Genomic DNA, 144179 nt, shown 5'->3' with positions numbered 1-144179 from the left:
GATCTGTAAACTTTGAGGGAACCTATTGTAGTTGGTCTCTAAGTGCTTTGGTGACATTTGTAAACCCTTCTCCCTTAAAACTGAAGTAGTAGCAAGGTTTGATATCTATATTAAGAACTATGAATAATGAAATTAATCATCTAATGAGGAAAATAGATAAGCACTTGATAATAACTAATTGAAGAATATCAATCAATTTTAATATATTGAAATAGATCAGGTAGGGGACATTTCAATATGGCAAGGTAAAAGAAGTTTTGGGGAGAAATAATAGACATCGATGGCATCTAGAAGACTATTGGGCGAATGTTCCAAAGATATAGAAGTGAAAAAGAAGATGTATTCCAGGATACCCCTCAGTTTCATCAGGGAAAGCAGATTGTTCCGTGTAGCTGATCAAGTTCAAGATAGTGGCAAATACCTCCAAGGAGCTTACGCCAAAGAAGATAAGGAAGTCAAATTCAAATGGGCAGATGTAATGCCCCTACTGGTTAGAGATTACTGTCTTGCAAAACAGATTGTTAGAATGCAACAAATATACATATAATTAATCTAATTGCAATTAAACTTCAATTACTTAATTAAAACTAATCTCAATTCTTATCTAATAAAAAGGATACGAGTGCAGTACTGGGACATGTCCTTAGGCAGTTGTGAAGCTCGCCTTCTTGGAACCCATCTTGGTTCCAAGCCATACTAGGAAATCGAAGGATAATTCGATTCCTATCTTGGATGCAACATCTTACATCCAAGCCTACCAAGGAAGACCATCATATATGATCAATTCCTTGCCTTGGATGATGCACCTCATCATCCAAGTCTACCAGAGAGGACCAGCCAGATCCGTCTCTTCTTGGGTGAACTTTTGTCACCCAAGCCATAACATATATGCATATAGATACTCAGTATATACTGCCTACCAGGGATTATCATAATCCCTGCATTAGGCTAAGGGAATTTCCTCCCAATAGCCTCCATCATATAGCCACATGATTCATATTACATTCTACAATTCATTATCATTTTTCATTCCATAATCTACATTTACATATTCCTTAATTCTCTTTATTGATCCTAGATATATATAAGTATTCTGCATACATACCTATATTCATTGCTATATACACATAAGATAATATCCAGTAATATATTCAGAAATATTCAGTAACATATATTCAGAAATATTCATTAATATATATGTGTGTGTGTGGCACACATGTCCACACACATATATACTCTGTGACCCGTAAACACCTCTTACTTGTTCGCAGTCCGCAGCCTGCCGTTTGTAGTTCGTAGCCCGCAGTTTGCTGTTAGCAGATTGAAGTCCACGGTTTGTTGTTGCCGTACTCCCGTCTTCCTCCTTCACATTTTGTAATATCCCCCACTTGGTTTAGGCTTGATTTAACCATGATTAAGCTATTTCAATAGACTTATGACTTAAACTAAGTTGATTAGGAGACAAACCATCTTAACATGAAACCAATTAGTGATTACATAATCTTCTTCCTGATATTATTATTATAATTTGATTTATAATCTCAGATTTATTGTTCATTCAAATTATAATTAATTTATGTTCAGATAATATTATACTATATATTTTATACCTTGTCTTGGGCTCATCCTATTAATTGGATTTAGGTTGCCCCTCTTTGGAACATCTTAATTCCCAACTTCTTGGATACTGATAGTAGTAGCGAGGATTATATCCAAACATATTCTTCGTATTGTTTGTGAGATCTTTCTGATTTATAATCTAATATTTTTATTTGTCTGATTAAGGCATTATATATATATAGTCTTTATTTTGATATGAACATAAAAACAAATAAATACATTATATTATATTATAAATCATTTATATATTTATTAATTACGTATTTACAAATTACCAATTATTGATACATTAGTTAATTACCTTTGATATAATTCACTAATACCACCACTACCTAAAAACATAAGTTGTTAGTACTTAGTATATTGGTGGTTGTAAAGGCAAACAGATCTGACATAGGTCAGATCTGGTCTGTGTTGACATGTCTAAAATCGCTGAACTTGCGACTTCATTCGGCCAACACAGAATAGAATGTACTCGCTGAGTATCCTATCCTCTCTTGAGATAAGGAAATCCCTAATGTTGTTTTTTGCATTTGATCAAAGGGGACGACCTCAAGGTTTTGATTGTCATGTCTTGACTACAGGATTACTCAGTGTTTGATGTGTTTTGCTGGAAACACAAGGGGACTTATGGTAAGATAGGCAATTGCTGGATGAGTTCCCTAAAATTCTAATGGTCTCGTTATCGGTTGATTTCAGTTGGATTCATACTACTTATAGCAGGATTGCGGATTCTTCTTGGTAAAAAAGGGGAAAAAGAGGGATAGGAAAAAGGGATAAAAAAAGTCTAATTATTTAACTAAGATAGCATATTCAAGAAAAGCAGACAGACACCTCCAAATAACCAGATTAAACACTATCATCTATTTAAGCACAATATTTGTATGAATCTAGTGCGATCTTCAAGGGAAAATTAAGTTTTCATGCTATTAAACATAACTTCAGAACTTTGGCATTCATTCACTGAGTGTTTAATAACCGAACTAAGCATGTGAGAGGGTTCAGATTAACCATGCAAGAGGAATGACAGATAGTCAAACCATAATGGTATGAACAGCGAGGATTCTATCAAATGTTTATCTAGAAAATGCTATAGAGAAATGAAAGAAACATAACAGAATAATTCAAATGGTGAAGAATGAGACCATGCACTCACAATGAAATAGAAACAGTCTTAACTTTGCATTCAATCCTGTGTAAATTTCGCCAAAGCTTCAGCAACAATCCATGAACTTCTTACAAAATGAGGGAAAACCAGTCCCCTTTAAATAGGCTTCAAAAAACAGATGAATGGCCAAGATCTAAACTAAACAAGTGGCCCAGATTCATTCTTACAAAAGGTACCCATACCCATAAATGGACGGCAAATATCAACAACTACCCCAAAGGGAGCAATAACTACCCCAAAAAAGGTCACTAAATAAAAGCTATCCATAATAATCCAAAAAGTGCCCATACACAAAGTTTTAAAGTTTATAGTTGACTTGGAAGTCAAATATGAATTTTGGCTAAAAAGTGACTTTTTCAATTTTTAAAGAAAAAAGCACTTTAGGAAAGCACTTTTTCTTTTCCAGTTGTAGATTCTCTTTCTAAAAATTCATCTTCGCCATGCAAATACTCTTTCCAAAGGTCCCGACCTGCTGCACGTTATTCGCGAACATACTCCTGGAACCTGATGCACAATTGGAACAGCAAACTGAATGGAGGCATAGGGGGATGATGAATTTTATACTGCATGCCCTCTAGATAACAGTCTACGTGCTTCAAACCATCCTCCCAGCTGGACCGATTACGCTCAAAACACAACATTTCTGCATGTAGTTGACCGGCAAAACCAAGGTCCTCTGTTGAGTAGGTGATCTTGTCTGTTCTCAATCTTTTCTCCCAGTCCAGCTGCATTACATCATTGGACAAATCATTTTTCCACCCCAAAACCATTGATCAGAGGATTGTCTTGCCAAGTTCTTGCATTTTCTTCAGAATTCCATCGCATGCATCTTGCTCTTTGTCAATGATCTCCCTTGTCTCATTCTTCATAGTGATAATCCAGTACCATTCTTTAAAAACGCTAATATCATGGGGGTCAAGGATGGCGGAGAGTGTAGGGATCTATGCCTGGGTCCAGAAAAGGGCTCTTACAAGAGGTAGGGTTGCAGCAGCTACCTCATGGATTCTGAGGCATTCTTGTTTTACCTCAAGCAGCTTGACCAAAATGGTCTCTCGATGGTGGGCCATTTCTTTTACCTCTTCAATAATTTGTTCTCTTCTTTCCTTAAGGCCTTGCATCCATTCCTTGACGGCCTTTGCAGTATCCTCTACTCCTTCAAATTCCATCGTGGTCCTCTGTGCCAATGTTGTTGGGGGAATGTGAGATTCGGAAGCATTATGCAATGGTCTCAGGCATTGATCAATGTATCCCTCGGCCTGTTCAACACGAACTCGATACATGTTCTTTTCAGCTGTTATCTCTTCGAGTTGTCTAAGCACGTTTTGCACGGAGTCTTTGAATTCCTCCCTTTCCTGCTCCTTACTGGCTCGTCCGATGGGGACAGTTGTGATGCTATAATCAGCCAGTGTAATTTGATCTACTGGCTTGTCGACAGGCGGGGTGGCAATATGAAGGGTACGGTTCCTTTGCTCATCATGAGTTATCCTGGAATACGCCTTGGGCTTTTTCTTCCCCTTGGCCTTGGCTTGGTCTATGCGTGAGAAGATGTCCTCCAAGTCGATGGGTGCCTTGGTGGCTGCCTTACGCTGAGTTCGAGCAATTAACCAATCTTGAGGTACAGTCTGGGTTGATGCTATGTTTAAATTTGCACTCTGTTCTTTAATGTTTTCAGCCGGCTCATTGCATATTTGCAGCTACTTCGTTACATGAGGAGTGGAGGAAGTGTCAAGTTCCTTGCTCGCAGCCAAATTCTCTCCCACTTCACTGAACAAATTTCTAGTATTTTCATGTGATGGTTGTTCTTCAGTCTTTTTAGGCTTGCGGGTCTCATCTGTCCTTTGCTCTCCTTCAACAGTGGAGTCATCCTTGGTAGTATTATGCAACTATAATTCGTGGCAGCTCTGTTGTGTGGGTTCATGCATCTCCGACCCTTGAATGGATGGAATCTCTCCTTCCTCCACTTGATTATCAGGTTCAGCGGGTTCAATGGCTCTTAGCTCGGCATCTAGCATGTCAGGTGCAGGAGGATCATCAGCTCCGAATGCGTCAATATCACTCTGGGAAGGTGGAACAGGTATATAATCTAGTTCAACTATATCATCAGATGAACTGGGGTCTTTTGATGATGAAGTGACCTCTGGTCTCCTAATAGGGATCTTTTCCCTTCTTGTTCTTTTAGATGTCCGAGTTCCTTTGCTGGCCTTAGCCTTCTTCCTTTTTTCAGGCTTTTCAACCTCTTCCTTTGGTGCACTGGAGGTTCCCTCATCTTCGGAGGACTGAGAATCAAGGCTACCCATCATTTGGTAGGTGAATTAGACTCCCTCATGAATCAGTCGCTCAATTTGCTGGGTCAACCACTAGTCAATGTATCTTCCTCGGGCTGCCCTAACCGCCTCAAAATCAATGATTGGATCTTGCGACCAATCGATGCCTGGCAAAAGATGTCTTACCACCTCAAATTCCCGGACTTGTAGGCAATTTCCTGGATCTATTAGTTGATCCGGGACCCGACGGTATTCGTAGAGTCGCATTTGTTGCACACTCAGCCTTGAATATTCGTGTCGTCGGACCTCATAGTCATCAGAGCAGTTCTTCCAATAATCTTCAACTGATTCTTTTGCTCTATATCGCCTGCCATAAGCTCTCTTCGCCAAATTGTCGTGATCAAAGCACTTCGTTGGAAAATGCTCCAGTGGGCCGTAGGAGGCTAGTTTTGCAAGGGATTCCTCTACCTAAGCTGGGTTCTTCAGATGGACATCAAGGTTACCTATAATCATAGGGAAGGCAAATCCAGACTGCTTCCTATCTCTGAGTAAACTATTCGTTGAACGCGACTGCCTTGCGACATCCAGGAGAACTATTTTGTCGGTTGGGTATCGCGGAAATTGGAAAGGAGCACCCTCAAAGCCAACTATCCGGATGTAGGAGAATCTTGGAAACTGGATGAACCAGGCACCATACCTCTGTAGTAGAATAGTAGCTTGTTCTTATAGCCTTATGTGTAGTCCTCCTTGCATTAGCCTGACCAGGCGCATTGTGAAGGCGTCATTGATGCGCTCATACTGACCAACTGCATAGGCAGGGCTATTCTTTTCCTTTTGAGCTATTTGCTGATAGTGCAGCTGTGGATAACAATCATATACCTTCACCTAACTGGGTCCATTCCCAATCTCACCCTTCATGACTAGACCTGGCAGTGGTTGGTTTCTGGAGAGTATGTAGACTAAATAGGATGTCATAGTAAAGTATTTCTTTGCCTCAAGTTCGATCAATTGGGTGTAGATGTTGTCGCTTATGATCTGGGCCTAGTCGAACTTGGATTTCCCAACGAAGACCTACTCTGTGAAGTAAAACATCCACTCTTCAAAGTAGTTGGATTGGGGGTGTCCCATAATCTTGCTGAGCAATGTGACCATGTCTCCATGCTCGTTGTGAAAGTCGCTTCTAGGGGTCTTTTTCCCAATCCTGACGCTTGGAGGTCTTCTCTCCTTGTACCACTCCTCATTTATCAGTCTTTTGCATTTGACAGGGTTCATATCATACGCCACCTGTGCTTCATCTATAGTTGTTGCTATGGGGTTGTTCGGGAAGGGGATATCAAATGTGTCGCCAATGGCTTCAGGAGTGAAGTCAGCGAGGACCATATTTTCGAGTAGCACCAATCTGGAGTTTGGTTGGTAATGCCGGGCAGCCTCTACTACTAGCTCATATTTTTGCACTACCGGGGGAAATCCTGTTGCCTAGGTAACGCCACTTTCCATCATCTGCCTAGGCTTGCCATAGGCATTAGGGGAGAAAACTCGGTCCTTGAAATCTTGAATATCAATATGACCCAGGTCAGTATCACCTACATTTTCCCACACACTCTGAACTTTTGATTCCCTCAATCCCCCTCTCTAATACTGATATTTCATCTTTTCGACTCTGTGAGGGATATCTAACTTGGATGCTCGTGACGTCTCAGCTGCACCGGGTGTCTTTGATGATTCTACAGTCGATTTAGGCATTTATCCTACACAAACGGACATGGATTACGAGGCAATATAAAGGAAATAAAGCGGGTTAGTGTTGTGTGTTGCACACGCTCCCTGTCGCCGACAGGATCCCCCTCCCTGTTTTTGAGCCTTTCGTCTTCGCCCTGTTGAGTTTCGCCCAAAGCATCTCGCGTCCTTTCGAGTGAGTCCGCGACTAGTCCATGAAGTGGTGATGTCAAAGGAAAGAGCCGATGAATCCATTAGGCTAGTCTAGCCCTCGAGCATGAATGTCAAGAGTTTGTTCAGAATCGTGAAACCGCCTTGAATAGGCATAAGGTGATAAAGATTGGCGAAGCCCGCCAAGCAAAGAGCAGTGCATTTGAAGGTCGCACGAGGACCCAAAGTTGTCGTTTTTCGCACAAGAGCGATGAGATAGATTGCATAAAGTTTGTCTTTGCGATGTTTGTGGGATTTGAAGGAAGGATGATTTTCGCCTGCTGATGAAGGAGTGACTTTCCTGGCCAAAATGCCAAGGTTGACAAACTTGCCCAAGTGCCCAAGCTCGCGCTTCTCGAGGAGAAAGTTAAAATCGCCAAAATCGCTCTAGGAGTAAATTTTTGGACTTTCAGGCCAAATTGAGAGAAATTTCAAAATTTGTTAGGATCGCCAAAATGGGCCAAGGGTCCGAAAATGCCTTAGAATTCCAAAACCTCCAAAATCCAAAATTTATAGAATCTGGCGAAAACTGGTCCAAGGTCCGAAGTTTCACTTAAGTTGCCAAAATTGCCTTATGGGCTGAATTTCGGACCCAGAGGCCAAAATTTTAAAACTTCACAAGGTTAAAAGATTGCCAAAATCGCCTAGGGGGCCGAATTTCGGACCCTGGGGTAAAATTTCAAAATTTCAAAAAATTCCCAAAACTGCCATAAGGTCCGAAAAATGTCTTTAAAAGTTGCAAAAACCCCCAAAGGTCCGAATTTCACTTAAGACACCTAATTTCGGACCCTGGGGCCGAAATTTGAAAAAATTTGTATAAATTTGCAAAATGCGCCTAAGGTCCGAAATTACCTTCAGTTTGCAAAAGACCCCAAATGGTCTGAAATTTTAAGTCACCTAATTTCGGACCCTGGGGCCGAAATTCAAAAATATGATAAAATTGCAAAATATGCCTTATGGTCCAAAATCTGGGTAAATTCGCCAAAAGGCACTTATGGTCCAAAGTTCATGAATGCTTCGAAATTTTGCCAAAAGACGCGATAAATCGCGAAGGACGCCTTAGGATCCGAAGTTCGTATAGCTTGCAAAGGGCGCCCAATGGTCCGAAGCTTATCTAATGACAAAAACGTTAAAGGATCCGAGAAAGCAATGGTCCGAAGTTCGCCCTTAGGGTTTAGGAAACGTAGTTTAAGTTTGCAAAATAGCGCCATAGCTCCGAAATTAGCCATAAAACCTCAAAACTGCAATGCGTAGGGCAAGTAAGGAATTCGAATTTGTAAAACCCCTCCATACTGCCGAATTTAGCGTAAGGAAGGATCACGTTCGATTTTGAAAGGGGAGCCAGAGAGCATAAATTGCATTCAAAGTAAAACGCTGACACAAACCATTCCAAATATTCAAGTTCAGATTACCAATTGCCCAAGGTAAAAACCACTTAAAAATGACAAATTCTTTTACAATCCTAACCATGAAAATTTGAATTAAAGGGTAACCGTTGAAATTCCAAAATTTGCAGAGCTATCCATTTGTCTTTGCGTAGCAAGTCGGGCAATTTATCGCCATCCACTCTGATCAGGTAAGTACGCTTTGCCTCTCTTGATCATCTAAAATGCTTATAAATCAAATAAATGTGTGTGCGAAATCTGATTAAAACGCTTAAATTTTCGAAATTCGCATCTTTTTCCGCTTGTAAAACGTTGTGCAAAGCAATCAAAATTAGAATTTGCTCCTAAGATTTAACCAGAAATTGCATTTTCAAACTTAGGAGAATTTTTCGAGCTTTGTCCCTGTTGAGAATTAACCCAAAAATGCTTAAGTATAAATTCAGGATCAAAAGCTTCATGAATACTTTGGTTCAAATCAATCAAGCTCTCAGCGAGAAATGTCGCTCCATGTCCAATCTAAATTTTGAATTAATCCTTGAAGGCTAGAGTATTTTTTATCTAACCCGCCTTACTTCTTTTGTATCGCCTCGTAATCTGCATCCGGCTGTGCAGGATAAATGCCTAAATCGGCGGTAGAATCATCAAAGATGCCCACTACAGCCGAGACATCACGAGCACCCAAATCAGATATCCCACGCAAAGTTGAAAGGATGAAGTATCAGTATCAAAGAGGAGGATTGAGGGAGTCAAAAGTTCAGAGCGTCTGGGACAATATCGGTGATACTGACCTAGGCCATATCGACATCTAGGACTTCAGGAATTGGGTCTTCTCCCCTAACGCATATGGCAAGCCTAAACAGATGGTGGAAAGTGGCATTGCCCAAGTAGAGGGATTTCCTCCAGCAGTACAGAACTATGAGTTAGTAGTAGAGGCTGCCCGGCATTATCAGCCAAATTCCAGATTGGTGCTCCTCAAGAATATGACTCTCGCCGACTTCAGTCCTAAGGCCATTGGCGATGCATTCAACATTCCCTTCCCAAACAATCCCATGGCCACAACTATAGATGAAGCACAGGGGGCATATGATATGAATCCGGCCCAATGCAGAGCACTGATCAACAAAGAGTGGTACAAGGAGAGAAGGCTTCCAAGCACCAGAATTGTGAAAAAGACCCCCAGAAGTGATTTTCATCATGAGCATGGGAATATGGTCACATTACTCAGCCGAGTTATGGGACTTCCTAAATCCAACTACTTTGAAGAGTGGATGTTTTATTTCACAAAGCAAGTCTTCGCTGGAAAGTCTAAGTTTGACTGGGCCCAGATCATAAGCGACAACATCCACACTCAGCTGATAGAGCTTAAAACAAAGAAATACTTCACTATGACCTCTTATTTGGTCTACATGTTTGCCAAGAACCAGCCGCTGCAAGGTTTGATAATGAAAGGTGAAATCGGGAATGGGCCTAGTCAGGTAAAGGTCTATGATTGTTACCCACAGTTGCATTACCAAGATATAGCTCAGAGCGAAAAGAGCAGCCCAGCTTATGCAGTTCGCCAATATGAGTGTGTCAATGACGCCTTCACAATGCGCTTGGTCAGGCTAATGCAGGGAGGATTACACATAAGGTTCTCAGAGAAAGCTACTATTCTAGTACAGAGATACGGGGCTTGGTTCATCCAGTTCCCAAGGTTCTCCTATATCCGAATAGCGGGCTTTGATGGTGCCCCTCTCTGACTTCCATGGTACCCAACTGACAAAGTAGTTCTTATGGAGGTCGCAAGGCAATCACGTCCGGCTGACATCTTACTCAAAGAAAACAAGCAGGCTGGATTCGCGTTCCTCATGATCATAGGCAACCAGGATGTCCACCTAAAGACCCCCACCCTAGCAGAGGAATCCCTCGTAGAGCTGGCCTCTTATGGCCTACAAGACCATTTTCCGAGAAAATATTTCGATCACAATAATCTGGCAAAGAGAGCCTATGGCAGGCGGTACAGAGAAAAGGAATCAGTTGAAGACTATTGGAAAAATTGCTCTGATGACTACGAAGTCCGGAGACATGAATATTCTAGGCTGAGTGTGCAGCAAATGCGGCTCTTTGAATATCGTCGGGACCCAGATCAACTCACGGATTTAGGGAATTGCCTTCAAGTCCGAGAATTTGAGGCAGTAAGGCATCTTTTGCCAGGTGTTGATTGGTCACAGGACCCGATCACTGATTTTGAGGCAGTCATGGCAGCCCCAGCAAGATACACGGACCAATGGTTACATCAGCAGATTGAGAGGCTAATTCATGAGGGAGTCCAGTTCACTTACCACTTAATGGGCAGCCTCGATTCTCAGTCTTCCGAAGATGAAGGAACGTCCAGTGCACCCAGAGAAGAAATTGAGAAACCTGAGAAGAGAAAGAAGGCTAAGGCTTGCAGAGGGACTCGGACGTCCAAGAGAACGAGAAGGGAAAAGATTCCTATAAGAAGACCAGAGGTCACTTCATTGTCAAAGGACCCCAGTTCGTCTGACGATGTAGTGGAATTAGATTATATACCTGCTCTGCCTTCTCAAAGTGACATTGACGCGTTTGGAACTGATGATCCTCCCATGCCCGACATTCTAGAAGCTGAGCTAAGAGCCATTAAATCAACCCAACCAGGTAACCAAATAGAGGAAGGAGAGATTCCATCCATTCAAGGGATCGAAGTGCATGAACCCACCCAACAGAGCCGCCATGAACTGCTGCTCCATAATACAACGAAAGATGACTCTACCATTGAAGGAGAGCAAAGGGCAGAGGAGACCCACGAGCTCGAAAGGACCAAAGAGAAACCATCACACGAAGGTGCCAGACAACTGTTCAGTGAAATGGGAGAAAGTTCAGCTGCAAGTAAGGAACTTGGCACCTCCCCCACCCCTCCGGTAACAGAACAGCTGCAAATCTGTGATGACTCGGCTGAAAACCTCAAAGAACAGAATGCAAACTTAACCATATCATCAACCCAAACAATGCCTCAAGAATGGTTAATTGCCAAAGCCCAGCGCAAAGTCGCCACCAAAACACCTATCGACCTCAAGGACATATTCTCACGCATAGACCAAGCTAAAGCTAAGGGGAAGAAGAAGCCCAAGGCGTATTCCAGAATGACTAAAGATGAGCAAAGGAACCGCACTCTCCACATTCCCACCCCGCCTGCAGATAAGCCAGCAGATCAGATCACACTGCAGATTATAGCATCACGACTGTCCCCATTGGACGAGCCACTAAGGAGCAAGAAAAAGAAGAATTCAAGGATTCAGTGCAAAACATATTCAGGCAATTTGAAGAGATAACAGCTGAGAAGGATATGTATTGGGCCCGTGCTGAACAGGCCGAAGGGTACATCGATCAACTCCTAAGACCATTACACAATGCCTCTGAATCCCACATTCCCCTGACAGCATTGGCACAAAGGATCACAACAGAATTTGGAGTACGGGACACCGCAAGGGCCATCAGGAAATGGATACAAGGCATCAGAAAAAGGGGAGAACGAATCCTTGAGGAAGTGAAGGAACCACCGAGAAACCACTTTGGTTAACTTATTAGAGGTAAAGAGGGAATCCCTCCACATCCAGGAAGTGGCTGCCACTACTCTCCTCCTCATGAACGCTCTTTTCTGGACCTATGCATAGATTCCTACATTACCCACCATCCTAGATCCTCATAACATCAGCACTCTTAAGGAATGGTACTGGACTATCAACACGAAGAATGATGCGAAGGAAATCATCGATAGAGAACACAATGCATGCCAGGTAATTCTGAAAACCATGCAGGAACTTGGCAAGATAATCCTTCTATCAATGGTTTCGGGATGGGTAAATGACCAATCCGATGAAGTGATACCGCCAGACTGGGAGGAAAGATTGGGAACAAATAAGATCACTTATTCCATTAAGGACCTAGGCTTTGCTGGTCAATTCCACTCAGACATGTTGTGCTTTGAGCGTAATCGTTCCAGTTGGCAAGATGGTCTGAAGTAGGTAGACCAATACCTCGAAGGCATGCAATATAAAATTCGCCATCCTCCTGTGCCTCCATTCAGTCTGCTTTTCAAATTATGTATCAGGTTCCAGGAGTATGTTCATGAGGAACGTGCAGCAGATCGAGATCTCCAGCGGGAATATTTGCATGAAGAAAGTCAATTTTTGATAAAAGGATTTGAAACTGGAAAAGAAAAAGTGCTTTCCTAAAAATGCACTTTTTTCCTTTTTAAAGTTTGAAAAGTGCACTTTTGGCCAAAAGGGTCATATTTGACTTTCAAGTCAACTGAGATGTAAAACTTTATGAATGCACCTTTTTGGATAATTTTGGGTAAGTTTTAATTATCCTTTTTGGGTAGTTATCACTCATTTTGGGGTGGTTGTTGATATTTGCCTCCCATTTATGGGTATGGGAAGCCATACTTTATGGATGAATCTGGGCCGCTTGTTTAGATTAGATCTGGGCCATTCATCCAATTTTGGAGCCTATTTAAAGGGGACTGGTTTCCTTTATTTTGTAAGAAGTTCTTGAATTGTTGCAAAAGCTCTGGCGAAATTTACAGGATTTAATACAAAGTTAAGACTGTTTCCAAATTTCTTTGTGAGTGCATGGTCTCCTTCTTCACTAATTTAGAAATTTTTCAGTTATGTTTATTTCCTTTATATAGCATTTTCAAACAAACATCTGATAGAATCCTCGCAGTTCACACCATTGGGGAATGGCTGATTGCCTTTCTCTCTGCATGGTTAATCTGAACCTTTCATGCTTAGTTCGGTTATTGAATACTCACTATGAATGTAAAAGTTCTAATGTTGTTGATAACATGAAAATCTTATTTTCCTTTGAAGATTGCACTAGATTTATGCGAACATTGTGCTTAAGTAGCTGGTGATGCTTCGTCTAGTTATTTGGAGGTGTCCGTCTCTTTGCTGAATCTGCTATCTTAGTTAGAATTTACGTTTCATGTATCTCTCTCTCTCCCTATCCTTCCCTCTTTTTTCCCCTTTTTTTATCAAGAGAATCTGCAGTCCCATTGAAAGCAGTATCAAGTCAACTGAAATCATTTGATAAGAAAGATCATAAAGATTCCAGGGAACTAATCTATCAATCACCCATCTCACCGTAAGTCCCCCGTGTGTTTCCAGCATAAACACATCAAACCACTGAGAAATCTCGCAATCAAGACCTGACAAACGAAACCTTGAGGTTATCCCCTTTGATCAAACGTAAAAAACAGCACTAGGGATTTCCTTATCTCAAGAGAGGATAGGATACTCAGCTGGTTATTCTATTCTGTGTTGGCCGTATGGAGTTTGCAGCAATGCGATCCTAGACACGTCAACAGTTAGTTAAGAGGGATACACCAATATACAAGGATTAACTTGAAAACCGAATTTAAAGAGCAACATGATATTTTAGCTAAAAAGCTTGATTGATTTAAACATGAATATTTATGAAGCTTTTTTTATTATGAATTTATTCACTCGGCTACGGTTCAAGGACTTAGACGATTTCGACGGCTAAATTTACACTTAGGCATTTTAGGATCAATTTTTAGAATGGACGAATTTTAAAATTTCGTAAGTCTGAAAATGCATTTTCTAGTTGACTCCTAGGAGCAGACTCTGATTTCAATTGCATTGCCTGACATCTTATAAATGGAAAAAGATGCGATTTTAAGGCTTAATCAATTTAATTCATTTTGCACATACATCTATCCAATTTTACATATATTTCAAACGATTTCAAGAGAGACAAAGCAAACTTACCTGGCAAAAATGAATGGCATGAATCCACACAACCTGATTTGCAAAAAATGATTTCCTTTGGATTTTGAAAAATGTCTCTCTTATGCCCTACGCTTTGAAAAGATAAATTCACAGCCTGCAAATTTGAAATGGGAGAGTTCTGCAATTTTGAATTTCAATGGTTAGCTCCCTATTTCAAATTTTCGCACCTAAGGTTTGGAAAGAAAATGCAGCTTAGAAACACTTAAATTTAGCAATTTTTTACCTTGGAGATTTTGACTTAATAGTGATTGTTCAAACTTTGGGAGTTTGGAATGATTGTAATGCTTAGAGATCGCGATTTTCTCTTTACTTGGCGGATTTCGCCACTTGAATGCTTTCTACAAAGTTTGAAACCGCGGCTTTGGATGTTTGAAGAGCCTTTCGAACTTCACACTTCAACACCCACGCAGCTTCCGGCGAACTTCGGAGAATGGGGGAAGGGTTTTCAAACTTTGAAAACTCGCGATCTCCTCTTCTATGGCGCGATGAGAATGGTTTTGGGGAGCCTTTCAAGGATTAAGAGCCTCACGCGAACTTACCTTGCACGAACTTCAGCATTTGGATGCCCTTTGCAAACTTTCAAAATCTTCATCTCTTACCCTTCACGCGATCTTCGGGGAATGGAGGTTTGGGAATTTCGCAAAAAAAGAATCGCGATTTTAAATCATATACTAACTCCGGCGATTTGGAGAGGATTGCCAACTTCGGCGATTGGAGGAGGATTGCCAAGTTTATACTTTTAAAACTTATCCCCTATATCGCGTTTTTTGGGGTTTTGACCCACTTTGCCAATTTCGGCACTTTAAAGTGCTTTGCAAACTTCACACTTATTAGGAGTTTTGCAAGCTTTCATTCTATTTCACTTATCGCTTGGAATGCGATTTTCAGCATTTTCATGCACTTTTTAAACTTCGCACTTTACCTTATGATGCCATTTTCGGGGTTTCAAATGCTTTTGAAAACTTTAACTCCCTCTTGCAATTACCCTCCGACTGGCGAAAATCGAGGTTTGGAGGAGTTTTGAAACTTTAAACCTCTTGCATCCTTTATCTCTCCCATATCCTTGACGAAAATCGACACTTTGGGTCCTCATGCAACCTTCAGATGCTTTATCCCTTTACTTGGAGGATTCTGCCAGTTTCTATCATTCTACGCCTATCTCAGGTGTTTTACAAGTTCAACGATCTCTTGGAATTTCAATGCCCAAAGGCTCAACTCACCTCGCGAATTCACAGGGTTCTGCTCATAACATCATCATCTTATGGACTGATTACGGGCACACTCAAAAGGATGCGAGACACCCTGCACGGAACTCAACAGGGCGAAGGCAAAAAGACCAAAAAAGGAAAGGGGGACCCTGTCAGCGACAGGGAGCGTGTGCAACGCACAACAGTCTGCCACTATATATTAAATATGATTGTCACACTTATTGCAAGCTAAATTAATATTACTATTTAATTCTTCATTAACATTATTCAAGCTTCATAAAGTAAGCAGTCGTATTAAAGACATTCCTATGCATACCACCAAGAACAAGAATGTTACTGCATGTAACTTAATATTAATTATGTCCTAACCTAATTCGTGGTAGTCACAAATAGAATAATTACTTCGAACCAAAGATTAAAAGGCTATGAAGTTAGTATGGTGAAATAGATATTACCCGTAGTGTGTTGTGATGTTGGGTCCTTGTTTAATGCTCACAAGAACGTGTCCAATGTCTGACTGGTATAGATCGATTCAATGGGAATTGCTGATGAAATAATTCGATGCTTATGAGTTTTCTTCTTTCTATTCCGATCGTACCCCTCCCCCTTTCTTTTCTATCCCCTGGACCTTATATAACTTCCATATGCCTCCTGTTAAGAGTTGCGACTCTTCAGTCAATTAAGAGTGCGCCATCATCATAATCGTGACTTTCGGGAATAGTGAGAGATTTGCTTAATCATAACAACCCTCAGACCTTAAAAGAGATAATAAGGCATTATAGTAATCGCACCCCTTTTTACATAATTCACTTGATGAGCAGTAGTAGTCAAGGCATTCACCAATACAATTTCTATCTTATGATTAATCGATATCTCTTTCATTGCTATTCCTTATTTGCCAGCTTGTTCGATGTTATCTATATATGTATGTTATATCTTTATTATTTTAAATATAAAAATTGTGTTTGAGAACATGTAATATAATATTTATTCTATTTTATTTGGTTATTACAAAAAAAATTATTAGTAATAAAAATTAATTAAATAGTAATATTTAATAAGTGAATAAATTTCAAATAATCATTTGTTCGTAATTATTATATTAAATAATAATAATAATTTCTTTATTCAAGATATATATAATGATCAAGGAAGGGACATGATAGCAGATTTGGAGATTGAAGATTTGAAGGAGTTAATGAAGCCAATCTTGGAGTACACTCGCATATGGGTAGATGTGCAGCACCAAAAGTTGAAGGAGCAAAACATAACACCAACATTCCACTTAGAAGAAAGAATGGAAGAAGATGAAGCTAGTGCAAGTGGCAGCGTACCCCAACCATCTCTTTCAAAAGGATCAAAGAGGAAGGAAGATCATGGTGAAAAGGAACCCGCAAAGAAGAAGCATAAATCAAGTGCGAATCATCCCCCTTCCAGACCAAAAGAGTTAAGGATGGAAAAGGAATTGAGTCAAGGAGCCAATGAATCAGTTGAGTCTACAGTTCATAATGCAAAAGGCAAAGAGAAAGCATCTCAAGAACAAGAAGATTTCACTCGTCTCATTTAGGAGATTGAAGATGGTGGTGAGGATGATGATGAAACTACTTCACCACCTAGAGATGACAAATGTACGATGGAGCACAAATTCAAGAAGGGAGATCTTCTATCTCGGAATGTCTAAAAGAAAGGCTAGCTCAAGAGGTGATAGTGAGAGAAGAAGAAGAAAAAACATATGACATAGCATGTCTTCTAAGTCAAACTCGAGAACTCACTAAGAAGAGGAAAGCTACGAAGATGTCAAAGGTAATTAGAGATGATTCAGGATCAAGAAAGTTACAAATAGCTACTCCAAGAGTTGAGAAATACAGAGAGATTACAGCTGACGAGTATGATATGGAGACCATTGACTTGGGTCCACTCACTTCCGAGCAAGCTATAGGTGATGCGACTGATTCAGTGAAGGCCATCAATGATATGTTGAGAGCTGAAATAGAGAAGAATAGAAGATTGGAAAAAGAGATAAGTGCATGGAGGAACTACGTTCAGCAGTTTCAGAAGCCTTTGACACATCAAAGTCCAAAAGCTACACCACCTCCCTTGCTTCTTGCAGAGTCAGTTGATAATATCGAGAAAATGAGGAATTCGGCACAGTTGATGGATACATGGATAGAAGAGTCATATACTAGAGTGGGCAAGTTCATGAAGCGCATCATGCAAACATTTGATACAGTCATAAGAGTCCTTGGAAGAACTCATGTACTCATAGAGGCCTCCAAAGCTTTTACTCATGCTAGAGATGTTATCATCTGAGTGCTTCAAGTAATAAGGAAGACACCAAGAGAGGTCCTATCAAGGGAGAAAGTAAGAAAAGAAGGAACTACACCTAACCTTCTGCAATGGAGTAGCATGCTTCGCACAAAGAAGAGAATCTTCGAGGAAATTGGAAACGGATGTGGTCAAGTTCAAGATGAAATGCATCGAATCCATGATAAGATAGTGGGAGTAGCACAGGATGTCTTGAGAAGAAAGATTGATCTAGGAACAGTTATAGAATCCAAAAAGTTACAAGAAAGAATAAAGGTTATCTTCTACAGTACTGATGGCATGATAACTAAGGAGCAAATGAATGATATGCTAGAGTTCGTAATCTTGACAAGCAAAACTCAAGAACTCGAACCTAAATGGGAGGATGCCATCGTCAAGGCTTTCGACAAAGTCATGCACATGGAAGAGCAGCTGAAGTCTCTACCTGAGATCCCGATGAAGGAGATAGAAGAGATGGTGGAAACTAGATTCTAGAAGATAGTTTGTTATGATCACATGTGGTGTGTCGCATTCCTATTGGAGAATGCTTCCTCCATTACCATGTCGACTCATACTATTTTTTCTATTGGCTGATTCATGGTGATAATTATCTAGATAGGGTTTTTATTTGTGTCAAACCCTAATTATGGTTTAGGTGGCAAAATCTTGTCCCTTGATCTTCATTCGATCTCGGCCCTTCATTGTATTTGGGAGTTCTATATAAGCTCCACTCATTTCATTTGTAAAAGTTAATAGTAATAGTGGAAGAATAGTGAATAGAGAATAATAATTGGAGAATAGCAATAGAGTAGGAGAGTAATAGTGGCAAGAGAAAGACTTGAAGAATTGTTGTTGTTTGGCTATTGGATTAATGAAACATTGAAGTTATGGTGTTTTTGTTCAATCCTTGAAGCTTATTGCATGGTTCTTCTATCTTCTCAAGCTAATCTTTTGATGATAATTTTGGCATTAGATTAAATGATGGTATGTAGTATTTGATATATTGTGAAGCTCGTTATCCATACCACTAGCTTTCTTGCTGATTGTAAGCGAGCCTTGTGTGGTTAACTAGAGCATTTGAAAGTGTTCAAGTTCGATTAATGTTCAATCATTGATATAAATTCAATTGATGGTGTCTATGGTTAGCAGTGATTTGAAAATCTTCAAACATCCTTAAAAGATTGCACTAGTTCTAGTGGAGTTGTTCATGTATGACGATGCTACAACTAGTTGAGTTTCACTTGTGTCATTTCTTCATCCATTCATTTTAGAATAGCTTAGAATTTTTCTAAACCCTCATCTTTTGCCCTTTTTTTGATAATCATTTAGTAGTCTTAGGAAGAAATCTCATTGCATACCATCTTCTAATCAATTGTTGAAATCTTTTCGAACCATAAATGCCCCTTGATGAAATAGCAATCACAATGACCAACTAGGCTTATCCACATGTAGTGACCCTACATATTTGAACCTTGGAGTCTTTTTTGGGTGATCCTTAAGCAAATCTTCAGCATCCAAAAGATTTTGTTAAAGAGAGGATAAGATACTTTTGGTATTTTATTTTGAGTTTGCATGTGCCTAGCAAACACATCAACACCACCAAACATTTGCCACCATCTATCCAAGATGAGAAAAACCAAAAAAAAATCAATCTCATTTCCAACTTTAAGACTTCAAGTTTCAAGTTTATACATTTAATAATATGAAAATAAAATTATGCCCTTAAAATATAGTTTTACCCAACTACAATTTTGTCCAATTTTCTTTGCAAATTTGACGAGAAAAGAGATCTCCTTGTGCATTAGAAAAGACCTCTATCTCATGGACTATAGTGTTGGTATCCCTAGACAACATCCACTCTATCACTAAGTAAAGCCCATTAGAACCTCCTCATCGCCCTTGAAATCATGGCCAAATTGGAATTTCGGATTGAGGAAATAAGTGGCTGCATGGAGGGGCTTGTGAAGTTGGAGGTGCCATCTCCTATCAATGATATCCCAAATGGGAGGATATTTATTCTCATCTCCTCCTTAGACGAATCTAATGGCATCCTTGGCCCTATCCATGCCCTCATATATATAGCCCATTGCAGGCTTCTTCCCATCAACAACTCGTAGGAGAACTACCAAGGGCTCAATGAACTGCAAATATTGTGAAACATTAATAGTTAACTTGAGTGTGAATGAAAATAAGAAAATAAAATAAAAATATGAATAAAAAGAAAAACATAATGTAGAATTTATAAAATTTTTACCTTCACAATCTCTGCATTAAGTGCCCAAAAGCATGACTCATCAAAAATGCAATCTACCACATCAATCACTATAGTGGTCGTAGCATAGGATGAGGAAGTCTACTCCTCACCAACAAACATATTCCTCAAAGCTGCGTTTGACCAAATCAAGGATTGTAATGATGAAATTAGTGGCAAATCTAGTGATTACAAGACGAGCTTACTCCTTTTGCCTCATGTATTGCCTCATTAGGCTAAGGACCCATGTGCGATTGTACACAAATTTACAAATATTTTTGGCCTTATCCACACGTCTTGAACCATGGAATCTTGCCAAGATCCTCCAATATGAGGTGAAGGCAATGGGTGACACATGGAGAACAAAATATAGTTGGGTGCCTCTCCATCAATAATCTACCTGCAGCAACATAATTTGTTACATTATCAGCCACCAATTGAACTGCATTCTCCTTGTCCACCTCAAGTATGACTTCCTCTATAGCCTCACAAAGGAATGTGGCATTTTATGAATGTGCGGAAGCATCAATTGACTTGAGGAACAAGGTACTACTTGAAAATGAAGCAAAATCAATGATTCAATAAACCATAAATTAAATATATTAATCACTAAATCAAACTCAAATTATACAATGCATTGGGGGAAGTAGAATGATCAATCATCTGCGGAAGAAACAAGAAAATTCAAGAGTCCTAATTCTTCTATCAATCCAACCCAATCATGATGGTGCAACCCTTCCTGCTCCATATCTCGTGCTGCTCCTCTAATGTGGCTTTTACATCAGCCACCATTTTTGCCAAAATTGAGCCATTTAAGTCAGCTTTAGAAGGGGCTTTAAACCCCGTCCCACAAATAGTTATGGCATCAACCATTAACTACCAATAAGGAGACCAAACACGTCACAAATAAATTAAATAAGTATGTCCAATAAAAATTCATTAGATAAAAAATAAAACTATAAATTTAAACAATCAAATAAAAAATAATTACCTGGCTGCAAAGAATAGAATGGTGCAATACTACCAAAGCTAGCCAATTGCATGTCTATCTGCATCATGTACCTCCTTGTTCCAACCCATGCTCTCAAGCGACGGTTGGGAACCACGAGTAGTGTGTGGCTCAAAATTTAGTTGTTGTCTTAGCATAGTTGTTGGCTTAGTAGGAATATAGTAAATCATTATACCCTCATTTATGAGGAAACCATAAATGTTTATTTTATGATGCATAAGAAATGTGTACCGTGGGAAGTGGAGAAGATGTGTTATATTCACAAAATTGTATGTTGTAATTACTGTCCCATAGTCAATTGTTGGTGTTTAATTTCTACATTGTGAGTTTAATGCATTTGTAACATAGAGCATTAAGGATTGCATATGAAAAGCAAATTATTTTTTAATCCTATATTGTTAGTACTTAGTAGTACCAAAAAATGAAATAGCTCATGTAGGTGTGAGAGGAGATTTTCTCTACAAAGAAATGGCATTCGAAGTCTGTGGAAGAGGACGAGGTCAAGGAACACCAGCTACCAATGCAGAAATATGTCTACCCGCTGCATCAGCTGTTATCATCCTTGTCCTTAGGCTTCCTGAACCCTTCCCTTTTGATTTTATTTCGTAGTCTGAGAATCGCAACAGACCACCTTGTTGCAAAACGTAAGTCCCCTTGTGCTCCCAGCAAATCACATCAACCGTTGAGCTATCTTGCTGTCAAGACCTGACAACCAAAACATTGAGGTCATCCCCATTATTCAAATTCACACAACATTAGGGATTTCCTTATCTCAAGAGAGGATAGGATACTCAGCGAGATCATTCTATTCTGCGTTGGCTGGATGGAGTCGTAGCAATGCGATTTTAGACACGTCAACAATTAGTAGCACAATATTGCAGATGAACTTGATCAAACACCATGAAAACTTGTTAAATGTCCTAGAAATTTATGCAACTATAATGGATAACACCCAAATTGAATATCTTGTTTTCTTGAGAAGGGCCAAGGTTCAAAGTTGCCTTGAGGACAATTGTTTAGATTGGACCTATCTATCATTTCAAAAGAAATACATGCCAAGAAATCTGATATTTATAGTTTTGCAATCACAATCAATAAACTATTATAGGTGTTGTTATCCACACAAATTCAAGGGTTCTATCCACCCTATTATCACTGATTGAGGAATTCTCAATAGCGCCTTTCTACTGATTCTTTGGTTAAAATCCCTTCACTTATAGCTTAATGGTAATCATAAATGCTTCTTAAAAGCCCCTTTGTCAAAACTCCCTGTGATGGTGCATCATCCACATTGTTGTGTGGTTTCTCTAGATGCCTGAATCAAAGACACACCCAATTGCAAGCACAGTTTAGGGTAGATGATTGGTGCCATTATGCACCATGATCACGACTTGAATCTTGGTGGCTCCCCCTCTAGTGGATGGTCTTTGAGTTGCCCATTCTCATTTCCAATTGCAAATCTATCATGCCACATTCCATGGTTTTGATACCACTCTGATACAAAATTAGCGTTGGCAAAGACTTTACAATGGGCTAAGAAATTCATGCAGCAAAATCAGACAAAAATATCAACAAACTTTTGCAAAGAATATGGCTGTCATATATCTTAATGAGAGTTTGTATGTATGATTCATTTGCACGAGAACTCTCCTTGTCTTGAAGCTAAAGCATTGCCCATCTTTTATACACAAAAGTAGGCTAGTTAAAGCCCAAAACTAATTTGATCAAATTCCCTTTATTAAGGAAAATCAAACAACTACTCCTAAAATTTCTCTAACCTCCTAGGCTTAGTGAAATATTGTCTAGAACAAAACCAATATAGAAAGACTTTATTCAAAATCAAAGACATAATAATTTTTTTGTTTGCCTGCAAACCTTCAAAAATTTTATCAAATTGATTAGCACCTATGTGAAACCTATGTGCTTCCACCTTCAAATCGGCTAGGGTAGATGTCTCACCATCAAAACCAATTCCCTTAGGTTTTTCATCCTAGGGTTTTCTCTCAATAAAAGCTTCAAGTCTTCACAAGAAAATAAAATCCAACATATGCAAATAAGCTTCCAACTCACCTTTTTATATTTTCCCATAGGACATTCCCAAAAGTACTTTTTTTATTCCCGCCTTAAATAAATCAATAAAGCACCTTTATAAAGCGACTTTATAATATTTATCCTTTTATATCACTTAAATCACCTTTTTTTAATTAATTAAAATAATGTCATCTGGAAATAATGCTTTATTGGACAACTTCAATTAATTAAATTATTCCCTAACAAAACCCGAAATTAGCCTATGGGAATTAAATTTGGCTAAAACGGACACTTCCGACTACTCAGCGGAAGGGGACATTACATGATATATTAGAGCAATCAGCTAATATCCTTTAAAAAGTGCTTGCAAGAGAATAGTTTAAAAATTCCAAGGCCGGCTTGGTCTCACTATAATCCCTATAGATTAAGGGGGGTTCTAATATTGTGTACAATCCTAGGGTATTGTAAATGTGCAATAATAATATTATAATTATAATTACAAATATTATTCTTTTGTAGAACTTAAGCAATCGTCTTGGAGATAAATTGAATAGTACTCTTGGAGATAAACTGAACAATCATGTTTTTTTGTTAGATATGTACTTCTCAACACATTGTTAAAATTAATAGAATTTTAGATTTGCATCTTCGTTTGCTTGTTATCATCGTAGTTCATTCCTAACCTAACGTATCATTAGTTGTCTAATCAATGAAGATTTAGTAAAAAATGATAACAATTTGATATCGAAGAGAGCATAGTGATAAATTATGCAAAATGGCATGTACCATGAATATTTGTGTGGGCTTGAAGGCCGTAATTTGGACTTTGTAGCAAAGAATCTACCCTTTAACTTCGCATCTTAACACCCCTCAAACCCTTGTTAGGGGCACTAGCCCCAAATCCATACTCTTGTTTTAAAAAGAAAAAAATAATAAATAAAAAAACAGCCCATGTGTGCATGTGTAGTCATGTTATGTTGTTGAATATGTAATCTCAACACGTTTTTGAATTAACAATTTTGGTTTTGCATCTCCATTTTCATTTAATTTTCCAATCTCATTACCTTGTCTAACACATCGTTAGTTGTCTAAAAGTATAGAATGAAGATTTCATCAAAAATGATGAGGGATTTGTGTTGAGAAAACATAGTGATAAAATATGGCATGTACCATGAATGCTTATGTGTTCTCAAAGGCCTTAATTTGGAATTGATGGCAAAGGCTCTAACCCTCGACCCAACCCTATATCACCCCTAAGACCTCCATTGAGGGTGCTTCCCCCAAAACACCTCCCTAGTTTTAAAAAGAAAAATATCGAAACAAAATTGGTCCATGTGTGTGGATTCATGTGTGCATGCAAATGTGTGCCTACATGTGTGTAGCCCACCACCATCTCCAAATTCGGTTCCATGGTCCCCCCATTCCCAAACTCCATGGAACAATGTTTTCAACTTTCAAGTCACATGCTTGGTCGGTTGGACAAGTGATTAAGAATTGTGGCTTAGTAAGATAAAAGATTTTAGTATCCAATTTCAGATATAAGCTTTTTATTGTATCTTTTGGTCTTACATTCCAATATCAAAGAAATCATGACCCCATCAAGTTGTCATCTAATTAGGAGGTGGTCTTGTTAAGGGGAGGTACCCTTAACTACCTTTTGGATCATCTCTAATTTGTTGGGTTCTATCTACCTTCAGGGAAGAGAGGATAAATACGTCATGCAAACAAGAATACATAACGATATGCCTGAGCTTAAAAATTAATGGGAATGGATAGCTTGCAAAAAAACCCCAGGTGAGATTTTATAATCCCACAAATAATGATCAATACTGTATCAAAATGTTGTGATTAAAAAATTAAATGGATGTATATTAGGTGTGATTGATAAATTCATTACACCTTTATGTTTCTTCTACATAAGAAACAACAATGTTTATTAATATACAAATAGCCAGCAAAAGTAATACAAAACATTTAAATAAAGGGACATAAAATTGGGTTTCAAATGTATTAATAGTACTACAATCAATCTGTTATCAATAAACTATCAGTTAGCCAACAAGGAGCAACATTTCCCCTAGCTTTTTTGGATAAAACAAAGGTCCAAAGACTTACATTATTGTCCCTTTCAAAAATCTCAACACATACACGAGCTCTTAAAATGTTTTGATGGAGATCAAAAAATTCTTCACAACTCAATACCTTGTAGCCTTTGAGATTTATAATCTTGCCATTCCTTCCAAAGACATGAAGGAACATGTTAGATATTCAAATCATGAATGTACCTTAACACATTTCCCAATTCTTTTAATGAAAATAGCATTACCTAGTTTTGAATTTCATAGCAAAGTGCCCAAAATGATACAAATCTGCAGCATAACCAAAATAGCATGGTAATGAACTCCCATCAAGAGCTCCCTCTGCATTAGCAAAATTATATAGTACCTGTATGAATAGTTTCAATACAATTTGATAAATTCAATCGTCAAGTAGGTACAGATCAAGTAACAATACAAAAATCAGTCATTTAATATAAAAGCAAAGATAGTAGTGAAAGGTAATATAATAAAACAGCTAAACAGATAAATTGAAAGATCCCTAACAAGTCTGAACTGAATTTTTTCTTGTTTCCAATTCACTGTAATGATGTTTTGCTGAGGGTTTTTGCTTGGGTTTGTTTTCAGTAGTTTGCATAGTGTTTATTCATGATCAAATGCCAATAAACCAACACTGGGAAAGCAAAATGCAAGAATACAATTGACTGATTTTTAATTTCAGAATTCTGATTTTAAGAACGGCAGAAGAATAATTTTCAGAATTAAGAATTCTTATACACCAGAATAGTAGAATGGCATACCAGGTGTCCAATGCCCAAATTGGAGAAAACTTTATTGAAGAATTTGGTGCAGAATACAATCTAAGAGAACCTAGAAGCTGGAAATGGCTCTAATGAACTTTATTTGTCTCGACAATAATTACTAAAAACAAATATACTGAAACTGCTAAGAAATGTGCCTGGCCTCCAAGCCAAATTATTGAATTTCCTGAATTTTACACAAAGAATCCTTGATCTAGACCCCAATTGACATCTATAGCCTGTTGAATGCATAAAATCCTTGTAGGAAAGTGTTCACAATGAAGATGAGAACAATTTCCAGCCTTCAACTGAATTGCATGGCCCAAATGGAGAAGCCAAAGGGCTGCAAGTGATATGGCCAGCAAGGAGCAAGTACGTCTGGCACAAGAAATGGTACGACTACCTTTGCGGGTCTCCAAATCTTCCTAAATCTGCAATACAAAGTCTGAATCTGCTGATAATATTCTGAATATGCTGGTATAACTCTCAATTGAAGAACAAACATGAATCCTGTATGAATTCCCCACAATTATGAACTAGGTAGACGTCCAATTAATTGATCCCCAAGGAGTTTTCGTTCCATGGAGGCTTGTCTGCTACTGAAATCCATTTGCAGGGCTCAAATTCTAAATAGCTGATGTAAAAAATGAATAATCAATCCCCAATGAATGCCTGACAAGCCACTTTATTTGCCTCCAACCCTAAACGTACCTTTTAGGGTTTCCATGCTTTATTTTAAAACACTTTATAATGTTTTATTAAAATACTTTTGAAACTCAATGTCACATTATAATTTTCATTAAATTTGTTTTCCCCTCTAAAAGTGGCATCCAAGTCTAGGACTTATTATAATTGCACTTTATTACATGTTTCCTTAGTTTATTTTGTGCAATTAACTTTATAATGAAATATTATAAAGTTACTTTATATTTCAACTTTTAAAGTCATAACTTGCATTTTATTAATAAATTCTCCTCTATTAGAGAAGTTCAATCCAATAAGGGTCTTATTCATCAGTCTTATTCATCATTAATAAAGTGGCCCCCTTTTAACAAAAACTTATATCCATCTAGGGAGGCGTGCCATGGTGTCTTTTATGAAACTATTACATTATTATAAAGTGATATTATAATCACTTAGCTCCATTTTAATTAAATATTAAAGCCAAAACTTTAATATTTAATTTTATTCAAATTCCAACGCCTGGCCTCCCCCAATTGAAAACTGAATGTTGTCACTTGTCCAAGGATGATAACTGGATGTGGTAGTGCAACTGGCAGTCTTCTCCTAAAAAGTAGGGATGCTCCTAGAAATTAGGAGACTATCTCAAATCAATGATAAAGACTCCTAAGCCACTCTGCTATGCTCTTCGACCCTCCGGTGATCAAACAGTCAACTAGCAATCTCCTCCTAAAAAATAGGAACTGCCATCTAAGTGCTTGAAATGGTTTACAAAGCCCCTTGCAAAGCTCCATGACCCCTGAATGGGTCCCCTAACCACTTTGCTGACCTATGGGAACCCAAATAATAGGCCAACCATGCTCATTTGCCTATCTCCTAGAAAGGGGACATTACATAAATTAATCACAAAATAACTATGCCAAAATCAGTGGCTAATAAATTCATTGAATAGTCAAAAGAAAAAAACTCATAAATATGAACAAAAGTCTCCACTCTAAATTGAACATAAGTTATCCAACAAAATTTTTCTGTATCATGGACTCTAGCAAAAAATATTGTATGGTGTTGAAATTTGATTTTATCTATAAAACCAATCAATCAAGACAAGTCTATCAACCTTTTGTAATCTAATCCTCGGGGATACCATAGCAAAGATTGGCAAATAGCAAGGGAGTTGGAGAAGATTCAAACCTTGCAGGATAAGTTCCAGGAGGTTCAATTCATCCATGTTCCTAGAGAATGCAATAAAGTAGCAGAGGGGCTAGCCAATTGGGCTCTTCAAAACCACAATCTCACTTGTTATGGTTCACCCCCTCATTGGTGACCAACCAAACCTCAAGAGGATCTTAGAAAGATTCTACATTTTGATTTGTCCCAATGAATTCTAATATGTATCCTTCTCTCTATTTTTCCCAAGCTTGGACTAATAACTTTCAAGCCTGGCATAGTCAAATATGTACACTTTGATTTCTATCTCATATGATGAGGTCCTCAACCTTTAGGGGACTAACCAAAATGTAAGGAAACTTTTGTAAATATGTGTGAAATTATAGTGGTTTCTACACATAATGTGAATTTCTAGTTTTTGATTCTATGAAAGAAAACAAAGAAACAACTTAAAATAAATGTCTACAATTGAACAAAATACATCTGTACAAAATTTTATATAAATTCCATAGTTCTAAAATTCAGCAAGTAATAGCTAGAAAATCTCATCACTAAGTTTTGACCAAAAATTGTGGTGAATTATTATAAATGACTTGTGATAGATCTCTAAAAATCACTATAGATTTCTGAAACTCGCTGATACTTACGCATTAGATAAAATTCAACCAGTGTTTCATATAAAAAAGAAGCATATTTTTTTAGCCTTTTAGCCTTGATTGTTTGGATACACGACTAAACCCTTTGATGTTATGGAATTCAAATTCCATATTGATTTAAAGATTCATTAAATGGTGTGATGGTTCAAAATACATAAGAATTTCTTAATGTCATATTGAAGCGTAAAAGAGATTACAAAAAACAGTTTTACAAATGGACAGCAATAGACTTACATGTACAATCAAACAGACTACTAAAGAACAATCAGAAACATAAGAATTTTGTCCAATCTATATAATAGAATTTTTTGAAACTGAATTGCACTAACTCTTCATTTAAGACTACCACATAGAGAGTAAAAATTAAAAAAATTAGTAAAAGTTCTAGACTACATAACTAACATTTAGTGAAAATCAAAGGAAAAATGGTTTATCAAAGGTATATGTAAACCTTGCATTATTAATCTCTAAGATTAAACCTGAGTTCTCATGATAGGTGCAAATTTAATGGATATACATGCGCAAAGGTAAATATTTAGTTTATAGTTTATACATGTACAAAAATAAATTTTTGTTTTATAATTTAGGATTAAAAAGGCTGATAAGTATGTTCAATAAAAATAATACATTCATAATCCCTTGTTCATGGGAAGCCTCGGGTTCATCCATATGAGAAAGCAAGAATTTCCAATTAAATTTTGATGGGGTATCTAGAGGAAACCCTAGTTTATTGAGAGTAAGCTGCATAATTAGAAATCGTGATGACTCGTGATTGGTGAAACGGAAATTTTGTTTCCAATAGGAACAAATAACAAAGCTAAATTTCAAGTGGTGTTCTTAGGTCTCCAAATGGGAATTAAACTTGGATTGAATCAACTAATCATAGAGGGGGATCCACTAATAATTATCAACGCCATCAAAAATAACAAATGTCTAGATTAGAAATAAAACAACATTCTATATTGTTGTCGAGATTTGGTGAATGAATGCAAAGTGTTTCAAGTAAATCATGTGTATCACAAGGATGAGAAAGAGGCAAATAAGATGGCTAATGTGGCAATCAAGATGGTTGGAGATTTTCTATACAGTGGGGAGACAAACATGTGAAGAAATATTGTTGGTGATTCTCCTTCCCTTTGCATGATGTATCAATAAATTGTAGCGCAAAATGGATAAGATGCTTGATCTCGACGTCCCTATGAAGGTATGCACATGAACTAGCAAAAATGATGATTTACCTTCGAACTATGGCGAGGTGAGATTAAATGGAAAGGATGCGATGGCCACTAGCATTTGAAAAAAATGGATACCATTGTTTGCCTCACTACAAAATTGACACAGATGGCCTTCGTAGGAGAGATATCTGAATTGCATTCGAAGCTCTTCAAATCCAATTCTTTTGTTAATCTACATGCAATGAGAATGCATTAAAATATTTGATTGTATTAAACAATAGAGCGAGAGCTCTATATAAAGAATTTACAAGAGACGATGTTTCTAAAAGAAACCATTGTAAGCTAAAGCTGAAAATAGAAGCTAACTAAGATGACTAAGATGACCATTAAAAAAACATTACAATATTCTAATACCCTCCCTTGATGGTCATTGCTCTAACTACCCAGAAAAAAATAGAGAAGGCTGCCCCCTTCTTCTCAGAACGTTCTGCAACATGAGCCTACCATTGACCTTGTCACTGAAATGAGCCTGCCACAAAACCTCCCAAATTCTAGAGAACTTTTCGAGAACACAAATCGTCCACAAACTTTTGCAAATGAGCATGACATCCAAAAACAGACTGCAAGAAGCCACAATTTTTGAGGAAAAAATCACCAAACCAAGAAACTGAAGTTTACAAAGCATCGTTTTTTTTGGAAAAAAACGGTAAAAACCCTAAGACATGAACACCTATACCCATGATTTTTTAGGATAAAATCAAACAAAACCCAAAATCCCACGCGAACATTGCAAATTACAAATGACCAGACACGATTTTTTAGGAGAAAAATCGATCAAAACCTGGCACAATTTTCGAGGTAAAAAATCGATCAAAACCTGGCACAAAATCCAAGACAAGGATCAAAATAAAAAGCTCCATTTTTTAGGGAAAAGGGTAAGGTAAAACCCTTTTACAAAATGATTTTTTGGGCAAAAATTGCACAAAACCCACAATAATTTTTTATGGACAAAAATTATAAAACCCTTCCAAAAAATTTGAAGGAAAAAATTATTAAAACCCACCAAATAATTTGAGGCAAAATTATTAAAACCCATGAAATAATTTTTTTGGGGGAAAAAATTAGAAAAACCAAACATAAGTCTTGGCTGCCAAAAAAAGACATTGAAATCCCTCACTGTTAAAACATTTGAAACCCTACGGATAAATCACAGAAACTTCGCAGAGGAAGTAGAACCCATTGCACAAGTCGCACGTAAACAAAATTGTGCCAAGAAAGCACGAAACATAGGACTGTTGAAAAAAACCAAGCGGAAGAAAACGCGGTCGCCTCCTCATGCAACCATGAAACCCATAAAAGTCATGGCCACAAAATCATGCAAGAAACAGAGGTCGAGTTGCATGAAAGACCCGTCATGTCATTGCAAAGTCACAAAACAAAAAACGCGGCCAAAAAAAACACTTCACGTGGGCGTTGCAGAGATCGCGATGCCAAAACAGAAGAGCATGTGACCACGGGAGATCTAAACGCAAAATCAAAACCAAACGCAAATGCACAAGGACCTGCCAAACAAAGACATGCTCACTCAGAAAATTATGACGAAAAAACACTGCAGAAAGGCGCGCAGCCACCCAAATTCTTCAAACGCAAGTAATAAACCCACATGATCGAGAAAATAATTGTCACGAACAAAGCCCGTGAACCTACAAACAAAATCCCTCACAAAAAACCACACAGCAAAAACGTCGCGCGAAATGTGAAACCCGTAGAAACCCTAGCCGGAACCAAACACAAATCTGCCACCAAGAACAACCCACAAACCAAGTTGGCCAAAATCAGATCCGAATCAAAAATGTAATCGTATATGATCTTTGCCTAGAAGACGGGTCAAAACCCTTCATGGGTTTGAAGTTTGAACATAGAAACCCACCTTTGCAAATCCATACCAAAACAGAGAGCCGAAAAAGCCTTCCAAGAACCTAAGCCCTCCCATGAGGGAGACAGGCTCAAACCTGCTTTGATACCATATTAAAATATTCGATTGTATTAAACAATACAGTGAGAGCTCTATATAAAGAATTTACAAGAGACGATGTTTCTAAAAGAAACAATCGTAAACTAAAGCTGAAAATAGAAACTAACTAAAGACGACTAAGATGACTACGATGACCATTAAAGAAACATTACAATATTCTAATAGAATAGTCTTAGGTGATACTTTCATGTCAACAACCCACAAACATTGATTAAATATAGACATAGCCTCTATGTTTGTAGTTGTTATGTTTGTCGAAGGATTGCATTCCGGTGGTTGAAAAGATACTAATTAAGCCGAGGTGGTGAGAAGGATTGAAGAAAATAGTGGATGAAGCTGAAGGAACACAAATGGACCACTGAGAGGGGGGGTGAATTAATGTTAACAAAAAAACTTGAACTTGCTAAAAGATCAAAGTTCTAATAAATCAAGATCTATAAGCAGAGATAGTAAATCCATTCACACACACAAAGCAAACACATAACACAGATATACAAGGAAAACCTACGGTGGGGAAAAACCTCGGTGAGAAATGCTGCTAGAGTCTACTACTCTAATCTAGTCTCACAATGAAATATTTTGATTACAATGTTTACGGGCACCAACCCAAAGGACCACCTACCCCTAATCTGAGCACCCACTCAGATGACATACAATGAGTAAATGATCAAATACAATTATACACCTTGTTACAAATGAAATTTTGTAACTCACAATATGTTCTCTGCACTTGAGATTGTTAGGTCTCGGAGACAACTGAGAGGGGGGGGTGAATCAATTGTCAAATGAATTCAAACCAAAATTAACTTAACCAAAACTTAATGCTTAATACCGGTAAACCAAACTTAATGCCGGTAGACAATTTATCAGTTAATTGCAGTACTGGTAAAGATTAATGCATGAAACAGAAAGACAATAACATCCACAACACATAACACCAATATTTGTACATGGAAACCCTGTAAGGGAAAAAAACCACGGTGGGAAACCTTACCCACAATCAGATGATACTACTGCAGATAGTATGTGTATACAATAAGGGGTTTGCACATACAGAAAAGCCAAGCGCCTAGAGCTCACTGCTCAATCACAAATGGGAGTCACACTAACTACAATTGGATGATTAAATCCAATAATAATGTACTGCTCAAAATAGCATCTCCATATGCTGGATTCAGTACCGGTTTAGCTCTGATATGCCTTCTTCAAACCTTCCTTCAATCTTGAATGATGTCTGCGTGTATAGCTCTGCTGATATTCGCATATACCTTATTACAATCTCTTTCCTTCACATATATTAATCTCACAAATGAGATCTTACATTTATACCTTAACCTAAGACCAATTGAGTAGGTCAGCTTCCTAAAAGATATTACAATAAAATTAATTACAAAGAAACAATATCCGATGCATGATGTCGGCTCAAATGTATTTACAATAATAACAAATCATCTCTATGACGTGTCATGCTGATCTGGAATAGATAAGTCTATCGGTGTATAACCTGGACCTATTTGTCGGTAATAGCAAATATGCAAACTCGAATATACCAATGAACAAATCTCCAAGACAAAGTGTCCAAACGATGTCTTTGACTTAACCAAGTATTTTCCATGTGATTCTAAGTGTCGGTGAACATTATATCCTGTCGGTGAACCAAATACCGGTGATTGTGCATAAGTCACTTGCTTGCCGGTGAACATAGCCAATTCTCCAAGTGCTAATAGGTTTACCAGTTTTGATAAGTGTTGACATCAATGACAAAACCATATCAACATATCCAAAATACCAACAATCTCCCCCTTTGGCATTGATGGCAACACAAGATGGAAAAACCATCAAAGTGCCAAAACAGAAATGCCAAATACCAAAAACCAATAATCTCCCAAAAGAGATCATAACCAGAAATCATAATATCTCTCCCCAAAGTAACAATCTCTCCCCCAAGGGATAAAGTCTCTCCCCCTAGGAATAATATGTGTTTTTCCATATCAATCTCTCCCCCTTGACATCAAATGCCAAAGCAATACAAAAACCAGGTTCAAATACAAAATACCAACTACTCCCCCTGAGAAGTAGCTCTCCTCATCAAAGCCGGAATAAAAGATTTCTCTGTTAGTTCTGTCGGTTGATGACAAACATCAACTGTCTAAGTCTCTACCGGTGGGGGTATAACCCCAAGCTGATCTCTGAGATATTCAAAAGTCTCCTTAGACAAAGGCTTAGTAAAAATATCTGTAATCTGTTCTTGTCATGTCCCCTCCTTGAGTGTTATATACATCCTAAATGAAATAATTATTATTATTAATCAATATAATAATAACAACGAATTTCTATTTGGAATTTATTTATTTATTAAATATTATTATTTTAATTAATATAGATTAATATTTATCACTAATGATATTCTTGAAATGTTCAAATAAAAATAAATTAATATTATATTATAAACATAATTTACATATTCTTAATTGTAAACACGATTTATATATTTAAAATAATAAATTAATTCCAAAATTTAAATACTTTATTAACAATATATATTAAATTAATAATTTTATAAGAGTAATTATTATCAATTATTTGTATGGCGAGTGGATGGAACCAAGAGTGTGAATATTTTTGTGGCTGTGTTGTCCAAGTTGAGAGTATTATATAAACGAAACAAGGAACTATCAAACAAAGACCATTCCTACCATGATCGTTGTCCCAAGAAAGAAACAGATCGTGAGTTTTCAATTGCCACTTATCATTAAGGATAATAATTCATACACCGTCAATCGCTCGGGATCATCTTCTGCTCATTTGATTAAAATAAGAAATAGAGTATAAAATGTGCAATTACGGTTTAAACAAACTAGTTAAAGGAAGAGCCACGATTAGACAAATTAATAATGAAACACGATTATACTCATACAAAGGGATGTGATTAGAATATGAAAGTTGTAATTTAAAATTAAACCAATCTGTCATGAGGAGATACAATGTAAGGGGAAGGCGTGACTGTCCCAAACCAAGGGTTACAAAAGATCAGCATTACAAGATATTTAAGGGGAATGAAACGGTTTATTTTTTGGGGGGAAAAAAAAAAGGTATGATTTCTATACAAGGAAGGAACTCATTTAGTAAAAAGAGGTAAGGAAGAAGGGAAGGTGCTTGGGGAAAAGAGGTAAGTAATAAATAAATATTAATAAATATAATTAAATGCATATGTTAATAAATGAATATTTTAATATATATATATAGATTAATAAATATAATTAAATGCATATTTTAATATATAGGTTAATAAATGAATATTTTAATATATATGTTAATAAATATAATTAAATGCATATTTTAATATATATGTCAATAAAGGAATATTTTAATATATATATGTTAATAAATATAATTAAGGCATATTTAATATATACGTAATGGATATTTTTTATATCTATGTTAATGAAGGGTTTTTAGGTGTTAAGGAATATGTAAGCGTATGTTAATGAATACGGGGAAATATATTAATGAATAGTTAGGAATACATGTTAATAAATAAATGTGAGTATATGATAATGAATGTTTTATGAATATATGTAAATCAGGAATATGTAAATGTGGATTACGGAATGGAAAATAGTAATAAAATGCATAAATGTATTATAAATGTGATTATATGATGAAGGTTATAGGGAGGAAACTCCCTTAGCCTAATGGAGGGATTATGATAATCCCTAGGGCAATATATATACTGAACACTGATATGCATATGTATGGCTTGGTTGATTAAACTCAACCAAGAAGAGACGGATCTGGCCAATCCCCTCTGAGGACTTGGATGGTGAAGGCATCACCCAAGGCAAGGAATAGACAAGGGTCTTCCTTGGATGGCTTGGGTGTAAGAGGTTACACCCAAGACAGGATTCGAACTCATCTTCGATTTCCTGGAGGGCTTGGAATAGGTTCCAAGAGGGCGTGTTTCATGGCCGCCTAAGGACAGGGGTTCCAAGATGGCGAGCCTCACGGCCGCCTAAGGACATACTTTCGTATGGCATTCGTATCCTTTTTATTAGATGAAAATTATGATTATGTTAATTTAGTATTAAAGTTAGATTGCAATTTAGATTACTTCTATATGTATATATATGTTTGTTGTATTCTAACAATCTATTTTGCAGGTTGATGATCTCTAACTAGTAGGGACATTACAGTTCTTTAGTATTCACATAAGCCAATTTTACTTCTTTTGCTTCAACATTCTCTTTCAGAAAATTCAATTTGATAGAAACATGTTTAGTTTTTGATTCTTAGATATATCAGTTGCTGTTGTATTATCACAATAGATACTTATAGGTTCCTTGCATTTTACCTTTATGTCCTTCAACATTTGCTTGAGCCATAATACCTGTGTGCAATTAGTTGTTGTTGCAACATATTCTAATTCTGTTGTTGATAAAGATGTGCAACTTTGTTTCTTACTCAACCAAGAAATTAATCTGCTTCCAAGAAAAAATGCTCCACCAATGGTGCTTTTTCTGTCATCTACATCTCATGCCCAATTTGCATCTGTGTATGCACATAATTCAAAATTTTCATCTCTAGGATACCATAAGCCAAGATTTGTAGTGCCTTGTAAGTACCGGAAAATTCATTTTTACTGTTGATTCATGATTTTCTTTAGGATTACTCTAAAATCTTGAAACAATACATACTGCATGCATAATATCAGGTCTTGTTTGTGTCAATTACAGTAGACCTCCTATCATAGACTTGTACCTAGTCAGATTAACAGATGTTGACTCATCCCTTAGTGATAATTTGTCAGTTGTAGTCATAGGTGTACTTACCGGTTTAGAGTTTTCCATGCCAAATTTCTTTAATAACTCCTTCAAGTACTTAGATTGACTCAAGAATATACCTTTATCAGTCTGTGAAATCTACAATCCTAAAAAGAATTTTATCTCTCCAATCATAGACATTTCAAATTCTTGTTGCATTTTAATAGAAAAGTCTTTACATGATCCATCTTCTCCTCCAAAGATTATATCATCAACAAAAACTTCTATAACCAAGATGTCATCATTAGTCAATTTATAGGATAAGTTGTTGTCAGCATTACCTTTAGAAAAACCAATCTTCAAAAGATATTTATCCAATCTAGCATACCAAGCTCTTGGAGCTTGCTTCAACCCATACAAAGCTTTCCTTAACCTGCAAACCATATCTTTGTTATCTGTCAAAGAAAATCCATCATTCTCTACTCTCAATCTTTGTCCTTTTCTCTCTGATCTCTTCTTATCTCTGCACACAGTTCTCTGATCTCTACTCTATTCAGTCCTCTTTCTCTGCCCCACTATGTGTGTATAACCTTTTGTGTTTTCTGCACCCTGGTCTCTTCTCTTTACCTCTCTTTTCTTCTCTCTTTTCTCTCAGGTCTCTACACTCTATTCTGACTCCTTCGTCCTCTGTCCTCCCTCTTGACTTTACTCTGTGTGGATAACTTCCTATGCTTGCCACATACTTTGTGCTGCCTCCTGCACTTTCTGTTTTCTTTTCAGCATTTCTTTATCTGTCTACTCCTTGCATAGCAACGCCTTCTCTCTTATACATTCACAGACTCACTACTCATCAACTTGTCCTTCTAATTGGGACACACTTCCTATAATATGCTTCTGACTTGATAATCTGTAATGTATTGTAGGTTTCTATGATTTGCACTTGCTCACCACTGTGATTTCCACACGTGTTGTAGCTGCTTCTATGCTCCCTATTTCTTCAGCTCTCTATGTTCTTTGTTTCTCTCTCTCACATCTCCACTTCTCTGCATGCTTGCAACTACCTCAAGTTCACCCAGTGCCTTCATAGCCCTCTTGCATTTGTCCTCTATCCACTTGCAAGTCCAATAACTAACTCCGTTGTCCTCTCTATCTTCTTTGTGGCCTTTCACTCCATGCATATTTATTCAGCCTGCTCAACTCTGCCAACATGAACTAATATGCTCTTCATCAACACCACTTCAACCAGTTTGATCTCCCTTTGGGACAATCATCTTCCTACATCTTTGTCCAATCTTATCTCCACTTTGGAGCACTCATCATTGCTCAACTTTGCCAACCTGAGACCACACCATCCCAAACAATCCTGATCTTCATCTAGGGCATTCATCATGCTGCATCTCTATCCAGTAGATGTCTCTGCACACCATCTCAACCAATCCTAAACTTCATCTGGGAATTCATCATGCTGCATCTCTATCCAATGGATGTCTCTGCATCTTCTCAACTGTTGACATCAATGACAATCTAATGCAAACATCAGCAATGTGGGTCGAGGGTTTCTCCCAAAAAAGGGCACTTGGCCCTCCATCAACCCATATTTCTTAAGGTTGTGGGTGCCATTCATTATCAAAGTGCTTGGAGAAGAAGAGGAAAGCAAGAAAAGGACAAACTGGGGTCTGTAGCTTCTAAAAGTGGTTGCAAGGGTGTCAAATTCCTCTAGTGTGGATTGGTCCTTTACAATTGATCCCAAGGATTCAAACTCTTGAGTGACAAGGATGAGCAAACAAAAGATAATTAAAAGGTGCAAAATTTTTGTCATGTTAAAATAGTTAGTATGTAACAAGAATAGTAGTGGATAGCACAAAATATAGAACAATTGCAATGCAAAGATGTTTTATTGCCCCTCCATTGGAAATGCCTTTTTTAACTATGTATCTTTTTGTTTCCAATTAATACTATGGGCTATGGCTACCTTATGCCTAATCTACCAATAAATAAAAAAGTAATGCATACATAATCTAAAATAATATTGTAATGGCAAAGAGTAGATATATGGTATGTAATTGTTTATTTGTAAGTAAAAGAAATTGTTAATATTGAAACTATAAGTTTATATGTATTGAGATTTTGAAGTCATTGTTTGGTCTATGAAGTCTATTGAACTTTAATTTTGATATATGTATGAAGGATATCAGTAATATGGCTCATATAATCAGTAATATGCATGTTTTTACAGCATATTTAAAAAAATCGATGTATTTTAATGTGTGATAAATTTGTTGAGATTTCCCCCAATTTTTTTTGAGTCCTAAGTTTTGAAAGTTTTTTGATCAACTAAGTAATTGTTGAGTCGCGGTTTTTAAACTATCCTTACAACTCAAAACCACAATATGATTAATATTATTTAAATTTCCCTACTTTAAAGATCTAGCAGATGTGAGGTTGAACCATGTATGACGACACTGTTCTCCTTTCATAATCTCTTATTGACCTCCCAAATTAACTCCATGCTCTCCAAAAACATTGTGAGAATTATAAATTCACAATTAATGTCAACAAAACCAAGGTAACTATAATTGAATCCAAAAGATGCTACATATGATAACAATAACATAGAAGAGGTACAATCTTACAAATACTTACGCATTTAGTTCAATTGCCTTTAAATTTGACCCATAGCATTGAAAAGAGAATAATTGATGGTTGGAATGCCTTTTATCATTTGGTCTTGAAAATACATCAAATGCTGAGCTTTGCAACTACGATAAGAAAAGAAATATTTACACTAGCCATTCAAATTATTCTATATGGTCATGAACTTTGAGATCATAGCATTTCTTGTAAGATACGAAATTTGAGCATATCCAAAACCATTTTGTTACCTACAATTAAAAATAAAATCAAATACTTGATGCCACATTCTTTTCTTGAAGCTGACTTCACTTCTACGAAGTCTAAACACATGACTGTACATATGAAATATTGACACAAGCAGCTCAATTTGAGTAACAACGGATTCCTATATGTACAATGATAATAACTAACCTATTCCTCATGTGTATACCATACTTATGCCTTGGATACCACCTAGGTTGACTTCGATACTTAAATATAACTCCTAGGACCTAAATACATATATATGATTATAATAATGATTGCATAACTTATTTAAGAGTTAAGGTAGTGTTTTGACGTATTCACACATCGCCCCATTGCAAATGGGGACCCCTACTTTTTGCTTTCTAGGGTTAGCTTTCTTTGCTTGGTTGTCTGGTCTTGGTTTTTAGCCTTTGCATTGGAGAGTTGTAAGAGAGATCATTGGGATGGCAGGCTCTGCTTAAGTAAAAGGGATTGACTCAGGTGGATCTCCTCAAGAGGTCAGGTCAATTTAGAGATTAGGGGTTATTTAGATCATTCCTAGGGTGTTTTTGTGTACTATCTGATCGCACTTCAAGTTGCTAAATCAAACCTTGGTTGAATCCATAATTTCCTCCTAGGTCCCATCCCTTACATCAAGGACAGAGCGAATTCTCCTTAAGGAGTCTCGAATGTCATCTTGATCCTCAAATGTCCTGAAATTTGGCTAAGTCTAGAATGTCATCCTGATCCTGAAATTTGACTAAGTTTGGAAAATTGAAGAATCCTCCAAAAACTAGATTTTGCATTAAATCCTGGAGGTCCAAAACCACTCTCAAACATCCTGACAATATATATGGAATATAACTTATAGTATAAGTGACATACTTAAATGTTATATTCTATATATGGATCTTGACAGAGAGACTAAAGACAAATTTCGCTCCCGACCCTTCCAAAGGGTCCAGAGCGAATTTCGTAATATCTCCCTTCCTGGTCTTAATTTGCCTCATAAACCTTGTCCTTATGGCGTAGTTGAGAGAGTATTGAGGTGTGAAACAAAGTGAAGTGATGAAAAGTAAGGAATTTGAGCATAATTGCAAATTTCGCTCCTAACCCTTCCAAAGGGTCCAGAGCGAAATTTCCATATCCTCCATTTTTCTCTTTGATATGACCAAATTTGTGACTCCTGAGGCATGTTTTGAAGGACTTTGATGTGTTCTTGCCTTTGAAAGGTGGATTGAGGCGATGAAATGGTGAAAATCAACCTAGAATGAGAATTTCGCTCCTGACCCTTCCAAAGGGTCTAGAGCGAAATCCTCAATTTGACCCCCTATTTTGCCTAAGACATTGAAAAGACCTTGTTTTGAGCTAAGTGGATGGCAAATGGACTTGATTGTGGTGAGGAGAGGTGAGTTTGATCAAATTTGAAGGTAAATTGAATGGAAGAAATGAGAAATCAACCTAGAATGGAAATTTTGCTCCTGAACCTTCCAAAGGGTCCAGAGCAAAATTCCCCATAAACACTATTTTCTTCCTTGTTTAGACTAAAAGCCTTGCTCCTTGGACATAGTGGGGGTAAATGGACATGTTCTTCCCTTAGGAAGTGAATGAATGCATTGAAAAGTGAGGATTTTGTCCAAGATTGAGAATTTCGATCCTGACCCTTCCAAAGGGTCCCGAGCGAAATTCTCCATAAACCTCATTTTCTTCCTTGTTTAGACCAACATCTTAGTTCCTTGGGCATATTATGAAGTGGATTGACATGTTTTTGCCTTAGGAAGTGATTAGAAGGGAAGGAGTGAAGTATTTTGTCCCAAATCATGAATTTCGCTCCTGACCCTTCCAAAGGGTCTAGAGCGAAATTCCTGAAAAACACCTTTTTTTCCCTTTGATAAGGTCAAATCCTTAGTTTCTATGGCATGGTTGAAGGTGGATTGGTTAGATTGGAATTCAAGAGATGAAGAGTCAAGCCTAGAATGTGAGTTTCGCTCTTGACCCTTCCAGAAGGTCTAAAGCGAAATTACCAAAATCTCCTTTTTTCTCAATTTTGTGTCAAGCCAAGTGTGGATCAGGGTGAATTAAGATTGAAGATGTCCTTAAGCATGCCTCTGAATGGCTTGTGACCACCAAAAATGAAAGTTTTTGAGCTAAATCTTGACTTTCGCTCCTGACCCTTCCAAAGGGTCCAGAGCGAAATCCTAAATAGGTCCTGTCCCTGGCCATGGTTTTGAGCAAATTTCTCCTTCCAAGCCATTTTGAGGTCAAACAAGTGTTGTCTTTGTGAGAGGAGGATCCAAAGTTGAGAGTCAAAGGAAAACAAGGTATGAAGAATGAATCTAGGTGAAGGAAAACAAGCAAATCTTGGATTTCACTCCTAACCCTTCCGGAGTGTCCAAAGCGAAATTCTCAAAATCACCTAATTTGCTCATGATGAAGGCCAAAATGTGAATTCCTAAGCATTGGTGGAGCAAAGATTAATGTATACTTACCTTGAGAAGCAATATGGAGCAAGGAAGGGATGGAATTGTGTCTTAATCATGAATTTCGCTCCTGACCCTTCCAAAGGGTCCAAAGCGAAATCCTTTGAAACTCCTATTTTTCACCTTGTTTGAGCTAGGCAAAGGGCTAATTTTGAGATCATGATGAGAAGAAGTTTGAAGGCTAGGCCTAAGATTATGAAATGATGAAATGAGGTCTAAATTGAGCAAAATACAAAATTTCGCTCCTGACCCTTCCAAAGGGTCCTGAGCGAATTTTATTATAGGGCCTGTCCCTGGAGAGGATCTTGAGCGAATTTCATTCTAATGCCTTCTTGTTGATGATTTAAGGTAAGAAGTCTTATGTTAAGATAAATATATTATGTGTACTTAATGCCCTTTTGGTTTGTTTTGCAGATGGAAGAAAATCAGGCCAGGACAAGGACAACCTATTCTAAGCCCATAATTATCAAGGACACTTCAAAGGCATGGAGGAGGACTCGAGGTGCTTCTAAAGCGTTTGAAGACTTCAAGTGTTCGATGAGTTCCAGGCTATCCTCAAAAGACTCCATTCTACCACACAAAAGACCCACATGATGACAGAGAAGAATGACCTTACAAGGCGAGGTATGCTACCAAAGAAAGAAAACTTGACTGTGAGGAGGCCTCATCAAACACATGGGAGTCAAGGAGGTAGATCATTCATCGTGTCAAAAGACAGAGGAGGATCAACCAAGACACAAACGCCAGACAAGGTGGCGTCCCAGTCACTATTTCTCTAACCAGATTGGTCCACCTCAGCTTGTCTAGATTCAATGTACCTGACTCATCAAGGACAGCACAAACTTCGGTGTAGCTACCCCTGCTTCCTATTGGTCCTCACTCCTTCAATGTAATTTTCTCATTGGCTAAGGAAGTTGGTTATAACAAACCCAAATTAGGGTTTCTATCTTGTAATCCTAGCCATTGATTCTAAGTCAATCAGAGCCATCAATTTGTAAAGGGCTCTGTATATAAAGCCCTAGCTCTTCATTTGTAAAGTTTAATAATCAAAGAATAGTTAGGAGTTAGCAAAAGTAGAGATAGTCAATAATTAGTAGCTCAATAGTAGATAGCATTTTAGAGCAGAGTAGAAAAGAGAAGGCAAAGATTGTTGCCAAGACATTGTTGCAAAAGACATGTAAACTTCAATGAAGGAATGGTGAATTCTATGTGTCGATTCTACAATTTGCATGGTCTCTATACTTCTCAAATTTAATTTCATGTTATTAGATGAACGGAAGAAATTTGTATGATCAATGGTGAAATTTGTATATCCATACTACTAGCGGTTTGTTGATTGCAAACTTGCCTTGTGTAGTCAACTAGAATCATTCAGCTTAAGCTTAACTTCAATTATCGCTTCTTCATTGATATGCATCAACCTGACGGTGTCTATGCTTGTAGCGGTGATCTGAACATCATAAAGCTTTCCTTAGAAGATCAGAAGATCACACTAACCTTGTGGAGATGATCCTAGCATGTCAAAGCAAGACTTAGTTAAAGTTTCATCAAAGGTCATCCATTGCTCCTACATTCTTAGTATTAGAATTAGATCCTCCCCAACCCTTATCCTTTTCTCTTTTTTAAAAATCAAGGATCAGTAAAGACCCACGTTCCAGTGATATTCAAAGTAAATCAGACGTTCAAGTCATTGAATGTAACTCCCCTTGTGATTCCAGCAAAATCACATCATACTACAAGAGCTTATCCACACGTAGAGAACCTACAATTAGAACCTTGGAGCTACTTCGATTGATCCTTCTGCGAGATCTTCAGCATTCGGGGAAGCTTTATTCAAGAGAGGATAAGGTACCTTAAGGTATTTTATTCTGTGTTTGGTCGTGTACAAAAGACACATCAACAGGTAGCCACAAGATGACTACTCATAACACAATACACACTATAGGGTTAGGGGCTAGCATTGCCCTCCTCTTTACAAAATCATTGTCCTCAATACTAAATTTTTCTTTTACTTCTTCATCTCCAATTTTTTGCTTTGCTTCGTTTCTTGTTCCTCTTGTCTTTTCTCTTTCTCTTGCTCTCATTCTTGTTCTTGCTCTTTCTCTTGTTCTTATTCTTCTATTTCTTGTTCTTGTTCTTCTTAGTTTTCTTATTCTTGCTCTTGCTCTAGCTATTTCTCTTCTTCTTATTCTTCTACTTCTTGTTCTTGTTCTTCTTATTTTTCTTGTTCTTGTTCTTCTACTTCTTATTCTTGTTCTTTTTTCTTTTTCATCTTCTTTTGCTACCTCTTGTTGTGAAGAAGTTGGGACAAAATAATTTTGCAATAAATCACACAAATGAAATCAAAATTATCTTATTTTTACTATAAGTTACCAAGGACTACATGCCACTTTCCCCAAACAAATATCTCCAAGAAATTAGTTGATTTGTATACTTAAATGCAAATTTGTTTAAGACCCTAATGCTACAATAAACTGCTTACTTCTCCTAGTTTCTCTACAATTTATTCTATACTCAATAATTTCCTTAAGAAGCCCTTTAAAATTAGGAGTAAATTTGCTCCAATCTGAGAGTTATATGCTTTCCAAACAAATGGGCAAAAACCCTAATTTGGTAATAAACCCCCTAATACTGTTCCAATTTCTTTGAAAAATTGTACTTTAGATGCTTCAATATGTTCTTCAAAAACCCTTTAGAAATCAGCCAAAAATTCGCCAAAATCTAAGAGATGTGTTTCACAAAATGACCTTCAAAATTGGAAAAACACTCTGACCTTCACAATGCCAAGATAATGCTTTGATACCACTTGTTATAAAATTACTTGCACAAGATAGAATATAACATGAATTTGTTTGTAGATACTGTTGACGTGTCTAAAGTCGCATCGCTGCAAACTCCATCCGGCCAACGCAGAATAGAATGTACTCGCTAAGTATCCTATCCTCTCTTGAGATAAGGAAATCCCTAATGCTGGTTTTGTTGATCAAAGGGGACGACCTCAAGGTTTTGATTGTCAAGTCTTGACTACGGGATTGCTCAGTGGTTTGATGTGTTTTGCTGGAAACACAAAGGGGACTTACGGTGAAATGGACAATTGTTGGATGAGTTCCCTAAAATTCTAACAGTCTCGTTATCGATTGGTTCTAGTTAGATTGATACTATTTCAGCAGGACTGCGGATTCTTCTTGGTAAAAAGGGCGAAAAAGAGGGATAGGGAAAAGAGATACAGGAAATCTAATTATTTAACTAAGATAGCATATTCAAGAAAAGCAGACAAACGCCTCCAAATAACTAGATTAAACACTATCAGCTATTTAAGCACAATATTTGTAAAAATCTAGTGCGATCTTCAAAGGAAAAATAAGTTTTCATCAAGGTTGCACGGGTACGGGGGTACTTGGAGACTTTGGAGACTAGTGTTGGTACTGGTATGACTATTTTTTCAAAATAGGAGACGTGGGTACTTGGAGACGCCAATTTCTTTTAAATATAATTTAATAATTCATAGAAATTCTGAAAATATAATGACATTCAACATTAAATATAATGACATTAAATATAATATAATAATTTAGTAATGACTATTGCAATTTTATACGAAATCCCTGTGACCTGCATTTGTTTTGAGCATTGTTTTTTTTTGTTTGCACTAAATTTTGATTATTTTGTTGCCTATGTTTTATTTTTTTTATATTTTAATGTTTCCTTTTTTTTTGTTTGGCTTGGAGACGGTGGGAGACAGGCGGATACGTTAGTGGGAAGTCTCCTCTCTATGGAGACATTTCCAACCAAATTTCTGGTGCGGGATACGCATCCAAGTCTCCGATACGAGTACCCAAGGGGTGGGTACGAGTACCCATGCAACCTTGGTTTTCATGCTATTAAACATAACTTCAGAACTTTGACATTCATTCACTAAGTGTTCAATAACCGAACTAAGCATGTGAGAGGGTTCAGATTAACCATGCAAGAGGAATGACAATCAGTCAATCCCTAATGGTATGAACAGCGAGGATTCTATCAGATGTTTATCTAGAAAATGCTATAGAGAAATGAAAGAAACATAACAGAATAATTCAAATGGTGAAGAAGGAGACCATGCACTCACAATGAAATAGAAACAGTCTTAACTTTGCATTAAATCCTGTGTAAATTTTGCCAGAGCTTCAACAACAATCCATGAACTTCTTACAAAATGAGGGAAAACCAGTCCCTAAAAAACCGATGAACGGCCAAGATCTAAACTAAACAAGTGGCCCAGATTCCCTTACAAAAGGTACCCATACCCATAAATGGAGAGCAAATATCAGCAACTACCCCAAAGGGAGCAATAACTAACCAAAAAGGTAATTAAACAAAAAGCTTTATCCATAATAATTCAAAAAGTGCCCATGCACAGAGTTTTAAGTTTACAGTTGACTTGGAAGTCAAATATGACCCTGTGGCCAAAAAGTGCACTTTTCAAAATTTAAAAGAAAAAAGCACTTTAGGAAAGCACTTTTTCTTTTCCAGTTTCATATCCTTTTACCAAAAATTGATCCTCTCCATGCAAATACTCTTTCCAAAGGTCCTGACCTACTCCACGTTCTTTGCGAACATACTCCTGGAACTTGATGCACAATTCGAATAGCAAACTGAACGGAGGCATAGGGGGATGATGAATTTTATACTGCATGCCCTCTAGATAACGGTCTACGTGCTTCAAACCATCCTGCCAGCTGGACCGATTATGCTCAAAGCACATGTCTACATGTAGTTGACCAGCAAAACCAAGGTCCTGGGTTGAGTAGGCGATCTTGTCTGTTCTTAATCTTTTCTCCCAGTCTGGTTGCATTACATCATCAGACAAATCATTTTTCCACCTCAAAACAATTGATCGGAGGATTGTCTTGCCAAGTTCTTGCACGTTCTTCAAAATTCCATCGCATGCATCTTGCTCTTTGTGAATGATCTCCCTTGTCTCATTTTTCATAGTGATAATCCAGTACCATTCTTTAAAAACGCTGATATCATGGGGGTCCAGGATGGCGGAGAGTGTAGGCATCTGTGCTTGGGTCCAGAAAAGGGCTCTTACAAGAGGCAAGGTTGCAGCAACTACCTCATGGATTCTGAGGCATTCTCGTTTTACCTCGAGCAGCTTGAAAAAAATGGTCTCTTGATGGTGGGCCATTTCTTTTACCTCTTCAATAATTTGTTCTCCTCTTTCCTTAAGGCCTTGCATCCATTCCTTGACGGCCTTTGCAGTATCTCGTACTCCTTCAAATTCTGTCGTGGTTCTCTGTGCCAATGTTGTCGGGGGAATGTGGGATTCAGAAGCATTATGCAATGGTCTCAGGAGTTGATCAATGTATCCCTCGGCCTGTTCAGCACGAACTCGATACATGTTCTTTTTAGTTGTTATCTCTTCGAGTTGTCTAAGCACGTTTTGCATGGAGTCTTTGAATTCCTCCCTTTCCTGCTCCTTAGTGGCTCGTCCGATGGGAACAGTCGTGATGCTATAATCAGCCAGTTTAATTTGATCTGCTAGCTTGTTGACAAGCGGGCTGGCGATGTGAAGGGTACGGTTCCTTTGCTCATCTTTGGTTATCCGAGAATACGCCTTGGGATTTTTCTTCCCCTTGGCCTTGGCTTGGTCTATGCGTGAGAAGATGTCTTCCAAGTCAATGGGTAGCTTGGTGGCTGCCTTACGCTGAGCTCAAGCAATTAACCAATCTTGAGGTACAGTATGGGTTGATGCTATGGTTAAATTTGCACTCTGTTCTTTAATGTTTTCAGCCAGCCCATCGCATATTTGCAGCTACTTGGTTACAAAAGAAGCGGAGGAAGTGTCAAGTTCCTTGCTCGCAGCCGAATTCTCTCCCACTTCACTGAACAACTATCTAGTATTTTCATGTGATGGTTGTTCTTCAGTCTTTTCAGGCTCGCGAGTCTCATCTGTCCTTTGCTCTCCTTCAACAGAGGGGTCATCCGTGGTAGTATTATGCAGCTGTAATTCGTGGCAGCTTTGTTGGGTGGGTGTAATATCCCAGTATTTTTTTTTGTTTTTTAACAGTAGGAGTTACAAGTAAACACAACAACCCGTTAAGGGTAGAGAAATCATCCAAACTGATGAAAGGGAACCCTTCCACCTTTTGTTCACCAAGAGGCCAAGCTAGGAGGGTGAGAGCATACGGTGTTCTGGGGATCGTTAGCACCATAAAACAAACTGAAAATTACAATGCCTGGGCGGCAAGCCAACCCCTTCTGCTTATCCAGTAGGATAGAAACTAAACACTTGGCAGTAAACCATCCAAGGAAAACATGACAAGAACTGAAACTCAATCACTCAATCGCGTAATTCAGCGGGAGGATATTACATTAAGCTATCACTCTACTGCATATTTCAGCGGGAGGACCATTGTATTGAACTTATCACTTGACCACTTATTCAATGGGAGGACTGAGTACAAAAAACTGAATTACAAAACTTAGAAGGTGGCAAGCCAACCTCTTCCACTTATGCAGTGGGGTTTACAATTAAGAGTAGCAAGAAGTGATGATAAGTACCACTGAAACAACCTTACAAAATAGAGATGAGATGAGAAGAGTAATTGCAGATTTCTACAGCAGGAATATAATTTTTTGTTACAACTTATCTGCAAGCTGAAAGTACAATTCAGCAGCCTATGGAAACACCAAAATGCTCATAACTCCCTCATTTTTCACCTGAATCAATTCAAATCAATCCCAATCCCACAATATAACACTAACAACAGCATCCAATCCAAACTACAACCCAAACAACCCACTATTCATTTGGCACGCATCCCAATGCAAGTGCAAAAATCGATGCTATAACTGGGAAGTTCGATTTTATCTAATAAATTCATTGCTCATTTAAAACTGCTAAAAATTCCCACATTGTATCGCCATGGCTAGAAAGGAAGGATGAGCCGGTACCCAAAATGATGGAGTCGCCTAGTTAAGAGGTGTGAGCAAAATATACTTTCAGCAGTCCCGCGATCAGCAACCAGAAACACTCAAATCTAGCATAGACATTCCATAATCTGCAACTCATTCACCAATCAGCAATGGGAATACAAGGACACAGCTAGGTATTATCTTGCAAGTACAAAACTGAGACTTAGCTAGGAAGTCAACTTCAAAGCTCAGATTTTCAGTAGCCAAACCGGCAGCATAACGATGCAATTTTCAAAGATCATGCAAATGGGATCCCAAGTCTCATATTTATAACTTCACTCCTCGAATCCAAATGCAATTCTTCCAAATTCAACGCCTTGCATTTGCATTTCATTCCACTACATGTGGACCCCCAAAAGTGGCGCTATTTCCCATAAGTCAAATCCCACGCCCAAGGCATGGACCCACGATATACTTTGGCCAATATTTAGAGATAAGTCACAAAATAATATAATAAATCAGTAGCAAAATCAGATTAATTAAATATTAAACCTTAGGATAAGGAAAATAATATTTAATTATGTTGCCAATGAATCCCATACTGATTATTATCACAACCAAGATGAAACTGAGCCCGGACGACCACAGAACTACTGCAGAATCAAAACCCTGTCTACTGCCAAAAATAGAATTGTGCCACACAGCCACTTACTAAAATTAGTAAGTCAAGAACTAATGCTCAGAAAAGCATGATCATCTCGTCCAAAGGCAAAACATGGAGAGCTCAGTAGGGCGGTAACACCAGAATGGCCATTCCTTGACTTACTAAAAATAGTAAGTCCTCGTTTCATCAATGCTGGACCCTCATTCTTCATTCCACCTAGCCTACGGGTCTCAGGAATAGGCTAATGGTCCACTAGAAGGTCATCAGTGAGAAGGGGGCATTACAGTCCACCCTCCCCAAAATTGCTTGTCCTCAAGAAACTGTAAGGCTGGATGCAATAAAATCTCCTCATTTTCCCACATAGCATCCTCTGCTGGTAGATTCTTCCATTTGACCGAGTACTCCCTGATCACTCTTCTCCTCAAAGATCGTTCTCTGAATTCAAGGATAACTTCCGAAACCAAAACCAACTCTCCCTCCTCATCAAGCGGAGGTAACTCAACTGAAGCAACAACATTATGTCCCAGAGCCTTCTTAAGGCAAGACACATGAAATACATTATGGATCCTGCTGCTTGCTAGTAATTCCAACTCATAAGCCAGTTCTTCGACCCTTCTGCTGACTTTGAAAGGCCCATAGAATCGAGGCTTCAATATCTCAACTCCAGTCTTCTTGAGAATAGACTGTCTGTAGGGCTGGAGCCTCAAATAAACCATGTCGCCCACCTCAAAGGTGCGCTCAGTTCGCTACTGATCAGCATATAACTTCTACTGATTCTGTGCATGCTGGAGATTGTCCCTCAAAATCCTCAGAATATCTTGACTTTGCTGCATCATATCCTTTGCCTGAGGGGTTCTGCTATCACCAAATACCAAGTCTATGAAGCTAGGAGCTTCATAACCATATAGTGCCATGAATGGTGACATCCGAATGGACATGTGATAGGAGGAATTGTAACAATATTCCCCTAGGTGAAGCCATCTTACCCATGTATTCTGCTGCTCCGAGACATAGTTTCTAAAGTAACCTTCCAACCACTTATTCACTATCTCGGTCTGCCCATCAATTTGAGGGTGATAACTGGTGCTTGGAGTGAGCACAGTACCACACAATTTGAAAATCTCCTGCCAAAAAGCACTTAGGAACTTGCTGTCCCTATCACTCACAATGTTCTTTGGTAACCCATGTAATCTGAACACTTCCCGGAAGAACACATCAGCAACTTGTGCTGCTGTAAAAGAGCTGGTCATGGCGAAAAAATGAGCAGACTTTGTAAGTCTATCCACCACCACATAGATACTATCTTTCCCTTGAGCCTGGGGCAGCCCTGTGATGAAATCCATGGAAATACTCTCCTATTTTTGACTGGGAATAGGCAAGGGTTGTAACAAACCAGCAGGTAGAGTGTGCTCATCTTTGTTCCTCTGACATGGATGACACTCTTTAATGTACTTCAAAACATCACTTTTAAGTCCCTTCCAAGAGAATCTCTGCCGGATCTACCTGTATGTTTTGAAATAACCTTGGTGACCAGCAAGGGGGATGTCATTGAAAGTCTTCAAAATCTTCTCTTTTAACTTAGATTCAAGTACTATGAAGATTCTTCCCTTGTACAATATCAATCCCTCAACCAATTTGTACCTTTCATCATGAAAAGTACCTTCTATAAGGCTGGTTGCAAACTGATTTTTGGCATAATCAGCAAGCAATAACTCTCTCCAATCAGCAGTAAGCTCGCAAAGTAAGCTTAAATGGGGTCTCTTGGATAAGGCATCTGCCACCACATTGTTTTTACCCTTAACATACTCAATGTCGAAGTCGTAAGCCTGTAGCTTACTCACCCATTTCTGCTATCTCTCATTCAGATCCTTCTGATGCATGAAGTGTTTATGATTATTGTGATCAGTCTTAACAATGAATTTACTCCCCACCAAATACTGTCTGAACTTTGCAAGGGCATGCATTATGGCAAGCATTTCCTTGTCATAAATGGAATACAGTCGCTCAGGACCTCTCAACTTTTTGCTCTCAAAGACTATAGGATGCTTATCCTACATGAGGACCGCACCAACACCTTCTCCAGATGCATCACACTGTAGCTCAAATGGCTTGGTGAAATCAAGCAATGCCAAAACAGGGCAGGAACTCATGATCCCTTTAAACTACTCAAATGTTGTCTATGCCTTTTCGGACCATTCAAAAGATCCTTTCTTTGTGAGATCTGTAAGGGGGGCAGCCAACTGAGAATATCCCTTCACAAACCTCCAATAGAATCCACACAATCCCAGAAATCCCCTCAAATGTGTTATGTTTTTGGGAGTAGGCCAATCAAGGATGGCTCTAATCTTTTCGGCATCCACCTTCACACCACCCGCACTGATAATGTGACCAAGGTAGAGCAACTCTTCCATCCCAAACTCACATTTGGACTGCTTGGCGAACAGGGACTCAGATTCTAATATGCCCAACACTTCATCCAATTGCTGTAAATGTTCTTTCCAAGATTTGCTGAATATTAGGATGTCATCAAAAAATATCAAAACAAACTTCCTTAACTGTTCTTGGAAGATTTTGTTCATGCATGATTGGAACGTAGTAGGAGCATTAGTCAAACCAAGAGGCATGACTAGGAACTCAAAATGCCCAAAGTGGCATCTGAAAGCAGTCTTCTCCACATCTTATGCTCTCATTCTAATCTAATGGTACCCCGATCTAAGGTCAATCTTGGAAAAGAACACTGCCCCATGTAGCTCGTCAATGAGCTCATCAATTCTCGGGATAGGATACCGATTCTTGATGGTTTCTGATTCAAGGCCTTGTAATCCACACACATGTGCATGGTCCCATCCTTCTTTCTCACCAAAACAATAGCTAAAGCAAAGGGGCTTTTGCTAGGCCGTATGTAACCCATGTCAAATAATTCCTGAATTGCTTTCTCAATCTCATCCTTCTGCTTCTTAGGATATTGGTAAGGAGTAGTCATGACTGGCTTATCTCCTTCTTCGAGCTCAATAATGTGTTCGGCACCTCTTTCAGGGGGTCTGCCAGGAGGGGGATTTTCGAACACCTTGCTCCTCTTAGTTATCAAAGCTTGAATGTCTTTAGGATAATTTATGTGCTCTTGTTGTGGTTCTGAAGGCATTACCATGATCTTGCTTCTATCCTTGACCATTGCTGGAATATCTGAGGAATAGCTGCCCTTATCCACCAATGGATTGGAAGGCATTATCAAACACTCCGCTGCCCACTCCACCTGGTTATGGCGGATCAGCCTTTCCATTCTTTTCAAGGATACAACTTTAAGTCCCCCACGCGATATTCCTCTCAAAACTACCTTCTTCCCTTCAGACATGAATTTCAACTCCATGGTTTGTAGGTTTAGTGTGATCTCCCCAAGAGATCTCAGCCATTAAATCCCGAGGACTGCATCATCAGTCCCTCCAATGCTCACCACAAAGAAATCATCTCTGATTTCATGATTTCCCAACTTCAGAGACATGTTGGAAATCATTCTGTTACAATATATAGTGGAGCCATCTGCTACCATGACTTTGAAGCCCTCAACTTCCTCTGCCACTAGCCCCTTTTTTGCAACAATCCTTTCATCAATGAAGTTGTGTGTTGCACCTGTGTCAATGAGAGCAATGACACAATGCTCTCCAATCACACCCCGAACTCTGAAGGATTCATTTTTGTGGATGCTTGAGAGTTGAGCAACTACTCCCCTATCTTCTGACCCAAATTCAGGCCCTCCAAGAGCCTCTTCATACTCGTTGTCCTCAACTTCAATTTGCTGTTCTGAAATTTCAGAATCTGATCCATCTTCTGAATAGCATTCCATTTGATGCAAATTCCCTTTTCCATGGCACCTATGTCCAGGAACCCAAGGTTCTCTGCAAGAATAACATAGATTCTTTCTCCGGAGCTCTTGACGAAGCCCATCATCCATACGCGGAGAGAACTTCTTGGTCTAATTCGCGAACTTCTTCTTGTCCTTTCTGAAAGGGAAAGGCTTAGACTGAATTTTACTCTTTGGGGCAGCCAACACCATGCTTCAAGATTTTTTGATAGCTTCTGCCAGGGTGGGCGGATCAAAAGCTTTGACCCATCCTCTCAATGGTTCTTCAAGTCCTTCAGTGAAAAGGACAACCAACTGCTTCTCTGAGATGCTACTCACCATGACTGATAGGTTTTGGAATTCAATCACGTAAGCGTCCAATGAACCTTGCTGCCTAAGTTGTGCAAGTTCTCTAAACTTCACCTCTGGATCCCTGGTGTCAAATCTCTCAATTAGCTTGTTGGTGAAATCAGCGTAGGTGGTGACTAAGTTGTGACCAAGGGTGACCAACCCATGGTACCACCATTCATGGGCCACTCCATCCAAGTGCAAGGTAGCAAACTTGATGGTGTCCTCCTCCGGCATCGGTCTCAAGGATAAGTAATTGTCCAGCTTTTGTACCCATGCTCTGGCTGTACTCTTAGCACTCCCATCAAAGTGTGCTAAGGATACTCTTCCAAGAGCTTGCTGGAAATCTCTTGGGGCAGCAGACTTGTAGTCATTCCTCCTTCCTCTCTTCAATTTCTGATTCATGAATTGATCCAGAGTTAGGATATCTCGGATCTCACCAGGAAGGGAAGCATACTCCATGTAGTTGTTTCTTATCTCATCAGCTGTGGGTATCTCTGGTTCAGCTTGTTGTACTTCTTTTGGCAAAAAGACAGGCTGTAAGGGCCTTGGGGCTAAACCTCCATTGTTACTTCCGTTGTTACTCCCATTCCTATTGCCCACAGGAGCGTTGGAAGTACTGGCTTCCGGACCATTGTTGGGTTGATTAGGGGTCCCAACAACGTTCTGGTTAATCTTGGCCAGCAATAGGGACATCAAGTCCATCATGGCAGCAAATTGCCTATCTGCCTTCTTATCAGGTGCTTCATTCGGGTCTTTGGTCCTATCTGCCATTGAATCCACTGAGTCTGAAGTGTCTAAATCCTTTCCTCTGTTTCTCAGTACTTCTGAGAAAGTGTCCTCTTCTGGCACTATCAGAACCTGAAATTGCTGTCTCTTCTGCTTTTTGTTGTAGTATCTGACGTCTCTGTCACTCATGGATACTTCTGAACCCACTGACTCTCACACGCTGGCAGGAAAAACAGCTCTAATACCACTGTAATATCCCAGTAATTTTTTTTTGTTTTTTAATAGTAAGAGTTACAAGAAAACACAACAACCCGTTAAGGTTAGAGAAATCATCCAAACTGCTGAAAGGGAACCCTTCCACCTTTTGTTCACCGAGAGCCCAAGCTGGGAGGGTGAGAGCATACGGTGTTCTGGGATCGTTAGCACCATAAAACAAATTGAAAATTACAATGCTTGGGCGGCAAGCCAGCCCCTTCTGCTTATCCAATAGGATAGAAACTAAACTATTGGCGGTAAACCATCCAAGGAAAACATGACAAGAACTGAAACTCAATCACTCAACTGCGTATTTCAGCAGGAGGACATTACATTAAGCTATCACTCTACCACATATTTTAGAGGGAGGACCATTGTAATGAACTTATCACTCGACCACTTATTCAATGGGAGGACTGAGTAAAAAAACCCACGCTATACCTAGGAAGTTCAATTTTATCTAATAAATTCATTGCTCATTTAAAACTGCTAAAAACTCGCACATTGTATCGCCATGGCTAGGAAGGAAGGATGAGCTGGTACCCAGAATGATGGAGTCGCCTGGTTAAGGGGTGTGAGCAAAATATACTTTCAGCAGTCCCGCGACCAGCAACCAGAAACACTCGAATCCAGCATAGACATTCCATAATCTGCAACTCATTCACCAATCAGCAATGGGAATACAAGGACACAGCTAGGTACTATCTTGCAAGTATGAAACTAAGACTTAGCTAGGAAGCCAACTCCGAAGCTCAGATTTTCAATAGCCAAACCGGCAGCATAACGATGCAATTTTCAAAGATCATGCAAATGGGATGCCAAGTCTCATATTTATAACTTCACTCCTCAAATCCAAATGCAATTCCTCCAAATTCAACTCCTTTCATTTGCATTTCATTCCACTACATGTGGACCCCCAAAAGTGGCACTATTTCCCATAAGTCAAATCCCACGCCCAAGGCATGGACCCACGATATACTTTGGCCAATATTTAGAGATAAGTCACAAAATAATATTTCTTTCAAATAATTCGACATCTTAATAAACATGAAGCTCGCCAAATACTTAGGAAAAATATGGACATTAATCCCAAATATAATAAATCAATAGCAAAATCAAATTAATTAAATATTAAACCTTAGGATAAGGAAAATAATATTTAATTATGTCGCCAATGACTCCCGTACTAATTATTATCACAACCAGGATGAAACTGAGTCCGGACGACCACAGAACTGCTGCAGAATCAAAACCCTGTCTACTGCCAAAAATAGAATTGTGCCACACAGCCACTTACTAAAAATAGTAAGTCAAGAACTAATGCTCAGAAAAGCATGATCATCGCATCCAAAGGCAAAACATGGAGAACTCAGTAAGGCAGTAACACCAGAATGGCCATTCCCTGACTTACTAAAAATAGTAAGTCCTCGTTTCATCAATGTTGGACCCTCATTCTTCATTCCACCTAGCCTACGAGTCTCAGGAATAGGCTAATGGACCACTGGAAGGTCATCAGTGAGAAGGGGACATTACAGTGGGTTCATGCAATTCAATCCCCTAAGTAGATGGAATCACTCCTTCCTCCACTTGAGTATCAAGCTCGACAGATTCAATGACTATTACCTTTGTATCAAGCCTATCTTGTTCAGGATGATCATCAGCTCCGAATGCGTCAATATCACTCTAGGAAGGCAGGGCAAGTATATAATCTAGTTCAACTACATCATCAGACGAATTGGACTCCCTCATGAATCAATTGCTCAATTTGATGGTGCAACCACTGCTCAATGTATCTTCCTAGGGCTGCCATAACCGCCTCAAAATCAATGATTGGATCTTGCGACCAATCGATGCCTGGCAAAAGATGTCTTACCGCCTCTAAATCTCGAACTTGTAGGCAATTTCCTAAATCTGTTAGTTGATCCGAGACCCGACAATATTCATAGAGTCGCATTTGTTGCACACTCAGCCTTGAATATTCGCGCCTTCGAACCTCATAGTCATCAGAGCATTTCTTCCAATAATCTTTAACTGTTTCTTTTGCTCTGTATCGCCTCCCATAGGCCCTCTTTGCCAGATTGTCGTGATCAAAGCATTTCCTTGGGAAATGCTCTTGTAGGCCGTAGGAGGCTAGCTCTGCAAGGGATTCCTCTGCATGAGCTGGGTTCTTCAAATGGACATCAAGGTTACCTATAACCATAGGGAAGACGAATCCAGAATCCTTCCTGTCTCTGAGTAAACTGTTCACCGGACGTGACTGCCTTGCGACTTCCAGGAGAACTATTTTGTCGGTTGGGTATTGCGGAAGTCGGAAAGGAGCACCCTCTAAGCCAACTATCTGGATGTAGAACCTTGGGAACTGGATGAACTAGGCACCATACCTCTGTACTAGAATAGTAGCTTGCTCTAAGAGCCTTATGTGTAGTCCTCCTTGCATCAACCTAACTAGGCGCATTGTGAAGGCGTCATTGATGCACTCATACTGACCAACTGCATAGGCAGGGCTATTTTTTTCCCTTTGAGCTATGTCCTGATAGTGCAGCTGCGGATAACAATCATATACCTTCACCTAACTGGGTTCATTCCCAATCTCACCCTTCATGATTAGACCTGGCAGTGGTTGGCTTCTGGCAAACATGTAGACTAAATAGGATGTCATGGTAAAGTATTTCTTTGCCTCAAGTTCGATCAATTGGGTGTGGATGTTGTCGCTTATGATCTGGGCCCCGTCGAACTTGGATTTCCTAGTGAAAACCTGTTCTGTAAAGTAGAACATCCACTCTTCAAAGTAGTTGGATTGGGGGAGTCCCATAATCCTGTTGAGCAATGTGACCATGTCTCCATGCTCGTTGTGAAAATCACTTCTAGAGGTCTTTTTCCCAATCCTGACGCTTGGAGGTCTTCTCTCCTTATACCACTCCTCATTTATCAGTGTTCTGCATTTGGCGGGGTTCATAGCATACACCACCTGCGCTTCATCTATAGTTGTTGCTATGGGGTTGTTCGAGAAGGGGATATCGAATGCGTCGCCAATGGCTTCAGGAGTGAAGTCAACGAGGACCATATTCTCGAGGAGCACCAATCTGGAGTTTGGTTGGTAATGTCGGGCAGCCTCTACTACGAGCTCATAGTTTTGCACTAACGGGGGAAATGATGTTGCCTGGGCAATGCCACTTTCCATCATCCGCCTAGGCTTGCCATAGGCGTTAGGGGAGAAAACTCGGTCCCTGAAATCTCAAATATCAATATGCCCCAGGTCAGTATCACCTATATTTTCCCAGACACTCTGAACTTTTGATTCCCTCAGTCCTCCTCTCTGATATTGATACTTCATCTTTTCGACTCTGCGAGGGATATCTGACTTGGATGCTCGTGATGTCTCGGCTGCAGTAGGTGTCTTCGATGATTCTACCGCCGATTTAGGCATTTATCCTACACAGTCGGACACGAATTACGAGACAAAATAAAGGAAACGAAGCAGGTTAGATAAAGGGATACACCAGCATACAATGATTAATTTGAAAACCGAATTTTAAAGAACAGCATGATACTTTAGCTAAAAAGCTTGATTGATTTAAACATGAATATTTATGAAGCTTTTCGGCTACGAATTTACTCATTCGGCTACGGATCAAGGATTTAGGCGATTTCAACTACTGAATTTACACTTAGGCATTTAGGATCAATTTTCAAAAAAATGGCCAAAGTTCAAAATTTCCTAAGTCTGAAAAGGCATTTCTGGTTAATTCCTAGGAACAGACTCTGATTTCAATTGCACTGCCTGACATCTTATACATGGGACAAGGTGCGGTTTAAGATTTAATCACTTGATTAATTTTAACACAGACACATCTATCCAATTTTGCATATATTTCGAATGATTTCAAGAGAGGCGAAGCACACTTACCTGGCAAAAATGAATGGTGTGAATTCGCACAACCTGCCTTGCAAGAATGAATTCCTTTGGATTTTAAAGAAAATGCCCCCCTTATGCCCTACGTTTTGCGAAGACAAACTTTCAATTTGCAAATTTAGAATGGGAGAGTTCTGTAATTTCGAATTTCAACAGTTAACTCCCTATTTCAAAATTTTTGTGCCTAAGATTTGGAAAGATGCAGTTTAGAAATTTTGGATATATCGATTTTACCTTGATTGCCTTGCTTCCTGCGCGATTCTTCAAACTGCGCTGAAGATGGGCGTTTAAATGGGTTTATGGCGTTTGAAAACCTCTTATAGCGCGATTCTGGAGGTTTGAAGAGCTTTGCTAACTCTTAACTTTTATCTTTCACGCCATTTTTGGCGATTTTCGGAGAATGGGGAGGGTTTCCAAACCTCGGCGAAAATCGCAATCTCCTTTTGAGGTGCAACTTTGGCAATTTTAACTAAAACGCAGTCATAAAAGCATTGCAATTTTCCTAGGTCACGATTTTGGGGTTTTATCTGAATTTCGGAGTCTAGAGGTCATTTGCGAGCTTATGCTCTATCGCGATATTCCTCTAAATGCGATTTTCGGCATTTAAGAGGCTTCTGCAAGCTTGTGAATTTTCGCCCTTATCCTTGATGTGTGATTTTCGGGAATTTAGAGGCCTTTTTAAACTTTACACCTCCATGCACCTTTCCCTCCTTATGCGATTTTCGCTGATATTGCAAACTTCGGGTTTTTTGGTGGAGTTTGCAAGTTTATAAAACCTTATGGCGCGATTTACCCTTGAACTTTGGAGTTTGGAGCCTCTTTGAAAACTTTGTAAAAACTGCGACTTCCCTTGGATTAAAACTTCGGCATTTGGATGCTATTTGCGAACTTCGGCATTTGGATTACCTTTTCAAACTTTTCATTCCTTGCAATTACCTTCCATAGTGCGATTTTCGGCGATTGGATTGCTTTTGCCAACTTCGGAGACTTAGTGGCGTTTGCAAACTTTTAACGTTCCGCACTATTCCCCCCTTATGCGATTTTTGGGGTTTTCGGGGGTTTTGCTAAGTTCGGCACTTTGGTGCACTTTTCAAACGTCACACTTTTACCTTATGATGCCATTTTCAGGGTTTTGATCCACTTTGCAAACTTTTGTTACCTTTTCGCACTTTACCTTCATAATGGGAACTTCGGCGATTCGAAGCATTTTGCCAACTTCAGCATTTGGGTGCACTTTTCAAAACTTTTAACTCTTTCTCACTTATCTTCCAAATCGCGATTGTCGGCAAATGGGAGGTTTTTTGAAAACTTTAACTTTTTGCATTTTGTCCTCCAAATGCGAACTTCGGCGTTTTACAACATTTTGCAAGGTTTCTTCCCTTTTCGCACTTTACCCTCCAACTAGCGAAAATCGCCATTTTCATCCATTTTGCAAACTTTCAAAACCTCATATAATTTCCTCCTTAGTGCGAATTTCAAGATTTGGAGGAGTTTTGTCAATTTCTATCATCCTACGCCTATCTCAGGCGATTTTATAAGTCTGAACAATCTCTTGGAATTTCAATGCCCGAAGGCTCAACTCACCCCGCAAGTTCACAGGCTTTCGCTCATAACATCATCATCTCATGGATTGATTATGGGCACGCTCAAAAGGACGAGAGACACCCCGTGTGGAACCCAACAGGGCGAAGGCGAAAAGACAAAAAAAAAAAAAGAAAAGGGGACCTTGTCGGCGACAGGGAGTGTGTGCAACGCACAACAGATACTTGATAAAAATATGCCACTTCGATGGGGCAACCTCCTAATCCACTTCGAGGGGGATACCTCCGATAGTCAACAAGAACACAATATTCAGCATAATGATAATAACTACCCTCTAACTCCTATATATATTATACTTATACCAAGGATATCACCCAAGCCAACTTGGATGATAACATGTAGGCCCTAGGCTAACCTAAACAACTAAATAACAATACTAAAATGATAATATCAATGTTCCACGAAGTTACTCAATGGGGGGATAGGGGGATGCAGAGACGGGTTTTGTAGGTTGAGGGAGCAAGGGCCTAAATTTGGGGAGGGTGAGGGATGATGGCGGAGCAGCGGTCGAAAGGGGATGCTGATATAAAAATAGGGGTGAATTGAAATCTTCAAGGCAAAATCTGCAATATAACATCTCCGTGAGTGCCCCCATGAAAGACCAACTAGTTTTCACAAAGTTAAAGGTTGCAATCAGTATGTAATGGCATGTGCCATATAGCAAGCAACCCAAAGGCATCCACGACAAAGGTGGTGGAGGTGGTGGAAGTGGTTATGCTATGGGAGATGTTTCCCCCAAGTCCCCAAGTCTTGAAAAACATCCCCCTACAGGGAACGTGAGTTCTTTTTTGGGGGAGGATGCATCCCAATGGAACACTGGATAATATGACTTAATTGAAAGTTAAGGTAGCCACAAGTCGACTACTTACAACCCAATACACACTATAGGGTTAACGACATAACAATGAACTTGTAGACTCTTCTTCCTCTAGTGGTAATTGTACTATTAATTTCTCAACTTGATTAGCAAGGTCCAGGTACACCACGTCAAGGAGTGCTAAGTGCCTTGCTATTTCTTACCACTTTACCTTTGTGTATTCTCTTATCAAGGGAGTCTTTTTCTCTTCCCAGCTATGACTCCGACTTATAAAATATTCCGAGCCAAATTTTTTGTTTTTTCAATTGCAAGTTACAAACAAAACGCACCCATTAAGGTTAGATATAAACCAAAACGATGCTGAAGCAACTCTAACCAGAATGTACACCAGGATCCCGATGTGGGCAAGGTGTGAGCATTGGTCAGAGGATCTGAAAGAAATGCTGATACAAAGAACTCTAACCAAGAATGCGTCGGCGAACGACGAGCATGTGGTCAGAGGATCCCTACCAACTAATAAACTGAAATAACTCGACGTCAAGAATGTGCTTTCCAAACCGAGATGGAATGGGAGCTACCATATGACGGAGATACTAAGAATTACAATGCAATTACAGAAAATAAGCGAGAATGCTGAAAGTAACTCAACACCCAGAATGTGCTTTCTGACCCGGAGTGGGAAAGGAGCTACCATAGGGCAGAGATGTAAGATATTACAAAGCAATTACGGAATGTAGAGATGAGCATTACAAAATGATAAAGCAAGATTATGAACTGTTGTCAGTACTACTGCCAGCTTACCATATGATAGATAATGCCTTGCTATCAATGTGAATCAAGAGATGAATAGAGCTGCAACTAATATTTATTGAGTTTCCTTCACTGAGTAATAAAGCTTAAATCAAAACTCTATTATTTAAGCCAACCTGACAATCTGATTTGTGACAGTCCTGTTTTCCGCATGCATGAACAGCAGCCCTATAACTCACGGATTCACTCACAACTCACTCCAAACTCAACCAAATTCCACCAGACGAAATGCAATATGATCCTATGAAGATGGCGACCAAGATAGGACATTGAAAGCTGATCAAAAGTCTCTATTTAATTTATGCACAAAAACCAAGACAAGCAAAAAGGTACGGCCCAGCAAGAGGGGCGATTTTACTTTAAAAATCCCATGCTTCTCTAAAAACTCTGAAACTTAAGACAAAGGTGCGCCCTTCCCAGACAAAAGGATCTAAACAATACCCAGAACGATCTTTTTGGTATTTTTTGACTTATGAATGAAAAGACAACCTGCTGTAATGAAAATGCAATTTCCAGAATTTCTCTAATATGCATAAATCTGAACTAGAAAGCCATAAGCTGATTACAATGCACAAATCCCAATACAAACTCTCAAAACTACACTATCTCACCACTAGTCGCTATCTTTCAAGCGAGAAGCAATGCCAAGCTAGGAGGCATACATTCCTCGAAGCAATCCCAAAGCCAATCCGGCAGCATAACATTCTTGTAGACAAAAAAGATACGAAAAGAGAACCAAAGGCTTTCTTTTTATAATTTTCCGTTGACCTTCTCGAAACCCTAATCTTCCTTTCAGAGCCAAACCCTAATCCTCCAATAGATGGCGTCCCTTTCTTCAAAGCTTCAATTTTGACTTTTTAATTAAATTCATCACTTAAGTATTGGCGTCCAACTTAAGGCTTAAATTCAACCTTAATAATTATAAAATAATCTTAATGATGGCGCCACCCCTTAAAGACCCCTTTTAAAACAACATTAAGTTAAGAGATTAGGCCAAGGGGGGAAATATAACATTAAAATATAATGTTATTTAAGTGAAATGAACTTATCTCTCCGAAACTGCATTCCCAAGGCCAAAATTGAATAAACCAATTGAGTCAACTGAAGAGGAAAGTCAACTGTGCCGAGACCAATAGGATCACTGCCAGAAATAGAATTTACTAAAAATAGTAAATTCCAGAAAGTGCTCAAAATGCCAAGAGAAACATATCACTGTGAAGCCCACAGAAAACCCAAAAGGAATCCACAGTTCAAACACCAATTCACGAGCAACTGCAACCTCCACACAAGAAACCCTAATCAAACCGTCCGAGTAGCCTACGGGTCTCCAGAATAGGCCACCGGTCATCTGAGAAGATCATGCTCGAGAAGGGGACATTACAACTTATGCTTCCGTTTTTACTCCATTCTCGGTATGGGCTCAAGTTTTCAATCAAAACCCTTTTATTTCTTCAATTATTCCATTCAATCTTCTTTGTTCCCTTTTTTCCCTTATTCTCAAGGACCATCTAACTTTTTGCTCTAATGGCTTGTGATCTATTCCTATCCTTATTTAGATATAATTCTAATGGCATTAATTTTGGAAAGTGTGATGTTGATCGGTATGAAATAATCCTACCAAGAAATTTTTGTTCGAAACTTGCAATATTGCTGATTTTATCTTGCAGGCATTTTGTCAAACACTCTACATACATGCTCTAAAGATTTCAAATACACTTGTTGCAGATGCCAAGATGATGTAGCAATGTGAACAACACTAGAAATGGTAGGTTTATTCCTTAATTGCAACGTTTATACCTGGAACACCTTCAAAAAGCTTGTCAACACTAAATAATGGTTGGAAACTATTGAAGATGATAAGAACTTAAATATTTATTTCATCCCTCGTGCCCCCCTCACAACATGTACATGTACAGCCTTGAATGATATGAACAACAAATAAGTACCACTCCTAGCCAAATTTACACTTCAAACTGAATGAAGAAACCCAAGGAAAGATTGTGATCAAGTTAAGACTAGTTGCAATGCAATTAAGGAAACTTCCAAGTCTTTTTCTTCACAACAAACTTCAAATATGGTGCCTTTCTTAACAATGGTGCAGCTGGACTAAAAGGGCAAGAAACTCCTCGTCAAAGATATAACTATTTAGCACAAGCTTTTTCAATCCTTTTAATATGCACAATTTTGAATTCTATGTGAATTCACCAAGGATTGGCTAGGTGGGTTTTCCTCGACGAAATCAATATCGTCTTAGGGTTTTTGGCATTCATCCTAGGCTGAATAGCTATACAATAGCTCAAATTCTCAAAGAGGGTTTTGTTGACGTGGCTAAAATCACAGAACTACGACTCCATCCGGCCAACACAGAATAGAATGTACTCGCAAAGTATCCTATCCTCTCTTGAGATAAGGAAATCCCTAATGCTATTTTTAATTGATCAATAGGGATGACCTCAAGGTTTTGATTGTCAGGTCTTGACTGCAAGATAGCTCAACTGTCGATGTGTTTTGCTGGGAGCACAAGGGGTCTTACGTTTTGCAACAAGCTGGTCTGTTGCGATTCTCGGACTGTGAAAGAAAAGGAAAAAGTGGGGTTCAGGAAACTTAAGGACAATGATGATAACAGTTGATGCAGTGGGTAGGCAGATTTTGACAAACCAGTTCTTGTTTCACCAGAGACACCCTCACAACTCGACAAGAACAGGCAAGCTCCAAAGGATGAAGGATTTTCAAATCGTAGACACTCATTTAGGCACCCAACTCTGGCGCAGCCTAAGACGAACACCTGTAGTTGAACTAAGCACAGTTTGGGTTTAGACTAACCATGCACGGTGACCTGCAATCAGCAGACTCCCAATGGTATGAACCAGAAATGTATCAAATACCCCTCTACATTTCACCATTAAAATCCCTACACTCTAAAATTAACCAGCTGAAAGAAAACATGCAAACAGACTAAAACAAAGACAACAAACACCATATTTCAATGTTCATATATTTGCTTCAGCTGCCATTACAACAATTTTTGCAGCATCTCTATGCTATTCCTAAAATCTAACCTATTCTAACTCTAAAATCTAACTACAAAATTCTAACCCTTTACAAAAGAAAGGCCTCTGCCTTTTATAGATTTTACATGTCGAACTGGTGGCTAGGATTGACTACATCCAAGGGTTGCAATCTTCCTTCTAGAAGCTAGCAGCTTAAACCCATGCCCATTAAACTCTCAGTTATCTATCCAACCACTATCTCAACTTCCTACCACTATTTGGCTTTAATTTAGGTCTATCTAATAGTTGAACATAACTGTCCACAAATGACCTATTTCCCCTCTATTTCAAAATATCTTAAGTGGGGCCCTGTTGTGACCATTTCACACATCGCCCCATTTGAAATGGGGACCCCCTCTTTTTTGCTCGTTTTGTTTTTCGCCTTTCGTTTTGCTTTTTAGGGTTTTGTTAGTTTGTCAGTTGTCTAGATTTAGGGTCAAGCCTTAGGGTTTTAATTACCGTCTTTTCAGGCCAGAATCCAGTCAGTTTTGAGAGCTTTTTGAGCTTCCTTTTGTAGCATGCAATTTTGAATGAAATGAATTCGCCAGAATGGTCTATTTTCAATTGGAATTTTGAGTGCAGAGTCTAAATTTGTCTAAGTGTTGATGATGAAATGTGAATTTTGTCCAATTGAGTAATTTTGACTGAATTTTGAGTTTTTTGATTTTTGATCCTAGGCATTGGGAATGGTTTGTTTTTGCCTTGTGAAGTGATTAAATGTGCGAAATCATGATATTTTGGCCTGTAGGAGCAAAATCGCTCCTATCCCTCAGTGAAGGACCGGAGCTCGTTTTCAAATATCTTACTGTCCCTGCAGGATCAAGATGAATTGCGAATTGGAAGTGATGAAGAAAGGCGTGATCTTTCCGTTGAATATAAATTGAAGAATTTCACGAACACGGAAATGCCTCCAGGAGTCAAAATCGCTCCTGTCCCTCAGTGAAGGACCAGAGCTCAAAATCAAATATTGCTTTGTCCTTGCAGGATTTTAACGACTTGACGATTTGAAGAGGTCCAAGGAGATGTGTTTTATCAAATGAATATAACTTGAAGTGCCGTCGTGAAGAAGAATGACCCAAAATGTCCCTCAGTCAGGGACCAAGGCGAAGTTCTTTGTAGCTCTCGTCCCTCTCCCAGGGACCAGAGCGAAATTCTTCATAGGACATGTACTGAGCAAAGATCAAGTCAGTTTTATGTTTGAAGGCAAGAAAGGAGATGAGTTGAACCCATTAAAGATAAATTGAAGATTACAAAACGTCAACAAGGGACCCAAATGCCCAAGTTCGCTCCTGTCCCTCAGTCAGGGACCAGAGCGATTTTTGTCTTAGACAAATTTCTTGCCAAGTTACAGTGAATTCCAAGGCATAGATGAGTGAAACGGAGTATAACAGGACCATTGAAGATAATTTTAGAGGTTAGTAATGTGAGATGGAGCCTACAAGAGCAAGATCGCTCCTGTCCCTCAGTCAGGGACCAGGGCGATATGATGATTATATTGCCGTTCCTCCAAATTCAAGACACTCCAAGACGAAGAACAAGGTGGCAAAGGCGTTTCGAAGCGTCTTAGTCAAGCATAAAGTTACAATGGTCGTCCAAATTGAAGGATTTGCACTAAAATACCCCAGTTCGCTCCTGTCCCTTGGGAAGGGACCAGAGCGAAGTTTTCATAAAGCTCTAAATTTTGAAGGATTATCAAGCATCAAGTATCCAAGGGGTTCAAAGGGACTTCATTTTACGCGTTGAAAGTAATTGCAAGTTGGTTGAAGCAAGGACAAGCTCAAAATCTTGAAGTTCGCTCCTGTCCCTCAGGAAGGGACCAGAGCGATGTTTATCATATTGGCCAAATCTCTCAAAAATCACGTTAGGTCAAGGTTTTACAAGGTGGTAAAAGGTCCAAGGCATGATTAGAAGATGATATACAAAGGCTTCAAGCGTTAAACGATCATCAAATCGAACAAAGAGGCTATATCGCTCCTGTCCCTCTCCAAGGGACCAGGGCGATTTGCATAGGATCCTTCATTTTCCTTCAAATGCATGTCAAGGCAAGTTCACACAAGATCAAGGACATCCTTTAAGAGGCAATGAACGAGGAACCAAGGTTGAAAGATGACGCATTTTGGCTAGAGCTTCAAGATCGCTCCTGTCCCTCTCCAAGGGACAAGGGCGATGATCCTTCCAAACGTCTAAATGCCTTATAGAAGTCAAGAAAAACAAGCATGGAGTAAAGAAACAATGTTATTATTCGCCTTATAATGGAAATTGGAGATTGAAGTTGCAAGATCTAAGTAAAAACATCTAGATCGCTCCTGTCCCTCTCCAAGGGACCAGGGCGATATCACATCTAAAGGCACTCATTCGCACAGGTAAGACACTCATGTTCGAAATTCCTAGCAAAAATGCCAATACCAACGTAAGGATGGAGACCTTGAACGTCAAAATTGCAAGAATCAAGACCAACTTGATGGATCGCTCCTGTCCCTCAGTCAGGGACCAGGGCGATGAGGTATGTATTTTCCATCTTCAAAATTTTTGGCGCTAAAAAAACATTTTTAAATTTATTTTAAATGCTAAGTTCGATGGGTTTTGAAATTCAATTAAATGGCATTTAAAATTTGCGTTTGGTATTAATTAATTATTTTTGCCTTGTAAGAAAATCGAATTAATTAATTTAAAAATGATGGCATTTAATAATTAATTATTAATCAATTAAAAAATTAAATGGAGCGCTAGGATTGTGAGGTCGGCTTTGTTATTTATTTAAAAAATCGTTTAAATTGCCTTATTTTTTTACAAAAGTCGGCCTATATGATGGTGAGAGGTGTGAGCGCTTATAAAGGAGAGGTGAGAATCGTCATTTTTACATTACCATTTTACCATTTCACATGCGATTTGAGGTAGACAAAAGAAAGTGCGAATTGTGTGTTAAAGGAGCGAATTTTAGTTCAAGCAAGGTGGCGCCAAGATTATCCAAGGTGGTGCGAATCTAAAGTTTCATATTGTGCGAACTTGTCCAAGGCATTGGAAGATCACGTTAAGGACTCCAAAGGTGGCGAAATTCCTAGTTTGAGAGATCACGTTGAAAGCCATCTAATTTCGATCTTTCGCCTAGGCGAATCCTTTTCATTTTGCATTCTAGAGTTAGCTCTCTACTGAGGTATGGCGATATTGCTTTATTGTTTTAATTTTGAATTTTAGATCGTCATAGCTTAAATTTTGAAATTTTGAATTTTGAATTCCAGTACCTCGATCATTTTTAGGAAATGATAACTCTAAGACTTATCATTATTTTTTCTAAAAAAATTCTCTCTAATCTATGTTATATATTGCAAGATCTAGTTTCTCATTATGAAATGTTGTGTAGGTATGGCAACCCCGAAGGCGGGAGCATCCACCAGTCGTTCAGCTCTCATGAAGGAAGATCAAAAGACCGAAGAAGTGGAGACCAAGATCGTGTCGAAGTGGAGCAACATTGGAGATACAAACTTGGGTAACTTCAGCACGAAGAAGTTTCGAGAGGTCCCTTACATTGGCAAGCCATCACCTGTCGCCTGGAGAATAATCGAGAGTGGCATCATTAAGGCGGCCGGCTTTCCTCCAGCTGTTCAGTGCCATGAGTTGATGATGGAGTGTGCTCGTCACTATGATCCACAGTCCAGAACGATCGTGTCCAATGAGGGAAACACTTTGGCGTACCTTTCAGAGGAAGCAATAAGTGAAGCTTTCCATCATCCAGAGCACAGGGACATGATATATAAGAGCATAGAAGGAGCCAGGTCAATGTACGAAGATGATCCAGATGCTTGTCTAAGCATTATCAACAAGAACTGGTTACTGAAGAGTCTTCCCCGTCTGAGCAAGATCCCGAACACACCGCACAGGATTGATTTTCAGGAGGAGTACAGAAATTTGATTACAATGCTCAACCGAGTTACAGGAGCCCCTCATGCCTTCTATTTTGAGAAGTGGATGTTCTACTTCATCCAGGTGATCGTTCAAGGGAAAGGTACCATACATTGGGCTAGGATGATTAGCCATTGCTTGGACGTACAGTTGAGGAGACTCAAGGCTACCAAGTCCTTCCACATGAGTTCATACGTCATCTATGCCTTGATTAGGAGTATTGCGGGACTACCTCACAGAGGAGCGATTGGGAGAGGACCCGGTGAGGTCAGAGCTTGTGATTCCTATGCCTACTTGCATCATCCGCCAGGGAGTAACTACAAGCTAGTTAATGATACCTTCACGATGAACATCACAAGGACGTTGCAAGGTGGGATTCACAACAGATTATCTCAGGATGCACAGGAATTAGTAAAGAGGTATGGTGCTTGGTTTATTCAGTTTCCGAAGTTCACTTATATTAGAGTGCATGGATGTCCTTTACCACCATACATGTTGCCGAGATATCCGACAGACAGAATTGTGTTACTTGAAGTAACAAGACAGTTGGCAGCATATGCGAAGGCATTCAGACACAGACATGGGAATGGGGTTCCAGTACCTATCATTTTGGGCAATTCAGTTGAGGTATGTCCTAATGCTTTAGCTATGGATGACGCAGAGAAGGAGTTAGCCTTGTATTCTTTTTCATCCTTTGCTTTGAGAGAAAGCTTTGATCCACATGGACATTTAGAGGAGACGGTCGGTAGGAAGTTTAAGCATGAATACCAAATAGAAGATTTTATGATGAATCTCTTAGATGATCTTGAAGTGAAACGAAAAATGCATTCTAGATTGCCTTTGGATTTCATCAGGAAATGCAGGATTTACAGAGTGGCCGACCAAGCACAGGACAGTGGCAGACATATCCAATCATCCTATGATCGAGAAAGCAAAACAATAAGGTTGGATTGGAATGAGCCCGAGGTCGTGGATCTAGATACTTTGATGGCACCAGTCTTGTCTTGTACTCGCAGATGGGTTGACGTACAGCATCAAAAGTTGAGAGAACAAGGCATAGCTATGACTTTCACTTTGGAAGAGAAACCAGCTGAAGGTGGAGCTAGTGTGAGTGAAGGCAATCCTAATCCTAGAAATTCAGGTGAAGGTAACCTTCGATGTGCCAGTGAGGGCAATCTCCATCCAAGAGGTTCGAAGAGAAAAGAAAGGTCAGAAAAGAAGGAATCTTCCAAGAAGAAGCAAGGGGCTAACAGAGATCGATCATCCGGTACTTCTTCTAGACCAGAGAAGAGGACACTTCAAGTGGAAGAATCTATGGAGTCTATGGTACAAAACGATAGGCAGAAAGATTCAGGAGTATGGTACAACGTACGAGTACTTGGATGGATAAATCTCATACAGTTGCCTTAGAATTTGTAACAAGGATGATGAAGATTTTTCATCAAGCTATCCAGGTTCTTGAGATAATCCACAATTTGATGATAACAGTAGCCGCATTTGCCCATACCAAAGATGTTATCATTCCTGTCTTGAAGGTAATTAGACATACATCAAGGAAGGTCTTAGCGCAGGAAAAGATCATGGATGGAGGACCTCACAGTTTGTTTCAGTGGTCAACCTTACTTCATATGAAGAGTGTTCTCTTCGAGGACATCAGTACTAGATGTAGCCAAGTTGAGGAGGTGATCAATCCGATCCAGGACAGAGTATTTGAGGTACTTCGTACCATTCTTGGCAGAAGGATCGAGGTCGAGACAGATGTGGATATGCAGGAATTAGAGGATAGAATCAAGGTCATCTTTTGCAAGGACGCTAATGTTACAGACGAGCAGTATGATCAGATGTTTGCCACCATGCTCCTGATTGAAAGAACAAAGGAACTTGAACCTTCATGGGACGCAGCTCTTCTAGATGCATTCGATCAGGTCATCCACTTGGAAGAGAGTATGAAGAATCTTCCCGAGATTCCAACTGCAGAAATCGAAGGAATCGTATCAAGATTCATTGCATACGCTAAAAAAGAGAATTGGAAAGGGAATAAGATTCTAGATGAAAGGTTGTTATAGATGACATGGCATCTTATTTGTCATTGGTTTATGTCTCCTAGGTTTTTGTGCCAAATTTAATATTTGGCTATGTATTTAATATTGTTCAGTAAAAAGGAGGCCATTTGTAACAAACCCTAATTTGGGTTTAGGTGTCATGATCTTGACCGTTGATCTACTTTCAATCTAGACCTTTCATTGTAATTGAGGATGCTATTTATACCCTCATTTTCCATTTCATTTGTAATAGTTAGATATCAGAGAGTTTATTGTATTAGAGATTAGAGCTAGAAGCAATTTTATTTTGTAGCAAGATTGAGTTTGAGGAAAGGAATTCAAGCAATTGTTGTACATGATAACTTTTGAAATCAATGAAATATTGAAGTTATGGTGTTTTGTTGCAACTTTCTTGGTTATCTTCATGGTTGTTTAATCTACTTGAATCATGCTCAATCAAAGTAGTGTGTTAATTTGAAGGACATAGTGTGAGACTTGATCTTTGGTAGGATTCGTTTTCCATACCACTAGCTTCTTGCTGATTGTAGGAACGCCTTGTGTGGTCGACTGGATATACTAGAATCACTTAACCTTCAATCATTATTGTATCTTGGATATGTACCTTCGTGGTAGTATCTTTGATCTTTGATGTATTGAAAACCATTTATTACCTTAGAAGATCGCATCAATTTCAATTGAGTTGTTATCTTATGGCAAAATTGAAGTTGGTTGAATCTTGCCAAGTCTTGTTCACACTAAGTCATTCTTAGGGTTAGATTAGATTAAACTTCTTTCAAAACCCTATCCTTTTGTTATTTTTTTTGAAAAGCTTCTTAGTTTAGCAAAATTTTAAGCTTTCGGAGCGTAAGACCCCTTGAGGATACAGCAAATCACATCATACCAACTGGTGCTTGTCCACACGTAGAGACCCTACTAACCAGAACCTTGGAGTCATCCTAACTGATCCTTCATGCAAATCTTCAGCAGTTAGAGACTTTTTTTCAAGAGAGGATAAGATGCCTTTAGGTATTTTATTCTGTGTATGATGGTGTACAAAATACACGTCAACAGGCCCACAGGCAGTTTTACATTAAAACAATTTTAGTTCTTAAAACTAAATTCCTAGAATTAAATCCAGTTTTGTATTTCTCAAGAATGCATAGACTTGTTGCATTCTGAATGTTCTTCGGTCTTTGGTCTCGGTGGTGGACTTTAACTTATTGTCTGGTGGCACGCTTTCCAATGCTTCATCGCTTTGATCCTGCGCTACATCTTTGATTTGTGTTTCAGGCTTTCTCTTGGTTCTTCCTGATGATGCCTTCAATTGTGATCTTGCAAGCAATCAATTTCAACTTTAATCAATTAATTTGAGAAATTAATTAAATTAATTTGACAAACAATAAATTTTGATTGTCGTCATTGGGCTTCGTCCTGAGAAGCTCTTTGTGAGATATATCTTCTAAATGTTTTTTGCCTTCTCTTTCGGTTTCGGGACCTTTAGGCAAGTTGAGAGATGTTGTGCTTCCTTTGAGTGGATTTCAAATGCCTTCATTAGATCCTTATCGAAATTCGCAAATTTTGAGCAAATTGCACGATTTTGCATGCTTATGCTCTCAATGCTTTCTTATCTTAGTCACGAAATCCGGCCATTTATAGTTTTTTTGGGGGGCGAATTAGAGCTTTTTTGGCCATTTTTTATCTTTTGGCATAAATTTGGACATTGTCACATTTCGGCCTTATGAGCGGATTTTTCAACTTGGACTCTTTTCGTCTTTTTCGGTTTTTACCTTTGTTTCATGAAACTTCGACTCAATGGGCTATTTTATGAAACCACGACCATTTGAAAAATCGCGACTTAAACTTTTACTTCTCAAAATTTCGGCTTAGTTAAGTTATTTGTGAGAATTGGAATTTTTCGGCATATGGGATGACTTGTGCAAATTTGGGCTCCTAAAGTTTTCGCAAATTTGAAGACTTTTGGCGATTTTAACCTTTTAGCCATTTTCAGGTATTTTGCCCCTTTTTCGCGATTTAGACTTCTTGTCTTATTAAGACTATTCGCATGATTTGCTCTTTAACGCATTTGTTACCCTTTTGAATTTCAGGTCATTCACCCAAAATGCGAGATGTTCTTTATTTCGGGCATATTGGAGGTTTTTGGGGCGATATCAGTTGGAATTCCTTAGTCGTATACTGTGTGATTCTAACTTTTTCGGCTTGTAAGTTTAAAATGCAACTTAGAACCTATTTCGGCTCATGAGGATACATCACGTGATTTTGCCTGAATTCATTTTGGCATTCAAAGAGGATTTTCGGCTTAATGAGGGCGAATTTGTAACTTGTATCTCGCATTAGGCCGATTTTATGACTTTTCTTTGCATTTCGGGGTATAAGATCAATTTGCAAACTTCGAATTTCTCCTCTTTTGGCCTAAGAGCTTACTTTATGAGCTTTAGTGATTTTCGAGCACAATGGACATTTTGTGTTGCTATCATTTTCAGCCTTAAAGCATAAAATGCGAACTTTAAACTCCTCACAAAATTTGTAAATCGCCAAACTTAATCCATTTTGGGCCTTATGAAGGATTCGCACGACTTACGGTTTCTATTTCACTTCACCGTGAATGCTCATTTTTTCGATTTTGGGGATTTTTGGCTCAGTTAGCCTTGTTGCGAGCTTTAGTTTTCTTCTCACATTTTCGGCTAAAGAGAAGACTTTGCGAATTTGTAAGGGGTTCTCGGGTTGAATGGCCGTTTTGTGAATTTCGGCCTAGAGGGCCGTTTTGTGAATTTCGGCCTAGAGGGCCATTTTGCCAATCTCCTCATTTTCGGGCTAAATCAATAAATCACGATTTGAAGCTTTGTTGACTAAGAATGATATTCAGAATTCTTTCAGATTCATTTTCAGCTAATAAGAGGAAATGGCGTGATATTGAATGATTTTCTCTTCATCGACCCCTTCGCATTATGGCCATGTAGGCTGATTTTGGTGTTTGGGAAACTCAAGGTTGATGAGGCTTTTGTATGATTTAGTTTGAAGTTTGAACGCCTCCCTCCACACTTCGGCACCTCACAAAACTTACAAGAATGCCGAATTTTCCAATTTTGGGCTTACTCCCTTCTACACGGGATAGACAGACACAAAACCACAGGGGGGGGTGAGGTGTGTAGAATGCACAACAGGTTTCACCAAAATGAATAACCAAGAATGAATTCAAATGAGTCTCCTCAACCTTCTTTTATAGCTCTCTATGGAACTTTCTAAAAATTATATTAAAACAAAAAAAGAAAATGGCAAAGAGGTGAACCCCATAATATATTGAATTAGCATAGAAATATATAAAAAGTGTTAAAGCAGACCAAAAGTCAACCTACAACCAGTTAGCACCATGGCTGGAGATTACAAATGAAGATATATGGTTTATCAACCATGACTACTATAACCTGTACATAAGCAGCTACAATATAAATGAACATTGCAAAGATCCACATCAAGCTGACCATAAAGATCATAGTTAACTAAAAGGATGAATGCCTGCATGTCCATAGTCCTCAAAAAGGCCCAAAAGGAGCAAAGGTTGTAGACCTGTTTCATCAAAGAGAAGCCCAAACAAATAAAACCCAGCATACTCTGAAACTTCATCTACAAAAAAACACCAAGCATGAACCAAAATAATCAAGCAGGTAAGCATCCCCTGAAGCCCTATTTCTTCGAAAAGAAGAGCAAACAAATATAATCCCGGTATACTCTGCCACCACCATCAAATGACCAAGAGGAGTAAAATCAGTTGAAGTGTAACCAGCATAACCATATGCACCATATCTAGCAACCACGAGCTCTTAATGCAACCAAAAATAGTTATCATAGAACAACGGAGGAAGCATACACATTTGAAGCGAACATACTGTCACATATCACCAAGCTGTGATAAAAAACCACCATGAATGTCCATGGAAAAAAATCAAAACAAAAGGATCATCAATCCAAGGCGAGCTGATATGAAAATAATCCCCAGCTGTGTGTGAGATGTTAAATCAATTTTAAACCTCATAAATCCATTGAAGCAAAATACATCACCTAAACGTGTGATGTAATACACATGCATATTTGTACAGAAAGCAGAATCAATAGAGCAATAAAACACACATGTGAACATTGAAGGAAATCCAAAGGTATCTTAAAGCGACGATGTCATCATAAAAGTATGCATAAAATCCACTTTGACCATGTAGCCGCTTCAGGTCCACATAAGCTGCATTACTTTAAAACTAGGTAGCAGAGGCCAAATATCTTATCAAAAAATAAAAGATCTAAAGAATCTTAACAATAGCTCAAATAACATTAGCTTCATTAAAACATATGACCTTGGCTTGCTCGCACAAATTTTAGCTGCACTTCATATTATCAAATCACACATTCATACAAGGGGCTGAATTATATCAAAGAAGATAAAGTGATCGAATGTAACTCAAGTCTTAAAGAAAGAAAGTTGATGTCTTTGAAGGATATTCTGAAATTCATGCAAATTTAACTCCTTGTAAGGTGATCTTAAATCAATTGCCCAGTTCGCCAGTAGATCAGCTTCAAGGTTTACTTCTCTATAACAATGCATGATCTCAAAAACAATAAATCTTTCCAATAACTGCTTAACCTGTTCAAAATGATATTTAAGGAGCCAGCAACAGGCATCCTTTTTAGATAGGATATTGATTATGACCATTGAGTCCCCCTCAATTTGTAAATGACTAAAACCTTTAGTCAGAATAAAAAATTACTATTTAAATAATAATCCTTTTTTGCTCCATATAAGTGACTTTATACTCCAATTAAATAATTAACATAAGTTGTCTTTTAATTTTTACTTTTTTGACAACTATAACATTTTATTATGTTCTAGACATCTAGCCAAAGTTACGAAAAAAATATTAGAATGGAGGAAAAATGAATTCTGACAGTGCCAAAAGATTCTTTAGCTCTCAGGATATCAATTTTTTGAAACTTGGTACTTTCCAAAAATAGAAAACTTCCTCAAGTAGTGTGGAGAGCTCCCGAAAAGTTAAAATTGTACTTGGAAAGTACCATGGGACTCACCTTGAATTCCTGAAATCACCACCAATGCCAGAATTACATCCTAAAAAGTTTGGCGCTCTTAAAGAATGTTGGAGTTCCCTAGAATATTAGAAAGGCCACAAAAAAGGGGACATTACACGATGTTATGTTCTTCTTCCATTTAGTTCATTTCCTCGTAGTGTTGGAGATTTGCTAATGACATCATTCTTGTTCTTTTCTACATGAAAATCTTGTAAGATGATAAAATGTCGTGCAAGTAGTCTTGGCAGTTAATTCAAAAGATGACCTAATTCATTTACTTGTAGGTTATTCCAAATTACCTCCTATGGTGTTTGTCTCCTAGCAGCTGCCCACCGTACATGCTCCTTGACAGATATGTCCCACTATTGGTTAACAGATTCGTCTTTTTCTTAAAATGATACCAAACAAATCTCTTTACCCAAAATAAAACTTAGCCAGTTAATCAACAGTTGCGTAAACTAAAGACAGTTTCCCTCTGAATTTTGAAATAAAGGTACAGCTCCCTTTGTAAGATAAAATTTTGATTGTTTGACATATATAAACAAAATGCCGAGTATACTTTTCACCAAAAAGTAGGAAGGGCTTCTAACACTTGTTCATCACTATGAAACAAATGCGATGACTCATAGATCATACATCATTTAGCATCAACATCAAAAGAAAATAACCAATACAGCAACTCATAACTCATAGATCATTTAGCATCAACATCGACATCAAAAGAAAATAACCAATACAGCAACTCATAACTCATAGATCATTTAGCATCGACATCAACTCAAAGATTGAAAGTACAGTTACTGGTAAAGAAATAATTATTTCAGATATTACAGAATTCTGAAAGGAAAGACAAATAACTTATGTGAACATCATGTTTCACATAACACAACATTCAAACTGCATAAACTCACAGATTTATAACAGTCACCAAAAGCTTCTTTCAATATCAAATGTACAAAGACATAGAAATTTCAGATATCCAGCGACGTCTATTGATCATTGAAAATTGGATCGAATCACACTCATATGTCTCAACATAAGGGGGATACAGAAATTGCCGATCCCATTCAATGGTCATTTCAAACATATTTAAAGATTCTAAGCATGACCGTCCATGAGTTTTTAAAGAAACTGATTCTTTTAAAAGAATCAATTTAAAACATGATTAAGTTTTGAAATAATAACAATAAACAAGACAAGTGGCAGTGCTAAAATTAGAAAATAGTTCAATTCATCCAGTGGTTGCACTTCCTAGCCATGTGGGTTGTTGCTTCACTTGTCATTCCTCATAATCTCACAAAGCCTTGAGAACCCTTGGGATTTCTTGATCATTTGGAATGATTGTATCCGCAACGTGCATAGGGCTCTTCCTTCTTGTTGTGTAGCTAGGTCGGATCTCTTCTAGGGCCAACCTAGTGCACAAAATATCAAGTGGCCTGTTGGCCTTGGCATTTGGATATCTCAATTGTATGAGTCTAATTTGGGGGAGGCCCTATTTGGGTGAAACAATTGTGTAACTTGTGATTAAGTTAAATGTAACTTACAACTAAGGGAGACTCATATGTAACTTGTAATAGATTGGTCTAACCCTATCCTTGGCACCAAAAGTATATGGCCGACTTGAGGTCTATTAGGAGATATTGATTCATATATATGCAAGGTCATGATTGCATCAATAGATATGAATTCAATAACATGAAGGACATGTAGTGTACTCGGGGTGACGATAAAGAGCTTATCGTCTATGGTTGGGAAGGCAACAGATCTGATGTTTGCTTGTGGTTAACGAGAACTACCACAAAATCAACATGGTATCAAAGCCAAGTTATCATGAAGATTTGGTTAATGCGTTTTTTCTCTGTGATGGAGAAATTTTAGGTGAAAGCCCTTGTTAATGAGTTCTTCTCTATGAGGGAGAAGTTTGAGGTGCAATCCCTTGTTAATGCATTCTTCTCTGGGAGAAATTTGAGGTGAAAGCCCTCGTTCCACCCTCTGTGAGTAGGTATGGTGGATCCACCCTCTGCGAGTAGGCATGGTGGTGATGCATTCTTCTCTAGGAGAAGTCTGAGGTTAGAGCCCTCATTCCACCCTCTGTGAGTAGGTATGGTGGATCCACTCTCTATGAGTAGGCATGGTGATAATGCACTCTTCTCTGGGAGAAGTTTGAGGTGAAATCCCTCTTCCACCCTCTGCGAGTAGGCATGGTGGGCCCACCCTTTGTGAGGAGGTATGGTGGTTATCATGCAAGAAATTCCATGATGTGCTTGTTCACCCTTTGGGAGTAGCTATGGTGAACGTATTATTCATGGGAGTAGTCATGGTGGTAGTCACTATGTGACTTGGTTATTCAGAAGGAATCCTCCCTAGCTAAGAGGGGGTGTTGTTGTGTAGCTAGGTCAGATCCCTTCTAGGACCGACCTAGTGCACAAAATGCCAAGTGGCCTGTCGGCCTTGGCATTTGGATATCTCAGTTGTATGAGTCTAATTTGGGGCAGGCCCTATTTGGGCGAACCACTTGTGTAGCTTCTGATTAAGTTAAATGTAACTTGCAACTAAAGGAGACTCGTATGTAACTTGTAATAAATAGGTCTGACCCTATCCTTGGCACCAAAAGTATATGGCCGACTTGAGGCCTATTAGGAGGTATTGATTCATATATGTTAGGGTTTCAAGCAGATCCGAAGCAAATATGAACTAACAATTATATGCAGATTTAAATACAAAAGATAAAGAAATAAAATAGGACACAGATAACACAGAGATTTAACGTGGTTCACCCAGAATGGGTTACGTCCACCATACACAGCCGTCCAATCTTTCTTATTATCCAGCAAAAACAGTACATCAACCTTCCAATGCCTTAAGCATCCCAGCCGCTTATAACATCCGTTTTTAGGGCAACAAACAAAGTCGGCCTTTTTTAGGGTTTTATTACAATGTCGGTTTTCCTCAAAAAAAAATGGCAAAAAAAATTTTTCTCGGGGGCTGCCGCCCCCGAACCCCTGCCCAGGGCCCAGCCCGGCCCCGGACCCCGGCGAGGATACGTGCTGAGTGTACAGTACTTTGCTGATCAGTCGCCACATTTCAACAATCTCCCACTTGGAGATTGATCAGGCTCCACACCGAACAATATATATGCAAGGTCATGATGGCATCAATAGATATGAATTCAATAACATGAAGGACATGTAGTGTGCTCGAGGGTGACGATAAAGAGCTTATCGTCTATGGGTGGGAAGGCAACAGATCTGATGTTTGCTTGTGGTTAACAAGCACTACCATAAAATCAACATTCCTTTCCTAACGTCTTCGGCTTTAGCAATTAAAGCATGTAATGATTGGCACACCAAATCAAGGATGCATCAATCCTTGCCTTTATCATGTTTCTTCATATAAAGCCTTTGAGTCAGCCAATGTATCTATATTAATCTGAAATTTTGCTTTCAATTCATGGGTTTAGCATACCTAGAATTATCCTTCTTAACTGGCAACCTGTTGACGTGGTAAAAGTAAACTCTTCGTTTGGTCAACACAGAATAGAATGTATATCCTATCCTCTCTTGAATAAGGAAATCTCTAGTGTTGTTTAGGCTGATCATAGGAGATAACCTCAAGGTTCCAAGTTCCGACTATCAAGTCTTGACTGCTCAAGATAACTCTACTATTTGAATTGTTTTGCTGGTAAACACGAGGGGACTTACGAATGTAACAAGCTAGTCTGCATCTAGCGATGCTTTGATTCTCAAACTGACAGAAATAAAAACAAAAGGATAGGGTTTAGGAATCCTAAGGACAATGATAGTACAGACTTCAAATAAACTAGTTCCTACTTAGAAAGAGATATTACTCACAACTCCATAGGAATAGTGCAAGCTCCAAGGGAATAAAAGGATTTTTAAACTATGGATATTCGTTCAGACACCCAATTCTGACGCAACCTGGGACAAACACTCATAGTTGAACTAAGAACAACGATAGGTTCAGACTAACCATACGCAAAGACCTACAATCAGCAAGCCTCCAATGGTATGAACTTGAAATCAAATCAAATACGCTCACACTTCACCATTAAAATCATTGAACATTAACTAACCAAATGAAGAGAAACCATGCAAACAAATTAGGGAAAATGACAAAACACCATGCTTCAATGCTTCATTCATTTGTTCTAATTGACATTACAACAATTTCTGGTGCAGGAGCACCCTTGTGCTCACAATGGTCAAAGTTGGATTTTTGTTTCATTTTGTGTTGTTTCAAGTTAACAAGGCCATTTTGGGCCATTATTGTTCATTTGGACCTATTTGTGAAAGTTTGGGATCAATTGGTTCAAAATTGTAAAAGTTATCAAATATTGTCAAAATTCTCTTGACAACTTTTTGCAATTTCTTGTCAACTTTTGAAAAAGTTGTTAGATGGTAGTTGGGGTCAGTTTGAATGATGGAAACTGATTGTATTGGCATAAATAGGCCTACATTGTACAGCCCAAGGTTTGGAGATGTATTTTTTGAGGTTTGAGCAATACAAACACACTATTTTCTGCACTTTTCAAATGTTCCAGTCTGCAAATTTCTTTTGTACAGACTGTACTTATAGGGTTGAGGTCTGAGACCAATTGGGGATGAAAGTGACTTGAGTCTACTTCATTTTGGCTTTGGTTTCATCTATTTTCATTAAGTATTAAAGAAGATATTTCATTTTCATTCAAAACTGGTAAAGACCCTAGGTAGGGTAACCAATGACAAAAATAAATGAGTAACTTTGCTTCCCACCGATGAAAAATCACCAAAAGGGGTGGGAAGACTTGTAATTATGCTATATATCCTAAAGGTGTTTATGAGCAACTGTTGGTCTGATATCTTCATGTATCAAACAGAGAAGAGTAGTAAGGTTGAAGAATTTGCACTGTAAAGGACAAGGGACTAACTTGCTTTGTGCCTAGTGTTTGAGGGATGTGTGAGGAACCCTACCAATCCAAAAGAAACTTTCTTGAAGGTCATAGTGTGAAGAGGAACCAATGTGTTCATAACTGTCCAAAAGAGCCGCCTGTCACAGTCTTGCTTTACCAGTGACAGATTACCACAAACCAAAGTCTCAGTAGGAATTTGGATGTTGAAAGTCCAAAGGACTAAACTTAGATCTTGAGTAGGGTCCTCCAAGCCAGGCCTAAAAAGTTTTTAAGGCATAAAAACATTGATTTGGCCTTTGGGCATCAATGTTTGTCAAAGCTAATTTGTGAAAGTCAAAAGGTCATCAACTTTGGGAAGTGTGGAATTGCTGAGAGCCAACACTTTAGTGTTAACCTTGGTTCCACAAGCCAAGTCCATGAGCCATGATGTTTAGAAAGTTCTCATAATCCTGAGTCAAACCCTTATTGAATGTGTAAGCCTAGAAACCAAGTAATGCATCCAATGGTGTCTAGAAGGATGGAGTATATGATCATCATCTTTTATTGTTGAAACCATTGTACATGCCCTTACCTCTGCATCAATTTCTGTCCAATACCTTCTACTCTATTCTACTTCTACTCTTAATCTGACTGCTAACCTGCTAGCTGCCTGACTCTAAAAATTCTAACTTTCTAACCTCTTACAATGAGAGAGGCACTGGCCTTTTATAGATTTTACATTTTGAATCAATGGCCAGGATTCAAACCATCCCATGGCTCTGATCTTCCCTCTAGAAGCTCTAGCAGCTTTTTGGCTGATGACTTCAACCACCCCCAACCACCTTCTCATCTACCTACAACTGTTTTCAATCAATTTTGCTAGAAGACAGTTTTGCTAGGCTCGAGGCACAAAAATGCAAATCCTAGTAGCTGGGAATTAACTGACTTGTGTACCCCCTTTTGAGTTACATTAAATGGGGCCCACAAGTAGTCATTTTACAAAAATCAATTGTTTTTACAAACAAATCAATTTGCTATTATTTCCAGTTGTTCATTCTCTAATTATGCACACTCCTGTAGCATTCTGTGTCTACCATTGCTTTTCAAGGATTTGGAAATAGCATCACTTTGGTCCTTTGCACTACCCAATGGTAGTGGTAGGTTCCTTGCTTGCCGTCACTTCCAGGCCCTCTCATGGTTCCATTTTCAAGTGGCACTCCGTACTCCCTTTGAATCCAGCGCCATGATGTCACCTCTTGGTGCAAGCCGATCCTCACATAGTGCCATTCATCCTACACAAACAAGCAAATAAAGGATCAATCACCAATTCATTTAGAAACCCAGGCTTAGGAAACCTTTTGAAATAGGCACAATCACTCTTGTGGTGACATTCTCAATGAGCAAAATCCAAACTTTGAGCTGAAGTTTAGCAAAGGGAAGCCCCTAAGTCAAATCCAGCCTTGATGCTACCCTTGCTTTGGAAGCTTTATGTCCTAGAGTGTCATTTAAAACTTGGTACTGTTGTGCATAGTGCACACACACCCCGTCCTTTTGATAGGAGACCCCCGTCATTGTCCTTCTGGCTGCCTAAATGAGAGAGAACCCCTCCATTATTGCCCAGGACGTTTGGGAACGAAAAGAGAGGCTCAGCAAAATGAGGTCTTTGTGCCGATAGCCTCTGCAGTCAAACAAGTCAAAACGCCTTCATGACAAAGACTCGCAAAGTGGAGTAGTGGGCCCAAAATGTAAGAATCACAAAGGTTTTTTTAAACTCTCAAGTCGGCTCCTCAAGCCGAAAATTCAACGAGCTCTCAAATTCGGTCTTTAAGCCAAAAATTAGAAAACAAAGTAAAGCTCACAAATCGACTTAGAGGCCAAAATCTTCAAGGTTTCAAATTTGCAAAAGGTCTATGAAGTCCGAAAATCATATGTGCCGACAATAAACAAAGAAGTTCAAAATCGCACAAAGCCTCCCAAGCTTACAAAATCGAAAGCCCAAAATTGCTTCACGGGCCGAAAAGGGGCAAAAGGTCGAAAAAGAACAGAAGTTCGAATCATGCAATTCAGTCGAATTGGCCAAAATTAGAAGGCAGTTCGTGCGAAAAGGTCCAATTGGCCGAAAAATACAAAAGACTAAGCTTGCAATTCACCTCCTTAGGCCGAAAACACCATCTATAGGCTGAAAGCTTAAGTAAGCCAAAGTTCGCATTTTTTTTAACTCTTAGAGTTGAAAGGCATGAAAGTTCTAAATTCGCGCAATCAAGCCTATTATGCTGGAAATCAAGGACGTCTAAGCCGTGTGAAATGGCCAAAAGGCCCAAAATTTCATGACTTGAGGGAAATCACTCATCTTGACCAAAGTGCCCGAAATTGAAGGCTAGGGCATTTCATCACTTAAGACAAATTCGCCCCAGAGGACCTCAGTGATAGCCCAGAATTTTAAGAGGAGCGTTTAATCATAATATTCAAATTGCACATCTGTAACTTAGTAGCCCGAACTTGCCATGAAAGGGCATTTGAAACAAAGCGGACACAGGTCAGTTATCTCCAACTACCTAATTGACCAAATTGATGTCAAATGGTGGTCGGTCGCTGAGGAGAGTGGTTGGGGAGATAACTGAGAATTGATAGGGCATGGGTTAAAGTTGCCAGCTTCTAGAAGGCAAATCAAGGCCCTTGGATGCAGTCAATCCTGGCCATCGATTGAAATTGTAAATTCTATTAGAGGCAAGATGCCTCTCCTTGTAAAGGGTTAGATTTTTATACAGTTAGGCTGTTAGATTTCAGTTAGAATAGGTTAGATTGTTAGAAGGCTAGAATTTAGTAGTTAGGAATAGAGTAGAAATGTTGTAGAAATTGTTGTAATGGCAGCTGAAGCAAATATATGAACATTGAAATATGGTGTTTGTTGTCTTGGTTTCATTCTGTTTGCATGGTTTCCTTCAGCAATTTAGATAGATCTTTCTTTTTGGGTGTGCAAGTATCTGATGGATTCAGGCTCATACCATTGAGGATATGTTGATTGTGTATCCTTGTGTATGGTTAGCCTGAGCCTTTAAATCGTGCTTAGTTCAATTACAGGTGTCCGTCTGAGCTACGCCAGAATTGGGTGCTTAGCCATGCTCCTGTAGTCTAGAAATCTTCCAATTCCCCTTGAAAATTGCACCGTTCCTGCGAGGTTGTGAGTTATTCTAGCCAAGCAAGGATTGGTTATGTTGAATCCATCTACCCGCATACCAGTCTTGTTAATTTTAGGTTTCCTAAACTCTTCTCCTTTGCTTTTATTTCCTAGTTTGAGAGTCAGATACAGACCAGCTTGTTGCAAAACGTAAGCCCCCCTTGTGCTCCCAGCAAAACACATCGACCGTTGAGTTATCCCGCAGTCAAGACCTGACATTCGGAACCTTGAGGTTGTCCCCTTTGATCGATTAAAAGCAGCATTAGGGCTTTTTTATACAAGAGAGGATAGGATACTCACCGAGAATCATTCTATTCTGCGTTGTCCAGATAGAGTTGTAGCAAATGCGACTTTCGCCACGTTAACATGTACATTCTTCTTGTGAATCATATGCGGTTTGATGTCGATATTTGAATTGTATTCTTATCTTTACTTATCCACCAAGACCCACATATATATCCTCCCATCCCCTTTCATTACTACCTTGGTGATCTTCCTTCATGGATTTTGGTTTTGTGATTTGAAAGCCCTTTTGTTTACTGTGTTTCCTTCTTAAACGAAATGCATTTTGAATAGCCCAAATTTTATTTTATTTTTGTTTGTTTACTTTGAATATCCACCCTTTAGTATTTTTCACGGCTTTTTCAAGAGGACAAGAAACATTTCATTCCTTTTAAAAAAAACACCTCTTTATTATTTTTGTGTTTCGATTTTAGCTTTTAGTAATTTCGGCATTTTCACAACTTTACCAAAGAAAGAAACAAATGATTCTTACCTTAATAAGCACCGAACTTTATCTCCTATGAATTCTTAAAATGCTAGGGCACTAACATTCTTCGGTGTTATTTTCTGGCCTTAAGAAGAAGGGTGAAAAAATTTAAAAAATGCGACCCTACTGAACTTGGGTTTCTTTCTGAGCATTAATTGTTTGGAGGTGAATTTTCAGCCTTTCTTACAGCAAAGACAAGGATCTAAAATACATGTTCAAGTTTTTTAGCCAAACTTTGACTCGCTTCTTTAGAATACCAGACAATAATACAAACCAGGTTTCTTTTCGGGTATGGCAAGGGCGTTGGGCATAGGAATGCCAAACTTGGCTTTCGAAAAAAAAACGAACTTCGTTTTTTGGACGCATTTTCTATGTCTTGTGACATTTTTTAAAATTTTGGGGCTTTCTTTGGCGAAAACAAGAGCCCTAGCAGACAACGATTTCCATTTAGAAGACACCTAACTTCATTTTCGTGCAACTTTCAATGTTGTTTTCGGCATTTTCAAGAGGTTTAGAAGAGGCAAAAGTAATGAGAGACTCGCGATTTTTACCTTCTTAAAACTAAGAATGCCCAAACTTTGTAAAACCTCGACATTATTTGCAGCAGATCTAGGCAAAGAAAAGTTCGCTTTAATTCTTCAGGAGCCCTAGAGGCTTTCTTTTATCCGGATGGCAAATTAGACAAAAGGGGGTCCCCGTCAAACAAAATGGGGATGATGTGCAGCGCACAACACAACTAATATCTACAAATTCTTGAATCACCTGAGTGATGATTTTATTGGCTTCTTGGAGTTGTTTACTCTATTCTCTAATGTTTTGCTGCAAAAAGCTGCATTTCCACTCTAAACTTTGAATCCACGTGCCACATAGAGTATCCTTAGAGGGAATTATGTTCTCAACCACAGTTGCGTCAATGCCCATGTCAATGATTTTTTGAAGTTCCTTCATGGCCTATGAATGTGAAGACTCTTCCATTTTAGATGTACTTATTTTAGTGGCTACACTATTTCTTGCCAACACTAATTTATTGTAAGATCTACTAAAATTATCAATGAATGGAAAGCCTTTAACCTTCATCATTTTGATCCATTCCTGCACAATCTAACCCAAATGGATGTCCATTTGCAATTTCTCCACCAATTCTTTATTACATATGGTTTTGGACCTAATATAGTTTTTAAAGAGCTGGGAGCATGTGGTCATGATGGACTCAATAATGATCTTAGGCATTCAAATTATACCTCAACCATAGCCTTTAAAACCTCCTTATCCATCTTATCTTTCTCAACTCTCTCCATCACCTTAGTGGCTGTAACTTGGAAGTAATGCAACTCTACATCCCTGCTAGGAGGCCCCATGTCGATGTGAGTAAAACTGAAGTCAGCCATGGTGACTTGGCTTGGATCTTTTTGAGATGTAGGGTGGGCAAATTCTAGGAAGAGATGGTTGGAATTTTCATCCTCAACTAGGCATGAGGTAGTTTTCAGTTTCTTACTACTAGGGACAGGAGCAGACTACAATATTTGTGAGACAGTATCCCCAAACGGTTGTCTAATGGCTTCAATGTTTCTTTTATTAGACAATGACACTTCAAGCCATATGGGAGAAGACAAGAATTTGATAGCACTTTGCATTGCATCAAGGCTAGGGAAGAGGGTTCTATTAACTGGAGGAGTGTTATCTATATTTTGCAAAGAAAAAAGGAATGGAGGCTTAGACATACCACTATTAGCACAATCCTACCTTGCATCTTGAGTGTCATGTCCCCTATCTAGAGTAGACATCAGAGACGGAGGAGTTGGCCTATCATTGGAGTCTCGTAGGCTAGCAGAGGTTGATTGGGACTCATTCAATGCATATAGTGATTGAATTTTGGCTTTATAGGCAGTTTGGAGCAATTCCTAGATTTTAGGGGATATCCCTAAATTTTAGGAGGTCGTGACAGTTGCCAGTCATGAGGTTATTCATAACCTTTCATATGGTTACAGTTTCAGGAGATTTGGGTGTGTTTCCTAGTTTCTAGGAGCATCCCTAGATTTTAGAGATGAGACTGCCAGTTGATCCATGATTTCCGACATCAGTCACAGACAAGTGACAGGTTCAGTTTCAAGCTTTTGGTGTGTTTCGAGCTTTCTGTAGCTATTTGGGTTATATTTTTAATATATTTAAATATTTCCTAAGTTAGCGTTTTAATATTTTAAATAAGGCTATGTCTATAGCCATTTCGAAGTAATAAGGGGTTTTTGGCTTCATCTGGATTCGTATGCCCATGTGTTATAGCTCGTTGGAAAGGTCTTGAACTTTTCTCAATGATTTTCACTTGCCAAGGTCCTTATGGCGCTTGGAGTTATTTTATATTGAAAAAGTGGCTTTTTTTCTATACTTGGGCGCCCAATATTGGGAAATATGATTTTATATTAAAGCGCACTTTTCATATATCTTTAGGGTTCGATTTGGAAGGAACGAGATATAAGGAGAAGGAAACCTAATTTCTCATTATCTTTTACATATTGAAAACTTGTTTGGTGCGATAATGCTCTGGTAGAGCAATTCTTCAATCTGGGACGCAAACCCCATGATTGGTACTGGCTGGGACGTAGCCCTCAGCTATTGATTGGCAGTGGATTATTTTGGCAATGGCATTATTGGTCAGAGTGTATGCGCTATTCCTTGTGGAGATTCAGATTGCTTGGTGAGGGTTTCAACAGGGTGGTTGAATTTCCCAACTGGGGCGTGATTGTTTCAGCTTGATGCCACCATTACAGCAGGTACACTTTACGTTGGAAGTGGTGAAGACTTTCATTCAGCCATAGCTGGTGTTCTTGGTTTGTGTTCATCATCTACCCTTCAGTTGATGCCATTATTGGATGTAAGCTCATCCCCAGTGCGTAGGGAATAATCTGGATATTATAAATCAGAAATCTGCCTAGTACGATTTGTATCAATTTTGATTTAATTAAATGTTCTTACTTGTTTCAGCTTCCTTCCTTATTTGTTGTTCTTTATTCATTACTTGCTTATATATTCAAAAAAATACAAAAAGAAACCAAACATTCTGCAACTTCTCTCTATTTTGTAAGACCATCGCAAAATCACAAGAAAAATATAGTTTATTATTTTAAAAATTACAGCGGATCAGCAAGGGGATCCATCAGGGATCTTTCATTGAGCTAGCTCCTTCCCTTTGCCCTAATCTTTCTTGGGCTCTTTTGTTTCCTTTCCTCCCTCTTCCTTATCTTCTTCCCCTTTCTCTTTCTATGACCTTTCATATGGTTTCAGTTTCAAGAGATTTGGGTGTGTTTCCTAGTTTCTAGGAGCATCCCTAGATTTTAGAGATGAGACTGCCAGTTGATCCATGATTTCCGACATCAGTCACAGACAAGTGACAGGTTCAGTTTTAGGCTTTTGGTGTGTTTCGAGCTTTCTGTAGCTATTTGGGTTATAGTTTTAATATATTTAAATATTTCCTAAGTTAGCGTTTTAATATTTTAAACAAGGCTATGTCTATAGCCATTTCGGAGTAATAAGGGGTTTTTGGCTTCATTTGGATTCGTATGCCCATGTGTTATAGCTCGTTGGAAAGGTCTTGAACTTTTCTAAATGATTTTCACTTGCCAGGGTCTTTTTGGCACTTGGAGTTATTTTATATTGAAAAAGTGGTGTTTTTTCTATACTTGGGCGCCCAATATTGGAAAATATGACTTTATATTAAAGCGCACTTTTCATATATCTTTAGGGTTCAATTTGGAAGGAAAGAGATATAAGGAGAAGGAAACCTAATTTCTCATTATCTTTTACATATTGAAAACTTGTTTGGTCTGATAATGCTCTGGTAGAGCAATTCTTCAATCTGGGACGCAAACCCCATGATTGGTACTCGTTGGGACGTAGCCCTCAGCTATTAATTGGCAGTGGATTCTTTTGGCATTGGCATTATTGGTCAGAGTGTATGCACTATTCCTTGTGGAGATTCAGATTGCTTGGTGAGGGTTTCAACAGGGTGATTGAATTTCCCAGCTGGGGCGTGATTGTTTCAGCTTGATGCCACCATTACAGTAGGTACACTTTACGCTGGAAGTGGTGAAGACTTTCATTCAGCCATAGCTGGTGTTCTTGGTTTGTTTTCATCATCTACCCTTCAGTTGGTGCCATTATTGGATGTAAGCACATCGCCAGTGCGTAGGGAATAATCTGGATATTATAAATCAGAAATCTGCCTTGTACGATTTGTATCAATTCTGATTTAATTGAATGTTCTTACTTGTTTCAGCTTCCTTCCTTATTTGATGTTCTTTATTCATTACTTGCTTATATATTCAAAAAAGTACAAAAAGAAACCAAACATTCTGCAACTTCTCTCTATTCTATAAGACTATCAGCAAGATCACAAGAAAAATATAGTTTATTATTTTAAAAATTACAGCGGATCAGCAAGGGGATCTATCAGGGATCTTTCAATGGTATCAGAGCCTACATCCTGCCAGCCTCTAGGGTTTATGAGAAATTGTCACATCTGGGTACTGGATAAAAAGTTTTGATAATTCATTTCAGCATCTGGGTACTGGATAAATGGTTTTGATAATTCATTTTGGCATCTGGGTAGTTGATAAAAAGTTTTGATAATTCATTCCAGCATCTGGGTATTTGATAAAAGGTTTTGATAATTCATATCAGCAACTGGGTAGTTGTCAGCCTACACATTTATGCTTACAATTGACAGCTGGTAAGACAATACGTTGGCCAAAGTCCCAAAATTGTTGAGAACAAACTTTATTTCGACCTCCGGGATCCGTTGGGATATCAGTTTAATTACAGGTAAATACCATGGCTAGAACTAAAATTGGGCACTCGAAAGTTTCATCTTCTCCAACACGTAAAAGTAGGATGCCTCCTGCCAAGATAGTTAATGATACAATTATGAGCAGCTATCATCAGTATTGTTCTCTTCCTAAGATGATACGTGAGCTCCTTTCCTTCACACAATTTATGGGTGTACCCGGAGCAGATGAAGATAACTTGGTAGCTACAAGTTCAGATCAGTGGCAAAGAAGGAAAGAAGAATCAAGGGTGCAGGAATCAGGAATGGACAAAGAACTTTCATTTAGGGGTAATATACCTCTACATAAGAATGCTTTGGTGCCCTCAAGTTCCAATGAGTGGGACAAGAATTTATGTGATGGTTTTGTTAGACATGTGGATTCAACTCAAGGAGACATTACGACAGCTTTGGATAATGAATCGTCCTCACCTTCCGTGCAGGGGATTTCCCAAGAGGCGATTGATTTAGAGGTTAGCAATTCTGATTTTCATGACAGCAGTGAGGTACCTTTGCATCAGCTTGAGGTATCAATGTCTACACTTGTACAAGATGGTGCCAATGGGCTGTCACATGAAGGTATTCAAAATTCGGGTACCAATGATGCTTTGAATGTTGAGAACTCATATCATGATGATTCTGATTTTATAGATCAGACCTTAGAATCCAGCCCAGTATGTTCTCTTAGTAGCACTAGACCTCGGGATCGTGAGCCAATGGGTTGTGCGGACACATGGGATGCAGAAGAGAGTGATGACAGTGCATTTTCAGCAGTATCATCATTGACGGATGTGGTGTTCTCAGAGGCACATAGCAGCAGTACTTTGGATGAGGTTGTATCCATGGCCGAGTGCATACAGGATTTTGACTACAGAGAGGTACAAGATACAGATACAACTTCTTTCCACAATGTAGATTTTGAGTTTGTACAGTTACAGAAGAGCCAACATTCTCGGACTCCTCATCACCTGATTGGACAACTCAAGGTTGATGACAGGAGTATAGACATAGTTATTGAGCATTTCGATGTCGCTCACCAGTTGTTGGCTACACATAGTTGGAGCACCCTCATGATTGATGAGCAGGGCAGCAGTGATTTTTCCTTACCAGAGTTTCATGCTCTTTATGGAGCCATTGGGATACTGAAGCATGAGTATTTACAATTAGTGGCTGACCGAGATTATCTCCTTCAGAGGGATTTTATTAGTTATGGTGCTTTGTTGAGGGAAGAGGAGGAAGTTGATATCCTCTCTCAGGAGCTTGAGGCGACTGTTGTTGCATGGGAGGATACCCAGTTGTCCCTTCAGGAAGCAAACTCCAGATTGGAGGAGCTTTCTGATAGATTGAGAGTGGCACAGACATCATCAGCGATAGATACAGTACAGTGTTCTACTATGACACTATGAGATTCACTAGTGAGTTGTGATTTGACTCACGATATTACTCCATTGTTTTCACAAGCGACTAGCAGTTTGTCAGCTGGTTGGGAGTATGATACTCATGTTGACTTGTTTCCTTCTCTGGAAAGCAAATCTTCTTTTACACCTCTTACAGCTAACGAGGAAAACCAGTATGTTTCACCGCAGAGCCACGGTGCTCAGTTGAGGTGTATTTTGGATTTTGGATCTCAGACATAGGAGTTGTCTTCGGATTCATGGTTTGAGAGCATTGGGAGTGATGATGAGTTTGATGGACAAGATTATGACACAGAGCCATTGAGTGAGCCTACGAGAGTCCATTTAGATTACCTCGCGAGGAGTGCACTTCATTTCTCTTTTAGTCCGATTGTAGATGATTGGATGGCTCGCAGATGTGAGTTGGTTCGGGACTTATACTATCCGTGTTGCGATAGTGCTCTCCCATCTTCAAAGGATAGAGTTATTGATTGCAGGCACCTGATCCAGCAGTTTGGGATGGATTGTTTGCGGGATCAGCAAACAATCAACCGTTATGATGAGCAGCGACCGTCAGAGTTTTTCATCTCCGTGACACAAAGACTTCATCCAGGATCATGGGGGAAGGATGATGCATGGATTACAGGTGTGTTGTTGTGGATGGTTATCACAAGTGTGAGAGTTTCACAGTGGCTGTAGAGAGACATAGTATCGAGGATGCCTCTTACTATCATTGTCTCTTCATGACAGATGGATGTGGATTTAGTTTTATTTGGGATCCAGGTGTTGATACATTTGATACAGCATCTTAAGGGGATTATAGTATGTTGCTCCAGATATTAAGATTATATGGCACTTATATCAGAGGAGAGCAGCAGGAGCAGTTTATGTCCTACAGGTGGTTTGTGTGGGATCATGGTATAGACATGTGTAGTACCTTTCTTTCGTGGATCCTACATGGGTTGCTTCACTTCAGATGTATAGATGTAGTCGTGGGTGTACAGTGGTTGTTGACACTTGGACGGTATGTTCGGAATTTCACGAGGATGGAGCTGGAGTTTACCCACTATCCATCTCAGTTTATCGAGCAGAGTGGGACGACAGTTGATCCACAGGTTGATTGTCATCAGATAGCTGACGTGGATGAGTTATGTGGTGTTACTCCTAGTGAGTACTTTGAGCTAGTTGATGTGGCAGTTTCACCCGATTCTCTAGACAGGCTGATTGTTTCATTGCTAGTTGGTGATTACATATTTTTAGATGCCAGCTTGGACAGTAATGATTTTAGTCAGTATTATATATTGTCTAGTGAGTTGGCATTAGATCTTCCGGCACATTAGTAGCAGTGTGTCGCAGTTGTGTGTCACTTGTGTTAGATGGGGTCTTCCATGGATTGGCATTCATTGGATATTATGACGGATGTTATGCATGTTGGTGATCATAGACACACTAGTGATCTTGGCATTTATGGATATTTGATCTATGGAGATGATATAGTTTTCCATTGCTCACTTGAGGTATTCAGCGGGAGCTATGCTTCGCTCTGGGACCCAGGCAATGTTGATTTGACAGCACAGGTGCTTCAGCGTTTTGAGGAGCCATTCCAGACTGGGGTATTGCATGTTGTTTATATCAGAGATGAGCAGCAGTTACATGCAATGATTTGTTTACGTCTTATTTGGGATGGTGGAGGATTGGTGTTTCAATTGCTTGTGGGCAAGCAACTCTGAGAGGGGAGGATTGTCATCTCCCCTTTCTAGAGTGGACATCAAAGACAGAGGAGTTGGCCTATCATCGGAGTCTCGCAGGCTAGCAGAGGTTGATTGGGACTCATTCAGTGCATATAGTGATTGAATTTTGGTTTTACAGGCAGTTTGGAGCCAATTTGGAGCAGCTCCTAGATTTTAGGGGATATCCCTAAATTTTAGGAGGTCGTGACAGTTGCCAGTCGTGAGGTTATTCATAACCTTTCATATGGTTTCAGTTTCAGGAGATTTGGGTGTGTTTCCTAGTTTTTAGGAGCATCCCTAGATTTTAGGGATGAGACTGCCAGTTGATCCATGATTTCCAACATCAGTCACAGACAAGTGACAGGTTTAGTTTCAGGCTTTTGGTGTGTTTTGAGCTTTCTGTAGCTATTTGGGTTATATTTTTAATATATTTAAATATTTCCTAAGTTAGCGTTTTAATATTTTAAATAAGGCTATGTCTATAGCCATTTCGGAGTAATAAGGGGTTTTTGGCTTCATTTGGATTCATATGCCCATGTGTTATAGCTCGTTGGAAAGGTCTTGAACTTTTCTCAATGATTTTCACTTGCCAGGGTCCTTTTGGCGCTTGGAGTTATTTTATATTGAAAAAGTGGTTTTTTTTCTATACTTGGGCGCCCAATATTGGGAAATATGATTTTATATTAAAGCGCACTTTTCATATATCTTTAGGGTTCGATTTGGAAGGAACGAGATATAAGGAGAAGGAAACCTAATTTCTCATTATCTTTTACATATTGAAAACTTGTTTGGTGTGATAATGCTCTGGCAGAGCAATTCTTCAATCTGGGATGCAAACCCCATGATTGGTACTGGCTGGGACGTAGCCCTCAGCTATTGATTGGCAGTGGATTATTTTGGCATTGGCATTATTGGTCAGAGTGTATGCGCTATTCCTTGTGGAGATTCAGATTGCTTGGTGAGGGTTTCAGCAAAGTGGTTGAATTTCCCAGCTGGGGCGTGATTGTTTCAGCTTGATGCCACCATTACAGCAGGTACACTTTAGGCTGGAAGTGGTGAAGACTTTCATTCAGCCATAGCTGGTGTTCTTGGTTTGTTTTCATCATCTACCCTTCAGTTGACGCCATTATTGGATGTAAGCACATCCCCAATGTGTAGGGAATAATCTGGATATTATAAATCAGAAATCTGCCTGGTACGATTTGTATCAATTCTGATTTAATTGAATGTTATTACTTGTTTCAGCTTCCTTCCTTATTTGTTGTTCTTTATTCATTACTTGCTTATATATTCAAAAAAATACAAAAAGAAACCAAACATTCTGCAACTTCTTTCTATTCTGTAAGACCATCAGCAAAATCACAGGAAAAATATAGTTTATTATTTTAAAAATTACAGCGGATCAGCAAGGGGATCCATCAGGGATCTTTCATTGAGCTAGCTCCTTCCCTTTGCCCTAATCTTTCTTGGGCTCTTTTGTTTCCTTTCCTCCCTCTTCCTTATCTTGTTCCCCTTTCTCTTTCTCTGGTTCCCCTATTCTAGTATCAGGTTGCACCCAGTCAATAGGATCCAAGGGTTGTGCTTGTACATGAGAGATGTATGTAGGGTCGATCATGTCAAACCCATCGTCAACACACCATTCACGTCCGAGCCAAGACAGTAGTCTATTATTTGTTTTAAGGTCATTCTTGACCAATCTCTTCTTCTCACCTCAAAATCATCTATGCAATCTTCCCAATAATCTTCCAGTTGGGGCACATGATGGAACAATGATCCTAAATGTAAATTATCCTTAACAAAATTCTTGCTATCAAACTTCAACCTAGGGACATCATAAGTGTCCATAACATACTTTTTAGCTGCCTTTATGATGTTTAGGCATTCGACCGGGTTTTGCAACAATACATCCCTAGAGTGATTAGGAAACTGGATGTCGACTTTCCCTCTGTCACCACACCTTTTGTTCACTTCACAAATCTATCTACAAAGCTCAATCATGATGAACTTATCCTCTACTTAAGTAGGCAGCTTTAAGGGAAAACCATCAAAAACCCCTACCAGCATGTAGGTGAAGGTAGGAAACTGTAGGAAGTAATTGTCGTACACCTTTACCAAAATCGCTACTTCAAGTGAAGTTCTCCATTCCGGGTGAACGTGCAGCTCCCTTAGCAACCTCTTATACGTCGTTCACCCTTTTGAAATTTGTATAGCTCTTCTACAACTACAAGTCAAAGTAGAAGTCATAGATTTGAATGTCATCATCAAATTCCTCTAGAAAATCCAAACCAAACCAATGTTGGAAGAAAGCTAAAGCATGTAGTAAATAAGAGGCCATATAAAAGAATCCATTTAGCCTGAATTGAGTTATCATGGCATGTAATTGACCACTGATTAAACCTACTCAATCTAAATATGATTCCTCGGCACTAATAACTTGGGCCAAGAAAAACATCCCCTCAGAGTCTTTGTAACAAGACAATGATGTTTACAATTTCTCCTTTCAAAAAGGATTTGTGAATGGTCTTGGGTAGTTTGGATTGTCCTTTCCTAGTGGTGCAAGAGCACCCAAGGCACCATCAAGCCTCTATGAGGCAAATTATGAATCTTTTGTATTTTGAAGGATGAGAGTTGTAAATAAGGTCATCAAGACCATATGTGATGTAATAAGGTCATCGAGACCATTGGATGTTAGGTCAAGTCCTATTAGGGTCGTATTGTTAATATTGCTCAAAAATTGTCAAATTGTCAAAAGTTGTCATTTTGTGAGAAATAGGTCTCAATAGGTCAAATATGATATTTGATGGTGTGTAAGGGTCTTATGGACCTATTTGGACCTATTTGGACCTATTGTAATAAGTTTTGATTCATGGAGTTTTCAGGTAGAGACTAGGATCAATTTTTGACAAAGTTGCCAATGTTGTCAAAAAAAATTTGTAAAAGCATTTTTTGTTGCATGGTTGGAAGTTAGTTTGTTCAACAAGTTTGAAAAGTAGTTATGGACATTGGAAAGGCTTGGGTGGCCTTTAAATAAGCCCTTCCTCAATCCATGGAGAGGTTGGATGCATTGGTGTTAGATGTAACAAAAAAAAATCAATAAAAATTTGCAAGTTTTCTGCACTTTTTCTGAGAATTACCAAGTAGCAGACTGTTCATTCTTATCATTCACCATTAAAACTCATCGACCTGCGAATCAATTTGTCATTGAGGGAGGGTAAATCTAGCTTCATGTGTTTTTTGTCTCATCGAATTTTGTTAAGTTTTTGAAAAGATATCTTAAATTTTATAAAATCTGCCTAAACCCTGATCTAGGGTAACCCGAGAGGGAAAAACTATGTACTCGAGACCATTCCACGTTCATTAATGCTCATTTCTGTGGTGGATGGTCTTGTTGTATTTGTTTTTTGTTAATTTTGTCTTGCAGGGGCTCCATGTTAACTTTGGCACGTGCAAGCTGTAATGTCCCTACTAGTTAGAGATCACCTGTCCTGCAAAACAGACTGTTAGAATGCAACAAATATATATGTAACCAATCTAATTTGCAATTAAACTTCAATTACTTAATTAAAACTAATCTCAATTCTTAAAAAAGGATATGAGTGCAGTACTAGGACGTCCTTTGTTAGTTGTAATGCTCACCTTCTTGAAACCCATCTGGGTTCCAAGCCATACTAGGAAATCGATGGATAATTCGATTCTTGTCTTGGATGTAACATCTTACATCCAAGCCTACCAAGGAAGACCATCATATATGATCAATTCCTTGCCTTGGATGATGCATCTTATCATCCAAGTCTACCAGAGAGGACCGGCCAGATCCGTCTCTTCTTGGGTGAGTTTTTGACATCCAAGCCATAACATATATGCATATAAATACTCGGTATATACTGCCTACCAGGGATTATCATAATCCCTGAATTAGGCTAAGGGAATTTCCTCCCAATAGCCTCTATCATATAGCCACATTATTCATATAACATTCTACAATTCATTATCATTTTTTAATCCATAATTTATGCCTACATTTACATATTCTTTAATTCCCATTATTGATCCTATATACATATAAATATTCTGCACACATACCTATATTCACTGCTAAATACACATGAGATAATATCACTATCCTACTATAGCTCTGTTACAGGCATTGGTATATTATTATGTATGACAGAATATTCAGTAATATATATGTGTGTGTGTGGCACACACGTCCACACACATATATACCCCCGTGGCCAATAAATACCGCTTACCTATTCGCAGTCCGCAGCCTACAGTTGCAGTTCGCAGTCCGCAATTGTAGTTTGCAGTCCTCCCGTCTTCGTTACTTCTATCCACTCCCTTGCTGTGGTCGCCTACCTTATACCCCGTGGAGGGAAAGGGTTGCGTCCCTCCACGGGTCCCTTCTGCGGGAAGGGGTGTGAAGATGGTATAACCGGGATGTATTCGCAGTCCCTTATAACATCATAATTGCATTTACTTAACATTATGCACTTAACAATACATTTCTTCATTATTAAATATATTAAATACATTAACATGGTTTAATCAATTATTTATAATAACCTTATTTAATATATTAACAATAATTAATGATTTATTTCTTTTAACATTATTTAATCTATTAACATTATTTTAATAATTGCTCCTTCATACTATATATTTCTACTGGACCCCATAATATATGCTATTATTATTATTGGTGTGTTTAATAAAATGTACATTAGGTGATACAGTAGGGGTCATCACAGTCCCTCCGTCCCAATTTTGCTTGTCCTCAAGCATATTTAGATCTTCCTCTTTCTCCCAAGTAGCATCCTCATTTGGGAGATTCCTCCATTTAATCAGGTATTCGGTAATGGTTCAGTTCCTAAGCTCCTTTTTCCGCGTATCCAGAATTATCTCAAGGTACAAGGTGAGTTTCCCTTCATCATCCAGGGGAGGTAGTTCACTACATGGCACCAAGTGTTGCTCGAGAACCTTTTTAAGTCGGGAGACATGGAACACATTATGTATTTTACTGTCTTTGGGGAGTTCTATTTCATAAGCTACTTCCCCAATCCTTCGAATTACCTTGTAGGGTCCATACAACCCGGGTTTCAACTTTCCAGCCCCATTCTTCTTGAGGGAAGATTGTTTATATGGTTGTAGCCTTAAAAACACCAGATCTTCGGCCTTGAACGACCTTTCCGTACGCTTCCTGTCTGCATAGATCTTTTGTTGATTTTGGGCTTGTTGTAAATTCTCTTTCAAGGTCTTCATGATGTCCATACTCTGTTGAACAAAATCTTGTGCTCTTGGTACTTTGCTTTCTTGGGTTATTAACTCCCCAAAGCTTGTGGCCTCATAGCCATACAAGGCTTGGAAAGGACTCATCCCTATTGACATGTGGTGTGTCGTGTTGTAACAATGTTCTCCTAGGTGTAGCCACTTAACCCAAGCAGTCTGTTGCCCTGTAACATAATTTCTTAGGTAGCCCTCTATCCATTTGTTCACTATTTCAGTTTGCCCATCGGTTTGAGGATGGTAACTGGTACTAGGGGTCAAGATTGTTCCTGCCATTCTGAAGAGTTCCTGCCAGAATTGGCTAATAAACTTGCTATCTCTGTCACTGACAATATTCTGAGGGAGTCCGTGGAGTCTGAAAAATTTCCCTGAAGAATAGATCGGCTATTTGGTAGGCTTTGTATCCTGTGGAGACTGCCAGGAAATGGGCATACTTCATGAGTCTGTCTACCACCACAAAAATGCTATCCTTTCCTTGTGCCCTTGGCAACCCTGTTATGAAATCCATAGAAATGCTCTCCCATTTTTTATTGGGAATAGGTAATGGTTGAAGCAAACCAGCTGGGTGGATGAGTTCAGTTTTATTGCGTTGATAGGTTAGGCACTCTTGTACATATTTTTGGACATCTCTTTTTTGGTCTTTCCATGCATACTTTTCCTTAATGTGTTTATAAGTTTTATAGTATCCTTGATGTCCTACCAGGGGGTTATCATGGAATTCTTTTAGGATCTTGCTTTTAAATCTGGTTTGAGGGGTCAAGTATACCCTTCCCTTGTACAAGATGAGATCTCCCCTAACTTTAAAATCTTCATTGGGAGGGTTTCCCTTCAAAATTTCCTTTGCTTGTGGATCTAGGTCATATTCATTAAGGATTTCTTCCTTCTAGTCCTTTGAAATGCTGGTAAGGGTATTGAGGTGGGCTCTTCGGGATAACGCATTTGCTGCCCCATTATTTACCCCTTTTACATATTCTATATCAAATTCTTAGGCTTGTACTTTGCTCACCCATTTTTGTTGCCTATCATTAAGATCCTTTTGGCTCAAGAAGAAGCGTAGGCAGTTATGGTCAGTTTTCACACTAAACTTCCCACAGACAAGGTATTGGCAAAATTTGGCTAAGGCATGCATTACGGCTAGCATTTCTTTGTCATAAATAAAGTAGTGTCTTTCTGCTTCGGTAAGTTTACGGCTCTCAAAGGCTAGGGGGTGTTTCTTTTGCATGAGGACTGCCCCAATTCCCTCCCCGGATGCATCACATTGTAGTTCAAAAGGTATAGAGAAGTCGAGAATGGTCAATACTGGACATGAGCTCATGGTTATTTTAAGTCATTCAAAAGCCTTTTGGGCTTGGTCATTCCATGTAAAAGCCCCTTTCTTAGTTAGGTCAGTAAGGGGTGCTGCAATCTTGGAGAACCCTTTTACAAAACGTCTATAGTAGCTGCATAGTCCCACAAATCCCCTTAATTGTGTTAAGGTTCTAGGGGTGGGCCATTCCTTGATGGCCTTGATCTTTTCTTCATCAACACTTACTTCGGCCTCACTAATTTTGTGTCCCTGCGATGTCCCCTTTTTGTTGACATCAGATATTCAATGGGATTAGCCTATTACTGACCCTCGTAGGCTAATAAGATTGAATAGAGGGTCCTTCGAGGGATGCAGCTTCTCCAGTGGTCAGAGTTTTGTAGGTTTGGCTTTCGTTCGGCTTCATTTGGACTCTTTTTGCTACACATACTATTTTTAGTAAGTTAGATATCTGCGAGATGGACCCTCTTACTATTTACAGTTGGGTAGTTAGTCATTTGGTGAATTGCTGTGGTGACCTCCATTTCTGACGGCTTGGCGAGGTATTAAATATTAATGAAGTTGTTAATGATTAAATGACTTTATATTATAAATTAATAATTAAAAGTTAATAATAAAGTTATAAGTGACTTTATTATTATGGGTCATGACTTCATTAATGAGGGGGGCATTTATATTATTTTATTAGGCTCTTATATCAAAGTGATTATTAAATGACTTGTGCACATTTAATATTAAATGTCATTTAATAATCATAAATGCCTAATAAGAGAGAAATCGTGCTCTATGAGAGGATATAAAAGGTTTAATTGAAGGAAGAGCTGATTATTGATGAATTGTGCTTTTTGAAATGGGAGAAGTTTGAGAGAGGAAGAAACTAGGGTTTCAACCTTTGCACTTTGGAGAGCGTAAATTCTTCGAAGTTAGGGCATCTGAGGTGCTGAAATAATCACTGATATTTGCCATTGGGAGTGACTTCATTCAAGGTCACTATTTATGCACAAATTGAAGAATCCATGGAATGTTGAGCTGATTAATGAATTTCATCTGGAAGTTGAAAGACCATATTGGAGGAAACATTGCCAATGCATTGTCATTATTTATTTTGTGAGCTGCTACAGTACCCGCGTCTACAGTACCCGCATCTACAGTACCCGCGTCTACAGTACCCGCATCTACAGTACCCGCGTGAACAGTGTCACTTCTACAGTAGTCGTGAACAATATTACGGCTACAGTATTTCGTTTCAGATTTGGGGTTATTGCTTACTTCTTCTTCTTATGAGCTAGGTGCTTCAATCAGGTTCCATTTGGCCCTTATTTCAATGAGATTTAATGTTGTTTATGTATGAAGTCATGGCTGTCTTTGTACTCAGAAAATTCTGAAACTAGTCATTGGAAAAGAAAAGCCTTGACCATTGGAAGTCATGTTGTAATCGGTTATTGCTTCAATTATAAGGAGAGACAAGGTTGCATGCTATCTTGCATGATGTCTTGTGTATGCATGCCAATTGTTTGTTTAAATTCCAGTCTGCTGTAGACGCTCCTTTTCTTGCAGCTAATTCATGAAATTGCATCTGAAAATCCTAAAACTATTGCTTAAACATCACCAAAAGGTTCCTTAGTTGTTTGGAGTTCCCTGCATCAACCTTCTTTGGGAGTTGCATTCATAATATAAGTCTGAAGTTAAATATCAGAAAAGACAGCCAGTGTCAATAACATGCAACAGCATAACAGCTGTCTCAAAATTAATGACACGCAGAATTCTCAGTCTGAAAACTAGAACAATAGATTGTCAGTCAATTGTTTGACAATATTCCTTGAGCATTTAAATCAGAAATTTTCAATCAGATTTGGCAAGGGATATTACATAGGGGGTGTTTCTTTTGCATGAGGACTGCCCCAATTCCCTCCCCGGATGCATCACATTGTAGTTCAAAAGGTATAGAGAAGTCGGGAATGGTCAATACTGGACATGAGCTCATGGTTATTTTAAGTCGTTCAAAAGCCTTTTGGGCTTGGTCAATCCATGTAAAAGCCCCTTTCTTAGTTAGGTCAGTAAGGGGTGCTGCAATCTTGGAGAACCCTTTTACAAAACGTCTATAGTAGCTGCATAGTCCCACAAATCCCCTTAATTGTGTTAAGGTTCTAGGGGTGGGCCATTCCTTGATGGCCTTGATCTTTTCTTCATCAACACTTACTCCGGCCTCACTAATTTTGTGTCCTAGGTAGATGATTTCTTTCATCCCAAATTCGCACTTGGAGACTTTGGCATATAATGATTCAGACTCAAGGATATTTAATACCTCCTCAATGTGCCGGAGATGTTCCTCCCATGTCTTGCTGTAAATTAGTATATCATCAAAGAATATTAGAAGAAATTTCCTCAATTGTTGCCTGAACGTATGATTCATGCATGACTAGAAAGTGGTTGGGGCGTTCGTGAGACCAAATTGTAGGACCAAAAACTCGAAATGCCCATAGTGACATCTGAATGTTGTTTTGGGAATATCCTCTTCCCTCATTCTAATCTGATGGTATCCTAACCTTAGATCGATTTTTGAGAAATATCTTGCTCCGTGTAGTTCATCCATTAATTCGTCAATTCTCGGAATGGGGTATCGGTTTTTTATAGTCTTTTTATTCAGGGCCCTATAATCTATGCATATTCTCATCGTCTCGTCAAGATGAAGCAAAGGGGCTGCTGCTTGGTTGGATGTGCCCCATTTCTAATTATTCTTTTATGGTTTATTCAATCTCCTCTTTGAATTTGTGGGGGTGCCGATAAGGAGTGGTAATGATGGGTTTTGCTCCTTCTTCTAATTCAATAGAGTGTTCAAATCCCCTTTTTGGGGGTAAGCTCGGGGGGATGTCTTCGAATACTTTTTTGTGTCTCCTAAGGATGGGTTGTATATCACTATGAACGGTTTGACCTTCGATCGGAGATTTATCCAAGACCATACATTGGGCGACCCACTCTCCTTGATCATGCCTAAGGATTTTCTCCATTTTGTTACATGATACTATCTTTGGAGAGCCATCGGGAATTCCTTTTAATGTTATCTCTTTCCCTTCATGTTAGAAGCATATCTCCCGATTTGGACTATCCATGGTGAACCAGCCCAATGAGTTTATCCATGGCATCCCCAAAATGATGTCGTTCTCTAAGTTCACCACAAAGGAGTTCCTCTTAATTATATGTCCCCCTAGGGTGACTTCCAATTGAGGTATAATTTTAGTGCACTTGTCTATGACTACGTTGCCCATGATCACTTCAAATCCTCCAAACTCTTGAGTTTTTAACCTTCTCTTTGCTGCTAAGTGTTTGCTAATGAAATCATGTGAGGCTCTTGTGTCTACCAAGGCGATTACTTTCTGTCCTTTGATTATCCCTTTGAGTTTGAAGCATCTATTCTCACTTCCTTGAGTGATGACTACCAAGGTACCCGGCTCGTTGCTTTCAAACCTGGCCCTGTCCTTTGATTATCCCTTTGAGTTTGAGGCATCTATTCTCACTTCCTTGAGTGATGACTACCAAGGTACCCAGCTCGTTGCTTTCAAACCTGGCCCTTTTATAGGGTCTTTTCTCATCCCATATTTCTTCTGTGTTATTTAACTGTCCTCTTTTACATTTGTAATGTCCCCTTCTCCGCAGTGATTAGTTATGTTGGCCGTTAGCCTAGTTCGGAGGCCCGTAGGCTAGTCGGGGGCAGAAATTAGGGTTTCCTATTTTCTAGGAGGATTCTTTGGTGTTTTTAGGGGCTATATGTGGGAGTTTGGCAGTTTAGATTTTGGATTCCTTCTGGGTTTTCAGAGAGCTTCAGGATGGTTCGACATGCATCTGCATCGAGTGACTTTTACAAGACTTACTATTTTTAGTAAGTGCGACGACTGCTTAGAATGTGGTTAAAATCACTTTGGCAACACTTACTATTTTTAAAAGTATGCTATTTTTAGCAAGTACTATTTTTAGCAGATCTATTTTTAGCAGGATGTCAACAGGCTTGTTCAAATGGCTATTTCCGATAGGTCAGTTTGAGCAATTGGTCTTCCCTCATTTTTTGGTTCTATTCTTGGCAAGGGTTCCTCATCTCAGTTCAGTGACTATTTCTGGCAGGGCAATTCTCTCAACTTGTTTCCCCATATCCTTGGAGCTTGTTTTGGCAGGTTTAGTATTTGATGAAAAATGGTGTTTTAAATTAAATTGTAACTTAAGGCAAAGGTTGGACGATTTATTTAAAAGGGGTTGCTTAAGTTATATTGATATATAAGTCATTTCCTTAATTATATATTGGGTGATTTATTGTTGAAGAAAAATACTTTATAAAGTGAAATATTAATACGGCAAGATGGACGCCTTATGGAGAAATAAGTTAATTTTATAATATATTTCACTTATCTACCTTGGATGCCACATTATGATTTTATTGTCGTTTTTATAAAGAATATTTGCTCCTATGAGAAGGTCGATTTGGAGAACGGAGAAATGAAATGTAATTTCAAAATAATGTGAAGTGAATGTGCATTTGGATTTGGCGTTCATTTGGAGGGATTGTGAATTTGAATTTGAGCCCTCAAAATCTATAAATGAGAGTGTTGGGCTTCTCATTTGGTATCAAATGAATTTGCATCGTTATGCTACCGAATTGGCGACTGAAAATCTGAGCTTCGAAGTGTGGCTTCCTAGCTAAGTCTCAGTTTCGTACTTGCAAGATAGTACCTAGCTGTGTCCATGTATTCCCAATGCTGTTGGTGAGTGAGTTGCAGATTGTGGAGTGTTCTATTTGGGATTGGAGTGTTTTCTGGTTGCTGGTCGCGGGACTGCTGAAAGTGTATTTTGCTCACACCTCTTGACCAGGCGATTCCATCATTTTGGGTACCGGCTCATCCTTCCTTCCTACCACTGGCGATGCATATTGTAAGTTTTTAGCATCTAATTTTGAGTGTGGATTTTTATATTGCAAATCAAACTTCCCAAGTTAGGCGTTGGGTTTTGTGAATGCATTGGGAAGCGTGCAAAATAAATATGGGTGTTTAATGGCTTTCCTTGGATTTGTTTTCATTGTAGCGGGTATAGCAATTATTTGGAACAGATTTTGGGTGAATTGGGCGAGTAATGAGAGAGTTATGAGCGTTTTAGGGAATCCATAGGCTGCTAGTTTTGCAATTCCAGCCTGCAGATTTTGATGTTAGCAAAAATTTCATGTTCTTATTTGGATATTCAGCATTACTCTCTTCTCACATAATCTTGATTATTGTAAGGTTAAGTAGTAGTACTACTAACCAATTCTGGTTTGTAACTCTCACCCCGCTGAAAAGTGGAAGAGGCTAGCTTGCCGCCTATTTTCAAGTAAATTGTAATTCAGTCCTCCCACTGCATAAGTGGTCGAGTGATGTCTGAGTGTAATGGTCCTCCCGATGCATAAGCGGTTGAGTTGAGATTGTTTTGTAATTTTAGTCCTCCCGCTGAAATATTGCGGTTGAGTGATTTGTGCCTTTGTATGTTTCTCTTGGCTGGTTCACCGCCAAGTTTCTTGCATTCCCGCTGGATAAGTGGAAGGGGCTAGCTTCCCACCCAAGCATTGTATTGTTTCCAATTATTTGAAGCTAACGATCCCCTCAACACCATATGCTCTCACCTTCCCACATTGGGCACTTGGTGAACAGAAAGTGGAAGGGTTGCATTTTCCAGCAAGTTTTCAGTTTATGCTTTCTAACCTTAACGAGTTATCTGTTTGTGGATGATTATTATTGGCCTAAAAAACAAAAAAAATAACTGGGATATTACAACATTCATGGCCTTTCCCCCATGGGGCCTTGCATTTGAAACATAACCCTTTCTCCATGAGTTCCTCTCTCTCCTTACATCAGTGATTCAAACTCCAAGGTTTCTTGCAAAAGCGGCAGGGCCTCTCCCGATGGTCCCTCTGGGGTCCCTCATTCCTATGCGGTGTTTTGGCTAAGATGTTCTTGGGAGCACTAAATTCAACCATCATAGTTTTCTTAATGGCCTCTACTAAATTCTGTGGTTCCAAGGGTTTTACAAAAAATTTAAGAGCCTTTCAAGCCTTCTAGAAACATGTAAGTAAGCCTTCTCTGGGATAGGTCGAGGACCATTACTGATAGGTTTTGGAATTGGTCGATATAGTCTTCAATGGTTCCTGATTGCTTAAGGTGTGTTAACTCTTGGAAGTACCATTCTGAGTCTTTCTAGTCAAACCAGCTGATGAGTTTTTGGGTAAACTCATTATAGGTGGAGACATTTTTGTGACGTAGGGTAATGAGACTGTTATGCCACCAATTATGGGCTGCTCCGGTTAAATGGAGTATGGCAAATTTTATAGCATCTCCTTTAGTCATGGGGCTGTATGAAAGGTATGTATCTAGTTTTTGGACCCAAGCTTGGGCAATATCCTTTCCTAACCCATCAAAGCATGGTAGGGACATTTTGTTAACTTTAGCTTTGAGGTCTTTACCCATAGGCTTTCTCCTTCTACCTTCATTAGTCTTGGACTCACAGAAATCCTTGAAGGAAACCACCCTCTAAACTTATGGCTCTAATCTAGCATAAATTTGGGCGATTTCTTCCACCCCAAGTGTGGCTTGCTCTTCTTCATCTCCCACATGTTCTTCTCCAGGAAGAAATTCGGGAATTGTTTATCTAGAACTTTGAGGAGATCGTTCGTTATCGGCATGATTAGAGTGTGTCTCTCTTCTAGGGTTTGGAATATCTCTATTGTTGCTATTTGTACTTTGGAGGATTAATTGGCTCATTCTTTCGAATTTCTCATTGGTTTGCTCCATGAATGTTTGAAGTTGTTTGGCTAATTGATCGGCCATTGCTTTCGTGCCTTTCTTTCTCTGATATGTGATCATAAACTAATACTCATTTCCACAGGTTGGCAAGATTATGCTCTCATACCACTGTAATGTCCCTACTAGTTAGAGATCACCTATCCTGCAAAACAGACTATTAGAATGCAACAAATATATATGTAAATAATCTAATTTGCAATTAAACTTCAATTACTTAATTAAAACTAATCTCAATTCTTAAAAAAGGATACGAGTGCAGTACTAGGACATGTCCTTAGGCAGTTGTAATGCTTGCCTTCTTGAAACCCATCTGGGTTCCTTGGATGATGCATCTTATCATCCAAGTCTACCAGAGAGGACCAGTCAGATCCGTCTCTTCTTGGGTGAGCTTTTGACACCCATGCCATAACATATATGCATATAAATACTCAGTATATACTGCCTACCAGGGATTATAATAATCCCTGAATTAAACTAAGGGAATTTCCTCCCAATAGCCTCCATCATATAGCCACATTATTCATATAACATTCTACAATTCATTATCATTTTTTTATCCATAATTTATGCCTACATTTACATATTCTTTAATTCCCATTATTGATCCTATATACATATAAATATTTTGCACACATACCTATATTCATTGCTACATACACATGAGATAATATCACTATCCTACTATAGCTTTGTTACAGGCATTGGTATATTATTATGTATGACAGAATATTCAGTAATATATCTGTGTGTGTGGCACACAGGTCCACACACATATATACCCCCGTGGCCAGTAAATACCGCTTACCTATTCGCAGTCCGCAGCCCACAGCCGCAGTTCACAGTCCGCAGTTGTAGTTTGCAGTCCTCCTGTCTTTGTTACTTCGGTCCACTCCCTTGCCATGGTCGCCTACCTTATACCTCGTGGAGGGGAAGGGTTGCGTCCCTCCACGGGTCCCTTCCGCGGGAAGGGGTGTGACGGTGGTCGCAGCCCAGGCTGCACCTACCGTCCCACCACTTCCTGCAGGGGGGTGTAACCGGGATGTATTCGCAATCCCTTATAACATCATAATTGCATTTACTTAACATTATGCACTTAACAATACATTTCTTCATTATTAAATATATTAAATACATTAACATGGTTTAATCAATTATTTATAATAACCTTATTTAATATATTAACAATATTTAATGATTTATTTCTTTTAACATTATTTTAATAATTGCTCCTTCATATTATATATTTCTACTGGACCCCATAATATATGCTATTATTATTATTGGTGTGTTTAGTAAAATGTACATTAGGTGATACACTAGGGATCATCACACAAGCCTTGAGGAAAAGACTGAAAATTCTGTCCCAGACTGGTAAAACAGTGACATACTGAGTTCCAATGGGGTGTATGCAAGGTGGGACCCCCAAAGGCTTAATGAATGTAGAGAGGGGTGTGGAATGGAGTCACAAACAATGTTCCAATGATTGTCAAACCAAAGTGACAAAGCAAATATGAAGAGTTTTGACTGTCCTCTTGTGTGTGTTGACTGTCCTAACTTGACAGTGAAGTGAATATGTACAGTTTGGTCTAAGAATTGAGTAGATGTGGATGTGTGAAGTCTATAGAAGGATTAAGAAGTTCCTTGTAGGCCTTTTGCAATGTTTCAAGGCCCTATGGAGTGAGAACACCCAAAGAATGTGCGACTGTCCCTTTACCTATGACTGTCCTAAAGCATCTATTGGCTGTCCTAGAAATCAGTGTGTTGGTTGTGAGTGGTCAATAACCTTGTTGGGTGGTTGGGAAGGTAGAGAGTCTTGTTTAGGAATGTGTTGAAACCTTTGAAGGGATGTCCGGGGGTATTTGGGTTGTGAGAATCCATTGCATGATAAAAGTGGGGATTGGAACTTTGACAAAGCATTGATGTTGAGTAAGAGACTATAAGGGTGAGAGTAGTGATTAAGTGTTGGAAAGTTGAGATTTGGGGTTTGGATATGTTGTTTGGCCCTAGTTGAGTATGTGTCAAGGATTGGAGATGTGTTGCGGAGCATGGGTGTGTTGTTGGGATATGGAAGCCTGGTGAGTAACTAGTGAACCTATGAGGTTTTAGAGGGTTATCACCTAATTGGATAGGTGAGTTGGGAGAAAGATATCCCTTATTGGTTGAGTTTGTTGGATGCTCTGCATCACCTAGGCATAGCGAACCATTCTTTTGCAGCCACATTTCTGTAATAGCCCTTTTTGGAATTGAACTCGCACTCTGACAGTATAAAATGGCGCCAAAAGCTTGGACAGATGGTGAATGGCACCCAATGGCATTAAGAGTGGGGTTTTGTCCCACTAGAGTGGCAGCGTAGGACAAACCCCTCGTGGACACATGGTTACCCGATCGTGGGTGGGTCCTAGCCCTAGGTACATGCTCAACAAGAATCCGCACCACCACAATGTTGGCATTGAGGTTATCATTGATGTCAACATATGTGTGTGCAAGGCTGAGTTGATGAAGTTGCAGAGAGACTTACAGGATACCCTCTGGATGAAGATATAGCTGGCATGCAGAGTTAGTTGATGTAAACAATGGAGATGCTGCAATGGACAAAGATGTAGAGATGATAAGTGCCATAAATGCCATGAGCAGCTTGAAGAAGAATGTGCAAGTGATAGCTCCACACTCATTGGAATGCAGAGACATGCAGGACACCCACTGGATGGAGAGGTAGAGAGATGCAAAGGCATGAAGAGACATCAGGATGGCAAGTTCAGTGATGTAGCAATGATGAACATCCCAAAGGAAGATCAGAGTAGCTGATATAGTGTTGTATCTAGGTAGCAGAGTTGTGCAGGTTAAATCAGTAAATCAGTATACATGGAAGTTGATAAAGGTGGATAGAGGACCAAGGGCATAAGTACTACTGCAGCATCATATAACATGCCATGTTATAGGCACAAGGAGATACAAAAGGCAAGCCTGGAATGTTCTAAGAGGACAAGTAATTGGATGAAGAAGACAAAGGGCAATGCAGTGGTGAAGGCATCAAGCAAACCGGTTTGAATTAGGAAAGGTGTAACTGCAGATGTCAATAACACGCAACTAAGTTGTCAATAATATGCAGGTCATCGCTATCGCTATGACCAAAGGGTTGTTGTGTACTATGACAGGAAGTGTCAATAACACGATGGTTATGTGTCTGCAAGTGTCAATAACACGATGGTTATGTGACCGGGGTGTCAATAATATGATTGGTTGGTCGCACTGGTCTCGCGGCAGAGGATGTCAATAATGTGCGGGTTATGTGATCCTTGCTATCCGGCAACATGTGCGGTTGAAGTTGTATGACCCTGCAGGATAACAATTATGTGGTGCACATAATGTTTCCTCTTATCCCGCAGCATGTTGGTCTAGTGTTGAATGCCTTGTGAGACAACTTAAGTTTGGTAAGCAAAGTGTTCCCTCTTATCCCACGATGTCAAAAGAGACCAATAAACATCGCGAAGGACAAGAAAAACAAAGGGAAGTGAAGGGTTTTCTTATCCCACGTAACCAAGATGGGATGTGAAGAAGCCCGTGAGATAAGGAAAAGTGAAGTAAGCATTGGAGAGTCTGCTTATCCTATGTGACATAGTAGGGATGAGAAGAGACTCGTAGGATAAGAAAAAGCGAAGACAACAGAAACAAAGGCTTATCCCGCGTGAGTTAAGAGGCTGTCAAAATGTTGTGCAGGCTAACAAAAGCAAAGGCACACCACACAAAGATAATGAAGGCTTATCCTGCGTAGGCTTATCCCGCACGGGTAACTTGGACATGTAGATGGTCTTGCGGGGCAAGAAGATAGTGGCCCTCAAAATGCAGAGACCCATGTGACGGTCAACCAAGTTTGACCATATGACCTGGATGACGATTAAGAAGACTTTTGATGCCATGAATGCCTGTCGATAGACTCTAAGGTCCACTTGGGCGATTGACCAGGATTGACCAGGATTGACCAAGTGACTTGGACGCTAAATGAGAAGATGTATGCATGCCGATAGGCAAAATGATCTACGTGGTGATTGACCGAGCTTGACCAGAAGTTTTGGATGCCGAAGATGAAGACATGTGGCTCCCAAGTGGTCAAGAATGAAATCCAATATGCAAAAGTCGGTGCTTGCAGAGATTTTAATGGGGTGGTTGTCGATCTCCTCAGGGTAGGTCGACAGAGGATGAAGAATGCATTTATGGTGACCGTGTTGCAGACAAGTGTAGGGCTCGAGGAAATCGACAAAGGCAAAATCAAATCTGCTAGGCAGATTGAGGTTCGGTACAACGAACATCCAGGAAACCAGAGAAGAGTTATTTAATGCAGATGTTCAATTTAGGAAATCAAAACCAATTTGCTACAAAACAAATCTTAGAGAGACAATGAATTATTTTTAAATTGCAGATTTAGAGGGAAATCTTGTAGATACAGAGCTGACCGAATGAATAGGCATTTGATGAGATTTAACAACGGTAGTTGAGGCAGCTGAGATGGGAGAGCTGTGTGGGAAAATGGCATAGCAGGCATAGCAGATACACAGATGACCGTGCAGAGAAAGGATAGCTATGAGGCAGCTGAGTTGGCAGAACTATGAGGACAAGTGGCAGAATTGACAAAGAGTGGTTGAACTATGTTCTGGCTGAGGTGTATGATTGTCATGACCCCTCCTTGTGTCATGTCCCCTCTCTGATCATTATATATATAAAACCTAAATGAAATAATTATTACTAATTAATATAATATTTATTAATGAATGATTAATTGAAATTATTAAATACTTGTTTATTAGTTAATATTATTATTTAATTAATATTCATTAATGATAATATTCCGAAGATAGATATTTATGTATTATTCATAACTAACAAAACCATGGCCACAGTGGCACTAATTTGGAAGAAGTCGATGTCAACTAAGTAGGACTGATTCTATAAAGAAGCTACGTAATTATCAGAGTAAGTGATCAAAGAAAATTCAGAGATTATGTTTCCTAAATAATCAGTTCTGGAATGACGATCATATTATGAGGCCCATACACAAAACATCAATATCCATGCAGCGATTGGTTTAAATTTATCTAAGCAATTCATGGTCCAAGATTACAACAAGTTATAATAAAACCACAATATCGATTGCCATACCAAATATAAATAATAAGGAATTGTTTTATAAGTTAGCGATTTGTTAAAGGAAGTATAATGAGAATACAGTAGACATGGGCAAAACTCATTCACAAGAAGGACCTGGACAGAAGAATTCAAGTGGTAAGTGTATAACTTGGTCAAAACATAAACCGTAAATATTTTGAAGTGGTGCGATCTATATCAAACAAAATGATTAATGTGTTTCAAATGGAATGGTGGCTATTAAGTAATGTCTCTTCTCAAAGAGATCTCTTTTTAATAAGACGTGTCTCTTAAAAGATAAATGAGACACATATTAATAGAGTTTGGAATTAGAAATAAAGGGGGGATAGGGAGGAGAAGAAAAGGAGACGCTGCAAACAGACAAGGAGGGAAGGGGATCGTGGAGGGTCATAGCCCTTCACGAGGCTTTAAAGGGAAGCAGCCACCGCAAGGGAAGGGGAGAGGAGATAACATGGGAGAGCAGTCAGGAGCAGACTTCGTGACCAGCAGGTAAGAGGTAAGGTATAATATATTATAAATTAATATATTAGTGTGAATTAATATATGGTAATAGTAACTAATGTATATTTCATTGAGTATTAATTAAGTATGATAATTAATAGATGTTAATGTTAATTAATATATGTTTCATTGCGCATTAATTAAGGATGATAATTAATATGTTAATATTAATTAAAGTACATTTCATTGAGCAGTAGTAAGAATATATTAAGGCTAAAACATGTGGGCATTAAGGAATACAATTAATTAATATACTAATCTGCTCATAGGGAATGATTAAGGAATATAGATGTTATCAAGGAAGGTGTAATGCATATGTCAACAATGATAGGGTATATTTAATATGAATATATGTTAAAGAATACATTAGGAATACATGTTAACATAAAATGTAGATTAGGAAATAAAATAGTGCTAAATCATCAAAGTGCATTATAAATACAAATGTAAACACATGTTGGAGGCTATAGGGAGGAAACTCCCTTAGTCTAAGCAAGGGATTATGAAATCCCTAGGGCAGTATATATACTGATTATTGATATGCATATGTAGGGCTTGGTTGATTAAGTTCAACCGAGAGGAGTTGGATTTGGCCGGTCCGCTCCGAGGAGTTGGGTGATGGGATGCATCACCCAAGGCAAGGAATGACACGTGTAGGATTTGAGAAATACAAATCCACAGAACCCAAAGAAACCTGCATGCAAGAAACCTGTCACAGAGAAAGAGAGAGAACGAAAAACAAGGGTTTTGGCTCTGACAAAGTGAAAAGATTTATTATCAGAGAAAAATGAATCAAGAAGTTACAATAATACAAGAGATCAATCCTTATAAAGGAGATCAACACTGAAAGGAAAACCTAACCCTAAGGTGAGAGCATTTAATAATTAAATATTAATTATTAAATGACTAATATATGCATAAAGTGAAATCTTAAGAGGAGAGTAAAGGTAATTAATTACTTTACTCTAACACCCCCCCTTAAGATGAGCTACAATGCAGCTACAAACAATGCAGAAGAAAGCAAAGGAACTACAATGCAATAGAGGGTCCCGGCAACAAGGCCTGATCAGGTACTCGAATACAAGAAAATCTCTATAAAGCGGAGTAAAGGAGAAAACCCAATGGGAAAAAACTCCTCTCCAAAAAGAGATAAAGAATCATGCTGAAAAGAAAACATGAAGGAAGGAAGGCCTCACTGAGACCCCCCAAGGACAACTTCCTTCACCCCAAGCATGGAGCGCAACTGAAGATAGTGCGGAGATGCCAAAGGTTTAGTGAAGATGTCTGCAACCTGCTCCTTTGTAGGAATGTACTCCAAGATGAGAGAGCCATCCTCAATCAACTGCCTGATGAAGTGCGTGTGGATTTCAATGTGCTTTGACCGCTGATGCTCCACTGGGTTGCGAGAAATGTGAATGGCACTCTGATTGTCACACCTCTGTCATCAACTGCCGAAGCCATAAAACCTCCTGACTGGCTAACACTGCTGCATGGTACTCAGCCTCTGTAGATGATAATGCAATAGCAGACTGCTTCTTGCAAGACCATGTAATAGGACCAGAACCAAGGCAAAAAACAAAGCCAGAAGTAGACTTCCGATCATTGACATCACCAGCCCAATCGGAGTCAGTGAAGCTAATGATGTGAGGGGATCCTGAAGTGTAGTGAATGCCATAATGAGTGGTGCCCCAAATGTACCTCAAAATACGTTTGGCTGCTTGCCAATGGCTCTCATGAGGATCATGGGAGAACCGAGAGACAAGGCCAACCGCAAAGGAAAGATCAGGACGAGAATGTGTCAGGTACAACAAACTGCCAACCAACTACCTGTATAAAGTGGGGTCTACTGAAAGAGTAGAGCAAGTGGAAGACAAAACAACACCTGACTGAAATGGAGTGGGGGCAGACTTGCAATCAAGCATGCCAAATCGCTGAAGCATATCAAGAGCATACTTCTCCTAAAATATGGAAATCCCATCCGAAGACTGAATAACCTGTAGACCCAGAAAGAAGTGCAAGAGACCAAGATCTGTCATCTCAAACTGCTCCATCAAAGCTCTCTGAACATGCTGAATCATGGAGGATGAGCTACCTGTAAGGATGAGATCATCTACATATAGCACAAGAATCAAAAGATCACCCTCCTGACGCTGAATATACACTATGTGATCGGAATGACAGCGTGTGAAGTGAGAGGAAAGCAAGAAAGAGTCCATCTTCTCATACCAAGCCCTAGGGGCTTGTTTGAGACCATACAATGAACGTCGAAGTCTGCAAACCAAAGAAGTGTCCTGCACAAATCCCTGAGGCTGCTCCATATAGATCTCCTCATGTAGGTCTTCATGCAAGAAGGCACTCTTCACATCTATCTGAAACATTGTCCATCCCAGTGAAGCTGCAAGTGAAAGTACCAAGTGTATAGAATTCATCTTGGCGACAGGAGCAAAGGTCTCAGAGTAGTCAATACCCTCTACCTGAGAAAACCCCTTCGCAACAAGACGTGCCTTATACTTATCAATAGAACCATCTACAGCATACTTGGTACGATACACCCACCTGCACCGAACCAACTTTCTTCCCTTAGGAAGAGGACAAAGATCCCAAGTATGATTCTTCATCAAAGAAGAATACTCCTCATCCATGGCCCTATCCCACTCAAAGTGTCCTGTCGCCTCTGAAAACTTTTGAGGATCATCTGAAATGGCATGACTCAAAAGACTAGAACCAGATGTCTGAGTACGAGTGCGACAAGTATCTGAAGGATCACCTGCCAAAGAACCAGCTGCATCAACAGTGACACGGGCCCACCTCGGCAAAGACGGAGCAGCTGGTGGTGGTGGAGATGGTGGATCATCATCTACATCATCCTCAAGAGATAAGTAATCCTCAAGAGATGAAGAGGAAGGAGTAGGCAATGAGGGAGAAGCTGGTGATGGAGAATCCATCTGAGGATAGCGCTCATCAAACTGGACATCCCGCCGAAACAGGACCTCTCTAGAATCAGGATCAAACAACCTATATGCCTTAACATCCTCACAGTAGCCAACAAATATGAGTGGTCGGCTCTTCCTCTCCATGGCTTTCCGCTGAGCATCAAGAATAAATGCCCAAGCCTCACTACCAAAAACTCGGAATGTAGAAACATCAGGCTTGACATGGGTCCAAGCCTCCTCAAGAGTCATATGTCGCAATGCCTTATGAGGCATCCGATTCTGAATATAATTGGCACAATTGACTGCCTCAGCCCAAAATGAAGAACTCATAGCTCATGATTGTATCATACAATTTGCCATCTCCCGTAAGGTTCTGTTCTTTCTCTCAGCAACACCATTCTGCTGAGGGGTGTAAGGAACTGTAAACTGATGCTGTAAACCATGCTCAGTGCAAAAATCTCTGAAAGCCTGATTAACATACTCCCCCCCATTATCTGTGTGTATCCTCCTGATAGAAAGTCCAGATTGCTTCTCCACAAATGTCTTAAAAATCCTGAATGAGTCAAAGACATCAGACTTGTACTTAAGAAAGTACACCCATGTACGTCTGGAGAAGTCATCAATAAAAGTGAGCACATAACGGGCCCCTGAAAAAGGAGTCGGAAAGGACATAAGATCACTGTGTACCAACTCTAGGGCTGCCCGAGCACGAGAGGCTCAACCCTTAGGAAAAGGATCTCGATGATGTTTGCCAAGGACACAACCACGACATACACCATCAGTACAAGAAATCTGTGGAAGCCCAATCACAAGTGCCTGTGTACTCATCTGCTGTAGATATCTATAATTGACATGGCCAAAACGCTCATGCCAAAGCCTGCTCATTGAATCTGCATGTGCTATAAGAGAGGAACCAACAGTGTCTGAACTCTCAAAGCCATCAAAGCTATATAAGTGAGATGCAGAATCCACACTCCCAGTAGCCACAACCAAGTCAGGATCATGAAGATCTCGAATAACCACATCATGAGGTGAGAACTCAACTATCTTACCAGAGCCAGAGTGGCAAATCTGATGAACGGATAGAAGGTTTGTCGAAATGTCAGGAACCAAAAGCACATCTTGTAGACAACCACCATCCAATGAAACAGTACCGGAACCCTGAACGGAAAGTTGTGCTGAGTCACCAACTGCAATATGTCTAGTGCCGGTAGGGGCAAGAGCGGTGACCAAATCCTCTGTGTGTGTCATATGGTGAGAGGCACCAGAATCTAGAATCCAAGTGGATGTTGAGGACAATGCTCGTGCAGAAAGAGCATGACCTTTCCCTGTGGGCTGTGAAAGAGGCTGAGGTGCACTGATATTATGCTGCTGTATGGCTTCCTCCAAAGCCTCTAAACGTTTCCAACACCTAGAAACGGGATGTCCTTCCTTGCCACAAAAACTGCAAAGATCACCAGATTTCTTCTTAGTCTTGGAGGAAGACTCACCAAACTTTGAAGATTTGCCCTGTTTAGAATTGGACTGTGGTTTTGAATCAAACTTAGGTGGTGGCTTGGAAGGATTCTCACTAGCCTCTGAATCTTTCTTAGGCTTCGGTTTCTGCTTCTGTTTTCCTTTGAAGGACTGGGCTACCAATGCTTGGTTCTGTGAACCTGAAAGTGAATCCAATTGCTTAAGCTTAGCTTGCTCACAAGTCAGACGATCACAAAAGACCTCAAAAGAAGGCATGACATGTCGAGCACACAAGGCATCCATGGTGGAATAGAAGGTCGAAGAGAAGATCTGAAATGGACCCCGAAGCTTGGAGAGGATCAGGAAAATGCACTTTGTATCAGTCTTAGTCTTACCACAACCCTGCAAGATAGATCTTTGCTATTTGAACTTCATCAGAAAGTCCTCAATAGAGGGAAACGAATCAAGTACCAAGGAAGTTAACTCTGCCTCAAGCTGCAAAGCTCTGAACTCGTTGACAGTACCAAAAAGTCCATGAAAATTGGTCCAAATGGCTCGAGGAGTGAGACAACCTTCAAGATGAAACTGGAGACTGTCGGAAATGTGTAAAGCCATCAATCTCATAGCCTGATCCATATTGTTCCTGTGCTGCATAACCTCAAAGCACGTGTCAACTGAGGCTGAACCTCATCCAAACAGGACCATAACCCTCGAGACTGGAGAAGAGTCATCATGCGACCCTTCCAAGTGTGGTAATTATGCGGTGTGAGAGATTCAATAGGTCTGTCGGCCATCCTATGAACTGTGCCTCAACTGCTCTGAATTTTTTTTTAATTATTATTAAGTGGTCTTTCAGAACTAGACAGAAGATGCAGAAGGGGTTTGGTTGTTTTGTTTTGGTGTTTGTAGATTCTGGTTTTCTGATGTAAATAACAGAAAGCAAGAAAAAAACACCCCCCCACAATGCAAAAAACTAATCCCCAGTACGAACTGAAAGCCAGAAAATGATAGAAAGCAGTAACGGGTTGAGACAATTATGAGCACCTGAAGAATTTACTGATGAAACAGACTGCAGATCTGGAAAGAGCACAAAACCACCTTTCCAACGCCTATTCGCTTTCGAAAAACGGAGCAAAAATGAGCAAGTTATGCCCCTTGGAGTGCAAAAAGGCTCATCGGACTTTGACTGCAAAAAAATGCAATCAAACTAGAAAAATTTGAAAAAACTCCTGTACCATTAGAACGGGCTCGGAGTCGGCTTTCCAACGCCTATTCGTTTTCGAAAAACGGAGATCGGACACCTAATTTATGCCCGATTTTGTAAAACAGCTCCAAAAGGTCCAGTTGGGCCCTTATAGCCCTCAGGGGCTCAAAAAAAAATGGGCCCTGGTTCGCTGGGCGACCAGGGGCTGGCGCAAGGACTGGTGGTGTGGGGGTGGCGCGGGGGCGGCACCACTGGTGCTGGCGGAGGGCGGGAGGCGCGCGGGCAGCACAGGGAGCGGCAGGTCCGCTGGTCGGCGCGGCGGTGGCTGCCTGGCCGCGGCCGGTCGTTACCGCCGGCGGCGGTCGCTAGGCAGAGGCCGCCGGGCTACACACCAGCGGCGCGAGATTGAAATGGGCAGCACCCGAGTTTGTTAAAACTGTGCTGGTTTTTATAATTTTTTTTTTCTCGCCTCAAATTGCGTGCCCTGGGGCTGTACGGCCTTGGGGCAAAAAAATTTTGGCTTCTGGAGCAACTGTGTCCAAATCGGATGTATTTTATATGAAAATAGGGGTTTTTGGGCACTACAAGCTCAACGGTGAGGTCCGTTTGGGCTCAAAGTGCACCAAAAAAAAGTACCCCCTATTCCAAAATAAAAAACAGAAGACAAACACAGATCTGATGCAACCAAATCCTAGATCTCAAAATCTTTCAAAAGACTGAACAAGCTGCAGCAGATCTGGCTCTGATACCATGTAGGATTTGAGAAATACAAATCCACAGAACCCAAAGAAACCTGCATGCAAGAAACCTATCACAGAGAAAGAGAGAGAACGAAAAACAAGGGTTTTGGCTCTGACAAAGTGAAAAGATTTATTATCAGAGAAAAATGAATCAAGAAGTTACAATAATACAAGAGATCAATCCTTATAAAGGAGATCAACACCGAAAGGAAAACCTAACCCTAAGGTGAGAGCATTTAATAATTAAATATTAATTATTAAATGACTAATATATGCATAAAGTGAAATCTTAAGAGGAGAGTAAAGGTAATTAATTACTTTACTCTAACAACATGGTCTTCCTTGGAGGGCTTGGGTGTAAGAGGTTACATCCAAGACAGGAATCGAAATAACCTTCGATTTCCTAGAGGGCTTGGATGTAAGAAGACAGGAATCGAAATAACCTTCGATTTCCTGGAGGGCTTGGATGTAAGAAATTACATTCAAGATAGGAGTCGAATTCACCTTCGATTTCCTGGAGGGCTTGGAACCAAGATGGGTTCCAAGAAGGCGAACTTCACGGCCGCCTAAGGACATACTTTGTATGGCATTCGTATCCTTTTTTAGATTAAAATTATGATTATGTTAAGTATCTTAAAATTCGGTGGCAATTTAAATTACATATATATATTTATATGTCTGTTGCATTCTAATAATTTGTTTTTGCAGGATAGTGATCCCTAACTAGTAGGGACATTACAATGATGATGTGGTGCGTGGAACTGCCACAATGCCAACAGTGAAGGTTGAATCTAGTAGATCGACAGCTCATATTCAAAGCTGATGAAGAATACAGATTGGCGGGTCTTGGAACTTGAATTGCCAACTAGGAGAATGCAAACCGACTGTATGAACGATCTGTATGTTGTATAGAAACTTGTACACATCTGATGACATGATAACGAGGCAAACAAGTTTGTCTGATCTGTGATGTGTTATGATCTAGCTGACCTTATGGAGGTGATCGTAGATTACATAATGACTTGGTAAACCAATAGAAATATTATTGATGGAGTGATTGCTGCTGTATATAGAGAGTTGTGAACAGAGAAGGTGGTGTAGCAGCTGAGCTAAGAGGTGCAAAAGTACTGCAGGAATAGAGAGCAGCAAAGACAAAGAAATAGAGTGCAACAACAGAGACGAAGAGATAGAGAGCAGTAGATACCAGATCTGAGAGTGTAGAGCTAAGACAGAGTAGTTGTAGTGCAGAGGTAGAAGTGCATGCAAACCAGAGAGTAAGAGTGAGAGCAGCAGAGACCAAAGTGTGCAAAGCCAAGGAAGATAACACAGTGAGTTATACACACTGTGAGAGGCAAAGAAGAAAAATAGATCAGTGCTAAAGACAGAGTGTCGGGATCAGAGAATATGAGTTGTCGGGATCAGAGAATATGAGTAGAGGTAAACAAAGAGCAGAGAACAGAGATAAGAAGAGATCAGAAAGAGAGCAGATCAGTAAGGTGTTGCGAAACCTCATTTGCAACAAGGTATATAATTTGTATTTGTAATCTATACTTATTGTAATCTCTGAGTGGGTGCTTAGAGCTAGGGATTGGTACTCCTTGGGTTGGTGCCCTAAATGTTGTAATATGTTTTACTTGTGAGGCTAGATTGGAGCAGTAGTCTCTAGCAGCATTTCTCATCGAGGTTTTTCCCCACCTTGGGTTTTTCTCGTATGCACTTGTGTTATGGGTTGCCTCTTATGTGTGTGTGTTGATCTTTTTAATATCTCTGCTCATGGTATTGTGATTAAAGTTATTGTTGCTAAGATCTTTAGAAGGTAAAAGTTTTTATTGTTTACCACTAATTCATCCCCCTCTCAGTGGTCCATTGTGTTCCTTCACGCAGCATTTAGGCTAGAACATCACAACCCACCACGCTCCACGGGGTCGACCTCGAGACCTTGGCTTTGATACCAAACAAGGAACCCCTACGCCAAAAGCCCGGACTGATGGTGAATGTCACCCACTAGCGTTAAGAGTGGGGTTTCCATCCCATTAGAGCGCCAACATAGGCCAGCCCCCTCGTGGACGCATGATTGCCTAATCATGGGTGGGTCCTATCCCTAGGTACACGCTCAACAAGAATCCGCACCACCATAACATTTATACTAGAACATCACAACCCATCAAGCTCCGCAAGGATCGACCTCAAGACCTCAGCTCTGATGCCAAACAAGGCAACCACTACACCAAAAGCCCGAACTAATGGTGAATGGCACCCATTGGCGTTAAGAGTGGGGTTTTCATCCCACTAGAGTGCCAATGTAGGCCAACCCCCTCGTGGACACATGGTTACCCGATTGTGGGTGGGTCCTAGCCCTAAGTATACACTCAGTATGAATCCACACCACCATAGCATTTAGGTTGGAACATCACAGCCCACCACGCTCTGCAGGGCTTGACCTCGAGACCTCAGCTCTGATACCAAATAAGGCAACCACTATGCCAAAAACTCGGACTGATGGTGAATGGCACCCACTGGCATTAAGAGTGGGGTTTTGTCCCACCAGAGCGCCAACGTAGGCCATCCCCCTTGTGGACACATGGTTGCCTGATCGTGGGTGGGTCCTAGCCCTAGGTACATGCTCAATAGAAATCTGCACCACCGCAACATTTAGGCCAGAACATCACAGCCCATCACGCTCCATCAGGCTCAACCTCAGGACCTCGACTCTCATACCAAACAAGGCAACCACTATGCCAAAAGCTCGTACTAATGGTGAATGGTGCCCATTGGTGTTATGAGTGGGGTTTTCATCCCACTAGAGTGCTAGCGTAGGCCAGCCCCCTTGTGGACACATGGTCGCTTGATCATGGGTGGGTCCTAGCCCTAGGTACATGCTCAGTAGGAATCTACACCACTGCAGCATTTAGGCCAGAACATCATAGAAAGGGAGCCAAATCAAAATTTATTGTTGAACAGTTAACTACATACAACTAACTCATGACTACTGTTTAATTAGTTTTTACCCAGAAAAAACTTGTGTTCTTCAAAGGTTTTAGAAAATTCTTGTGTTAAGTTCAAATCTTCATCTGACCAAGTGCATAAAAATTTGTATTATGTACAAAAACAGTAGCATGTTTGTTTGTTGTTCAGATATTGAAATCTTCAAAAAATATTATATCATCTTTACTCAAAAACATTACACCATTACTTAGATTCGTTAATTATATAATGCATTCATACTCTAATGATGTTAAAATTCATCATATCATGGTTCCAACTACACATTTTTGTGACACGGATAAGTTAAATTCACATTTCTTTAGTGTGAAAATGGCATAAAATTGGGATGATTTTCCTTCTTTTTTGTGATAGTTAGAAGAAAATGCAAATCTTTCAAAAATATGGACAGTGAGGGAAAGCAAGACCACCTCAAGACCATGGTCAACTCTTGGGTGGTTGTTTGAAGAGAGAGCATCTAGTTGCAACTTCACACAATCCTCTGCCAAGAGCTGCAGCCAAAACCAATCTCAGGTTAATTTCTTGTGCATGTACATGCCAAGTATGTAAAATAAAAGAAAATCAATTAACAATTTTAAGAACCAGTTGTGATGATCCAAAGTTGAAACCTCTGGTTCAGGTTTTACTAAGGGCCCTGTTGCAGCTCTGTCGTTTCGTTCTATGCTGCAGATGGATGCACGAAATATTAAATAGTAAATATAAAGGAAATTGACCCTATTCAAAGAATTTTTTTCCATAAACACCATCACAAATGTAAAAGCATTATAAAAAAAAAGATGGCAAATTCTACCCGATTGCTATATGAGGTCTTTTAATGAAGTAGTTAAAGAAAAAATTTATGTAGAGAGCAATCATCCAAAACCACTCTTCCTTTTACTATAATTCCCTAAATATCAAATCTAGAGTTGAAGTCTCCTCAAACTTTATGACAATGGTGAGAACTTTTACTTAGCAAATTAAACTAAAAGTGGTTCGCAAGTGATATCTTATAATTCAAACAACTCGTATGATTTTATGATTGAACTTCGAAAATTTAAAAGATGCTTTAACAATTATTTTGCAAATACCCACCTTTCTTTAAGTACTAGGGACTTGCATAGAAAATAAGTATGAATAAAAGACAAAAATTGACAAAACATTTTTTACTTCGAAAAAAAATGTTCTTACCAAGTCCTCTAATGTAATCAAGAGATTATTTTGAATAAGAATGACACAAGGTAATAGGATACTCTTGACTCATAATCAACAACGGAACCATGCTTATGTGAATTAGCAGTAGAAACAAATTTATTCCATACCATGCTACTTGAATTTCCATTCAAATGCTAGTGGAATTCTTCACAATTTAGACTTAGAATATACAATCAAGATGGAAATATATCCAGAAATAGCCAACACAATAGAGAGAAATAGATTTTTTATCAGAAAAACCTCAAGAAAAGGATGTTGGAAATGTTGTCATTGATGTCAAAATGTGTTTTGTTCAAGAAGGGAGATTGTTTGAAATGTGGTCATTGATGTCAAAGTAAGATTGTTGGAAATATTGTCATTGATGACAAAGGCTGTTGATGTCAAAGTTTGGGATATTGTTGGTTATTCTTTTGAAAGAGGTAATTGAAGGCTAACTCGTGAAATGCTATTATTATGATTTAATTTTGTAGGGCTCACCTATATGTTTTAAACTTTTACGTAATTAATTTTGGCACCCAAGGGGTATAAAAAGGTGAAGCGTGTTTGTAAGTAATGGGTGAGAAAATGTTTTATCATTCGAATATAGAGCAGATCTTGCTGGTGTTGAAGGTGTTGTTCTACTTCTCTAACCTTTGGGTGTGCCCTTGGATGAGATGACAGATGGGAAATGGTAATCATACAATGCCAAAAATGGAGACATTTTGGAAGAACCATGGAAAGAAGTATTCTACCACCATTCTACTGATGGCAATCATTGCATCCACCTCTTTTGTTCATCTAAAGCAAAACAACACAGATAAACCTTCAAGCACTTGGCCACCTCAATTTGTCCATTGAATTGGAGATGATAGGACAAAGTCCAAGCAAGTCGAGTACCAATAGAATAAATCCATCCAAAAGTTAAATCACGCTCATTTATTATGATTTTTGGAATCCCATGCAACTTCTAAATGGTGTGCAAAAAAGTTGTTTCAACAATGCTTGCTACAAATGGGTGTGGCAAAGCTCAAACAAATAGATATTTAGTAAGTCAAACCACAACAATCAAGATGACATTTTGTGAAATTCAAGGAAACTTCCTCCCACCTCTGATTTGGAATAGATAAAAGTTGCAGAAGACCCAGAGTCGTAATTGTCTCCCACTTGTTTCATTTGCATACCATGCATTTTGTCACAATTTCTAGACATCCCCTTAGAGCCCTTTCCAAAAAAAGTCATGCTTGATTCTACTTGATGCTATGATAAGTCTTCAAGAAGCCTGAATACCCACGTGCTGGAGAAGTATGGAGCTCCACTAGAACCTTAAGCTTAAGGGTTGAGTTCTTTAATAGGTACAACCTATTCATAGAGCATCTCCATTCCACAAAAAATTGACTAACACACTTGAATCATGTGTGCTTTCAGCTAACTCAAACAGTTTAGCGATCAGTTCAAGACAAGACTACTAAGAACCAAATTAATAAAGGATATACATCAATGATTAAGGCATTAATCACTATGAAGCTCCTCTTTTTCCAATACCTATTCTATGCAATCTCAACCTACTATCAACCATCTTATTAGTTCTCAATCTATCATGCCTTAAACCTATCAGTTCAATTCCCCTGGAGCGCCCCCTAATATTTGTCTTTTTCTGCAGCTGCCAGCTACTGAAACCAATTAAATCTTCAGTTAAGTATATTACTGCGTCTTATCCAATTAAGTGTAGGCCTAACTCTACCAAGGTGAGGCAGGCAGATGAGAGAAACAACTGAAGGGCATTGGACTCAATGTGGGTGAGCACACATACCTGCCATCAGCTTTGTGCTGCATTACAATCTTCATCGTCAATGCCCTTTTATGATTGACAGGCCTCAGACGAGCCTTTCTAAATTGTGTTACATTTGTCGACTTCTTAAACTGCTCTGCAACTTGCTCGGATGACAGAATGCAGCATGTGGGGCAATTCACCGAACTGCAAATTGAATGCCGCAGCATATCAATAAGCAAAACATCAATATTCAAATTGTGATGGAATAGCTGGTAAGACACATCGTTACCCTACCCTTGGGCTTATACCTCAAGAGGTGCATGCTTGACGAGTTCATGGTCATCACCTTTCCACGTATTTCCTTCGGCCACACCGCTGGCCAAATGGTTTCGAGGTCGAGAGCTTTTCAATTTTGCTTTAAGACTTCTCCCCCTTAATTCTTTTGTGGGGTACATTACCTCAAAGGTCTCATGCAGCTGCTTATGTCTTAAAAACACTCTCCTTTAATTTTCTTACGGTGCGCGTTACTTGCTGGTTTCATGCGGCGACTTGAGAAGGAGGTAACAGAGAAAGAGGTTACAGTATTTGCATTCAAAGGTCCGATGGATGTCTTCATTTTATACTAGCATTTGTATCTATAGGAGGTTCAAAAGAGAGAAAATTGTAAGTGATGGCATCTCATTAGTAGAATTTGGACAGATCTATGCAATAATGTTTGGTGGGTCTCTTAATCTGTTAATACTCTTTTGTGATTGACTTGCAATGTGGGTACTCTAAATTTTATTCATTGAAAAAAAAAAATGTGAAGTTGATTTCTTTGTTGTTGTGATTAGTTTGAGTTTGTGACTTGTGACTACAAAATTACATCTTTTTTTCTTGTTTGGTTAAATTACAAGATTGTGGGTTGTGATTATAGAATTGTGTTTTTTTTTTCTTTGGGTATATTATAAGATTCTTGAATATTGTTCGCTGAAAATTGTCTTCTTTTTTTGCTTTCACAATGATGTGAGAAGGATAAAGCACTTGGCAGATAAGTAGAGAAAGGGTTATAAACTATTGGACTTACAAATTAGAGGGAGACAACCATAATGTGGAGCAAGAGCACCAGGTATCCTCTTTACAATGTGATTGTTTGGATGGATGCAAGAACCTATGTAATTATACTACCCACCTTATCAATTGAAGTTTATGGAATTTATTTCTTCATTTTAACTTCTTAGGAATGGTTTTCTATTTTTTTAACTCACAAAATTGTGACACTCACCCACAGTCGAATATTGTGACAAGCTTAAATCACCACAGCTTAGATGGATGCTCATACCACCTCTCAAGATGCCCATGTTAGCACCATCCCCTTATTGTCCTTATTTGAATAAAGGCTATAAAGGGTCACCATATTGCCATCTTGTCATGTCAGGTGAACTCCACGCCAGGTGAGTCCCTTCTCAACTTAATTATTAGTATTTTTCTTTCCTCTACCCCTTTAGAGTGAGGGATGTGACATTTTCCTTTTACAAATTGAAGTGTATTCTCATTGTACTCTTCATGTCTATCTCACATATGAATCCATGACACATAAAGAATATCTTTAAATACCAAGGCATAACAACTTGTTATAGTAATATGTACAAACTTGATTCATAATGGCTATTAGGAAGGGGCAAAATGTTAAATTTAGAATTTGGATGATTTTTAGGTTTATTCCTATATGTTGCATTATTGATCTCAAATATCATATAAATGAATTGTGGCAATAGAAAGGTACTCGCAAGGTTAAAGACAAATATATGGAAGTGCAAATAAGGTACAATAAAGGAAAGAGCGTGATGAATATATGAGAGTTAATATAAATTGAGAATTGATTATACGTCTAAGACTTATAATTAAAAATAATTCTTTTAATCTAAATCTTCATAAACTTTTCACTATATTAATAATCAGACTAACATAAAAATATACTACTAATTAATATATTATTACATTTAAATCATTTCATCAAATAAAATATTAAAATTAAATAAAAGATGACATAAATATATAACCATTACAACTACATATATTCAACTAAAACCAAAACAGCATGGTAGGAAGCAAGTGCTAAGATACAATTATGATTTATTGAATACTTGTAACTAGAATACCTCTGCTTGCTTATAAACCACATAGCACTACAACATTTCTTCTTATTAACGTGGTGCTCACAAAGCTCGTCATGCAAACAATAAGCAGATAATGCTACATGTACTACCAGTTACACGTGTCGTCCAAATATATATCCCATTTGTTTCTGAGGACCTATAGTGCTCAAGACATAGGGGCAGCAACAGTTAGAAAATAATCAGGATTCCAAACTATTCTGAGCAATTTTTGAAAGTTTTTGGCGAGATGGATTTGGTATTGATGTTTCTAAACTTGACATTTCCTCCATTGGCGATGTTCTTCTTGGCAAGATGTGTGGGTGGCTCTACCATTTCATATTTTCTGAGAATATGTAGGGGAAAGTGGTTCTAATTGGCTGTGGTAGATTAATATCTTAACTACTCTCTTAAACAAGACCACGTGACTAGAGATTCAACATTCATCGGGATACAACTACAAATCTAACGTCTAATTCTTTTGCACCAAACTTGAAAAAGAAATGGTCTTTTGCTCTCAATAGAAAAGAAGAATCATAGGCTATTGTGGACAAATCAAAATTTAATCATTTCTAACTAAAATATGTCAAAACAACCAAGCAAAATATGAAAAACCCATGCTCTCAACATACAAACTTGCATGCTAAAGGTTGCTACATAAGCCTTTCCATTATTTGTTTGCAAAGATACATTAATGAGATTGATCATGGGGCCACAGAAAGAAGAAACATCCATGAGATTGATCCATAGGGAAAAGTCTTTAGAATTTGATGTCGATGTTTCTAAAGAGGAGGACCATAAAAAATTCACAGGAAACAATCAAGATCTATGGTCATTGGAAGAACCACATTTCTTGCTACTCATTTTGCCCTAAAGTGCCTAAATTATGAATTCTGGTAGAGATGGTTTTCTATGTCTATTTTTTTATGGGTTGATTATAGAATTTATAATTGTTATGCTTAACTTATTATGAATTTATCAACTGGGAAATAGATTAAAATGATATTGTGTATCAGTGGACCATCTGTTGGACAATGCTGAGATAGCTCATAGTTCCATGTAACATTCGAAAGCTACTACTGACTTTCTGGTGCCTGAAAACAGTTTGGTGAGTTGCCTGAAAACAGTTTAGCAATGTCAAACAATGGTTTAGGAGCATTATATAGGTTTTTTGCTTCTCCATATGTGAGAAATAAATTTTATTTAAGGGGAGGTCTATATTTAAATTTATTAATATTTTAAAAAATTGATATAAGTGTAAGAAGGGACGCAATGGGTCTAGTTCCTGCAAATAGTCTAATTAGTTTAGAGTAGATAATAGTAAAGATGAAGATATAGAGGGAGAGGAAGAGATAGAAAATTAAATAGAAAGGTAGAAAGGGAGGGGGGAGATAAAAATAGAGAGAGATAGATAGAGAGGTAGACTAATAGGGAAGATAGGAAACAAAAAGAGTTTGGTATGATGTTTATTTTGATCACGAAACATTAGTAGTTTAAAGATTGCTAAAAAAACATTAATTATTCTTATGTTAAGATAAAATTAAGTTGCACTTATGTCATATATATATATATATATATATATATATATATATCACATTGAAGTAATAAACTTGTAAGAGTCATTGTTTCAATTTTAAAGTTTGCAAACTTTAACTCTTTGTTTTTTAGATTACACTTGAATAAGATATCTTGAAGATGAAGATAGCTATGATTATTTTACTATTCATTTATTGTATTTTGACTATTTTGTAATGTTATTCATTTATATTTGCCACAACATTTTATTCTAAAAAGCTTGTTAAAAATCGTTACCCTTATTTTGGGCAAAACCACACAACCATTACAATTCAAAACAAATTAGTATTTTATTGCCTTTGTTAAAAAGTGACACTTAATTAAGATTTTTTAGTTTTTATTTTATTATTCGATTAGATGGATATGCCCTACTTTTTAGGAATTAATTGTTCCTTGAATTATTTTTGTTGGTTTTCAGCCCCATACAACTACTTCATTTTAATTCATTAAAGTTATTTTGAAAAAAATATTAAAAAATGGTTAAGATTACAAAAAACAAGTGTCACGTAGTTGCGAGTACTTGTCATCATCATAGTATTGTTATTAAAATATTTGTTTTAATTACAAAACAAATATCATATTATTTATCTTCATCATAGCATATTATTTATCTTCTAGATCTAACAAAATTATCATACGACGAGAGTTAGTAATATCTTGCAAAATATAAATCATAAAAAAAACATCTATAAGGACATCATTTTTTGTTCATGCATTAGTAGCTTCTGCAAGATAAGATTTTCCTAACTCATTAATCTCCTCTATTTTGGTTTACTCATCTATGCTATTAGATTATCTGAACTGAATATGTTTATCAGACTATAACTTTGATCTTGATTATGATATTGATATTGGATAAAGATGGATTAGATCGACGACCTGCTTAACATAGTTAAGCGTCGATCTAGATGCTATCGGGCTAGTAACCTGATGGCATATTAATGTCGATTCATTTATGAATCAGCATTAATATACTATCGGGGTATTAACCCGATAGCATATAATGCTATTAGTTATTGTTACTATTTACTTTAACATTGATTCATTATCGGGTGTGCTTAAATCATAATCTGCTTTGACACTGATTCATTATCGGGTGCGTTTATATCATACTCTACTTTGACACTGATCCATTATCGGGTATGTTTATATCGAACTATTAACAGATACAAATGGCACCGAGTTGTTATCATAAACACCGAAGTGAATCGGTAGACAGTCACGACCAAGTGACATCTTGGTCGGACATGTCTAAAAGACATGTCTGATCAAGGTGCCACTTGATCGTGACTGCCTTGCTATATAAACATCATTCAAAAGAAAAGGAAGAATATTGAAATCGATACATGTTCATCCTTAAGACCTGCAGAAAAGAAATACAATAATATTATTGTCATAGTAATAATACCAAAATTAAAAATACACAATCTAGCATATAACTTGTTCATTGAATTGGAAATTGCAATAACATTTACATGGTATCAGAGCCAAGGTGATCGAACTTGAGGCTATTCAATTTCGTGAACAATTTAAGAACAAGGTTATATACTACATCACATTTCTCCAATGGCCAGCGCTATCAGATTCAAAGACAGACTTGGAGGTGGCGATGATTTTTCAACCTGGAAGTTCAGAATCCACATGATCTTAAAGGAGAACAAAGTGGATTCATTTGTTCAAACTAAACATGACCAACCTGAAAATGAACCTAACAAACATCAAAATAATAGTTGATGGGGTGAGAAACAACATAATGCCCATCATAAGAAAACATCAGACAGCCTATAAAATGTTCAAAGCACTTGAAAGCACATTTGAGATTTCGAATGCAAGTCGAACTCTAGCATTAAAACGAGAAATAAATCATATCACCATGAACAAGGGGGAGACAATCAACGCCTACTTTATGCGGATATCAACTCTAAGAGATGAACTAGCTAGTCTGGATTACGAGATCAAAAGCAAAGAGTTAACACTCATTGCTCTAGATGGGTTGCCTAGTGGATGGAGTACATTCGTCCAAGGCATCAGTGCAAGGTCCAAATATCCTAAGTTTGAAAGATTAAGGGACGATTGTCTACAAGAAGAATCAAGATTGAACAAAATAGGAATAAAACATAAGAATATAGATGAAGACCTAAAAGTCCTAAACACTAACTCCACCAAGCAAAACAAGAAAAGGCAGTTTAGAAAGAGAAAAGGTTGTCAAGGCAAGAATACTTCAAAGAAGGACTTATCTCACATCCAATGTTACAGATGTGATCAGTTTGGACACTATGTTGCAAAGTGCCCGGAAAGAACCAAGAAACATGCTACATTTGCCAAAGCAGGAAAGACTAAAGGGGAAGATGACTCCGGAAAATATGTATTCTACTCAGCACTCACAAGCCAAGCTTCTAACAAGATCAAATCATGGGTGATTGACAGTGGCTCATCCAGGCACATCACAGGGTTTAGAGAAGTACTTGACTCCATGACAGAGGAGAGTAATTAAGAAGTAACCATCGGAGATGACTCCACACATCCATTCAAAGGAATGGGAACCTGCACCATCAAATTGAAGACAGGCATATCCTTGCAGCTCGAAAGAGTACTATATGTCCCTGGCATCAAAAGGAATCTAGTCTCTATATCGGTACTGGAAGATAACGGATACAAAGTGACATTCATGGACAACAGAGTATTGGCTTGGCCAAAGAACTCTTCCATCAAGAAGGCAAAGACCATTGGACAAAGACAGGGCTATTTGTATGAGTTGTGCATAGAACCCAACCTAGCCTTAATCCATGAAGCCACTAATGCAAATGAAGTTTGGCATAGAAGATTAGGCCATCTGAATTTTAGGGCTTTATCTTCAATGGGAAACCTTATCACAGGTCTACCCAAGTTAAAGCAAGATCATTCAGGGGCATGCAACGGATGCACCCTAGGTAAAAATACCAAGGGTACATTCCAAAATAGTACTAGGAAAACTAGTAAAATTCTAGCGTTAGTTCATTCTGATGTATGCAGACCTATGTCTATATCCTCTCTAGGGGGATTCTTGTATTATGTAATATTTGTTGATGACCACTCTAGGAAGACTTGGATCTACTTTTTGAAAAGTAAAGAATCAGAAGAGATCCTCTCTAGGTTTAAAGAATTTAAATCACTAAGATCCTCTCTAGGTTTAAAGAATTTAAATCACTAACTAAAAACCACTCAAGAAACAAAGTTAAAACACTAAGAACTAACAATGGGAGATAATACACATCAGATTTGTTTAAAGAATTTTGTAGAGATAATGGGATTAAGAGGGAGCTTACTATACCTTATAACCTCCAACAAAATGGGGTAGCTGAAAGGAAAAATAGGACTATAGTCGAAGCTGCCAAGGCCATGATTCTAGATCAAAACCTTAACTCAAATCTCTGGGCAGAAGCATCCAGCACCGTTGTATATATACAGAACAGATGTCCTCACTCCCATCTTGAAGACAAAACTCCTGAAGAAGTATTCACTAAAATTAAACCAGATATTAGCCACCTTAGGATATTTGGGTGTCCTGTCTATATCCATGTACCTAAAGAAAAAAGACTAAAACTAGAGTCTTCTGGAAAAAGAGGATTGCTTGTAGGATATAGTGAAACCTCCAAAGCCTACAGAATCTATGTACCTGGCCAAAGAAATATTGAACTAAGTAGGGATGTAATCTTTGAGGAGGACTTAGCCTTCAAAAGAGCTCAGAGCTTCATAGAACCTGAAATTTATGTCCCTACTTCTAACTTAGATGAAGATCCTACTCCTAAGTTTCAGAGGGAGAATCTAGATGAAACTAAAAATGAAAATGAACACTCACCTAGAAATCTCAAGAAAAGACCACTATGGGCCACCAAAACAGTAGAAGAAGCTCAAAGGTTTGCTACTCCTTCAAGAACCTTCAGAGAAAGCAAAAGGCCTAATAAATTCACTAGCTATGTTGCTCTTATGAATGATCTATCTAAAAACGAACCTAACAATGTAACAGATGCCCTTAAACATCAAGTATGGAAGGATGCTATGTCTGAAGAGTATCAATCCATAATGAAAAATGATGTATGGGAGATTGTTCCTAGGCCAACTAAGAAATTTGTTGTTTCTTCTAAATGGCTTTTTAAGATCAAACATGTTGTAGATGGCAGTATTGAAAAACATAAGGCAAGATTTGTAGCCAGAGGGTTCTCTCAAAAGGAAGGAATAGACTATGAAGAAACATTTGCTCCAGTAGCCAGATATACCTTAGTAAGGACTGTGCTAGCCATTGCAACAGCAAAGGGATGGAAGGTACATCAAATGGATGTAAAGACAGCGTTTCTTAATGGAGAGATATCTGAAGAAGTATACCTAGAGAAACCTGAAGGGTTTGAGATTCATCATGCAGAGTCTCATTTGTGTAGACTCAAGAAAGCTCTATATGGGCTTAAACAAGCCCCCAGGGCTTGGTATGAAAGAATTGACACATATCTATCAGAACTGGGCTTCTCTAAAAATGATGCAGATCCTAATCTCTACTACAAATAGAATAAAGGTGATATGCTTATATTGATTTTATATGTTGATGACTTATTAATCACATGAGAAGATCACCTTATAGATCAATGCAAGAAAGAGCTATCCAAAGAATTTGATATGAAGGACTTGGGATTCCTTCATTATTTCCCAGGGTTGGAAGTATGGTAGAATTCTGATAACATTGTTCTAAACCAAGGCAAGTATACCTTAGACATCCTGAAGAGATTTGGAATGCTAAACTACAAACCCATGACGACTCCCATGGAAACCAATCTTCATAAACTTAAAGAAGCAGCAGCAGAATCACCTTCTACTGACCCCACTCTATACAGGCAGATGATTGGGTCTCTTATGTACCTGGTAAATACAAGGCCAGATATCTGCTATGCAGTAAATGCTTTGAGTTAGTTTATGTGTGAGCCAAAGGAGATACACCTAGTTGCAGTAAAACACATTATGAGATATTTACAAGGCACCTTAAGTCTTGGTCTCAAGTATGAGAAAGTTGATCTTAATCTACACGGATTCACAGAATCAGATTGGGCTGGAAGTGTGACTGACCGGAAAAGTACCTCCGGGTGTTGCTTCAATTTGGGATCAGCCATGATATCTTGGATTAGCAGAAAGCAATCTTCTGAAGCGCAAAGTTCCACCGAGGCCGAATACATTGCAGCCTCCATGGCTGCCCGAGAAGCAGTGTGGCTTAGGAAGTTGCTTGTGGGACTATTTGGTGAACCTATGAAACCCACTGTCATCCATTGTGACAACCAGAGCTGCATAAAGCTTTCTATAAAACCAGTATTTCATGACAGATCCAAGCATATTGAGATTCCATACCATTATGTGTGAGACATGGTAGACAAAAATGTGATCAAATTGGAATATGTTAGCACAGGAGATCAGACTACAGATATTCTGACCAAACCACTTTCCAGAGTGAAGGTTGATCACTTCAGAAAAGGTTTAGGTATGATAGAAAGGTTATCTGCTTTGTAAATAAGATGTTTAATGTGTAAACTTCTTTTGTCATGTTGGGACATTCTGGGTTTTACCCATGTGTTCATATCTAAGAGGTGACGATCTCTCAGATTATGAACACTTGTATGTAGACATCATAAGGTGACGATCTTATGATTCTCTAAACCAGTTATCATGTTGGATCTCGGGTATGTCATGGATGTGCCATGATGGTGTTGTGATAAAATATTTGTATAAAATGTTTGTGCACATATCACAACCTGGATATGATGAGAATCTAAACATCCTCATATGTTTATCCTTAGTATTGCGTGTTTAGGCAATACTGATATCACATGTTTAGGTGATATCTTGTCATAATGAAATGATGAATCTTTAATATCACATGGTTAGGTGATACTCTATGTCACATGCTTAGAGTGATGTTTTATATTTGTATATTATGTCCTGATGATACTTCATATCATATGTATTGATGATATATATTCTTGGAGACTGACATTATGGAAAAAGAAATGTGATGCAGGTTACTTTATCTATCTTCCAAAGCTAAGAGGGAGTGTTAATGCATTAGTAGCTTCTGCAAGATAAGATTTTCCTAACTCATTAATCTCCTCTATTCTGGTTTACTCATCTATGCTATTAGATTATCTGAACTGAATATGTTTATCAAACTGTAACTTTGATCTTGATTATGATATTGATATTGGATAAAGATGGATTAGATCGACGACCTGCTTAACATAGTTAAGCGTCGATCTAGATGCTATCAGGCTAGTAACCTGATAGCATATTAATGTCGATTCATTTATGAATCAGCATTAATATACTATCAGGGTATTAACCCGATAGCATATAATGCTATTAGTTATTGTTATTGTTATTGTTTATTTTAACACCAATTCATTATCGGGTGTGCTTAAATCATAATCTGCTTTGACACTGATTCATTATCGGGTGCGTTTATATCATACTCTACTTTGACACTGATCCATTATCGGGTATGTTTATATCGAACTATTAACAGATACAAATGGCACCGAGTTGTTATCATAAACACCGAAGTGAATCGGTAGACAATCACAACCAAGTGACATCTTGGTCAAACATGTCTAAAAGACATGTCCGATCAAGGTGCCACTTGATCGTGACTACCTTGCTATATAAACATCATTCAAAAGAAAAGGAAGAATATTGAAATTGATACATGTTCATCCAAAAAGAAATACAATAATATTATTGTCATAGTAATAATACCAAAATTAAAAATACACAATCTAGCATATAACTTGTTCATTGAATTGGAAATTGCAATAACATTTACATTTTTCACCTATTATAGAATAATGGATTAAAAATGTAAATGATTATTGTTTTAAATAGCACCAAGAGTACTATATAAATCTCGCGGTGTTTATACTTAAATTCTAAATAGTAATAACCATATTTAGATGCTTTTGTATCCTATTGTAAAATATGAAAATACTCATAACCTAGCTATTGGTAATCAAGCCACCAAGTTATTGTAAGTTTGACATAGAGCCAAAGGAGTTATTGTAATTTGCATTTGATAGACATTTTATGAATTTGTAGTAACAAATTTAAAATTCTGTCAAATAAGACAAAAAAAAATTGAAGTTTTGATCAATTTCTAAAATCAAATTGAAGATCCACTATTTTTTTGGAATTGTCAAATAGTGTTCATATTTGTTATGGAAGCACTAGGCTAGATGTTTCTCAAGTTTTCCATGGCATTTAAAGGTTCTTTCATCCTTTAATGTACATAATATAATTATATATGCTTATCACATTTGATTATGTACAATCAGAATAAATTTTTAGTCTTGTGGCCCCTATACATCCAGAGTAAATGCAGGACAGGAATGCTTACTATCATGCCCTTTTACAAAGTCAAACAATGTAAAATGATAGTTTATATAGTAACAAAATTCCATGAAATAATATATTTCAAAATAAATATAATTTTGAATGTTAAAATTGATGCTTTAACTGTCCAAAGATATGATATCTTGTAATGGGTAAGGGTGTGAAGTCTTTTAAAAGGCCTTTTCAAAATTAAGAAAGTATGCAATAATGCATATTGTATACCAAAGTCTGAGCTCTTGATCTCCTTCAATTTGCAAGAACAAGCTTTAAGAAGGAGAACTCAACATCCCTTTCAACATCATCAATCAGAGCAGGAAATGATGCCCTAAAGTTTTAACTGTTATGATATTGGAATTTTATTTTTAATATAAGATATCAAAATGTGAATCTAGATTAGGAAACCTTTATTGTTCTCAATTTCATCAATAACTTCGTAGCAGAACTGTGAGTTTGGAGCTTCTTTCTATTGGGTAATCACTGTAATAAATTGGAAAAGCATCCATAGAATAGAAACAATGGGTTTCATTTTGCACCTAGAAACCTGCAGGTCATGGCAAATGGTATTTGGTTCAATGGCCTATACACTATAGGATGGTTTGTGTGCCCTATCTAAATTTCTAAGGCTTAATTTGTGATTCATTTTATTGAACTCATGTCTATTCTAATTGTACCTGAGCTGTCTCTTCCATCTCAAGATGATATTTGAACCTGCACTTACACCATAGAAGTGGAGAACGCTCTAACTGTTGACTTGCACTTGTGTCAAATTTTCCACAAAACAATATCTTTCTCTTTCCTTTGTATAAGGATAATCATATAGGAATTCAAACTACATAACAAATCCTGAAAGCTAAGTGAATAGTGAACATACATGGTGTTATATTACAACTGTGCTAGATGATGTTGCAGTGCTAACCTGGCTAATGGTAAATGTTTAAGGCATGCACTAGGATTCTGTTTGTAATTTAAATATGTTTGTTACTTTGACGATGGAAAGCAATGAAAAACTGTGGCTCATAGTTAAGTTTTATGGACACTAATTGCCAAAAGTGGCTAAGGAAGTAGGTGTCAAGATCTGAAATGATAGACAGTGGCAAACAATTGTTTAAATATCTGTGATGAATCCTTAGGATCATCAATGGTTTTGCAGCTGGAAACACAATCTTTTTGAAGAAATAATTAAATAAATTATTATTTCAAAGCTATTTGAAACTATGCTGCACGTGAACCATCCAACTAGAATAAACTGAAAAAAAACTTGGACTAGATGCACAGAGAACATATGCGGGCATAACCATCATCACTTTTTGACACGTATGGCAATTATAAGCACTTTTGAGGGTGACAAAGAGTTGTGCGAATTGAGTAAAGCCTCACAGTTAATGTTAATCTCCTCCTACATTTTTGAGACTCCCTTTAATTGTATTTTCCCTCTTTTAAATAGAATTTGAATTGTTTTGTGGCTCCCTTTAATTTTTTTTTTTGCCTCAGTGAAATAGAATTTGAATTGCTTTCCTTTATCACACAGGTTGCACATTTTTCACAAGCATGAAAAAATGTCATTGGTACAAATGGTTGTATCCATCTATAGAATCCATAAACCATTTTTCTTTGACAGTGGTCTGTTTGCAGCGGCTTGATTTGCTAAATGTTTCTGGATGAGGCTGCACAACATGTTTCTGGAATTTAAGCATGTTGTATAGTTTGATCCAAAAAAAATATTTAGCAAGTTTGTTTAACCATTTTAGGCCAAATGACTTTAAAATAAATTTTTGCAATGGAATAGTGACCCGGCTATTGTGGCTTATAGCACTACATATCTTCCTCCAATCATGATACATTTCTCTGATTCCAAGGAACCAGATTGAGTTCCCTTATAGTACTTGAATAAATCTGCAAAAACTTAACTAGAAAACTTAAAAACTTAGAATTCAGAAAATCCAATAGCTTATAAATTCAAGATTTTAAGTATTCTTTGTTTGTTAATAATATCTATTTTTAGTAGTAGAATAATTGATTAATATAATGTTGTCGATAATTTTAGTAATGTTTTAGAAACCCATATTGGGTTATGTTCCAATTCAAACCATCAGGTGGGTTGTTGTAGCTAGACAGTTAAATGTTATCATTGACTAAAGATCTTATAGACTGCTATGTATTTTTATATAACTTAATGTTAATACTAGTAGCTGCAAGGATTTACCACTTGAGAAGCTATATCTGAAAATAAATTAATTAACAAACGGATAACCTCTTGGAGCAAATTAATTAGTTTTGTCCCAATTCCATAGGAAACCCAGTTTCTCAGTGCTAGTTGAATCATAAAAATCTGAACACTTTTAAAAACGTAAATGTTGATTTTTAGTCACCACCAAGCACAAAAACATGCCTTCACCATCAACCCACTCCCTATGATTTAACACTATTATAGTTCATGTTAACAAGTTTGAAGTCAAGTCAAGATGTTTCAATTGATCTTTCTTAGCATCCGAGCATGTCTTACTTGGAATTTTCCTTTTAGCCAAGATCGTTCTTGTCTTTTAGCCACTTTGATGTCTATAACATGCACAATTGGTTTTTACTCAATTGATCTTACTTTGCATTGTATTATGGCTTGTTGGAATTTGCATGCTCCTATAACTTATCATCAGACATGGCCTAGTCTTGCCCTTTCTCTGACTTATGAGGAATCCAGCAGGAATAGGATGTTTGTACCTAGGTCATTAAATTTCAATGAATTTCTTTGCACTTAACCTTGACCCATTTGACTTTTGCACATTTTATTTTTGCTTCTAATGAAAGATCCTATATTGTATTTTTGCTCCATTGGACAATGCTGAATTTTGCCTGCAATCTTAGCATGCTTATCAAGTACAAAAACTTTTAGATCTGCCAAACATTTATTCCAACTTCAAGCATTTCCCGAAGTTTTACTTTTTGTATATTTTTTCTAAGTACGTAGGAAATTATTGTATTCTCCACCTTGGTCTAATGACTTGAATTTATTATTTTTGAATTTCCCTTTGTGTTTGTTAATATGATGCAGAGAAGGGGTATGAATGATGTAAAGTTCTCAATCAACAACTTGGAAGAATATTTTGGCTATTACACAACGTACTTCCTTCACAAACCACCACTAATCCTTGTAGTCCTCTTGAAGGGTCTATTCTCCCATAACTTCCATAAATTCTCAATCAACAACTTGGAAGAATATTTTGGCTATTTTTACTTCTTTCAATTCATTTCTTTTGGATTGTAGTCTGAATCTTGTCATAAGTTAGTGAGACTTCCCTGAGGGTTGTAGCCTTCCAGGTCATTATCTTTTGAGCAATGAGCTCTAGGCAGTGTGCATGAATGCATGTGCATTCCCCATTGTAATATTTACACATACTACTACAAAGTATCATCTTATTGTGCGTAGGTTCCCACCGTGGTTTTTCCCTTAACCGGGTTTTCCACGTCAAAATATTGGTGTTGTGTGTTGTGCTATCAATTTGCTTATCTTTGTTATTGTTGTAGTTTACCATATTTGTATTTGTGGTTAAGATTGTAGATCCGGTGAAAACTGATTCACCCCCTCCCTCTCAGTTTTCCTTCATTGTTGTTGCCAACAACTGGTATCAAAGCTAGATCCTCCAAAAAAAACTTAACTGCTTGAGGAGATTCGGGATGGCAACTGGAGGTTTTATCTTTAAGAAGGAGAGTATGCGATTTGATGGAAGTAACTATGCTATATGGAAGAATCGGATGGAGGTGCACTTGAGGTGTCTAAGAGAAGACTATTGGAAGATTACAAAGAATGTCTATTTTAATCCTCAGAATGGACCAGTTACTGTTGATGAGATCAAAGAAGCTGAAAATAACATTAGAGCTAAGGAAGCATTGTTGAGTGCCCTGACTGATTAAGAGATGACTAATGTAATGGGACTTGACTGCACATGAGATTCTGGGAGAAGCTTGAAACCTTGTATGAAGGAGATAGTAAAAGTTGCTAAGTTGTAGAGTTTGAAAGGGAAGTATGAGATGCTGAAGATGGGAGAAGATGAGAACATAAACACTTTTCATGGCTAAGGTGAATGATCTTGTCCTAGGTATCAGATGTGCCAGTGGAACCCTTGAAGAAGATGAAATTGTTGCTAAGGTGTTGAGATCTTTGCCTCCTGTTTGCAAACATAAGGTAGCTGCTATTGATGAGATTTGGAGTGTGACTACTGTAACAAGAGATATGTTGGTTGTTGCATTTGAATTGAGCAAATTAGGTGAATCACATGGAAATTCTGAGACAATATTTAGAGCATTTGTATCCGGAAAGCAGAAGTACGATCCTGAAGAATACAAAATATCCAGATATGAAAGAGACAGAAGAGAAATGGAAGAGCAAGAAAGAGAATTGGATGGGCTTGAAGCATTGATTGCTCGAAGATTGCCTAAGGGAGATGGTAAGTATGATGGAAAATTGCCTTTGAAATGTTTCTCTTGCAATAAGGTAGGACATTTTGCTTCTAGATGCCCGGAGAGAATGTCTAAGTATGATAGGCATGATAAATTTGATAAGCATGATAGAAATGATAGATATGAGAAGCATGAGAAGTATGATAAGCCTTACAAGTCTAACCGGAAGTATAAGCATCAGAAGATTTGTTATTATGTTGTTGATGAAGGTGTTACAGATGAAGAATTAGAAGGAGATAAAGTTGTGTTGATTTCTATCAAATAAGATGGACCGGTGCCTGTTGATTCCACAAGCTAGACTATTGAGGAGAAAGATTTAGCTGCTAAAGTTGAAGAAAAATATGAATGGGTGATTGACAGCAGTTTTTCACGTCATATGACCAGTGATAAAAGAAAATCTGTGAGTACGGAAAGGTATGATGGTAGAATAGTAAGATTTGGAGATGACAAAGCTTGTGTGATCCATGGTAGAGGTTCTATTTCCTTTGATGGTAAGAATAATTTTGATGATGTTTTGTATGTTGAAGGTTTGAAGCATAATCTTTCAAGTGTTGGATAAATGGTTGACAAAGGTTATGATTTACAATTCAAGAATGGAAAATGCAAGATCCTAAATGCCTTTGGTATAGAGATTGCATTTGGAACTAAGACTGAAGGTAATATCTTCCATTTGAATGTTGGTGAGAAAATGGTGCAAGAGCACCTCAGCACACAAGCATACCAGGAGGTCAAAAGTCATAATGTGAACAATTTGATTGTATTCGAGTCATTCATAATGTATTAAGGTTATTTGAGTCCATTGAATCATAATATGTAAGGCTAAATGAGCCATTTTATCCAAAGTTGCCCAAGTTGTGTATTTGAGTCTTGATTGGGTTTATGAGGTCAAATTTGTGTAAAAGTATCATGAAGGGGGAAAATTATGTAAATTGTGTTATTTGGTCCATTATAAGGTGTTAATAATTTCCATGTAATATCTTAACAAGTTTTGAGTGCAAACTCAAAGAGTTGTCAAGACAAAACCTAGATAGAGAAGGTGTCATTTGGTTGAAAGGTGGTTATTTAGTTAATTTTCAAAGGGAATTCGACCCAAGAGGTTTATTTATGTATTTAAGGATTGTAATCCATGAAAATGAAGAAAAGGGAAGGCATTGGGAAGCATTGAAATCAATTTGGTAACAAGTTCTTGGTTTTTCAATTTGTTATTTTGGTGTTTTAAAGGTTTTCCTCTGGTTTCCAGGCCTTGTAAGGCCATGTACAACCTGGAAAACCATGTATTATTAATTGGATAGTGTATAAAAATGAATAAGCTTTCCATTTCTTTTTGTTTGAGTTTATTTCATGCAGATTTGAGAAAGTTATGGACGTTTTGGTGAAAACAGTTTGTAACTGCCAAAACCCTGCCTAGGGTTAACCAGTTTTGGAAAAAGCTTTATAACTTTTGATTTAACCGTTGGATCTGGCTATAACTTGGAGAAAAGTTGTTTATCTGACCTATCTACAATCTGACTGAAGAGATTGGAATTATTTTCAATATGTAAAAAGTTATTAATGACTATTCATCTGCATTTTATTGTGAAATCAGACTGGTAAAGGCAGGAGCAGTCCTGTTGCAGCATTTGATATGGCCAAATTAAGAATAATGATGAAGAAAGGATATATGTTTTGGAAAGGTCTCTGAACCCTCTTTCAATTTATTTTTATCTCACTTAATTTGGTTAAGAATTGAAGAAGTTGTGGTTATTTTTGTGAAAACAGTTTTTAAAGATGAAACCTTGAACTAGGGTACTCCATGGGAATAAAGAATTTGTTGTCTCATGTTTTAGTGAATTTTATGATCTAAAATATTGAATTAAGGTCTGTAGGGATGTAATATAACCTTTTAAAGTGGTTTGGGGTTGATTGGTGGCATATGGTGGAAGTATTTGATAGACAACCCTTGTGTAAAGATTATATTGTGATTGCATTGTAGAATGGATGAATACCATTTGCATGGCCACTTAATGATTGTAATGATGATTGGATCAGTAAGATCCTTGGTTGTGAGTTGGTTTTCCATGATGCTCTGCATCAGAAAAGTTGTTTGATTGCTCAGATTGATGAAAATTGGTTGTGGCATAGGAGAATGTGTCATGTTAACTTTGATTTAATGATTCAGATCAATTCTATTCAAGTTGTTAGAGATTTGCCTAAAATTGTTAAGCCTGCTAAATCGGTATGTAAAGAATGTCAATTGGGTAAGCAAACAATGATTTCTTTCAAGAGCAAGCAATATACATCTAATGGATTGATAGATCTTGTACATACTGACCTATGTGGACCTACAAATGTTAGAAGTGTGCAGAGTGATAGATACTTTATGTTACTAATTGATGATTATTCCAGGATGATGTGGGTTGTCTTTTTGAAGGAGAAATCAGAAGCATTGGACAAATTCAATATATTCAAAGCAAAGGTTGAGACTAAGTCAGGACTGAAGGTGAAATGTCTGAGATCTGCCAAAGGAGGAGAATTTTGTTCCGGTGAGTTTGATTAATTATGTGAGAAGCATCGGATTAGAAGACAATTATTTGCTCCTAGAACCCCTCAGCAAAATGGAGTTGTTGAAAGGAACAACATGATTGTCTTAGATGTTGCAAGGACTATGTTGATTGAAGGGAATGTTATGAAGATCTATTGGAGAGAAGTTGTTACCACTGATGTTTACACATTCAACTAAGTTAATATTAAAGGTGATACCGGTAAGACTCCTTATGAGCTATGGTTTGGTCATGTTCCTACTATAAAATATTTCAAAATTTTTGGTAGCAAGTGTTATATCAAGAGAGATGAGGATATAGGAAAGTTTGATGCTAGAAGTGATGAAGGAATTTTCTTGGGATATTCAACAATGAGCAAAGCCTACTGGCGCTACAATAAGAGACTGAGTAAGATAGTAGAAAGTGCAAATTTGAAGTTTGATGAGAACTATGAAAAAGGTATCAGAGCTTGCAGATATGATGATGGTCAACATGTTGTCCTAATGCCTATTTAGACAAAAGAATTGAATCAGAATGATGGTAGAGACTGTTAATCTAGATGTTGTTGCTCCTGGTGGAGAGGTGCAACAACCTGAAAATTTGATCAATCAAAAGACTTCGAGATATGTGCGATTGAATCATTCTGAAAATCAGATTATTGGAGATAAAAATAAAGGTGTGATGATGGTGCAGTCACAGTTAGGAGGGACCTCAGTGAGATCTATCTGAACCATGCAACAAGAGTAAACACAGCAAAAGCAAGACAAGATGATGGAGACAATGCAGAACTAAATGAATTAGATCATGGAAATTAATTACAAATAACTGGTAACATTCGAGCTACAAGATTCGGCTCACTGACCAGCTACATACATGCTCAATTACAGAATCGGTCAACTCCGAACCTCTAATTCTTAAGATATATCTTCTATATTCTTCTAAATGAATTAGGATAATTCTAAATTACATTGATTTATATGGTCCAGAGGGATCTGGGTCAGCCCAAGAAGAATCAAACAACAATGAACATGAAGAAACGTGAAAAATCACTAGGTCGGTCTCCACCAAAGAGAATCCTCCGAAAAATCCAAAGGATGAAGTGCAGATCAGAGGGAAGGTCAGCCAAGGAACATTGGAATCAATGGACTGAAGCTTCGCAATCTACAGAAAGGATCCGCAAGATTCACCAATAGCAAATAGGTTCAAGCGGTTCCGGGGTTCTAAGCCAGAAAACTGTCTTAGAATCCGGAAGCAATAACTTGCCGGAAAATTATCCAAACATCTCACGGTTCAGGAATAAGGAAGATAATCATGTTCACAAGAAAATCCTAGCTCTGTCCAATGAGCAAATGCAATAAAATGCAAAAAGAAATGCTAAAACTGCAAAACAGAAAACAAACTAAGAAGAAATGTTTTTGGTTGATGCAAGATTGCCAAGAACCGAGGATGCTCCTACATCAGACATCTAGGGCTGTTGAAAAAGTGAGTCCCCCACTTTTTGGGGGTCACAGGAAAACCAAGGTGATCCACGTATGCCTGAGAATTACAAGATGAATCTTCAACTGGTTTGTTCTTCCATTTCACAAGGTACTCCTTGTACTGATTTCTTTGGGTACTACGTCTAATCCTACTATCCAAAATGTCTTCAATATGATCTCGTTCCTTTCGGGGCAACTATTTCTCCAAGTTTGCAATATTATCTTCACTCTATTCTAATTCATGATACTGATGTAGATCTACAATGTTGAATATAGGTGAAATACTCAAACTATCTGGTAGATCCAATTCATATGCATTTCCAAAACTAAATTTCCTCAAGATCTTGCAAGGTCCAAACTTCCTCATCTGCAACTTGTTATAGGTTTCAACTGGAAATATTTATTTTCTCATATACACTATCACTTCATCGCCAACTTCAAATTCCTTATGTCTTCTCTTCTCATCTTCTTTCTCCTTATACTTTTTCATATCCTCCAATTGTTGTTTAACCTAAATATGTAAGGCCTTCATATGATTTGCAAATTATTTTGCTTATGCACTTCGCTTGTCTTTATTGCCAGCATCCCTCAATTCTGATATACCTCTAGAGTGTGCTCTGGTAACAATCTCAAAAGGTGTTTTTTGGTACTCCTGTTCACTGAATTATTGTAGACAAACTCTTCTTGTGCAAGAATCAAATCCCAACTTCTGGTTTTCTCTCCTACTAAGCATCTCAACAAGTTTCCCAGCCTCCTATTTAATACCTCTGTCTATCCATCAGTTTGTGAGTGAAAAGTAGAACTGAATTTCAAATATGTCTTCATCTTCTTCCAAAGTGTCCTCCAAAAATAACCAACAAACTTAGTGTCTCTGTTTGGAACTATGCTCTTAGGTAATCCA

The 144179-nt window shown here is 38.5% G+C and overlaps 1 protein-coding gene across 1 annotated transcript; it reads right to left on the bottom strand.

The window, feature by feature from the left end:
* Positions 1-24821: 24821 nt before the first annotated feature.
* Positions 24822-124390, bottom strand: LOC131050940 (uncharacterized). Its single transcript, XM_057985259.2, has 6 exons — positions 124033-124390; positions 123764-123928; positions 121392-121446; positions 121194-121274; positions 25306-25424; positions 24822-25215 (listed from the first exon to the last, which is right to left on the bottom strand). Exons 1-6 carry the CDS (start codon positions 124065-124067, stop codon positions 25005-25007), a joined length of 666 nt encoding a protein of 221 aa, XP_057841242.2. The 5' UTR covers positions 124068-124390; the 3' UTR covers positions 24822-25004.
* Between the last annotated feature and the right edge of the window lie 19789 nt (positions 124391-144179).

This window comes from Cryptomeria japonica, chromosome 2, assembly GCF_030272615.1.
Source record: "Cryptomeria japonica chromosome 2, Sugi_1.0, whole genome shotgun sequence".
Lineage (NCBI taxonomy): Eukaryota > Viridiplantae > Streptophyta > Pinopsida > Cupressales > Cupressaceae > Cryptomeria > Cryptomeria japonica.
The sequence above is the reverse complement of the archived record's forward strand: the minus strand, read 5'-3'. Positions and strand labels throughout refer to the sequence as shown.

Bases quoted from the DNA above. Each gene is read 5' to 3' on its own strand.
- LOC131050940 (XM_057985259.2), bottom strand. From the start codon at position 124,067: ATGACCATGAACTCGTCAAGCATGCACCTCTTGAG. The intron at 121,447-123,763 runs GTATGTGTGCTC...ATCCATCTGCAG, and splicing joins CAGCACAAAGCTGATGGCAG to CATAGAACGAAACGACAGAG. The intron at 121,275-121,391 runs GTTTCAACTTTG...TTTTGGCTGCAG, and splicing joins TAGTAAAACCTGAACCAGAG to CTCTTGGCAGAGGATTGTGT.